This window comes from Panthera pardus, unplaced genomic scaffold (assembly GCF_024362965.1).
Source record: "Panthera pardus isolate Hobbes unplaced genomic scaffold, ASM2436296v1 HiC_scaffold_8, whole genome shotgun sequence".
In the NCBI taxonomy this organism is placed as follows: Eukaryota; Metazoa; Chordata; class Mammalia; order Carnivora; family Felidae; genus Panthera; species Panthera pardus.
Genome location: NW_026527013.1, coordinates 61,887,317 through 62,029,331, shown reverse-complemented (window position 1 = coordinate 62,029,331; position 142,015 = coordinate 61,887,317). Strand labels below are relative to the sequence as shown.

Genomic DNA, 142,015 nt, shown 5'->3' with positions numbered 1-142,015 from the left:
ATGCATGTCTTACGCCCTCGAGGCCTTATCTGCCTCCCCTAATCCCTGATCCCTCCAGCAGCCACCTCTCCCAGCACCTCCCAGCACCTGTCTTGAGTGTCCATCTAGCAACCTGTCCTTCCCCCAGCAGAGAACACGAAGAGGGGGGGCCGTCCTCGCAGTCCGCGCAGGCATGGGGCCAGGCGCGGAGGACGGGCTAGCCGATCACCACGCGCAGCCTGGCAGGAGGGATGCCCCGTGAGGGCTGATGACAGGCTGGTCCTTGACATGACTGCTTTCCTGGAGAGTCCAGAGCGGGGCGGTCAAGAGCAGGAGAGAGGGCACCGAGCCATGCATGGGCACTTCCCACAGAAGGTGCCACCCCAGGCAGGTCTCGGAGGAGAAGCAGGGCCTCCCCAACAGTAGAGTAGGTGAGGCAGGGACCAGAAAGAGGGCCGTGTGCTCAGGAGACCCAGGGGTCTCCTGCCCAGAAGCTAGAAAGACAGCAGGTGGAACAGGAGACAAAGGCCCTAAATATTGTGCGACAGGCTCAGGTCCTGTTGTTAAGGCCCAGAGCCACCAGGGGAGGGTCTAAGCAGGGCCAGGAGTGCTGGTCAGAAGAGAGCTCCAGAAAGATCCAGGGCAGCAGGCCCAGAGACCAGAGACCAGCACTGAGACCCTCCTTCTCATGTCCCTTTAGGCTGGGCGCCCTGCCCCTCTGACCAGTGACTACTGGACCCAGGAGCCACGGAGCCGGGAGAGCAGGGGCAGGGGGAGTGGGGATCAGGGTTTCCTATAGACCCACTGTATGCAACTGGAGCCAAGCCATGCTCACCAGCATTGCCAGAGGACCCTCCCTGGGATCTCACCATCTGGGGTGAAGCCCACTGTGGCCCCATCACAGCCTGTGGGCATCCAACGTCAGGGAGGGTCACAAACTCCACATTCAGCGGTAATCGGGGTGTATCTGCGGGGGCAGAGTGGAAAGGCAGCCTGGGGGTACACACGGGAAGCATTCTGTGCCAAACACGTTACATCCACCAGGCAAGAAAGAACTTCAGCCTCGTGGAGTCCCAGCCACAGGGGGATGCCATGGCACCTCCCGGGAGACAGTCTCCACCTCCACAGGGCAGGAAACCGCTGCTCCAGGTTGAGAAAAGCAGAGCGGGTGGCCAGCGCCCCCAGGCAGACGGGACGTGAAGGGCCTGGGCTGCACGCATGGTCTTCGCCAGTCCCTTCTGGGCGCTGCCAGCCTATCGGCCTCTAGCCGCGGGAGCTGTGGGAACAGGTGTCAGCTGCTGCGTCCGGGACTCGGGGCACAGCCTCTGGGCAGGTCGGGGAAGCTCCGGGCCTCCCAGCAGGACTGTCTGCGCTGGCACCTAGGATTTCCACATCCTGGCCCACTGTGCTACCTTCCTGGGCCTCGGTCTCCCCACCTGTGAGGGGGCACTGTGAGCCCTGAAAAAAGGGGCGGGGGCCCCCACCCTGAGCTGCAGCGTGGGACCCCACAGGGGTAGGGGCATCGCCAGATGATGAAACCACACAGACTCTTCCGTCACCCAGGTCGGCCTCCACACCGCATGCCATTTACTCACCAGCAGCCGGAAAATTGGGCAATCCGAGCTCACAAAAACAATGCGGGGTCAAGGGCACAGTGAAACTCCCAACAGGCGGGACCGCGTCATCCAGAGGCCCCTCGCAGGGAAGTTGTTTTTAACCTGCGGGGGGAAGAAAACAAAAAGATGTTCCCGACCAACACCGGGGATGATGTAAATCCGTGCAAGCCCCCCGGCGATGCCCTGTCCCCCGAGTGTGAAGGCACCGTCCTGACACGGAGGCACACCCACTCCCCGCTAATCAAGGTGGGGATGTAGCCTTGCTCCTGTCACATCCACATAGCCCAGATCCTGGACACAGGCTCCCACTGGCACACCCGAGGCCAGTGCCCCAGGGGCCCCGGGAAAGGACAGGGCTTTCCTGGGCGATGGAGGGCACCCAACCCGCGTGCACAACCCGTGGGCCATCGGGGTACCAAGTGCAGGTACGTGCGCGGTGCCCAAACATTCCTTCCAGTGACCTGCTCCTGAACGTGCGACCCAAGTGTCAGGGCCTGGAGCAGCCTCACAGCACCCCGGGCCTGGGTGGAGACACACATTCCCAGCCCCTGGGACATTGACTTGGGGGACCCCGAGCTCCAGCTTGAGCCTCGGGCTTAGGAACCCCCTCCGCTCTCGCTGCAAGCGGCCTGCGAGAACCCGAGGGTGCCGCTGGGGTGGGGGGTGACGAACAGGGGTGCAGCAGGCAGGTGGGTGGGCTGCGCAGCACGGCGCAGGAGCTGACAGACCCCCAGCTTGTCCCGGGGCCGCCCGCCCCCTCCCCCCCGCAGGCGGACTCCCAGGGGGCACTAGTGCCCTTCACAGCGTGAACCTGGGGCCCTGAGCGGCTGTCCGCAGGGAGTGTTCGGGGAGCACTGGCGGTGATGTCCTGCATCTCTGGATCAGAAGTGTCCGCGACTCTGCGAGGAGAGAACGCTGCACAGACCGGCCCGGGGCCTCCTGGGGGGGGGGGGGGGGGCCGGGGAGGGGGGGAGGGGGGGGCGGGGGAGGGGGGGGGAGGGGGGGCGGGGGGAGGGGGGGGGGAGGGGGCGGGGTCCCCGCTCTGAGCCCTGGCCTGGGGCTGCGCTCTGCACCCAGTCACCTGACGGGTCCACACCATGTCGGACCCCCCCCAACCCGGAGGACCCGTCTACGGGCGGGGGACCTCTCCCACCCGCGGGGCAGCAACAACGTGGGCACCGGTGCGGCCAGGCCTGGGGGGACACGGCTCCGCCAGCGGGGCGACCTGCTCACAGGAAGAGGGCCGCGTGCAGAGGGGAGGATCGTGGGCAGAGGGGAGGATCACGAGCAGGGCGTGAAGCCGCTGCTGTGTTACAGTCTAGTGCATCACGTGGGGGCGTCCCCCCATCACACAGCGGATGTCAGGGCGTCTCCGCCACACCACGGCGCGGACGTCACGGGGGCGTCTCCCCTACGTCACAGGGCGGACCCCATGGGGGCGTCTACCCCACGTCACGGCGCGGACGTCAGGGAAGTGTCTTCCCTGCGTCCCAGCACGGACGTGGTGTTCTCCCGCATGGGGGTACTGTCACCCTGGTCACGCTGTGCACGCCACGAGTGGCATCCCGTGCTGGTCCCCACTTAGTGTTAATGGCGTCTCTGGGCGATTCTAACAGGTGCTCACTTCTACCTCCTTGTGCTAACTTGCGTCCCCAGATGACGTGCGATGTGGAGCAATTTTCATGGGCTTGGTTGCTATCTGTTTGTCTTCTTTGGGGATGTGACCACGGCCTTTGGCCATTTATTAATCAGGTTGTTTGTTTTCTTGTTTTTGAGTTTTAAGAGTTCTTGTAACATTTTAGGTAACAGTCCTTTATCAGATTCATCGTTTGTAAATATTTTCTCCTGGTCTTTGGCTTTTCTTCTCATTCTCTTTGCATTTTCTTTCATAGGTCAGAAGTTTTCAATTTTATTGAAGTCCAGCTTCTACATTTTTTCTTTCATGGATCACGCATTTGGTAGTGAAAAGCTCGTCACCATACCCAAGGTGATCTGGGTGTTCCCCGTGTCATCTTCTAAGGGTTGATAGCTTTTCATTTTAAACTTAAGTCTAGGGGCGCCTGGGTGGCTCAGTCGGTTACACGTCCGACTCCAGCCCGGGTCATGATCTCGCGGTCTGTGAGTTCAAGCCCCGCGTGGGGCTCTGTGCTGACAGCTCAGAGCCTGGAACCTGCTTCTGATTCCGTGTCTCCCTCTCTTTCTGCCCCTCCCCTACTCATGCTCTGTCTCTCTCTGTCTCAGAAATAAATAAACATTAAAAAAAAAAATTAAAAAAAAAAACTTAAGTCTAAGATCCATTTGACTTAATTTTTGAGAAAGGTGTAAGGTCTGTGTCTAGGTTCATATTTTTGCATGTGGACATCCAGTTTTTCCAGTGCCATTTATTAAAAGAATCTGTCTCTGTGTTGTATTATCTTTGCTCCTTCATCTAAGACCAATGGACTGTGTTTACTGTGGTTCTATTTCTGGGCTCTCTAAACTGTTCCATTGTTCTGTTTGTCAATTAATTCAGCAGCACCCCTCTCTCTGCTCTAGATGCATATGTTACAATTACTGTAGCATTGCCATAGAGTCTTGAAGTTAGGCAGTGCCAGTCCTCTCTCTGTTCTTCAATATTGTGTCGGCTATTCTGGGTCTTTTGCCTCTTTTTTTAAACTTTAGAATCAGTTTATCAGTATCTACAACATAACTTACAACAACTTTGATTGGGATTGCATCAAATCTGTAGATTGAGTTGGGAGGAACTGACATCTTGAAAATATTGAGTGTTTCTATCCATGAACATGGGATGCCTATTCTCCATTTAGTCATTTGATACCATCCATCAGAGTTTTGTAGTTTTTTCATACAGATCTTGTACATGTTTTGTAATATTTATACATAGGTGTTTCATTTTGGGGGTGCTAAAGTAAATGGTGGCTTTTTAATTTCACATTCCACTTAATCATTGCTGGTCTATTCAAAAAGGATTGACTGTATCCTGCAACCTTGCTTTGATCACTTAATAGTTCCAGGAGTTTTTTCATTGAACCTTTTTGTCATCTGCAAAGAAGATTTTATTTATTCCTTCCCAATTAGTATACATTTTATTGCCTTGCCTTGCCTTATTGCTTCAGCTAGTAGTCCCAGTGTGATGTTAAAAAGCATTGATGAGAGGGGACATCCTTGCCTTGTTTTGATCTCAGTGGGAAAGCTTTGAGATTCTCACCATTGACTGTGTTTTAACTTAGGTGTGTTTTTTTTTTTAATTTGAGAGAGAGCAAGTGGGGAAGACGGATGGGAGGGAGGGAGAGAGGGAGAGAGAGGGAGAATCTTAAGTAGGCTCCATGCTCAGCTCAGAGCACAATGCAGGGCTTAATCCAACAACCCTGGAATCATGACCTGATCCAAAATCAAGAGTCAGACACTCAACCAACAGAACCACCCAGGTGCCCCTTAGTTTAGGTTTTTATAGGTATTCTTTATCAAGTTGAGGAATTTCTCCTTTTTTTGTATTTTACTGAGTTTGTATCATAAATGGGTATTGGATTTTGTCAAATTCTTTTTCTGCCTCTACTGATACAATGATATTTTTTTCGCCTGATGCAATGGGTTACCTTAGATGATTTTCAAACCTTTTTATTTTGTTTTATTTTATTTATTTAGAGAGAGGGCATGCACGCAAGAAGGGGAGGGACAGAGAGAGAGATGGAGATGGAGACAGAGAATCACAAGCAGGCTCCATGCTGTCAGCACAAAGCCCGACATGGAGCTCAAACTCACGAACCCGTGAGATCATGACCTGGGCCAAAATTAAGAGTCAGACACTTAACCGACTGAGCCACCCAAGTGCCCCAGATGATTTCAAATCTTGAACCAGCCTGCACATCTGGAGTAAATCCCACTTAGTCATGACATATAATTCTTTTTATACATTGTTTTATTTGCTAGTATTTTTAAAGGAATTTTTCATCTGTGTTCAAGAAAGATCTTGTAATGTCTTCATCTGTCTTTGGTATTATGGTAATGCTGGCCTCAAAGAATGGGTCAAGAATTATTTTCTCTGCTTATATTTTCTGGTAGAGATGGTGAATTGGTATAATTTCTTTTTTAAATGTTCAGTGGGATTCACCAGTGAACCTGGTACTTTCCATTTTAGAAGGCATTCTGACAGTTTTGTTTTTTTTTTACACATTTGAATAGTTTCAAAGCAGTGTTTGGGATATGATATTTTGCACTTACTTGATTACTAATGAAGTTTACAGGGTTGTTTTTTTTTTTCTTTTCTGTGTTGTTTTACAAAAAGTATTAGTCATTAGCCTCTAATTTATACCCTGGGGTCAAATGCAACTATAAGCATAGTGATTGCATAGAATCTGTCCAAGGAATATATGTGTTGGATATGGGATAGTAAAGTCCATGGGACACAGGACTAGATAGGAATGGGGCTTAGGAAGAAAGTTCATTGTACTCTGGGTCCTAGAGACAGGAGACACGGCATGCCACTCAGGGCCACCGGGAGGCACCAGCGTGATCAGGAGGAGGGGAGAGCCAAGCCCACGGTCCTTATCGGGGTTTCCACGGGAAAGGCAGGGCAGAGGAGGAAGAGTGGCTTAGGCGTGGCTACCTTGAATAATTCCAGAGGGCTGTAGGGTGTCCCCAGTTACCTGGCACCTGGCCCTGGAGTGACGAAGCCAGAGAGAATCGTCCCCTGGGCCGCGCGTCCAGATGGAGGAGGAGGTGTGGCTCTGGGACGCCTAGTTCCCGTATGGAAGGCAAGCTCCCAGCTGGATCCTTTTCCATCTCCAAGGATCGGCTAGCCCCAGGCAGGCGGGGAGCCTCTCCCCAGCCAGAAAGACACCAGAACATCATAACATACAGAAAATACAAATATATATCCAGCGCAGAAGCCACAGTCACTCAGGGTGCTGGAGTTCTGAAAGCCCCAAGCCAGGTGGAAAGGAAAGGCCGGCGGGTACCGTGGACGCAGCTGCTGTCGTTGCCGAGTTTACCGCCTGCCGGGCGCTGCTGGGGGGCAGGGGGTTCCCTGCACACGGTCAGCAAGCCCAGCGCGCCGTGCTCACTGACCCAGGCTGTCTGCATGTCTTGTCCAAAGCCCACAGCTTCAAAGTGACAAGAGCCAGGCTCTGAGCCGGACTGTCCGACACCAAGAGCATTATTTGCACCTGTGATGAAGGTCTCGGTGTGGCGGGCCAGTGGGCACGTGTGCGTCTACAGCTTGGATTTGAGTCACACCTGAATTCAGCCTCAGCACAGCGAGAGGTGTCCAATTCCGGGCACCACACAAGGAATGTGCTGGGCCCTTGGTGGGGACCTCCACGGACTGGCCCGGACCCCCACGCTTCTCCTCAGAGGGCTGCCCGGTGCGGCAACAAAGGGCACTGGTGACAGGTGACACCCGTGTGCCAGACTAACATGACCCTAGACATACTCTGTGGATTTCAAAATTGTTTTTGGTCACAAACACAAACAGAAGAGCCTTACGCTGCACTCAGAGCACTGCCCAAGTGCCAGGGGGTCAGGGCACCCTGGGGTTAGAGGTCAAGGCACCCTTGGGAGCCAGGAGGACAGGGGCCACTTGGCCTGACACGGTGAGGAGACATCAGGACACTGGGATGTCAAGGCAGCCCCACTTGGTTCACTCCAGGACTTTGAACAAACTCTTCCCCTTGGTGGCCCTCACTTTCCCCATCGGGAAAAGGATGGACTGTACAGGGGGAGGTTTTTAAAAATTATTACTAATTATATGTCATGGTTACATAAAAATGAAATGGATTTCAGTGATGTTAAAATTCACCCATCATCCATTTCCATGAATCCACAAGACCGTGAATCTTTCTCAGTTTCTGCAAGGCTGACCTGGTGTGTAGATGAACTATGGCAGAGGCTGTTCAGGTGGGCCCCTAGCCTCTTGTCTGCACCCCTCCCCTCAGTCCCACTCCCAGAAATGCCTGGGGGGGTGGAGGGGGTAGGGGGGGGTGGGGTGGGCTGGGGTAGGGTAGAGGAGGTAGGAGGTGGAGTGGAGGGGGGAGGAGGGAGGGGGGTAAGAGGTGAGGTGGGCTGGGGTGGAGGGGGTGGAATGAGGATGGAAGGGGGTGGGGGTGGGGTAGGGGAGTGGGATGGAAGGAGTAGGGGGAGGGGTTGGGGGGTGGGGTGGGTGGAGGAGGTAGGGGGGATGGGGTGGGGTGGGGGGAGTTCCCAGCAGGGGGTACCAGATGGGGTGGGGGTGGTGGAGGTGGTGGAGGGGCAGGAGGGAGCTCTCAGCAGGGGGAATGGGGTGGGGTGGGATGGGGTGGAAGGGTTAGGGGGGGCACTCCTGGCAGGGGGCTAGCACAGGCCCCAGGAGCTGCCCTGATGCCAGTCCCGGAGCCGCCAGGGCCCATCTGACAGCCGGTGCCCCTTTGTCCCGCAGGGTTCTGACAACCACCCAGCGCTCCGCTCCCTAGCTCGGGACGCAGGGACACGGACCTTGCCGTGGGTGCCAGGGCGGAGTGACGGTGTCCCCTCTCTAGCTCACTGTGACAGGCAGGTAGACCACCCGGCGCCAGGCGCGCTCGCGGGGCTCAGGTTCCGGCGTCCACGGCCCCGCGGCCCTGACCTCTTCGGGCCAGAAGCGCACACAGGTGCGTGGAACGGACCAGGTGGACACCCTCAGGGCTCGGCCCGCCCGCGCTCCTCCCTGCGCCTGCGCCGCCACGGGCCCAGGTGGAGGCGGCGCGCAGGTGGGGTCCCGCCCGCGGGTACTTCTGGGACCGGGCTCGTGGGCTCGCGGCTGCAGCGGCTGTGTCCTCGCCGAGGCGGGATGGAGTCTGGGGCGCAGGTAGGCCGTTATGGGGGGCGCTGGCGGCGGGGCGGGTCAGAGTCACCGCGCATCCCCTGATGTGGGGCGCCCTGCGCTCAGACCCGAGGCGCCTTCACCTGACACATCAGACAGGTGCCGGGTCCTGCACCTCCGCCCCTCCCCCAGCCCGTCAGGGAGGCCGGGTCAGTCGGTGTCCGCCCCGCGGGGAGCCTGTGCGACGCCCGTTCCGCGTGCGCACGGAAAAGCGGGGTGCCGGGCTGGGAGGGGTCCCCGGGGGAAGTTAGAGCCTGCCCTCCAGAGCCCTGTGCTGTGTCTGGGAGGGGACCCCTCGGACACTCCCCAGGCCGGTCTGGGCGGCTGCTCCGAGTCTCCCCGAGTCTCTGCTCACCTGGTTCCCTCTCCAGACAAGCGGGGACCTTTCTCCTGTCCTTGCCCATCTTCATTTGCAGCTAGGTAATGTCTTCCCGTGGTGTCGGGGTAAGGGACTAAACAGGTATGGGTGTCCCCTCAGCCTTCCCCAGCCCCCACCACAGGCTAAGGATGTTTTTATGTTTTACTAGAATGTTACATTTGTAGTTTTCCTCAGTTTGGGGGGGGGGGGAGGGTGGGGAGGAGCCTGTACCCAAAGCATAGGGACCTTTTCTTATCAGTGCATGAGAAAAACGTGTGTGCGTGCGTGTGTGTGTGTGTGTGTGTGTGTGTGTGTGTGTGTGTCCGTGTGTCTGTCCGTCCATCCATCCATCCATCCATCCATCCACCCACCCACCCACCTGCTCAGGGTCTTTGCATGTTTGTTAGGTTTTGGTTTTTTCCTGAGTCTGAGGAGCATTAACCTCTCATTTACCTTTCACGGGAGGTGTGGGCTGTGTGTTTTCACTGAGTACATTGCCGGTTTGTCTTTGCAGAAGTTTCAAATGTATTTATTTTAACGTATTTTCCTTTATGGCTTCTGTGTTGTGAGCTATCATTTGAAAGCCTTACTTCTGACAAGATTTACAGAGAAATCACCCATATTTCTCTCCAGTGCTTTTATAGTTCTGTTTGTTTGTTTGTTAACATTGGCCATGGAGAAAAGAGGCAGGACCGAAATAAAACAAAAGTGTTCACGTGGGGGTCTCAGAATTGTAGTTTGGGAACAGCCCAAATCATGTCCCCCTGGGGACAGAACTCAGGGTTTTTTTAAGACAATGGGGAATGTTGGTCTATGTCAGTTTTGATTGGTGTTGGCCGCAGAAAAGTCAGATTGGCTGAACAGAATTGTTTCTAAGTCTCTCACCAAGCAAAGTCCATTATGGTAGTAGGTTGCAGGGTCTTGGGGTGAGTCCTTGGAGTTTATGGAGGTTGGCACAGTTCAAAGTTCATGGTTGCACCATGAGAATTGAGTGTGAGCCGCCCCCGCCCCATGGCCTCCTGGCTCCCTCTAAACACCCTTGACATAAGCGACCCCATTTCATTGCCCCTCTCACAAAATTTACCCCTTCTATCCATTTGGAATTTATCCTGGTGGAGGATCTAACAATCCAATTTGTTTCAGATTTTTCAAAATTATTCTGTTTTATTTCTAGTAACCTGTGAATTTTTAAAGAGTATAATACTCAGTCCCTTGTCATTTATTTTCATGTGGGGTACAAGGTAGAGGCGTGGCTTTGCTATTTTTTTGTTTTCCTAAGTGACCAACCCAGCAGAACAACGACATGCAGTGGAAAAAACTCCCTTCCCTGCTCATTTGAAGCCCAGCTCTCCGGGCAGTATTCCCACATGTGTGTCTAGATCATTTGCGTTGCCCGTGTATCGCTACAGACACACGCTTCTTTCTGTAAGCTGTCAGCATCACAGCATTGTCTAATCAAAAATGTATCAAATTGTTCTTATGGAGAAGCCTATCGACATTTGGTCGTTTATTGGCTCAGTTTGCTTTCCTGAACAGGCTAGTTCGAAGTAACTTCTGCTAATGAGAAAATGTGTCCCCATTCCCCTGTAGTGTCTTTTTAGCAGAAGCCCCGGTCTGTGCTCACACCCCACGTGTGCCCTGAGCCTTGGTCCCTGTAAAAAGTAGCATGGCCTAGCATTTCCCTTTACAAGCACCAATTGCCTTCATGGGACTTGGATCGTTTCTTTCTCTTTGATCTACCAGGGGCTACAAAAATACATAAATAAAATGTGGGCTTGCCTCAATGACTTGTTTATTTCCGTTTCTCCATACGTCTCTGTGGATTTTGCTCTGTGTTGATGCTACGGTATGTGTTGCAAAGGTAATTCCAGAAGGAAAACATTTTGGCTTTTGTTTCCTATCACACTGTGGGGCTGTCTTGGGTCTTTTTCCACGCATTCGGCCTTTTCCAGCGATGACATCAGAGGCACTGCCTGTGTTTACTTGGTTCCTCCCTGCCTGGCCTTTCTTGTCATCCTGCTTTGGATCTTTCAGAAGCCTTCTGTCTCCCACACAGCTTCACATACGCACCGCAGCTGGACGTGTTTTCGAACCCAACGCCAGCCTGCTGGCAGGCGAGCGTATTCTGTTTGCCTTTTGCTGCCAGGGCAAGGGTGCCTGGACTTCGACTACCAAAGAAGATGTGCACGTGGAACATAGGTGGCGAGGAAATGAAAAGGCGTTTGCCCCCGCTGGTTGTTAAAGCCCGCGCCGCTGGGAGACAGCGCCGTTCACCTATTAGAAAGCCGCAGAAGGTGTCAGGAGTGGACAGCCCCAGGTCCTGGGAGGTTGCGGAGCCCCTAGAATTCTCCCATGCACCCACGCCACCCGACGACGGGGCAGTTGCATTGAGAGACCGCTGACTCATTCTCTGGAGCAAATCCAGTTCGGGCTGTTTGAGTTCACGTTAATCAATTTCTAAAGCTTTTGCTAAAGGAAACAAGGTGCCAGGAGCAGCCCAGGAGCTACACAGTTGAAGCTCTGCAACCGGCCCCCTCCCAGGAGGGCACTCCAGCCTGGCTTTCTGACTCAGGGGCTGGTGGGGGGGGGGGGTGCCTCCTGCGGGCATACATGGAGCCAGACCTGTTTTCTGTTTCCAGCTGGGCTTGTGCCTCCCCGAGCCACCCAGTGATGATGCGCTCACCTCCTAGGAATGCTCTGATTGCTCCCTGAGGTCAGATTTTGAATGCCCGGCACCTTCCACTGAGCACGTTTCTGCAAGACCCAACCCCTCCCCCCACACTGCTTGCAGACTGTCTCCTGCCCTGGCCTGGCTCTCAGCCCCTGTGGGAAATTCAGACACCTAACTCTGTTCTCACAGCATCTATGCCGTGTGTCTCATTCAGAGAGTCGGGGACGTGGAATATCATCGGTGATTTCACACACCCTTGTGTATCAGGATTCCATTTATGACACAAGAACTTCTTTGCGTTCGGGACACATATTCCGTGGTTTTATTCTTTGTTACAAATCGCTAACAGGGCAGGACCAGAGAGAGGTTGAAATTGGGACTTTCTAGTTTTCCTTGTTTCTCTGTTTGACTTCAACCAGGACGGCCAGACTGCAACCCCACGGGAGACCCCAGGGCCCTGGCCCACAGAAACAGACCGCCAACATCTCCCTTGAGCCGCTCAGTGCCGGTGTGATTTGTTAGACAGCAAACCGAAGGCTGCTGTGCGGTCTCCCTCCCCCGCAGCATCCTGAAAGAGACAGCGGGAGCATCTGCGCTTTCTTCCAGGACAAGTTTAGCCCTTGACCAGTTCCACATCGTTAAAATGCTTTTCAGCTCTGCCTCCCCCCAGTCCCTAACCAATCACTCCCCTTCATGCACACATCACAGCGGGAATTCAAGGACCACAAAGTGGCAGTGTGGTACGCCGGCCGCTGGCGCTGTTCGCGCCCTGTGTGGAAGCCGGTGGACATGCCGCTGCCACGCCTATGGTGCCAGCAGGCTTTCCAGAACATCGGGCGTCATTTCGTCTTGGAGATTTTATACACTTGCTCTTTTGAAAGAGTTCTGCTTCCTCCTGTACCCTGTGCGACAGCCACTTTCTTAATGGTTTGGGGCAGCACTGTCAGCAATGGACTCTATCACTGGAAACTGCTCTTCCCACCACCGAAAACACACGTGGGACGTCCTGCCAAGGGGGATCCAGCTTGGAGATGAATAGTGACTGACGCTGCAGCGAACAAGGCAGTGCTGTCACTTCTTCAGGGTTTTGTATTCCTTCCCTTTGGCTACGTGCCTGGGGGTGCAATTGCTGGGTCGTCGGTAGTTCTGGTAACCTTCTGAGGAAACTCCACACTGCTTTCTATAGTGGCTGCACCAGTTTGCATTCCCACCAGCAGTGCACGAGGGCTCCCCTTTCTCTGCATCCTCACCAACACCTGTTGTTTATGTTGTTAATTTTAGCTTCATTGACAGGTGTGAGGTGATGTCTCATCATGGCTTTGACTTGAGTCTCCCTGATGATGAGTGACACTGAGCATCTTTTCATGCATCTGTTGGCCATCTGGATGTCTTCTTTGGAGAAGTGTCTGTTCGTGTCTGTTGCCCATTTTTAATTGGATGATTTGTTTTTTTTTTTTCTCTCAAGTTGTGTCTCTCAAGTATGCCTCACATACTTTGGAGATTATTCCTTTATTGGATTTGTAGTCCACTGATACTCTTCCCCACTCCATACGTGGGATTGGACTTCACTTTGAACATGACCTAGCATGGTAGTAGATTGGCTAGATGCAGTACGGTGCTAATTAACAGCACGAATTGATATGTATTGAAAAGACACATGAGAACTGCTTACAAAAAACAAAACTGCTCAATCTGTCACATAGTTTTGATGTGACAGCTTTGCTTTTTTTTTTATGTTTATTCATTTTGAGAAAGAGACAGAGTGGGGGAGGGACAGAGAGAGAGGGAGACAGAGGATCCAAAGTGGGCTCTGTGCTGACAGCAGAGAGCCCAGTGTGGGGCCTGAACTCCTGAATCATGAGATCATGACCTGAGCTGAAGTCAGATGCTCAACCAACTGAGCCCCACAGGTGCCCGAAGTGACAGCTTTTCAAGGAGCACTGTGCAGACCATGGCTTTATAATGATGATAAAACTATTTGCTGAGTACAGTGTGTTAGCATCTAGAAAAAGCCGTGAGCACAGGAGTGTGAGGGGTTCCACCAAGGCTTTGTTCTGGAGGAAGAACCAGCCCTGACAAAGCCACTGCTGCAGGCCGGGGTCTCAGGACCCAGGATGGGGACGCTCTGTGTCCCCCTACCCTGCACACCTGCCTGATGCATGCACCTCCGCCCAGACTCCTGCTCCTTTATGTTGAGTGTAAATGTTAAGATGAATTCACTGATGACGTTTTTGCAGTTTTCTCCTGAAAACAAGTGTCTTTACGTGAAAACCGTCTGTTTTCCGGTTCTATCATTAAAACCATTCTGACTGGGGTTTGGTTTTGACCAAACAGCAGACCAGGCGGAGCCGGAGGAGTGCGGCCCGCCCTGCGCTGGGGTCTGTCTCTGGGCGGCGCACTACCCAACCAGGGGCACAGGCCCAGGAGGAGGGTGTGCCCTCAGAGGCTCGCTGCCGTGACCTTGTAGAGAAACGACCTCCGTGCTCGTTTCCACAGGTGTCTGGGCTGAAGTCCACCGCAGAAGATGAGGGTCCTTCTTCAGTGATGAGTCAGCTGTCCCCGAGGAAACGTCCCGAAGCATAGCACCCCCCCGGGATGCCACGCCCAGCCCTGCACAGGAGGCCACCGGGCCGTGTCCCCTACCGCCCGGAAGGGAGCCCCGTGGCTGAGTCCCCGCTGCCCGAAAGCCTTTCCTGGAGCACCATGGCCACCCTCCGGAACCTGCAGCTCTCTACCGTCTGGCCGGCACCCACCTCCGACCCCTGGGATCCCGAGGAAGATCCTCTTACACCCGCCTCGGTCACTCGGAGGCAGCAACAGGCAGAGTCCCGGGGAGCACGGAGCCGGTCTCCACACTTGAGGTTGCCTGGGGTCCCCAACACCTCGGGGAAGAGAAGGAGGGACCCAAAGGAGCTGGCGGCTGTGGTAGGATTGTCCTGACCCCAACCCTGTCCCTGTGCCCCTGACCCTGTCTCTGTGCCCCTTTGTCCCTTACTGTGTCCCCACCCTGACCCCAACCCTGTCCCCGACTGTGTCCCTGACCTGACCATGTCCCTGTGTCCCCACCCTGACCCCAACCCTGTCCCCAACTGTGTCCCCGACCTGACCCTAACCATGCCCCTGTGTCTCCGACCTGACCCCAACCCTGTCCCTGTGTCCCTGACGCTGTCTCTGTGCCCCTGACTTTGTCCCTTACCGTGTCCCCACCCTGACCCCAACCCTGTACCTGTGTCCCCGACCTGACCCTGTCCCCGACTGTGTCCCCACCCTGACCCCAACCCTGTCCCTGACTGTGTCCCCGACCTGACCCCAACCCTGTTCCTTACTGTGTCCCCGACCTGACCCCAACCATGCCCCTGTGTCCCTGACCTGACCCCAACCCTGTCCCTGTGTCCCTGACCCTGTCTCTGTGCCCTTTGTCACTTACTATGTCCTCAACCTGACCCCAACCCTGTCCCTGTGTCCCTGACCTGACCATGTCCCTGACCTGACCCCAACCCTGTCCCTGTGTCCCTGACATCCCTGTGTCCCCAACCCCTGTCCCTGACTGTGCCCTTAGCTGGACACTGGCCCTGTCCCGGCTTAGCCCCACCCCATCCCCACCTGGGGGCTCAGGGCCCATGGAGGTGGCTGTGACCTGAGAGAGGGTAGCTACCCTTCCCTCACTGCTAGACCTTTCTGATGTCCTGGGCCTGCCCCACCTGCTCTGAGGGGTCATGTGACCCCATGGGGAGCATCTGTACCCCCCAGTTCCCATCTGCTCCCCCAAACTCTTGAACACGCTGCCATAAATCCTGCTGGCCTTCTTAAGGTGGAGTGGGTGAGCTCCAGGAAGCTGTGGGCTCTTTCCTCATGGCTCAGTGCAGACCCGGGGCCTCCCCCCATGTTCCCCTGGCCCCCGGGGCCCCTTTCCTACTGTGAGCTCTGCTCCCTGGCCCACAGCAGCGTCACCCTCTCCTCTGACGCCCTTGTGGTTCTAGAAGGTTCTGAGAAGGGCACTGTGGGGCTTCGGCTGGCTCCAGCTGGCCTGTCCTGCTGACCAGAGGTGGGATGTGTCTGGTGGACAGTGGGCCTGTTGGTTCCCTGGGGGAAATCCCCACTCTGCCGCCCTCAAGGCCCTTGTCCCCCCCACATCTGCTGGAACTCAGGGGAAGTTGGGTGTGGGGTGGCCTGGGCAGTGGCTTTCTCCTCTTACCCCTCATCTGCCCTCGAGATGGGTGCCGGGATCCACCTTCTGAGGTCACCGTGGGATGCCTGGCCTCTCCCGCTGTCTCCTCTCTTTGGCCTTTCAAACCCCTGTGCTTGGCTCCGCTCATGTCTCTGGGGCGTTACTGGGGGAGGGGGAGCTTCCCTGGTGCCCCCGCCTGCCTTCTGTGGCCGCCTGGTTGCAGTTGGGAGCCCGGCCTCACAGGGCTGTGCGGAGCTCTACGCGTGTGTCCCTGCGGGCCAGTGGTCCTGCATGCTGCCAGGAGGGGCGTGAGCCTGGCCAGAATATTCTGGAGCTGACAAAGGGAAGGGGCCTGAGGGTCTCCCTGCGGGGCAGATATTGCGATGGTCACAGGTCCCCACCTGCCCCCAGAGATGGGGCAGCCCTCTCAGTGCAGACACAGAGCTCCCAGCTGCGCTGACTGCTCTGGCTGGTGGCCCCGCCCTCCGGTTCCACCATCTGCCCCCCTCCCTCAGCATGCCAGGGCACCAGCCTCTCCTGTTCCTTATTTACCCCCAGAGGGTTGTCACTATTGTTTACATTTTGAAGCAATTGGGAGGGCCTGCCATGGGGGCTGAGAACTTCCAGACTTGTCCTCTGTGGCCCAGCCCCAGCACACCCCCCATGTGGTCTGGCTCAGCTCCCCCGCCCCGGCTCTGCTTTCTAACAGCCTGAGCCCCCCTTGTTTAGAAGCAGGGCTCATCCTGTCCCCACCTCCCCCACTCCCCGACCCCCAGGTCAGGGGGCCTCCCTGCCGCAAGCCTGGACAGTCACCTGTCTGCCCCAGGCCGATGGTCCCACACAAGCCCAGCCGGCCCCCCAGCTACCCCTCTGCACCCTTGTCAGACCTGGCTCCCTGGTCCTTACCCACCCCTCCTGTCCCCACACCAGGATGCGGCCCTCTGGGCGGTTGGGGCACGTGGGAGCAGACGGACCGGGTGACCAGGGAACCCAGGGGGGCAGGGGTCTGCAGCCTGCATGGGCACCTGCTGGCCATATGAGGCTCGTCTCAAGCGACAGCCAGGGCTCCTGCAACGTAGGCCTTCTCAGGGACACCTCTCCCCCCACAGACAGAGCGCGTGAGGCAGTGGGAAGTCAGGCTGCTTCGGGACATCGAGGAGGCCACTCAGCACGAGCTCACCATCGAGGACGACTGCATTTTGGGGCCGGGCCAGGAAGCACTGTGTTCTGGGGGCTCCCGCGGCCAGCCCTCCATCCACCGACTGCAAACCCTGATCCTCGGGGCTCCCCCGGGCCTCACCTTGACCACTTCCCTCTCCACTGTGATGCTTGGGTTGGGTGGGGGGCAAGTTTAAGGCTCCCGTAACTCCGATCCCATGCAAGGCCCTCAGAAGCACCAACGGAGAGCAGGGGATGGAGGGAGCAGGTGCCCCTGCCCCCCGGGGGTTCCCCAGGGCCACCCAGGGACCAGGGAGCGTGGTGAGCTGCCCCCCCCCCCCAACACAGAGCTGGGGCCACACTCCCAGCAGGCTCAGGGTGCATTCCGGGGAAGTCAGACACCGCGACTCACCGGGAGGTGGTTCCAGTTCAGGCACTGGTTTTGTGGGGGTGGTGAGAATTTAACCCCCTACGGTAGTGCGTTCCTGGGGCTGGGGTCCCACCAAACAGATGGGGGGGTGCGGGCCCTCTGTCGAGAGGAGGGAGCGGGGTGCTTGGGGCCCTTCAATTAACACACAAAACCACATGGACCTCCCAGTCCAGACCATCTCGGGCACAGCTTTGCGGGATACTTCATGGTTATAAAAACAGAGCTCGATTTTATTCTTATAAATGTGTTCATCCCCATTTATTTTTGAGACACAGGGAGAGGGAGACACAGAATCTGAAGCAGCTCCAGGCTCCCAGCTGTCAGCCCAGAGCCCGATGCAGGGCTCGAACCAACGAACCGTGAGATCATGACCTGAGTGGAAGTTGGACACTTAACCGACTGAGCACCCCCCCGCACCCCTAAATTCTTTAAATCATCTGAATACAGTAGGGGTATCTCATTTGTGGGGTTTTTAAAAAGCAGGGATTTGAAATAGTGGCTAAGAACAGTGTGTAGCTAGGCTGGACGAGGATGGCGGCTCTGGCGTTTATTCTGAGTCGGGAACAATCCGGCATTTAACATGATGCTTTGAAATGTGGACACCTTCTAAACATGCACAGTATTCGGGGGCTTTCTGTGCCAGTCACAAATGTGTAGAGATGTGGAATACGGTGTTTTAAATCAACAAAAGGAAAAAGCATACAAAAAAACAATATTTAAAAGCATGATGGGAGAAACAAGTTCAAATATAGCAATAATCCTATTTTCTAAAGGGAGCTTAAATTTCCCAGTTAACAAAGAGGTTCTGACCTTGTGATCTTTTTAACCCTGGCACGTGACACTGTAGAGCGTGGTTACCCCGAGGGAGAAGGGGGCCTGCTCGTGGGGGCGCGTGAGGGGCTCTGGGGCCGGAAGAACCACTGCCGGCTGTGCGCGGTGGCCATGAGGTGCCTCGCATCGTGAATACAGAGGGCAGGTGTCTCCCTGTAGGTCCTGGAGGCCATGCCAGGCCCGGGGCCCCAGGAGGACAGGGGACATGGCCTGAGAGGAAACACCTGGGCACAGACGTGGAGGTGCCCCTGTCCCAGCCACATGTGGAACTTTCACGGATGGGAACACACACCATGCGGGAAGCAGGTGTGAAGGCAGAGACGCACCAGACATGGGAGCAGCGTCGGGGGACAGTGGTGACATAAGAGGATGCCACACAGAGAAATACCCAGCAGATAACGTGTAGGAATTAAGAACAGGGTGAGAGTAGGGGTGCCCGGGGGGGCTCAGTCAGCTAAGCATATGACTTGATTTCAGCTCAGGTCATTTTCTCTTGGTTTGTGAGATCGAGCCCCTGTTGGGCTCTGTGCTGACAGCAAGGAGTCTGCTTGGGATCCTCCCTCCCTCTCTCCCTCTCTCCCTCTCTCCCTCTCTCCCTCTCTCCCTCTCTCCCTCTCTCCCTCTCCCTCTCCCTCTCCCTCTCCCTCTCCCTCTCCCTCTCTCTGCCCCTCCCCTGCTCACGCTCTCTCTCTCTCTCTCTGCCCCTCCCCTGCTCTCAAAAAATAAAGAATAGGATAACAGAAGTGAGCAATCCCACAGGAGCCCTGGAAGATAAAATCGAGGGCATCTCCCACAAAGAGAGTAAACTTGGAGAAAACAATGGCTGAACTGGCATCCAGTGTCCAAATCCTAGGAGGTCAGACATGAGGACAGAGAAACGGACAGGCCCTGCACATCAGGCTACTCATCCAGGACAGTTCCCAGCCACAAACACCTCTCACCAAGTTCCAAGGATGATCAGGAAGCCTGCCGGGTCCTGCTGCCTGGGGACCCACCGTGTTCTCAGTACTCAGGGAACCGACTGCCAACCTGGAATCCCAGTTCCCCCTACAAACACCCCAAGCGTGCCCCACCCCCCCACACCTGATCCCAACGCGGCAGGTGCATGAAAAGTCCAACTTGCGGTTCTGGTTTCAGGAACTCTGGATCCGCTTCTGTGCTGGTGTCGGGGCCCCACCCTGTGGCTGCTGTGGGGCCAACGCTGTTTGTTGACATCCCCATGCCCACCGGCTGCCGCTGGGTTCACAGGCAGAGAGCCCCCCACAACCTGAGAAGGCGGCCTTGTCCGAATCTGCCAGTTCCCACGGTGCTTACTCCTCGCCGTCCTGCAGGCCGGGCACCGGAGATCCGGGCATCAGTGCGGTCGGTTCTGGGGGGTCTCGTTCTGCACGGGCACCCGTCCCATCACGGGGACCAACCCTCGGCCTCCTTGAACCCCGACTGCCTCCCTGCAGGCCCAGCCTGGAATTTGGGGAGGGGGACAATTCCATCCCTACCAGACCTCCCTTGGAACACGGGTCCTCGCAGTTGTGATTACCATGAGGGTGCAGAGATGACGTCATTCTGGATTAAGGTCACACCCTGCACCCAATGCAGACGCGCAGGGAGAAGCCAGCGGCAGGCACGTTGGGCCACCGCGAGCCCAGGACGCCGGGGGCCCCCCAAAGCTGGAAGAGGCGCAGGCCGGACTGCCCCCCACACGCAGAAGGAACGCGGCCTCCAGAGGCGGGAGGGTACATCTCTGTTGTTGAAGCCCCCCAGCTTGGGCTCCTGGGTCATAGGAACCCCCAGAGATGCATACAGCCGTCTACGCAGTCACCCTGTGCACTCATTCATTCATTTCATGGCAGGGACGGCAGAGCAGGGGGAGGGCAGGTTCTAAACACAGAGACGAGGCCCCTGGGGAGGCTGACCGCGAACCAAGACGTGGAGGCATGTGCCGCAGAGGGACCCCTGGCCCTGGCTGAGCACCTGGGGTGCCGGGGATGGCGGGGAGCCCGTGTGGAGGCAGGGGCTGGGACAGCATGGAGCGGGAGGGGGCGGCCTTCGGAGCGCCTGGAGGGCCCCGTTCACCTGCGTGAGCTGGGGGCCCCTGCAGGGTTCTGGCACAGCTAGGACGTGACCGGTTGGCATCCGAAGCCCCGTGAGAGTAGCTGGGGGGGATGCAGTGGCCGGAGTGCCTAGGGGCCCCCGCAGGACGGGGCAGGGGCGGCAGACGGGCACACAGGCCAGGCAGAGCCAGAGAAGGTGGTGGATGTGGGACGAGGAGACGGGGCCAGCAGGGCCCCCGATGGCCGGGGCTCTGAGACAAAGCCTGGGGGCCTCCCTGTGCGTCCCTAGCATTGGAAATGGGGGTCACACAGGCAGGGGAGCAGCGGGCAGGGCAGGTTTGGGGCCATCAGGGGTGTGCTCCCTGTGACTTCTGCCAAGCTGCTGAGGCCGGGTGGGGGGGGGGGGGGGGGGCGGGGGAGGGGGTCAGTGGGTGCTGGAAACAGCCTGGGGCTCAGGGCAGGGAGGAGGCTGAGCCAGCAACTGCCCCGCCCCACCTCTGCCCTCGGGGGGCGGGTCTCGGGCTCCATGGGATGAGCCTGGGCCACAGGCTCCTGCTCTCCAGGGTCCGGCCTGTCCCTTGCCTCCCACCAGATATGTGCGGTCCCTGCACCACTGGCCTCTCTTGCCCCCTAACCTGGGGGTAGGAGGGGGCTTCCCCGAACGGTGGCATTAGCTGTGTCCTGGCAGAGGGTGGCTGGTGTCACTGCTGGCAAACCCTCCTTGACACTCTGGTCTGCTGCCTCAGGGCCTTTTTTCCGCTATGCCCCGACCTTGGCCCGACTCGGCCGGCACAGCCCACTTTTAGTGAGCGGCATGGCTCAGCCTGTTGATGTGGCCCCCCCACTCCCTGCTGTCCCCTCTTGATCTGCTTCCATGGGAATCCGCAACCAGGGGACACTTACCGGTCTGAGGAACCAACCCCAGGTAGTGAGTCATCTCCCCGGAGACTCTTGCTGGGAGCAGAAACTCCACGGCCAGTGGAGGGGTAACTGAGGCCCAGGCGGGGACCCCCCCACACTTTATAGGAGACCACCGTCCCCCTCAATGGGGAGTGAGGCAGGAGCCGCTCCAGATCCCGCCCACGACCACGTGGCTTTCAATGAAAACCGCCACAACGTTTAGTCAAGCAATTTTTTCCTTTATTTTTGTTAAATAAGATTCCAGAAAGTATAGTGCAAACACTCAGTAGAAAAGTCGCAATTAAGAAATGTACATTCACGTTAACTTTTCAGTCTGTTCACCTCTTTGTTAATAAAAATAACCAATCACTCAGTTCTCTGTCTCGGTTGAACCATCTTGGAAAAGACCGGAAGGTACAGTGAGGGGCTGACGTAAAAATAGACCCGTATTGATTATACAAATCTATCGAGAGAAGCTATCCGGTGACCGTGAGCCGGCGTCACTCCGACCCCGTCACCTGGTTTTGTGTCTGAAGAACTGTTCTCGAGTGAGCTCGTGGGCGGAGAGCCCGTCCCCATGCCCACCCACTCTGCCTTCCGCATTGGGACACAGCCACAGCTGGCGGGACGCGGAGGGTGCGGGGCTCACACCACCTTTCTTGGCAAGTGAGGAAACCCCCCAGGGTGGGCTTTGGGTTGACCATTGGCGAGAACGGAAGCTACTCTAAGGTGGTGGCGGTCACGTGTTACCTTCCTTGTGCAAGGGGGTGTGCAATCGTGCGGCCGGGGCGGGGCAGGGAGGAGGGGCGTCCGGGCTGGGACATGCTGCATCATTGGTGCAGGCGCTGCTGCCCGGACTTGGGCCCCAGGGTGCGCTGTGTCGCGGGGACGCTCTGCGGCCAGCCGGCAGATGGCCCGAGACGGGCCCGTCCCTCTGCGCGTGATGCGTGTTTTCAAGTTCAAAGTGGGTTCACACACGTGGGGGTTTCACGGCATGCAATTCTGAGTGCACGTGGCTTGCGAGCCCATAATTTGTACAGGGTGAAGGCAAGACCGCGCGACCCCGCAGGACGGATGCTCCGGAGGTGTGGCACCCCAGGGTGTGCAAGGGACGCAGTGGACTTCCTCAGGCTCCCCATGGCGGGGGTGCGGCGGTCCCCTGAGACATGTGCTTCTGTCCAGGGCCCGGGGTCGGGTGGGGCCGCTGGTGGGAGGTGAGAATCGAGTTCTGGCTGCTGGTGGGCCCATGGTCTGCGCCGTGGGGGGCGAGAGTGCACAGACGGGGCACTCAGAGGGGCCGTTCCCACAGACCGTCCCGCACGTCGCACACGACTAGTGAGCCCGAGCGGTCGGCCAGGTCTGGGGGGGCTGGCCTAGGACGGCTTCTCTGTTTACACATCAGTCCCCGGCAGGTGATGCACACTGTTTGCCTCTGAGCTGCCTAGGGCAGAAGGGGTCGGGGCCGGGGAAGCTGGGGACCCGGCACCTCCACGACACCTGTCTTGCCTTCCACGCCCACCCGGGGAAGCCTGCCCTTGGCTGTCCTCCGACCTGCAGGAGGGACCCCGCCCGCCCACAGCGGGCCAGGAGCGTGAGGCACTGGGTGGCTGTGCCATCAGGAGGGACATGGCAGACACGGCCTTCCAGGGCTCACACGCCTTCTGACCAGGACTTGGGGGCCACTTGGCTGCGTGTACGTGGGGAGGCGTGTGTGTGGTCTGGGGGTTTCTGGGGGCCCCTGTCTGCCTGACACCAGACAGGCCTCGCAGGAAGACTTGGGCAGCTGTCCCCCCCGCTGCTCCGCGGTTTGCTCAGGCTACGACAGGTGGGCAGCACACAGATTTAGGACAGAAAGGGATGGAGACAGGGTTCCTCAGGCTTGGAGCAACCTGGTGGGGGCGGCAGTCGAAAGCACAAAATGCTGTGCCGGGGAGAGCAGGACGCCAGGTGAGGCCAACCCGCGCCCGAGGCACAGCCGCGGGCGGCTGGCCACACACCACTCAGAGCCGGCCCGGGTGTGGACCAGCAGGGAGCTCCATCCAAACCAGCAGCGTCAGCTGAGGGCGGGGGGAGGGTGACAAAAACCAAGGGCTCAGGACAGACAGGCCCTGCCATTCTGCACTGTGTGATGCCGCTCAAGTCAATAACCTCTCCGAGCCCCGGGGTGCCTCACAACACCGCGGGGCGCGCAGCTCAGGGAACGGGCCCTGAGGGCCGCCAAAGAGGCGCTGTTTCCTTCGTCTATGGCCACGTGGAGACGTCCAGACGTGTTTTCACCCCGGCCCTTCCCGCGGTTATCCGAGCGGAACCTACAGAACCCAGTGACGCGTGGGGAGGAATGCACAGATTGCACAAAGGAATCGAGGTTGTGTCCGGAGCGACCTCACCCACAGGGCATGGCCGCCCCTGTGGTCAGCGCGCTGACCGCTGACAACGTCACCCAAGAGGGCCCTGTGCGTGGACGTCTGTCTGCACGGCCGCGGGCAGCCGACGACCTGGCCTCCAGCCGTGAAGCCAAGAGGCAGGTGCCCTGCTCCCCGCCAGCTCCTCGTCCAGGGTTCCTGCCCCCCATCTACGGGCCCCTCCGCAGCCTCCGTGCACAGGGAGCCCAGACGGGCTGAGGACAGAAACCACCATACCCAACAACAGAACACGGGCAGTTTGCTGCCTCGATGGCCCTGGGCTTCCTCACCGACACGGCAGACGGAAGGTTCTAAGAACATCAGGAAGAGACTCTGCTCCTGTCTATGGCCGGACACAGAGGTGCCGTGTGGGGGCCACGGCCGCTCTGCCCCTGCCCCTCCTCGCCTCCCAGGGCTGGGATTTCTAAGGGAAATCAAGGCAGGGCACGCAGGGACAGTCCCACCAAACGCCTGGGGGCAGGCTGGCTGCCCCCCAACTCAGTCTGTTCTCTGTGACCCTATCTTAGCCTCAGGAACACACCATCGGTTTGTATTTTGCTCATGCCAGACCGCGTATGCACACACACACGCACACACGCACACACGCACTTGCACACACATGAACATTTCACACCCATGCAAGAACACACACGTACACACATTTCACACCCGTGCATGGGCGTGTGTGCACACACACACACTCACCCATATACATGCACACATGCGCACACACACACACGCACATACGCACTGATGTGAGCAAATCATGGCTCCAGCACAGCAGTTACGGTTTATCTGTGTGAACAGATCTGATGGGAAACAGACGGATTACATCTGCAGGGAAATTAAGAAATTCGAATGTAGGAGTCATTACCACAAAGCCCTTTAGAGAGCTGTGGTCCCCAGACGCCCCTGCAATCACGTTTACTCCCACGAGGGGGACAAGCAGGTGACATATGTCCCCGGGCACTACAGGACCGGCCTGCAGGTGCGCACAGACAGCAGCCGGCTTCTGGAGCTGGCGTCCCTGGGAGCACCCCGAGGGCACGGGGTCTGGGGTTGGCACCCTGCCTCGTGCTGCTGGCCACACCAGGCTGTCCCTCCCACCACGGGCACTCTGCATTGCTACATCCGCTGCTGCGGGGCCCCCACGGTCTCTGGGCACAGGGCCTGCCTCTGGCTGCTTGCCACCTGCCACAGTATCGGGGACCCGGCCCCACTCCCCAGGGGCCCGCACTCCCGGGACCAGCTGCCAGTGCCGACCCCACACCTCCGGAGTCCAGCCTGGCCAAACGCACAGGCAGAAGTATATTCCTTAGGCTGAGCCAAATGGAGCCTTCCTGAACGTCTGCCCCTTGACCCCATCCCCACCCCGCCCTCCATGACAGGGGTCCTCAGGCCACCCCCAGCTGACCTGGGACCTGATTTCAACCCACTCCAGCCTATGACTCGTGAAGACAAACACTACCGCCAGATGCCACAAGAAGACAGGCCACACCCCACGTTTCCCACGTCCCGTCAGAGGGTGTTGGGGCTCAATCGTCCCATGTGAACTTTCAAAGCAAACGCAGCCGGGCAGACAGGAGGTCCAGGCGCCAGGACGTGGCCATGCCCTCTGCTTCCAGCCGGCCACAGCTGCCCCTTAATTTCACCAAACATTTTAAAATCAACAGCTTCTAAGAAGGTGGACTTTTTGTTTTTGTTTTGTTTTGTTATGTTTTTTTAATCGAAGCCACTACAAAATCGGGGTCAAATCAGTTTCCGGGGGTGACTTTCCATACAGCCAACAGGCCTGCACACTTCAGAATTCCATGTGTCAGCTGTGACCCAGCTGGTCAGGGGGCCACTCAGTGCCCGGCAGGGGGGGAGCACCTGCCAGGTAAGCCGTGCATGGGTGCAGTGGGCGGGGCCTGCCTCCCAGGGAGGGACCAAAAGGACCCGACTCAGGGAGTCACAGGTACACAGCGCACAAGGGCACATGCACACACATGCCAGGATAGAGACGGGTCCACCAGACCGAGACAGAGAAGGGCAAGGCCAACCGGACCCTTCCTCCTTGAGTGGGACAAAGCAGGGGTTCGGTATGTCTAGGCTGCTGATGGGGCCCAGCATGAAGTTACGGGGGACCTGGGGTGTGTGCCTCTGAAGGCTGGCCGGGTCCTGTCTGAGCGCGGAGCCCGAGTGTCAACCAGGCTGAGTGGGGAGGATGGGCGTCCCGGCTCTGAAACACGCGGAGATAGCGTAAGGGGAGTCACAGATGTGCACAGACCCCAGCCTGCCCTCCCTGTGTCCCTCTGCACCCTGTGCCCGGGGCACCGACAGCAAAGCCCATGGAGGAGCCTGAGCTGGGTCTGGAGGAGGGGCTGGGGGGGCCCTGGAGGTGTCGGCCCCCCATAGCATGGCTCGACTTGGGCACACGTGTGCACATGGCTTGTGTCTGAGTTACCGGTCTGCTCTGCACCGGGCTTGGTTCCACATGTTAAAGTTGTTATTGCTTCTAGTGACAGAAGGTGTCTGGAAGCTCTGGTGGCTTTGGAGGCTGATAAAAGTACAGGCTCGGGGGACCTGGCCTGTGGGGGGTGCCGCCCTGCAGGACACAGATCCTGTGGAGTGGACCACCCGGCCCCATGGTCCGTGGAAGCATCTGGAAGTTTGGGGTTGCTCTCTAGTCTACTGAGGTTGGGCATAAGCAGCACACAGCGGGGGCGCCAAGGGACACCCCAAAGTGCCCCCCAAGCAGGGCTTGGCTTCCCCAAGCAGAGACGCGGAGCCTTGGGGACATCGCACATCTGGGTAAAGGGTGTCATTCGCATGCTGACGGGCTGTTCTCATTTTTGGTGGGAGCGAAGGGGTGTCGTGTGAAACACTGTGCTGTTTACAGAGCATCTCAAATAATTCAGAGAGGACCCCACGCGAAAGGCTAACGTTTGTCCGTGAACGCTGTACAAGAGTAAAAACAAGTAAGGCAATATCCTACAGTCCCATCCCAAGTACAGAGGAAGATGGCACACAGCGACCGCTGAGGCGGCACACGGATCCTGCACCCCAGGGAGCCGCGGGGCTGAGCCGCTGGTGACCGACGGTCGCTCGCTTGTGGAGGCGGGAGCCTCGCTGCCGGAGTTGGTCACGGAAGTCAGCTGATCCTGGTTCCGTGGACCCCAGGTTGGGCCCAGCGAGGCCAGAGGGCCACTGAGAGTCCCATGGGCGTCCACCCGCCTCTGGAACCTGCTGTGTGTGTCTGGGGAGCCACCAACCCATCTCCGCCAGCTGAGGGCCGGGGCCCTGAATCTTTAACAACAACTTCATGCTTGGGCCGTCCTGACCGCCCGGCCTCCACGTCCACTTCGAGGGGACACGCGGGTCCCACCGGGGCCACCCAGGGAACTCAGGACCCTGCCTCAGTTGAAGGCCCGTACCCTCAATTCCTGTAAAGTCCCCTCTGTCTTGTGACAGAGCACGTTCACGAGGTCAGGCCACAGTGCCGTCCACCGCTCCCCGGCCCCCAACCTGCCCTGGGTGGAAGACGGGCCAGGTCCCCAGCCCTGCAGCTGGGTGCAGACAGGCACACGGGCCACATGCTCACAGGACTCTTGAGGTGACTCAGGTTCCCCTGAAGGAATCATGCCATGTCTCTAAATGTGGGTGGCCGGGGGGGGGGGGGGGGGGGGGTGCGCGGGCCGGGCCACTGAGACCTTGTCGATGTAGCGATGGCTGTTGCTGGCCCAGCAAACAGCTTGTTCTCAGGAGGGAGGCTGTCCACCCACCCACTTCTGTCCTGAACCTGCGCGGACTGCCCCGCAGAGCCCCCGCCCGGCAACACGGCTGGGCAGGGTCACCCCCCACGGAGCATGCCACGCCTCGCAGGCCTCCAGCGGGAGCAGCCTGGGGACATCCCCGGGAGCAGGACCCCCAGGCCCCTTCACTGGCTTCAGTCCCCCAGAGCCCCCCGCACTGCATGCTGGAGCTGCAGGTCAGGACTGGTCCCCAGATGGACTTGTCTGCCCAGACCCCCTCCGGTGCCAAAACGGTCTTCCTCCTGCAGTCAGAGCTGAGGCCCCCGAATGTCTCATCCGGGTATTTCTGGTCTGTCCTTTCCCCCGGCTGCCGCCCTGTGCCCCCAGCAGCACATCCCGGCATCCTCGGTCTGTCCCTGCGCACATAGGTGACTCCCAGACCTCTGCACAGTTCCCTGCAGGGGGCCGGACACCCGCACGTGCAGCCCGAAACTCACTCCGAGACTCCCCGGCCGCTGGTTCTTCTGCCCAGGCTCTCTCTGGGTCGTGAGGTTCACTTGTTTCAAAATCCATGCAGGCTCATGTTGTAAGTACTGGAGACCAAGATGACCAGCACGGTGACCAGAACAGCCAGGGTCTGTAGGAACCGGTGCCGTCAGGGGTCAAGGGACAGCACAGCGCAGAACAGGGAGGACGCTGGTCTTGATGTGGAGACGTGGCTCGGGGGCCCGTGAGTTCCAGAAGACCCGCCTCTGGCTCTCAGCAAAGACCGTTCTGGAAGGAGGTGTCCCCACCACCTGCACAGCCACACAGGGGGCTTGTCTGTTCTCCCCAAAACCACCCATCAGGGGCCCAGCCATCTGGGTCACGTTCTTGCCCTCACGGCCCTGCCGAGCGAGGCCTGGCTTCTGTCCACGCAGGCCCCACCACACAGGGTTCATGGTGCATCTGCTTAGGGGCACACTCGCGCTCACGCCCGCCGGCCACAGCTCCACAGCTCTGGCTAAATGGAAGCCTGCAGCCCCGCAGGATGTCCTGAAGGGCCCAGAGCCTGACGCTGACCCGGCCGCTCCCAGGCAGCTGCTCCTTCTCTGCCACCGAGGAAAGGACCGCGCGAGCACAGTCCCGTGAAAGCCTCAAGTCCACGCGGGCAGGGCTGCCCCTGGCCCGTCACTGCCCGGCTGCTTCGGGTCATGCCTGGACGGCTCCCCTTCCGCAGCCCAGCCGCTGGCACCCGGCCCTGCTGTCGGCCGGGCTGGTCCCTGCTGGAGCCCCCGAGGCCCAGACGCCCCGCACATTTGTGCCCTGAGCCCCCGGCAGCCAGCGTGGGCTCCGCTAAGCCTCCTTCCCAGCTGCTCCGGGGGGCAGGTGCTGGCCATGGGGGCAGGGGGGGAGCCCTGAGCCCTGCAGAGCCCCCATCCCAGCTCTGACCGGGAGGCCGGCCATGGAGGACACCGGGGGCGGGCCCGTGCCCAGTCTGCCCTGGAGGCCGGCTCGCCCATAGCCACACACTTTCCGCTCCCTGGCTTGGGAGCCGTTTCCGTCCGTCCTGCCTTCCAGGAAGTACGTCAGCATCTCACCCTTGCCCTTGACGCTGACCTTCCCGCGGCACACGAAGCGGTAGGTCCCCCGGCGCAGCAGCCGGTGAACCTCCTCAGTCACCTGCAGTGGAGGAAAGCAAGCGGGCACCCCTCTGGGTCGGCGGGCGAGGATCCTGGGGGCAGGGCCGCCCAGAGGCTCCCTCCTCCACCCGCCACAGCCTATCTCCAGCATCATAGAGAGCCGGGGACCCAAGGGGCCGCGGGGATCCCCAAAGGGACAGCCCGGGGTCTCGGCCGCCTGCACACCAGCCAGCCACGGGCACGCAGGAGAAAGCAGTGCTCTCCAGGGGGAGGCCCGGGCACCAGCCGGATGCCTGGGCGGGACCAGCTCCAGCGGCTGACAGTGAGGGGCGGGACACACAAACCTGCATCGCTAACATCTGGGGCCCTCACTCGCTTCTTTGAGGAAAGAACCAAATGTCTGATTGGGCCCCAGCAGAGGAAGGATCCCATAAGAAGCATTTACTGGCGGGCGTGCTCAACACGGGAGGGGGCCCAAGTGAGGGGCCGCTGGCGGGAGAAGTGTCTCCGGGAACAGAGGTGGTCAGGGCATGTCGGAGCCCTGGGACCCTGAGAGGCGGGCACCTGGGTCAGAATGTGGCCATGCAGGACTTGCAGAGACCCACATGCAGCATGGGGGCGGGGGCTACGGAAGGGCGGTCCCTGCGGTATGACAGTGGGGTGAGGGAGGCAGGCACTTCGTGGAGAACGGCCACAGTCTGTGGCGGGGGCTTGCTGGAATCTGATTTTGGAAACTTAGTGGACCTGGGACAGTGGCCTGGCTTCACCAAGGTCCCCTCATACGTGTGACCTGTCCTGGGGAGGCCGCAGGGTCCTGGATGGCAGGTGGGGTCACTCAGTGCCTTCGAGCTGTTCACGAACCACACACAGTGATGCGGGAAAGTGTGCGAACTTCACGACAATAAAAGAAATTCGAAGGAAGGACTGCAGATGTGCAGACGCACCTCAGGGGATCCTGTCCTGTGCTGGGCACAGCTCTCCTGACAGTTTAAACCCAGGAACCCAAGGGCCTGCCAGGCACCTGAGAGGGACGTAGCGCCTGCTGGATGCTGGCGGGGGGGGGGGGGGGGGGCAGTGGGAGGAACGACTGAACACGCAGATGCCGGGGAGTTGGCAGCCTCTACACAGCTCTCGAGGACCCTGCCAGGCATCAGGGCAGAGGGGGAGGCCAGTGCTGGACCCGGGGCCACTGACAGAGCGCCCTGCATTCACTGTCCCGGTCCCATGGGCCCCCAGAGGCCAGCAGCAGCCACACAGAGGGACAGGCCTCCTCCCCCCAAGGCCCCAGGGCCTGTGGTGTGAGCCCCCGCAAACCTGACCGAGGTCCCGAGAGCCACCCACAGCCCTGCACACCTGGGAAGAGCTGTCACTGCCCCCAAGCCTTGGGGTGGCCGGTCCAGGGGGTCAGGGCCAGGCATCTCACAGCACCCGCCCTTCAAAACCACAGGAAGCCCTTCCCTCTAAGGCAGCCGGGCACGTGGGCAGGGTCCTGCATGCTGGAGGGGCTCGCTGTCTTTGACTGGGACCCCAGCCCTCACCACGCCCCCAACTCTGCACACAGCCATGCGGGAGCCAACCCCCGCGGCCACAGAGCAAACCAGACAGCAACAATCACGCGCCCCACAGGCCACGGACACACCGTGCTAGGCGGCGTTCTGTCCCTGCCAGGCCCTGGGGCTCAGGGCCGCCCACTCCCGCCAAGCCGGCCCCCGCCTCTTGTGCCTCGTCTTCCAGCCTCGGCACTCGTGGTGAACTGACCTGGATTCTGCCCTGGACGCCGGTGCTGTCCATCCGACTGGCCACGTTGACCGTGTTCCCCCAAATGTCGTACTGCGGCCTCCGAGCCCCAATCACCCCGGCCACCACAGGGCCCACGTTGATGCCTGGAAAACAGCGTCAGCACCGTCAGTGCCGGGAAGGCTTCCGAGGGCAGGAGTTTTCCCCTCTTGGGGTCGTGGGGTCCTGGGGATCCTGGCACAGTGTCCGGTCCGAAGGGGCCGTTTGGAAGCCTGGGCATACGGCCCCGTCCTCATCCTGAATCCCATTCCCTGGAACGGAGACCCCGCACTGCTCAGACGCCTGGCCTTTCGGGACGGCAGTGCACCCCCCACACTGCCGCCCCCTTCCGTTTCCCTGGCTGCGACCCCGCAGGTCTTGTAGGGTATGGGGCCCGGAAACGTTCACGCTATTTCGGGGTGCTCTGAAGTGGGGAACGGAGGCCCCCTTCTCTTCATGTGGCTCAGGGTGTGAGTGCCCATCACCCCTGCAGCCATCCCAGAACTGGGGCCTCCTGGCCCTGCAGAGGCCACGTCACGTCGCCCCACACCGCACCCCGCAGACTTTTCTGGGTCAGCCACAGGCACTACGTCCCAGCCCAGCAGCGGGGTGCCGGTGTAGTGTGCAGGACGCGGGGCCCAGACAGGGGCCCGAGGGCCACTTCCCCCACGGCTGGTGGGCCAGGCTCCCTGCTAGGTCCCCATGGGGGAGCGGGAACAGAATTTCTGTCTCCTGCCACGTCACTACACGCGGTGGAGTCCCGGCCAGAGGAGAAAGCAGGACGCAGGGACTCGGGCCGGGCGGGCGCCAGGTTCCGCAGACCCCTGCCGTCACCCTCACACTCAGCCTCTTAGGATTTTTACTGGACACTGGACGTCTGAATTCTAGAACCACCACAAACAACCATTTTTGGAGCATTCCCCCACCCCCACCCCCCGCCGCCCCCCGCCCACCACGAGTGGACTTAGGCGTTTTGTGAGCTCAACAGCAACCCTTTGGGTCTCAGGTCTGGTTCCCAGGACCCTTTCAGAGGCAGCTGTCCCTGTGCCCCCAGGCCGCCCCTGGGAGGTCTGCCCTCCCTCCTGGACAGGAGGGGCCAGGCCACCAGCCCTGGGTGGGGCAGGAGCAGCATGCTGGCGTCCGAGGCCACATACCCACACGGAGCACAAAGTCGTTGTAAGACTGGTAGTTGATTTCATCCAGGACGTCGAACATCTCGATGGCGAAGTCGGCCAGTGTGCTCAGGTGGGAGGAGATGCCCTTCTTGGCCTGCACGGAGCAGACGGGGGGCGGTTACCACGCTTGGGGGGTGCGACCACATGTGGGGGCTGGGACGCTCCGCGGGCACCCCGCCAGGGGCAGGACCTGACCCCACAGGCACAGCAGCGCCCCGCCCACTGTAGGCTGGGTAGTGGCCTGGTGTCAGCCCCACGGGGTCGTGGGTGCACTGCCGGCACAGAGCCTGCTTAGGATTCTTTCTCTCCTCCTCTCTGGACCCCTCCCCAACTCAAGTGCGTGCTCTCTCTCTCAAACTTAAAAAAATATTCATTTGAGACAGCCCCTCTTGTGTAAAACAAAGACAACCATCAGGTTTTTCTCTTCTTGTGACAGTTCAAGGTTTCTCATTTTTCTCTGTTTACGGGTATTTTACTAGTCCTCGAATAAAGGGAACAGACGCTTTAAAAAACTTAACTGACTTAACTCTTGTCCGAATGGGTTAAGGTCTATCAGTAAATAGAGCAGATGGCCTAGAGAGTCCCATAGACTGTGCCCCTGCCCCCACCCCACAGTTTGCCTACTGTTCACATCCTGCGTCAGGACCTTTGTCGCCACTGATGCGCCCACGGTGATTCACTATCGTCAACTAAAGTCCACAGTTTATATTATGTGTGTACATTCTATGCGTTTTCCCAAATGCAGAGTTTCGTGCACCCACAAGAGTAGTTTTACTGTCCCGCCAGCTCCCATGCCCGCCTGTTCATCCCTCTCCCCCAACCCCGCTGGCAACCCCTAATCCTTCCAGGTCCCCATGGTTGTGCCTCTTCCAGAATCTCCTGTAAGTGGAATCACACAGTACGTAGCCTTTCCAGATCTGCTTCTTGCCCTAGTAAGATGCATTCAAGGCTCCTTCATGTCCTTTTGTGGCGTGAGAGCTCATTTCTTTCTAGAGCTGATGGACCGTAGTCTGTTATCCATTCACCTACCAAAGGGCATCCTGGTTGCTCCCTGGTTTTGGCAATCATGAGTAGAGCTGCTGTAAACATCCGTGTCAGATGTTTCATGGCCCTAAGTCATCTGTCCCTTTGGGTAAATGCCAAGCAGTATTGCTGGAACGTACGGTAAGAGTGTATTTAGTTCTGTAAGAAACCACCAGACTGTCTGTCCCCCACAGCGGCCACCCCACTCTGTGCTCCCACCAGCGGTAAGCGTCCCTGCCACTCGGCGTCCTCACCAGCACTGGGCGTCGTCAGGGTTCTGGCCCTTCTAATCAGTGTGCGGTGGTGTCCCATTGTCTTAATTTGCATTTCCTTGCAGACGCCTGATACAGAATATCTCTTCCAATGCCTACTCATCATATGCAAGTGACATGTCTGGATTTTGTGCCCACTTTTTAACTGGGTTGTTTTCTTATTGTTGAGTTAGGGTTTGATGCAAGCCCTTTATCAGAGAGATGGTTTGCAAAGATTTTCCTTCAGTCTGTAGATTGGCATTTCATGATAGTATTTCCCGCACATATTTAAAATTTTCAGTTAGGTCCAACGTAATGATGATTTTTCCATGGGTCATCTAAACACTGATCACAGAGGTGCCTGGGCGGCTCAGTCGGTGAAGCACCCAACTCTTGATTTTGGCTCAGGTCACGATCTCACGGTTCATGGGATCGAGCCCCCACATCAGGCTCTGCGCTGGCAGTGTGGTGCCTGCTTGGGATTTCTTTCTCCGTCTCTCTCTGCCCCTCCTCTGCTCACGCTCACTCTCTCTCAAAATAAATAAACATTAAAAAATAGCTTGGGGGCACCTGGGTGGTTCAGTCGGTTAAGGGTCCGACTTCGGCTCAGGTCATGATCTCACAGTTTGTGAGTTCAAATCCCACGTCAGGCTCTGTGCTGACAGCTTGGAGCCTGCAACCTGCTTTGGATTCTCTGTCTCCTTCTCTCTCTGCTCCTCCCCTACTTGTGTTCTGTCTCTCTCTGTCTCTCAGAAATAAATGTAAAAAAAATAGCTTTAAAAAATAAAATAAATAAACACTTAACACCAACCCAAGGTCACCTTGATTTTCTCATGTGATTTCTAGATGTTTAACACTTCTGCCCTTCACATTGAGGTCTATGATCCATTCTGACGTAATTTAACCCATTTTGTGTTAACATCTCTCTAAATACAGGTGTGTACTTGTTCTGGCACTGTTTGCTGAAGATTACCTTTGCTCCATTCACTCTTCTGTCAAAGAACTGTTGACTCTGTCAATGGGGGTCTGTGTCTGGGCTCTCTATTCCATTTCGTTGATCTAGTTGTCCGTTCTCCCCAACACCACATGGTCTTGCTCATGGCAGCTTTCTTTCTAGCAACCCTAAAGTCCGTAGTTCAGTTCTCCAACTCTGTTCCACCTCTGCTGTCCTGTGTTAACGGCTCTGCGTGTTTTGCCTCGTGTAAACTTAGGGCCAACTGGCCAATATCACACAGTGACATGCTGGACTTTGGAGCGGGATTGCAGGAAATCTATAAGGTCAGCAATAACTGGCCTCTTGACCTTGAGTCTTCCTATGCAGGAACGTTCCTTCCACACCTGTTTGATCTCAATTTCTTGCATCAAAGTTATACACTTGCCCTCATAGAGATCTTGTTGTAATTATTTTTTAAATGTGCACCTAGTATTTAACTTGGGGGGGTATGCAAATATAAGTGGCACTCTTTAATTTCAAATTCCACTTGGGCATTGCTGGTATGTAGGGAAGTGACTTTATTAATCTTGTTTCTTGTGGTTGCTTATTATAGACATTTGGGGGATTCTTTTTTAATGTTCCACATAGATAATCATGTCATCTGTGAAGAGACAGTTTCTCCTCCCCAGTCTGTATACTTTTACTTCCTTTTCTTGTCTTATTGCGCTAGCTAAGTCTTCCAGTATGAACGTTGACTAGGAGTGGTGACAGAGCATTCTCGCCACACTCCTGATGTGAGCATGATGCTTTGTTTGTCATCATTAAGTATGATACTAAACTACACCTTTTGGTAGATGTTCTCTACCCAGTTCACGAGGTTTCTATTTGTAGAGTTTCCTTACGTTTGTTGTTTTTTAAATCAGGAATGAGTTTGGATGTTGTCAAAATGGCTGTTCTGCCTCAATTAATTGATGTGATCATGTGATTTCTCTTCTTTATCCTGTGGATACAGTAAATTTCATTAACTCATTTTGAAATGTTGAACCAGCTTTGGTATTCTGAATAAATCCAACTTGTTTGTGGCGTATTATTCTCTTCATACAATGTTGGAGTCAATGAACATTTGTCGAAGACTTCCACATCCATACTTGCGAGAAATACTGGCCTGTGATTTTCCTTCCTTGTAATCGATCTGGTTTTCGCATTATTGTAATACTGGATCCATAGAATGAGTTAGAAAGAAATGAATTAGAAACTTCTATTTTCTGGAAGAGAGTTTATAGAATTTGTGTAATCTCTTCCTTAAATGTTCAATGAACCCATCTGGGCCCAGTGCTGTTCTGGAAGGTTACCAATTATTGGTTCAATTGTTTTAGTAGATACGGTCTGCTAATATTTTTTATTTCCCCTTGTTCAAGTTTTGGTAGATTGTGCCTTTCAGAGAATTGGTCCACTTGGTCCAGATTATCACATTTGTGGGCACAGAGTTGTTCATAACATACCTTTTCATCCTTTTACTTTCCATTGATTCAGTACAAGTGAATATTTCTAATATTAGTAACTTGTGTTTTCTTTTTTTCTCAGTTAGCATGGCTAGAGGTTATAAACTTTTTTGATTTTTCAAACAGCCAGCTTTTAGTTCCATTGATTTTCTTTGGTGCTTACCTGTTTTCAAGTTCATTGATTGTGCTCTGATGTTTCCCCCGATGCTCACCACAGATTTATACTGTTCTCCTTTCTGTAGTTTGCCAAGGCGGAAGCTTACACAGTTGATTCGGGATCATTCTTCTTTTCTAATATATGACTTCAGGGACGTAAGTTTCCTTCGGAGGGCCTGCTGCATCTCACAGGTTTTGTTCAATTGTATTTCCATTTTTAGTTAGTTCAACACGTTTTTAAGACTTCTCTTGAGAGTTCTTCTTTGACTCATGTCATTTCGACAAGTATTGCTTAATACGCAAATAAATAGTTTGGAATTTTCCAACTATGTCCCTATCGATAGATTTCTAGTTTAATTCCATTTGGGTGTGAGAACACACTTTACATGATTTCAATTGTTTTACACTCATTAAGGTGTGTTTTATGTGCTCTATCTTGGTCAGTGTTCCGCTTGAGCATGGGAAGAATGTGTATTCTGCTGTTGTTGGATGGAGTTGTCTATGGGTGCCAATTACATCCAGGTGCTTGATGATGCTGTTCAGTTCAACCATCTTTGCAGATGCCCCCTTGGCCCTGCCAGTGACCAAGAAGGGTGCTGCAGTCTCCAACTGTAACAGTGGGTTCATCGATTCTTCCCTGTGATTCTATCTGTTTTTGCCTTACATATTTTGACACACTGTTGTTAGATGTATACATGTTAAAGATTGTTATGGTTTCCTAGAGAATTGACTCCTTTATCATTTTGCAGTCTCCCTCTTTATTTCTGTCTCATAATTTTCCTTGATCTGAAGTTTGCTTTGTCTGAAATTAGATCACTACTTGAATTTTGTCTTATTAGTGCTAAAAGGGTATCTCTTTCTACATCCTTTATTTTTAAGGTATCTGTGTCTTTAAAGTGTGTTTCTTGGGGCACCTGAGTGGCTCAGATGGTTGAGCATCTGACTTTGGCTCAGGTCATGATCTCAAGGTTTGTGAGTTCAAGACCTGCATGGGGCTCTCTGCTGTCAATGCGGCCACTTCGGATCCTCTGTCCCCTTCTCTCTCTGTCCCTCCCCCACTCGTGCTCTCTAAAATAAATAAACATTTAAAAACAAATAAATAAAGCATATAGCTGGGTCTTATGCTCTTGGCCACTCTGTCAGTCTCCTTTAACTGGCATATTTCCACTCACATTTAAAATGATTACTGACATAATAATCAATGGATTATTATGAATTAGTATCTCCCATATTTATAACTGTTTTGCATTCATTGCATTTTTTTTGACAACTTCCTCTCTTTTCCTGCCTATTTTTTTAGAGGCAACCTGAAGACATTATTCACAGTTCTGCACTGGGAAAGGGGAACACTCCACAGTGCCCAGCTGGCAGGACTGGGGTGCAGCTGGTGGGGAGGGAGCAGGGCTGGTGGGGAGGGAGAAGGGCTGGTGGGGAGGGGGCCAGTGGGGCGGAGCAGGGCTGGAGGAACCCCTGTGACTGGCCTTGGTGCCGATGTTCTATGGGAGAGTGTGTCTGGAGACAGCTGGCCACTGGATGGACAGCCCACGGGCTGCTGCTCTGACCCACTTATCAGGCAGACTGGGGCTCAGTGCAGAGCCTGCCCAGAGTTCCGGAGCAGTCTGGGGCAGAACTGGGACCCAGTCCCCGAGCGGCACTCACCTTGGTCCCAGTGGTAGGCGCCAGCCCCACAGCGGCCATGTAGGTGCTCCCGATGGTCTTGATCTTCTCCAAGTCCTTGTAAAAGTCTTTGTCCATGAGCTTTGTTTAAAACGCAAAACTGTTCAACGTTACATAACATCTTAGAGAAGCCACTTTGAGAGCAAGCCCAGGGCAGGGGGAGCGAGTGCTGAGAAGCAGTGTGTCTTGTCTGTAGCAGGCACCAGACAAGGTCTGGGGAGATCTGAGGGGCTCTGGCAAGGGCGTGGGAAAGAGGAGCCCAGGAGGGACCTCACAGAGCGCAGGTGTCATGCAGCAGTGACCTCAAGGTCACCTGGAGGAGACGCCCCAGGGCAGGGAGCGGGGCAGGTGCAGACCCCAGGGTCGTCAGCCCGAACACCCCATTTACTAGGTAGGGGACAGGCGTCAGCACCTGCCACGGGAGCTCAGTGCCCACAGGTGGCGAAGGGCCCTCCTCCAGGGTCAGGGTCTGCCTGGACCCCCCGGGGGGACAGAACGTATGAGCCTCCTCCCGGTTCCGTGTGCAGGGAGCACGCCACGTGGCGGGCACAGTGCAGACGCGGCCTCACAGTGGCTGGCGGCCCTCACCTCGTCGAAGTCTGCGATGATCTCGTTCAGGAGACGCAGACACTCCACCCCCATGTTGTTGCCGTCCAGCTCGATGTAGAAGTCGTCGAAGTTGGGGATGGAAGCAAACATGACGCCCACCTGTGAGTAGGACTGGTAGTACAGGTCCTGGGGGCAAAGTTCAGATCAGCCATGGCGCCCAGCCATGGCACCAGGGGTAGCACGCGGGGCCAGGGGGGTGGGTGGTGGGGGACAGGAAAACAGCCCTGGAACCCTGGATGCTCTCTAGCCAAAGCCGGTCAAGCTGGCCCCGCCTTCAGCCTTCGAGGTCTAAGGCACTGGCCAAGCCTATTGTTGAGTTGACAGTTGTGAGCCCTGCTCTGCCAGGTGGTGGGTTCCTGAAGCCCACCCTCCCTCCACGCAGGGTGGAGGCTGCTATGCTCCCTCCCAGGACCAATCCCAGGGGCTTCCCAGGGCCCAGCCCCACCTGTGGCCCGGGCGTGGGCAGAGGGGACCCACCCAGCCTCGGTGCTTTGCGATTTTAAGCAGAGACGTGATGGGAGGGTCACTCCAGGTGGGACCCCAGCCGGAGCAGGCGGGGTGGGGGGGGGCAGGAAGCAGGCTCACCATGTTGCGGGGGTTGGACATGAGGAAGTGCTGAGCCACGTGGGCCGGCAGGAGGTTGAAGAGAATCCTCTTGTTGTCCAACTTCACCCTCTCCATGTCGTCTCTCTCCTCCTCTGCCTGGGGACAGACCCTGTGTCACCCACTGAGCACTTCCTTCCCCCACACCCCGCATAGGCTCCCCCAGACCCCTCCCAGCCGGGCGCAGCTACTCTCCTCAGGACCATCAGTCCAGCCACACCCCCGCCCTTGACCTAGGAGGGGGACCCTCAGCCCCTCAACCCTGCGTGACGTCTGATGTCCTGTCCTACCTTCCGCCAGAACCCTGCCAGGTCAGTTCAACCAGACCCCTCAGCCCCAACATTTCCCCTTTGGGATTTTCTGTCCGATGACCCCCTGCCTCTTCCTTGGTGATAAGCCCCCGCCTGTCTGTTCTGTCCCTGTCCCGATGGCCCTGAATGATACCTGTCTTGCCACTGCGCACAAATGCCATGGATCCCTTTCCTACAATGCCTGGGTCTCTCTAACCACCCAAAGTAAACTCCAAGGGCACCGATCGATGGTCTACACAGGCTCCTCTCCACCCCCACTGGGCAGAGCGGTTACATCAATGTCACTGGGGTCCAGAGGAACCATGAATTTCTGGGTTAAGTCCCCAGTGCTGATCAGCTGGAACTTTCAAAGGGGAAATGGGGAGATTCAAACTTTCAGTGGGGCCTTCACCCCATTTCCAGAGTACACACCCAGCCACCTTCTGGGGTCCAGACCATGAGACATGTGGGGGACCTGGGGTGCAGCACCTGGGCGGGGGACCTGGGGCAGGGGACAGATCCAGCACGTGCAGACTCCCTGGAGCAGGGATGAAGCCCAGCGGGGCCCCACCAGGGTCTGCTGCTGGGCGGGGGGACCTCTTAGCGCCAGTGCCACGCACAGACTAATGAAGCCCGTGGCAGCAACCCCGCCCAGCAGCCTGTGGCAGCCACACCGGCCTTCAGGGACCAGAGCCACCAGGTGGCCGCTGGCTACTCATCCTGGATCCAGCCCGACCTGGGAGAGGAGTGGCTCGGGGAACATTTCTAGGGTGCGTCAGCCCCATGGACACCGGACTCTGGGGATAGTGACAGTGGCACAGTGAGGCCCCGCTGGCAGCCTGCGGCCTGGCCTTCAAAGCTGGGTGTCCTGGGCACCACTCCCCAGTCCCCACTGCATGATCAGGTGACACGCTCCGGCTTCCTCATCGTAAAATGGATGTAAAATACTCAATTTTAGGGGCCGCGCTCCTTGTCGACGGTTAGGGGAATGTGTGCTATCTACTCAACCTGGACTGTCCGTTCCAGGAAACTCAGTAAAACGTTTACCAATTAAAGTGAGAAGTGGGGGCTCCCAGAGGCAGAGCTGCGGCAGCGGGACAGGGGGACGCCCGGAGCGCGGGGGACGCCTGGAGCACAGGGGACAGCGCGGCGGGCCAAGAGCCCCGGGCCTCCTCTGGGGGGGTGCGCTGGGGAAACAACCCGGGCCGTCTGTTATCCAGGAGCCTGGAGACGGGACAGGTTCCACTTCCCCCTCACAGCGGGCAGTCAGGCAGCAGGGGGCACAGCAGAGGGAGCCCAGAAGCAAGCTAGGAGACGAGCCAGCCTCTGCAGGGGGGAGGCCACGGCCATCAGAGCAAGGTGAGCGTCAGAAGCAAGCCAGGAACGTCCGCTAGGACACACGCAACTCATTACCCGTGACACGTGTGCACTGACAGCCACAAAAGAAAGCTTTTTGCAGGAGGAGATAAAAAGGAAGTAAACAGTAGTTTTACAATAGCAGTTTTACTCTGGCCCTAAAAATTTTGCTGTCCCTGAAACACTGTTTGTGTTAATGATACCTTTAGAAAAACAATGTAACTAAATACGCTTTAACTTTGTAAAATAAAGAATCTTGGCTTATCACCTTGTGAGCAAAAGCTTTGGACTTACGTTCAGTTTATTTCAACGGACTTAACAATTCATGGAGATTTACAGCCCATCAGAGCAGCTCTCTTTAAAAAAAAATCATTGTCTGAGGGGCGCCTGGGTGGCTCAGTCGGTTAAGCATCCAACTTTAGCTCAGGTCATGATCTCACGGATCGTGGGGTCAAGCCCCGTGTCTGGCTCTGTGCTGACAGCTCAGAGCCTGGAACCTGCTTCAAATTCTGTGTCTCCCTCTCTCTCTGCCCCTGCCCCACTCGTGTTCTCTCTTACAAAAAATAAACATTAAAAAACATTTTTTAATAAAAACTAAATCATTGTCTGTTTTTCAATCCATCCCCAGGTGCGAAGGTTTACATTAAATGCGATGGGGAAATTTCCATCTTCTTACAAACTAAGCGGAGGAAGTTGTGTTGTTATGTTTACAACAAATTAGATGAAAACCCACTGAAATCCTCTTCCGGCCAGGAAACTGTAAGTATTGGTAGGAAGGAGCGGGTGTGGGTGACACATGCCATTCCTGTCAACACACGGGAGATACATCCACACCCACCGTCAAGCTGTTCCCTCCGCGCGAGCACTTGTTTCCAAAGGCATTTCCCTTCTCACACGTCAAAATCTGACCTTGGACCCTAAGGGACAGAATGCAGGAGCTGGCATCTCGGAAATTACTCCCCAGGGTGCACCTACCAACAGGCACATGGCACCGAGAAGGGCCGACAGGCTGGGAGCACCGTCTCTCCATAAACAGAACAAACCAGAACAACATAACCTGGCAAGTCCCAGATCGGCTGACGCTGGTGACCGGTGGGCTGTGTGCGCCGTGACGGTTACCGTGACCCCCACAAAGTGCTGCAAAGACTTTTTGTCCAACCAATCAGCCCCGCAGACCCTCCCAGCGCCTGCAATCAAGGCAGTGCTCACTCAAAATGAACAGCCAGTCACACTCTTCCTGGGAAGCGATGTCCCTGCCCCCTCCTGGAAGTGATATCTGGCTGGAGGCAGGTGCTCATGGCCAGCTCATTCTTCAAACAGTGGGAAAGTGCTTGTTTTCATTTCCAGAACCCTGTGAACAGAGCTGTTGATGCTGCACAAGCATCCTCAGGAGACAAGAACCAACAGGGCACGTGCAGACGCCAAAAGAGATCTGTGACCAGGATGTGGCTCACGGGATCATGGAGGCTGAGCAGGTCCCACCTCTGTTCTCCACCAGCCGGGTGCCTGGGAGAGCTGGCGGTGGGGGTTCCATCCAAGCCCCAAGTCCCGACAACCAGGGGAACCAAGGGCAGAAGGCTAATGTCCCAGCACAACAGTCTGGTAAAAGGGGCTGGAATCTTCCTCTTTTTGTTCTTTTTTTTCTTAATTTTTTTTAATGTTTATTTATTTTTGAGAGAGACAGAACATGAGCAGAGGAGGGGCAGAGAGGGAGACACAGACTCCGAAGCAGCTCCAGGCTCAGAGCTGTCAGCACAGAGCCTGACGCGGGGCTCAAACAGAGCACGCACAGAGCATGAGTGAGGTGTGGGACAATTTCCGAAGGCCTGATGCATGCGGAGTCAGGGCCCCTGACAGAGAGAGAGTGACAGAAAAACATCAGAAAAATAATGAATGAAATTTTCCAAAATTTAATGGAAACTTATAAACCCACAGATCCAAGATGCTCCACAAACCTCAAGCCAAAAAGCATGAAAAATGATATCAGCGTGCATCACAATCAAGCCACTTAAAACCAGGGATAAAGGGCAGATCTTAAAAGACACCAGATATAAAGACATGTTACACACATAAAGATGACAGCAAATTGCCGGAAACGACCCCAGACAAGAGCCAGAGAACACCTTTAAAAACTTTTTTTAATGTTTATTTTTGTGAGAGAGAGAGAGAGAGAGAGAGAGCGAGTGCATGAGCCAGGGAGGGGCATAGAGAGAGAGACACACACACATGGAATCCAAAGCTGGGTTCAGGCTCTGAGCTGTCAGCACACAGCCCGACGCGGGGCTCGGACTCACGAACCACAAGATCATGACCTGAGCCGAAGTTAGACACTTAACCGACTGAGTAGAGAATGCCTTTAAAGTGTGAAAGGGAAAAAGCATCATCAACCTACAGTCCTATCCCTGGCACACGTATCTTTCAATCACAAAGGCAAAAGAAAGACCTTGTCAGACACACAAGATTTGAAAGAATGAATTGTCATCAGACCTGCAAGAAATGTTAAAAGTGGTCCCTCAGGAAACTAGGCAGATACCAGATAGAAACTTGGACCTTCACAGAAGAATGAAAAGCACCAGAAATCATAACTATGTGGGTACTAAAAATACTATCACTTCTAGGGGCGCCTGGATGGCTCAGTCGGTTGAGCGTCCAACTTTGGCTCGGGTCATGATCTCACAGTTCACGAGTTCGAGCCCCGCGTCGGGCTCTGTGCTGACAGCTCAGAGCCTGGAGCCTGCTTTGGATTCTGTCTCCCTCTCTCTCTGCCCCTCCCCTGCTCATGCTCTGTCTCTCTCTCTCTCTCTCTCTCAAAAATAAACATTTAAATAAAAAATAAAAAAATACTATTTCTTCTCATAAGACAGCTTTAAATATAATGAAACGTTTATGATGGAAAAATATACGTTGGAGTTCATAATACATGTACACATAAAATCTATGATGTCAACAGCAAAAACCTAGCATGGGAGGAAGAAACATACGCTTCTGCAAGGTGGAATATCCTCAGCTGAAGACAGACGATGGTCAGTACCCACTGAAACGATACAACAGGGGAGGAGCTAAGATGTCAGAGCAGGGAGAGGACACTGGGCTTGCCTCATCCCTCAAACACAGCCAGACAGATCTCAAATCACTCTGAACACCCAATAAATCGCTCTGAGGACGGTCAGAACAAACGGCACAACTGGAGGGCGAGGAGAGGCCATGTCTGGAAGGTAGGAGGTGCAGAGACGTGGTTAGGGGAGAAAAGGATCATGGGTGTTGCAGAGGAGAGGGAGAAAGAGGTCACAGAGACAGGCGAAAGAGAGAGAAAGCCACAGGGAATCACGCAAGGAAAATACTTCCCCAAAGCCATGGATGGGGAAAACAAGACGGGCTGACTATCTATCGTGGGTTTTTACAACCAGTGGGGCTCAAAGACTGGGGCTTTAGGGGTCCACGGCGTGGCGGGTGCGGAGCCCTGAGTGTGCTCGTGGAGAAGCAGGGCAGAAGCCCGGCAGCAGACAGTGTGATCTGAGGATGCCCTGGGACACGCTGGGACAGATGGTTCCCCCTTCTTAGGGCACACCTGGGAGAGGTGGCATTGCCTCTCTGGGGACAAAAGAGCCAGCGGGCACCACTGAGCTGCCCTGTTCATCAGCACAGGGGCAGAGACACCTGCTGAGGGCAGCTCCACTGGACATCGGCTTTCTGTTGTGCTTTACTCCAAACTCCAAGCTCTTGCGCCTTGCTGTGATGGCCCTTCTGGGACAAACACGCATCAGTCCCAGTGCGGTGAGACCCTACCCCAGAGGACTGGAGCAGGTCTGCACCACACGAGGTTTGGAGTTTTAAAATTCAGCTGGCCTTCCGGGGATAGAGCCCAAGATGCACTGCGCTGTCGGGTGGGCAAATGGCCCAGACACAGACACGTGATAGGAGATTGTCCGCTCTTCTGGGAGGGCTTCCTGGACAGCAGCAGGTGCAAACTCCCCTCTTCAAGGATGAGCAAGGGGGCTGGCACCGTTTCTCTCCCCCACCCCTCAGCATAAACTGACTTCAGGAAACGGCACAGAGCCAACAGCGGCAGCCTAAATTGCTTACGCCAAGTCCTGCCCCCCCCTGCACCCCGCAGGTGCTGCTTTTTTCTAGGGCAAGTGCGCCGAGAACCGGAGCAGCGGGCCCCTCCCCGCAAAGACCAGCACAAACCCCCACATGCACCAAGTTTACTGACCACAGAGGGCTGCAAAGCTTCAGCTCTAATAGACACAGGACCTAGCCTCTTTTAACAAGCAGATCAGAACACACCTAGTTCAAACTCATCACATTGTGGTCAAGGTCCAAGCACTGCCCACGGCAGGCAAGGACTAACTCTGCAGAGGGCTGAGCTCAGGGAGACAGCGGCCAAAACACAGCAACAGAGAGCACACGGCCCAGACCACAGACACTTTCCCACGTGCCAGGCCCTGGACAGTATGTAACCCCTTCTTAATAAAGCCACTGCTCTCGGGAGCAGGAAATATGACAGGATTTCCGCAGCCACAGAAGAAGGCACAGACCTAGACGAGCTGCCAAGATGGAGGAATTCATCCTAAAGAACAAGGAAAGGTCACGGCCAGGGGTCTAGGCACAGATGTAAGTCATATGCCTGAGCCAGAATTTAAATTAATAATCGTGAGAATCCTAGCTGGGCTTAAGAGGAGGATAGAAGACACCAGGGACATCCCTACTGCAGAGATAAAAGTTCAAAACCAATCAGGCCAAAATGAAAAACGCAATCAGCAAAACTGACTGGCTGTAACGACAATGAAGGCGGAAGAAGCAGAGACACAAATAAGTGATACAGGAGATAAAATTATGGGAAGAAGAAGAGGGAGAGAAAAATATTAGATCATGAATGCAGACTTGAGGAGCTCAGCAACTCCTTAAAGCTTAATAACATTCATAAGATAGGAGTCCCAGAAGAAGCGAGGGGGAAACAGGGGCAAAAGGTTTATTTGAGCAAATTATAGCTGAAAACTTCCCCAATCTGGGTAAGGAAACAGACATCCAAATCCAGGAGGCACAGAGACTTCCCATCAAAATCAATAAAAGCAGGCCAACACCAAGACATATCGTAGGTACATTTGCAAAGTATAGTGATAAAGAAAAAATCCTAAGAGCAGCGAGACAAAACAAGTCCCTAACTTACAAGGGAAGACCCATAAGGCCAGCTGTAAATCTCTCCACAGAAACTTGTGAGGCCAGAAGGGAGTGTCACAATATATTCAGTGTGCTGAATGGCAAAACTATGCAGCCAAGAATACTCTATCCAGCAAGCCTGTCATTCAGAATAGAAGGAGAAATCAAGAGTTTCCCAGATAAACAAAAACTAAAGGAGTTGACGACCACTAAATCAGCCCTGCAAGAAATATTAAAGGGGGTCCTTTGAGTGGGAGAGACCAAAATCAACAGACTAGAAAGGAACCAGAAAAATCTCCAGAAATGACGATAAAACAAGTAATAAAATGGCACTAAAGTCATATCTGTCAATAATTACTCTGAATGTAAATGGACTAAATGCTCCAATCAAAAGACACAGGGTATCAGAATGGATAAACAAAAACCCCAAAAAACAAGACCCATCCATATGCTGCTTACAAGAGACTCATTTTAGACACAAAGACACCTCCAGATTGAACGTGAGGGCATGGAGAACCATCTATCATGAAGTCAAAGAAAGCCAAGCAGTCATATTTATATCAGGCAAACTAGATTTTAAACCAAAGACTGTAACAACGATGAAAAAGGGCACTATTTCATAATAATAGGGTCTATCCAAGAAGATCTAATGATTGTAAACATTTATGCCCCCAACTTGGCGGAAAACAGATGTGTAAATCAACTAATAACAAACACAAAAGAACTAACTGATAATAATACAATAATACTGGGAGACTTTAACACCCTACTTACAACAATGGACAGATCATCTAAGCAGAAAATCCACAAAGAAACAATGGCTTTGAATGACACACTGGACCGGATGGACTTAACAGATATATTCAACATGCCATCCTAAAGCAGCAGAATACCATTCTTCTCAAGTGCACACGCACATTCTCAGAATAGATCACATTCTAGGTCGCAGATCAGGCCTCAACAAGTACAAGAAGACTGAGATCATTCTATGCATATTTTCTGACCACACCACAAAACTTGAAGTCAACCACAAGAAAAAAATTGGAAAGACCACAAATACATAGATGTTAAAGAACATGCTAACTAAAGGAAGCATGGCTAAACCAGGAAATTAAATAAGAAATAAAACAATTACATGGAAACAAGTGAAAATGAAAACACTATGGTCCAGAGCCTTTGGGATGTAGCAAAGGCTGTCCTAAGAGGGAAGTATATTGCCAATACAGCTCTAAACTCAAGAGGCAAGAGAAGTCTCAAGTATACAACCTAACCTTACACCTAAAGGAGCTAGAAAAGGAGCAGCGAATAAAGCCTAAAGCCAGCAGAAAAAGGGAAATAATACATATTAGAGCAGAAATAAATGATATGGAAACAAACAAACCAAAACCAGTAGAATAGATCAATGAAACCAGGAGCTGGTTCTTTGAAAGAATTAATAAAACACATAAACTCCAAGCCAGACTTCTCAAAAAGAAAAGAGAGAAAGAGAGAGGACCCAAATAAATAAAATCACAAAAGAGAGATAAGAGGTCACAACCAACACCACAGAAATACAAACAATTATAAAAGAATATTATGAGCAATTATATGCCAACAATTTGGGCAATCCAGAAGAAATGAATGCATTCCTAGAAACATATAAACTACCAAAACTGAAACAGGAAGAAACAGAAAATCTGAAAAGATTGATAACCTGCAAAGAAGTTGAGTCATTAGTCAAAATTCTCCCAACAAACATAAGTCCAGGGCCAGATGGCTTCCCAGGGGAATTCTACCAGACATTATAGAGTTAATACCTATTCTCAAACTGTTCCAAAAAAAATAGAAATGGAAGGAAAACTTCCAAACTCATTCTACGAAGCCAGTGTTAACTTGACTCTAAAACCAGACAAAGATTGGACTAAAAAGGAGAATTACGGGCCAATATCCCTGATGAATGTGGATGCAAAAATTCTCAACAAGATACTAGCCAACTGAACCCAACAATACATGAAAAGAATCATTCACCACGATCAAGTGGATTTATTCCTGGGTTACAAGTGTGGTTCAGTATTTGCAAACCAATCAGCATGATATGCCACATTAATAAAATAAAAGGATAAGAAACTATGATCTCTCGATAGATGCAGCAAAAGTATTTCACAAAATATAGCATCCATTCTTGATAAAAAAAAAACCATCAACAGTGGTGCACCTGGGTGGCTCAGTCGGGTTAAGTGTCCAAATCTTGGTTTTGCCTCAGGTCACGATCCCACGACCCATGAGTTCAAGCCCCACGTCAACCTCAGTGAGGAGTCTGCTTGGGAGTCTCTCCCTCCCTTTCTCCCTGCCCCTCCTCTGCTCACTTTCTCCCCACCCCACCCTCTCAAAGTAAATAAATAAACTGGAGGGAAAAAAAACTCAACAAAAGTAGGGATAGAGGGAGCATACTTCAAACATCATGAAGACAATTTACAAAAAAACTCATAGCTAAATATCATCCTCAATGGGGAAAAACAAAGCTTTTCCTCTATGGTCAGGAACAAAGACAGGGATGTCCATTCTGACCATTGTTATTTAACATAGTGCTGGAAGTCCTAGCCTCAGCAATCAGACAACAAAAAAGAAACAAAAGGCATCCAAATCAGCAAAAAAGAAGTCAAACTTTCACTATAAGCAGATGATACAATGTGCTATGGAGAAAACCCTAAAGACCGCACCAAAAAATTGCTAGAACTAATACATAAATTCGTTAGAGTCACGGGATATAAAATCAATGTACATATACGTTACAATTCTATATACCAATAATGAAGCAGCAGGAGATATCAAGGAATCAATCCCATTTACAACTGCACCAAAAACCATAATATACCTAGGAATGAACCTAACCAAAGAGGTAAAAGATCTGTATTCTGAAAACTATAGAACACTTATGAAAGAAATTGAAAAAAATGCAAAGAAATTGAAAGACATTCCACGCTCACAGATTGGAAGACCAAATATTGTTACAATGTCCACACTACCCAAAGCAATCCACATATTGCCTGCAATCCCTATTGAAATACCACCAGCATTTTTTGCAGAGCTAAAATAATTCTAAAATGTATATGGGACCAGAAAGGCCCCTGATAGCCAAAGAAATGCTGAAAAAGAAAAGCAAAGCTGGAGGCATCACAATTGCAGACTTAGGTTACATTACAAAGCCTGTAGTGATCAGAACAGTATGGTCCTGGCACAAAAAGAGACAGACACATGGATAAACGGAACAGAACAGAAAACCCAGAAATGGACCTGCAACTATGTGGTCAACTAATCTTCAACAAAGCAAGAAAGAATATCCAATGGAAAAAAGACAAATGGTGTTGGGAACACTGGACAGCATCATGCAAAAGAATGAAACTGGATGACTCTGTTATACCATACCCAAAAAGAAATTCAAAATGGATTCAAGACCTAAATGTGAGATAGGAAACCATCAAAATCCTGGAGGGGAACAAAGGCAGTAACCTCTTTGACACTAGCTGGAACACCTTACTAGAACACGGCTCTGGAGGCAAGGACATAAAAACCAAAAATGAACTATTGGGACTTCATCAAGAGTCTCACAATGAAGGAAACAACCAACAAAACTAAAAGCAACCTACTTAATAGAAGAAGATATTTGCAAATTACATATCCAATAAAGTGTTAGTATCCAAAATCTATGAAGAACTAATCCAACTCCAAAACCAAATGATCCAGTTAAGAAATGGGCAGAAGGCGTGAATAGACATTTCTCCAGAGAAGACATCCAGATGGCCAACAGACACGAGATGTTCAAAATCACTCATCACCAGGGAAATACAAATCAAAACCATGGTGCAATACCACCTCTCACCTGTCATAATAGCTCCAATTAATAACACAGGAAACAATAGATATTGGTGAGGATGCAGAGAAAGGGGAACCCTCTTGCACTGCTGGTGCGAATGCTGACTGGTGCCCCCACTTTAGACAACAGTATGGAAGTTCCTCAAAAGTTTAAAAATAGAACTACTACCATACAATCCAGCAACTGTACTACTAGATATTCACCCAAAGGACACAAAAATAAAGATGTGAACGGGGCACCAGAGTGGCTCAGTTGGTTAACTGTCCAACTCTTGGTTTCAGCTCAAGTCATGATCTCATCATTTGTGGAACTGAGCCCCACATTGGGCTCTGTGCCAACAGTGCGAAGACTGCTCAGAATTCTGTCTCTCTCTCTCTCTCTCTCTCTCTGCTCCTCCCCTGATTGGTCTCTACCTCTCTTTCTCAAAAATAAATAAGGAAACATTAAAAAATACAGATTTGAAGGGATACATGCATCGCAATGTTTACAGCAGCATTATCAACAATAGCCAGATTATGGAAGGAGCGCAAATGTCCACTGACTGATAGATAAAGAAGATGTGGTATATATATGGAATGGAATATTACTCAGCCATCAAAAAGAATGAAGTTTTGGGGTGCCTTAGTGGCTCAGTCTATTAAGTGTCTGCCTTCACCTCAGGTCATGTGAGTTCAAGCCCTGCATCGGACTCTGTGCTGACAGCTCAGAGCCTAGAGCCTGCTTAGGATTCTGTGTCTCCCTTTCTCTCTGCCCCTTTCTCCCCCTCTCATGTTCTCTCCCTCTCAAAAATAAACAAACATTAAAAAAAAATTTTTTTAAAGAATGAACTTATGCCATTTGCAATGACGTGGATGGAGCGAGAGTGTGTTTTGCTAAGAGAAACGAGTCAGTCAGAGAAAGACAAATACCGTATGATTTCACTCATGTGGAATTTAAGAAACAAAACAGATGAACATAGGGGGTAAAAAAGAGAGAGAGGCAAGCCAAAAACCAGACTCTTAACAATAGAGAACACACTGAGGGTTGCTGAAGGGGAGGTGGGTGGGGGATGGGTTAAATGGGTGATGGGCATTAAGGAGGGCACTTATGATGATGAGCACTGAGTGCTATATATAAGTGATGAAACACTAAACTCTACTCCTAAAACTAATATTACACTGTATGTTAATTGGAATTTAAGTGAAAACTTAAAAACAAAAATAAATAAGGAGTGCCTGGGTGGCTGTTGGTTAAGCGTCCGACTTTGGCTCATGTCATGATCTTGTGGTTTGTGGGTTCAAGCCCCATGTCAGGCTCTGTGTTGACAGCTCAGAGCCTGGAGCCTGCTTCAGATTCTGTGTCTCCCTCTCTCTCTGCCCCTCCCCCCAACACATTCTGCCTCTCTCTCTCTCTCTCTCTCAACAATAAACATTAAAAAAAAATTTTAATAAAATAAAAACAACAATAAATAATACAACAAAGAATTACAGCTAAAAAAATAGAGGGAGGAAGAAAGAGAAATAAATTATAATAATTACTATCATGAATAAGAGAATCAATAATTATTAATGGAATAATAAAGATTATTTTATATTTTAGTTGAATAATAAAAATATTTAACTAACTTAAAACAGGCAGAAAAAGAGGAAAAAGAAAACAAAGAACAGATGACCAGATCAGACAAATAGGAGACAGCAAAAGATTAAAATCTAACTGCATCAGTAATCACATAATTGTAAATGGTCTGAACAGCTCAATTAAAAAGGCAGAGATTTATAAATTGGATAAGTCGACAAGGTCCAACTGTATGTTGCTTGTAAGAAATCCACTTTAAGTAAAAAACAAATAGATTGAAAGTAAGATGATAGAAAAAAATACATAACGGGAGCTGGATTACCTATATAATATTGCATAAAGTAGACTTCAGAGCATAAAGTAGACTTCATAAAGTCTACTTGCATAAAGTAGACTTCCCATTACCTGGGAAAAGAGGTTGTTTCCATAGTGATAAGGGGCACAAGGGTTTCAGCTTACCAAGAGGACATAATCCTAAACACTGATGCACCTAGTAAGAGATCGTCAAAATACAGGAAGTAAAAATTGACAGAACTGCACAAAATTCTGCCCATAGGTATAGTTGGAGACTTCAATATCATTCTCTCAAAACTTGGTAGAATGGGAAGAAAGTCCATAAGGGCACAGGAGACCTAAGAACACTCCTGGCCAACTTGACCTCGCTGACATTTATAAAATACACCATCCAACAGACACAGGATGCAGCAGGAACGATACAGCAATTCTCAAGAAATTTAAAAGGATTCAGAGAGTATGAGCCATACTCTCTGACTATGGCATAACTAAGCAGAAGTCCATAACAGAAAGGTCTTTGAGATTATTCAACAAAAATATAATCTTCATAACGTTTGGTCCCAAGAAGAACCCAACAAAACAAAGAAAGAAAAGAAAAGAGAAAGTTCTTTGAACCAAATGAAAATGAAGCCACATACAATATCAATATTTATGGGAACTAAAGCAGCACTTGGAGGAAATTTTAGAACAAAATCCCTGAATCAGAGAAGATACAAATCATATTGAGAAACTAGCAAATACAAGTAATCTAAACCCAAAGTCATCAGATAAAAATAAAGATCAGAGTGGAATTTAAGTGAAATAGGAAACAGAGAAAAATCAATAAAACCAGAAGCTATTTCCTGAGATCAATAAAATGTATGAACTTCTAGTCACACTGATCAAAAAAAGTGTCTACACAGTCCTACATCAGGAGGAGAAATGGGATGTCACTACAAATCCTACAAATATTAAAGGGAAATAAGGGAGGGGTGCCTGGGTGGCTCAGTCGGTTGAGCGCCCGACTTCGGCTCACGTCATGATCTCATGGTTTGTGGGTTCAAGTCCCGCGTCGGGCTCTGTACTGAGTGTGGAACCTGCGTGGGATTCTGTGTCTCCCATCTCTCTGTCCCTCCCCTGCTCATGCTCTGTCCCTCTCTGTGCCCCAAAAACTAAAATAAAATAAAACATTAACGGAGCAAAAAAGGAAGAGTATGAACAAGTTCGTGTCAGCAGACTGGACAGCGTTCAGGGAATGACATATGTGTCCGAAGCTACCTCAGAAAGAAATGGAAAGCCTGATGGCCCTCCATCTTTCGGGAAATTGAGTTGAGTTAAAATGTTCCCACTCTAAATACACACACACACACACACACACTCACACACCCACGCCCAGAGGGCTTCACTTCCTCAAACATTGGAGGAAGAAAGGACACCAATTCTACAAACTCTTCCAGAAACTTGACAAGGAAGGAAACCCCCGCCTTGTGAGGACTGCTTTACTCTGACATCAAAGCCCTCTTGGCCTAGAGAACTACAGAACAACGTCACTCATGAACACTGATACTCTTACCAAATTTTAGCAAAGTGAATCCCAACAATACATGTAACCGTAACTACGTCACACCCAAGCCCACGCCTGGGCCACCTTCCGTCTGAGAGTGGACAAAATGGTGCCAGTACCAGTGGGAATCCCACTCCAGGGTTAAGCATTCACTGGCAGAGAATATTGCTCTACCATAGTCATCATGATTATCTACTGAGCGCAAAGGAAGGAACCACACTGGAAACAAAGCATCGTGACAGCCCCAGGTTAGGTGGGTTTATGTGACCAGCCTGGTGTCAGTAGATAATTAACCCCCAGGCTCCGGCCCGGCCGTTTCACAATAGTTTGTGATGTGACTGTGATGTGTACATGACAGACGTACCTACCCAGGGGGTAATCGGGCAAAGTCTGGAAACTTCCTTGTTTTGCTGGGTTTACGGGAAACTTAGGTGACATTTCTTGTCACACATCTTTGGAAAAATGTGTCAGTGTGTTCCCTGTAGTCAACCCTTCCTCATGACACAGGGAGGGTCTCTCTTGCACTGAACTCAAAGGAAAGCTCACTCAGAAGTGGGGGCCAGCTGTGGCACAGGGGTACTGTCGGTGGGGAACCCCAGGGCAGGGTCAACCATGAGGCTGACCGACACTTAAAGGGACACTACAGTCAAGGAAAGCACGTGGGAAGCCAGAGGGGAGAAAATGCGGCCTCAACCTTGCTTTGTGAGCGCCTGGCCACAGAGCAGGCGCCCAGCAAGTGCACGGGCTGGGAGCCCAGGTCTGTGCCCCTCCAGGCCGGGCCGGCTCTCCGGCTCCACAGGAGTCTGTCTTTCTCACGCTCTGAGCAGCTATTCACAACTCAAAGATCTGAGATCATGGGGGCCAGCTGATGGCAGGGAGGACACATCTAGGGACCGGCTGGCCTGTTCGCCCTGGACAGCCAGCTCGGTGGCCCTTGGCACAGCCCACTGAAGACGCTGTTCTCCGCTAGCTGGCAAGGCTCTGGCAAACAGCAGCAGTCAGATCTCCTTCTGGGAGCCCTGTACACAGGTGTCCTCTCGGCATCTGCTCTGACTCAGGACCTCCCACAGGACACTGCCAACAGGCCCCCGAGCCACCTGCTCCAGCGGAATTGGCCCGTGTGGAGCGCCAGCAGGAGTGGGGAGGCCTGGGTCCCTCCTGGCATGTTCACTGAGGGCTGGCTGTGTCCCTTGGCTGAAGGCTGTGAGTCTTGTCTGGTGGCCTGCCCTGGGGTGGATGCCCTCCAGGGTGGTGTCCCAGGAACTGGGCCATGCTGGGGCTGCCCCAAACCCATCCATCTGTCAGACGATCCAAGGTCTGCAACCCCCCTGACTTCACACGAGTGGGGCCGTGGTCAGGCCCTCATGCAGGACGGCGGTGGCACAGCCCAAGTCCCTCAAGGGGCAGAACCAGCATTGGGCATGTTCCCCTATCTGCAGCAGGACTCTGGGCCTACCCTGTCCACGCAGCCCAACCCCGGTGTCTCATCCCCATGGGGATGGGAACGAGGGGCTCAGGATCTCAGTGGCCTCCACCTGCCCAGAGTCCAGGTGTGGAGAGAGGGCAGTGCTGGGCGGCGGGACCCTCAGAATCAGGGGCATCCCCAAAGCAGGAGCAAACCCGGCACACCTGATGGAGAATGACCCAGATGGGCAAATCCATGGGGACAGGAAGGAGAGTAGTGGCCACTCAGGGTTGGGGGTGGTGACCACTGATGGGCACGGGGTTCTTTTGGGGGACATGAAATGTTCTAACATTGAGGTGATGGCTACACAGCTCTGAATACACTGAAGGCCACCGAGCTGTGTGCTTTACACAAACTGTTGAGTGTGGATTCTGTCTCAGGAAGGTTGTCACATAAAAAAAGAATAAATAAGCCATGTTCTCTGCCTGGCACATCTATGCGCGTACGTATATACACGCACGCGGATATGTGCACAGAACACACGGATACGCGCACACACACGCATCTTTCCTCTTCTGTTTACCCAAAGCCACAGAATCATCCTCCCTGAAGTTGAACAGACAACCAGCCCGGATGTCCTGGCGGGAATCTGCGCAGCCAGAATCCGTCTTCCCAGGTGAATTAAACCAGAGAAAAGCCAGCAGGCCGGCCCCTTGCCTCTGTCCTTTGCCTGCAGGTGGAGTGTCCCGACAGATCACAACGCGGTGTCTGAAGGGCGCTCAGCCGCACCGAGCACCTACTGTGCACCAGGCTGGCCGCCAAGCTCAAGCAGGGAGGAAGCTACAATTGCTGTATTCCGCACTGGCAGGGAAAATTCTAGTCACCTGGATGGGGCCCCAGAGTGCCCTGACAGCCAGCGAACATCACTTCTGGGTGTGTCTCCACTGGTCTCCAGAGAGACTCACGTTTGAACCATTGGCCTGAGGGACCCAGACGGCCTTCGTCACCCCAATCCCCTGGGTGTCACCTCTCTAGGGTCGGACACCGGCCATCCCTGTGCCCTGGCCCTGGGCTGGGCTCCTGGTACAAGGAGGCTCCCATGACCTTGGACACCGCAGAGCCCTGGCCATCCTAGCTCAGCCACGTCCAGCCTGGGCCTGCACACAGGTGGCCTTCACACCCGTGCCCGTCCCACCTCCTGGGCAGGGCTACCGCGAAGACCAAATGCAAGCCAGGGCCCCGGCCAGTAAAGAGCTGCTTCCCCAAACATCAAGTGAGATGACACATGGCAGCTAACATGCGGTGGTCTCTGTTCCGTGCACGCCCCCTGCCCATCTGTTGATGGGGAAGCAACTGGCCCGGGGCCCAGAAGTTTGCAGGCTGTACAGATGGAGTGTGAACCTGGACGGGCTGGCCCAGAAAGCCAGATGGCCTCCCCTTCCAAAGGCTGGGGACACAGCAGGTGACAAGGGGGTCAGGGCACACCAGCCATACATCCTGGGCTGGGCCCAGAAGTGCACCTGTGAGTGGGTCACACGGCAGGTGCACAGGGCATACCACCTGCCTGGGACTCAGGGCCCACGGACCCCTCTCCTCGGCCCCCTTCAAGCCTCTTTCCCAGGAGACGTGTTAACAGTGTAGACTCCTGCCCCCCTCCCGTAGACCCACTAAATCGTGGGGGGACCGTGCAAGAGTCAGCATTTTCTGGAGTCTCCCATGACCTGAAGAGACTTGTCACATGCAGCGCAGCAAAGGCTGAGCCACTCTGCACCACAGCCCCACTCGCTGGAATGCCTTTGGGGATGGGGAACTCACTGCCCGAAACACCGCCGGACTCTCGGTCGTCAGACAGGGCTCATCAGACTGTGCCCAGCTTGCCGGCGCTGCCTCCCCCACCCGCACACCGAGCTGGCACCCGGCAGGAGCCCCTGAGTGCCCTCCCAGGGTTCCCTGTGCCACACCCCACCCTCCCAGAAGCAGAGAGAGCTCGGCCTGCCTGTGCCGCCCAGAGGTAGTCCAGCCGCAGCTTGACGTCCACCTGACGGGCGTGCAGGGCCAGGGTGCAGGAAAACAGCAGGATGGCCATGATCGGCTCGAAACTGCGCCCCGACGCCACGCCGCCCCTGTGGAAGACCAGGAAGGAAACTCCATTGGTGCGCAGAACCTGAGAGCTGTCCGCACGTGTCCCCAGACACGACTCTCAGCCGTGCAGAGCACTGGCCCTGGCTAGAGCCGCTCCCTCCGGGAAAGCCAAGGCCTTGCTGGAATTGGGGCCCAGACAGACACGTGGAGAAGCCACCAAGGCGATCTGCTTCCTGGTCCGCAAACCAGAACGGGCAATGCCCGCCCGGCTGTGCTCCAGAGGGAGCCGCGCACCTACCCGGGGGCCCTGGTGTAGCCGCTGAGCTCCAGGACCAGGATGTAGGACGTCGTGAGCACAAAGAGCAGGATCATTTTGGGCAGGGAGGACACCCGCAGGAAGACGGCCAGCGGGAGGGTACCCACAAGGCCGCAGAGCAGGGCGTGGGGCGCCGACTCACAGGGCGCGGCAGGCAGCACGGCGTTGCGGCCGCTGGGTGTCAGGACCACCAGGGACCCGTTGGGGGTGGAGCTCCAGGACCAGGGCAGGCAGCCCACCTGGAGGGGAGGGAGGGACAAGTATGGCGGGAGGCACTTGCTCAGGACCAGCCCTCCCTCCTCCCCAGCCCGCCAGCCCCATCGAGGCGCTCCTGCCCAGGCTCCCCCCACCCCGATACTCCGACCCACGCCCCCAGGAGCCACCAGCAGGCTCTGCAGCAGCCCCTCCTGCGCGGCCTTCAAGGCTCCTCAGTGCAAGGTGGACAGGGCCAGGGGGCAGGAGACCCCCGCCCTCCTCCTCCCCAGGCGGCCAGCCCCATCGCAGTGCTCCTGTCCCTGCCTCCCCCTCTCCCATTACTCCTGCCCCACCCCCCCATCCCCTGCACACTGTGAAGAGGACAGCAGCCCCCTCGGCCCCCGTCCACACCTCATGCCTCCAGGAGACCAGCGGGCCCTGCTGCCTGTTGAGATGCTCACCACACATCCTTGGGCCACAGAGTAGATTAAGACCACGACGAAGATACACAAGACGGTGCGGATCTGAATCGTCAGGCACCCTGGAAAACACTGAACGGTAACACAGGTTACTGTGAAAGAGCCGAAACACAGAAACAGTCTCAGTGAAGAGCGCAGGGCCCCAGGGGCTGCCGGACTTCACCCGCCAGGCAGATGCCTAGGCTGTGCTCCAGGCTTCACCTCCCAGGTGAAAAGCTGCCCCAACTAAAAGAAACAAAACCCAGTATATTTGCATTAAAAAGAGCACCCCCTGGGGGGCCTGGGGAGCTGGCAGGTTAAGCTTCCCACTTGGGCTCAGGTCATGATCTCACAGTTTGTGGGTTCAAGTCCCTCACTGGGTTCTGTGCCTACAGCTCAGAGCCTGGAGTCTGTTTCAGATTCGGTGTCTTCCTCGGTCTCTGCCCCTCCCCCGATCGTGCTCTCTCTCCATCTCAAAAATAAATATTAGAAACAATTTTTTTAAGAGCACCCCTGCCAGCCTTATCCCACACTGTGACTTGGGCACCGAAATGAACTGAATCCATTAGTCACACTTTTATTACGTTTAACTCCATCTCAGAAATAGCAAGAATTCACACGCAAGAATTCATTCTCGCGTCGTCTTTTCTCTGCTTCATGTAAGTTTTATCATTTCCTTCACACGGGCTTCATGTCAGTTTTGTTAAGTTATTGGGAAGTTAATTTTACGTCTATTTTAATACGTTTTGCAATATCCAACAGATGACCTCAGGGGTAAAAGTATGAACCTCTTTTTATACTCAGGCTCACGAAATTCGAAACAAAAACTAAAATCAAGCCTGCAGGGACCCTGCACAAGCTGCTGACGAGACCCCCAAGCAGTTGGGGTGCCTGGTCCTCCCGGGGAGGTCAGGACCCTGGTTGTCTCGGTCTGGGGGCAGGCTGACAGCGCCGCTTTGCCTGTTTTGTGGACCAGGGCACCGGATGGCTGTGGGGCTTGCACCGTGGCAGCTACAGATCTGGGTCCCGGTCAGGATCCCTGAGCCCCAGCTGCATCGTGCAGACATGCTGGGCCCCCAACCTCAGAGAGCAGAGGTGCAGCCCTGGAGCCCACCACCCCCCTCCTGGTCTGATCCCATCACCCCACAAGACTGAGGACGTGGCCACGGGATTGTCACCCCCAGCCGGACAAGGCACCCGCAGCTCGCACATTCACCCAGCAAGCACGGGAGGGCTCCTCCCAGCGGTAGATGTCAGGAGCCCCTGGGGGCACAGCGGTGAGTGAGGCCTGGCCCCTGGAGACCCGGGAGAGGCAGAAATGGCACAGAAGTCCCTCGGGGAGGCGGTGAGGGGAGAGCCGCTGGCTGAGGCTTAGCAAGTCCTGTCCGGGGTGCACGGAGGCCGCGTCCCAGTTGTGCAGTGCACAGCAAGGGCAGCTGTGCAGGGCTCAGCTGCAGAGTTACATGCAGCTACCCAGTTGAGCACGCCACACCCACTTGTGTGGCAAATGGCCAAACAGGGGCGGGCTCCCACGGCCATTTCCTATCTAGGACACACAAGCCACCCACGTGGACGCTCTGGGTCCGGTCCCTGCCTTTGAGCTCTATTGACCCGATACCATGCTCGGCGAGCTGTGACCGCTCACACAGTGGTTTATTTATGGACGGAATTCACGGAGTCACGGATCCACTCGTTCGGCACTTCTAGCTTTGTTTCCTGCCAGCTATGCGCCATGCCACATGCCATTCCGTGGAAATGAGAGCGCCAGCAAGCCACCACAGCTGGGTCTCAGTCACTTGCCCTCCTGGGCACCACGTGACCTCCCGTGACACAGTCCACACCGTGGGCGGCCACGGTACGCTTCCCCAGCAGAGTGGGTGCTCAGCCGCTCCAAGCACTGACCCCGCCCCAACGTTGCCACTGCAGAGATCGCATCTTTCCACAAAACCCACACCAACGGGCCACAGGACTTGGCACGCTGCCTCGCCGGGCCAGGAAGCCACACCGGGGGCTGTGATGTGGGCCGACACTGCGGCTTTGTGTGACCTAGTCACTCTTTGTCACCCTTCTCCTGGGCCCTGCTTCAGGGTCACTGACCCCAGCTGCCTGAGAATGGGGACGCAGGTCCCCACCAGCTCACGCTCACAGGACCCCGCTGCGTCCTCCTCGCCCCACCTGACAGGCACCTCCCCCCGCCACTGCTCACCCTGGGGACTTCGAGACCCACCAGAGGCAAGAGCATGGCTAACGATGACTCACAGGCCCCCTCCGCTCGCGAGCTCACTGTGGGTTGGACCCCTGGCGCTGCTGGCCGCCCGGACGTGTGAACCGCAGCTCGGGTTCTGCACGGGGTTCACAGCAAAGCCCAGCCGTTCTCTGGAGACACCCGCGTCCTGCTCCCAGGCCTTGCGGGGACTCGCCACTTGGCCACGGGCCAGCAAGGGGTCGCGAGACCTGAGCCGGGTGCTGGCTGACCCTCCAGGCCCTGAAGCTGGGCGTGCACAGCAATGCTCCATCATCCATGGGAGAGGCACGGCCACGACTGGGCCCAGCAGGCCGTGGGATGCACGTAAATCACACAGAGAAGCGGCCCAGAGGCCGCAGTCCACGCTCCAGCTACCCCTTAGCCTCACGGATAGTGTACATCGGCCGACGGAGGAACAGCAGACACCGCTGCTCGCGGACATCAGGCGGCGCCCGGCTGGGCACCTGGCTTGGAGGGAGTGACGGCCACGTGTGCGATCATTCGCTGATTCGTGGGCCCCAGCCGATGTCTGGCTGGATGGTCCGGGAAGAGGCATGGCTGGAACACTGTGACAGGAAGTCACTGGTGGGGCAGACACGTGCGGGAAGACCCATGTCAGTGGGCGGGCAACACCAGTGTCCCATGTGAACACCGGTCAGCGCAGGACGTGGCAGACAAGGAGTGTGCTAACCAAGCAGGTGAGACCACCCATTCTGTGGACACTGGTCGGCCTCCCTCCCCAGTCACCCCTGCTATTGCCCTATGGGCTCACAGACACAGTGGCCACCGTGGCAGGGATGGAGGTGACGCCCAGGAACGCGGACTTCCGCTCACGAGGGCCAACCTGACTACGGCCACTGCAGAGATCAACGGGGAGCCCCCACACGGCGCCCTTCTGACAGGAGACACAGGGGAGGGTTCTGGGGATGGGTGTCGAGGCTGGCAGCCCCCTCACTGACCAAGTGACACTGCCGACCTCACCTGGGGCCCCGCCCGCGGCAGCAGGATTTGCTGTCCTCCCTCCGTTGTCCCAGGGGAGTTGCTCTGCATGTGGATTTGCCTTCCCTGCCCACATGCTTCCATGGAAATTCCCCCCCCCACGGACATGCACGACGTCTCACCCTCCCATCTCTCCCCAGAAACGAGCGTGGCAATGGCTACGTGCTGGGGTATCCTGCCAGCCTGACCGTGACCCTGCGATCCCAAAGCAGAGGCTTCACAGACAGTGAAAAGCGTCGGCTGTGGTGCCGATGGTGTGGTAGCTCTCTCAGAGCCATGTGCCACGGGGCTGTGGACAACACCGTGCGAAACCACGCAGGGAGCAATCCTGCTGATTGTCCCAAGACCCTTAAAAACATTTGTCAAAATAGCAAAGTTCTCTTACTGTTGGTTACATAAACAGAGAGAAAAGACGTTCAGACTAATACGTATCTGGTACGTTTGTGACGGGCACCAGTGGTCCCCACGCTTTCTCTCTCGAGCCCCAGGCCAGTGAGGAGGCAGCATCCCTCGGCCACATGGCGTCCTGTGGTGGCGGGTGGCAGCCGCGACTGGCTTTACCAGGGGCGGACCCGTTACTCAGTAAAGACAACTGGGGCCTGGGTCACCCACACCAGGTCTGTATGGCCAGCAGGTGGCAGAAGGGAAGCAGGAGGGCTGGGAGGACGCCACATGCCTGGGCTGGCGTGGGGACGGGGACGGCCACAGGCAAGACTGGGGACGGGCTACTGGGAACTGTGGTGACAGTCCCACAACCATCCAAGCTGGACCTGCTGACAGTTGGACTGAAGGAACCCCCAACAAAGCCCACGGGCACCTTCCCTTTCGTGGCCTCATGGTGCCTGGAGTGTAGAGCCAGCTGGCCGCCCCTGCCCCCGCCCCTCGGAGGCTGTGGTCACCTGTCAATGGGCTGAGAGGACAGACATGAGAGCCTGGAAGCAGGGAGCAGCGGGGACCGGGCAGTGGGGGTGGGTACCGGGTGGGGCAGGGGTCCCCCAAGCAGCGAGATGGGGAAGGTGTGCCTGCCCGCCAGCTGCTTTACTTCCATCTTCTCTGCTCTCTGGCTGCAGGTACCGGGCTCCACTAGGGGCAGAGACCCGGCCAGGGAGAAGGCTGAATCCCTTCCGCCCGGCAGGGGCACCCGGACGCCCCCGTGTGCACATGCCACTTCCCAGGGGCTCTGCCTGCCAGAGGTCAGGGAGCTGGGAGGGAGGCTGCTGGGTTTTGAGGGGACGCCAGGCCTCCTCCCAACCCTGCGCTGCTGGGTGAGCACAGAGCCGGCTGTCCACGACACGCCTCGAGGAAGGCCGGCCCACGGGCAGGAGGGCCCAGAGCCCGGGTCTTGGTGGCAGAACGGAGTCCCCAGAGAAAACCAGCCTGGGCCCTCCCTCCTCTCTCGGGCGTTTGAGTATGTGAGGCAGCAAATTCCCTTTGTCACCCGAGACCTGTACGTAGCTAGCGATTTTGTCACTTGTAAAGTATCGTTCCTTACGGCCCCCGCACAAAGGCCTGCACTCCACACGAATACCTGATCCCAGAGATGTTTGCTCAAACACAAAGGGCTAAATTGCTCTTCTGAAAACTGGCCTTCTGATCCTGTCTCTATGCCCCCCTACCCATCTCTGGGCCATGACCTGGCGGGAATGCTCAGAACTAGCACAGGGCCGCCCACAGCCTGGCAGACTCTGAATCCACACGCGTCTGGCTGGAGACCTGAGGCCGCCTCTGCCAGGAACAAGTGTCCACCCGCACTGGCTCCCAGCTCCCTGGAGGGCACAGCAGGCCATAGAAGCCAATCACGTGACTAAGCTGTCTTCCTTGGAGTGCGAGTGTCACTCCATCTATGAAGATGAAAAAGCCAGAAACATGGTTTAGGTAAGTATAATTTTCCCAGTTAAAAACAAGAAGTTACCTATGCATAGCAACGCAGCTAAGTGAATAAAACCGAATTTAGTTTTTCACAAAGTTGCTGTTTCCCACAATCACGCAAAGCTAACACTGGGTCTGCCGCCGTAGCTGCGGGGTGACAGGGAAATGGGGGGCGTGGAGATGAGGCCTGGAGGCCACCGTGGGGCTGGGACCCAGCGCCCCCCTGGGAGCACGGCTGCTCGGGGCGCCAACCCAGCCCCGCCCCAAAAGTCACAACAGCAAAGCCAACAGAGAACCCCAACTACCACGTGAGCGCACAACAGACCGCCAGCCTCCTGCTCTGGACTCTCTACTCGGGAGAAGGCGCTCACGGGTGTCCCTCACTCCATCACTACAGACCGCCTGCCCCGTGTCCCCAAGGTGCTCCCAGAACTCCCGGCAGCGCCCAGCCCACAACGGGGCTTCGTGAGCTCCCGCTACTCCAGAGGGGGTGAGGGTCTCCACCGCCCTACCTGCGCTCCTGAGAGGGCAGGCGGAGGCCACACACAGGACACGACACACACACACACACACCTGGACCCGGGTGACGTGCAGGTACAGGACGCAGGCCACCAGGAAGCAGATACAGAAGGCCAGCAGCAGCAGGAGGACCAGGTTCCTAGAGCAGAGGATGCAGGGTCACCGTGGCTGGAGCAGGTGCCGTGTGCTCACTGGGAGCCTCCCCTAGCCCCCACCCCGCCAGCTCCCTTCCCGCCTCCACCCCAGCTTCCATCAGCCCTGGACCTGCCGAGAGGTCCTCTCTCACGAAGGGCTGGCCGCCAGGCACTGCCCTCTGACTGGAGTTCATCTGGGAGCGGCTCTTCTAGAAAAGGCTTGATCCCCAGGCAGGGCCATCGGGAGGTCACCTCGCTCACGGTGTCTGGAGACGGGGCGGCTCCCGTGTGCTTTCTGGAAACTCTAAGGGGACTACTGCCCTTGGGAGGGCTCATTAAGAAAGTGCTCCGTCTGAGGGGCGCCTGGGTGGCTCAGTCGGTTAAGCATCCGACTTCGGATCAGGTCATGATCTCGCAGTTTGTGGGCTCAAGCCCCGTGTCGGGCTCTGTGCTGACAGCTCAGAGCCTGGAGCCTGCTTCAGATTCTGTGTCTTGCCCCTCTCCCACTTGTGCTCTCTCTTTCTATCAAAAATAAATAAATGTATAAAAACAATTTTTTTAAACAGAAGAAAAAAAAGAAAGTGCTCCCTCTGGGAGACAGGTGTATTGTCCCCACCAAGAAACAGCCCTACCAGACTCACTGTGACTCAGCAGCCCGGATGCCGCTCTGCTGCTACCTCTTTCTTCCTCCCTAGAGCCCACTATCTCATTCTAACGTGTCTGAAATGACCCACACCTGGAAACCCAGCTGCATTTCCTCCCTCAAAACCTGTCCTGAAGTCGAGGGTGCACGTGTGTGCATGGAGACGCTGAAAATACACGGCGTCCCAGGACTGGCTCAGTTAAACGTTAGAAACAGAGCGAGCGTCCCGCACATGTGCGTCGGGGCCTCGCACAGCCAGCCACTGGGCAAATGGACAGCTGGCTGTGGCCGGGACCGCGGGGGAGTAACCAGCGGACAAGGAGGGAGCCCCCATGCCCTTGTCCTCTGGCCCCTGGGCCCCCGACACTCACTGTGGGATGATGAGCAGGTAGACGAGGCCGAACAAGGCGGCCAGGACGAGGGCCAGAACGACGGCGCTGGTAAAATACTCGTCCTGGAGCTGGTGGTACTAGGAGACACAGAGACCCGCCATCGGTGGCTGCGGCTTCCAGGAGACATGCGGGGTCCTCCTGAGGGTGCCCCCCTGGGAACCGCGGCCACGTCCGTAAGAGCGAGTGTGGGTGGCCACGGCCGAGGGGCCTCCGGGATCCCCCGCGCTCCTGAGGTCCCGGTCACCTACCTTGCGCTCCCGCTCAGCCTGCTTGTACTTGAGAGTGAAGAAGTCCAGGTCCGCCATCTCCAGCTCCGTCTGGCGCGCTTCCAGGAGGCGGCCGATGTACCTGTTGACGCGCGTGCCCGGGGTGGTGTAGACAGCGTTTGCGGAGAACGACGAGCGGTTTCGCAGTTTCTCCGACGCGGTTCTCAGCGCCCTCCGCTGCGGCCGTCGGGGAGAGAAAGAAACGTCAACAAATCCTCCTCGTGTTGAAGAGAAAGCTCTCTCGCCCTCTCAGGCCCGTGTGCTCGCCCGCTGCAGAGTCTGGGGGCCCGGGGCTGGGGGCCTGAAATGCAATCATGGCTCCACTGCCTGCTGGCACCTGAGATGCCAGGGGACTTAGCTCAGCTTCGGCGCTGGGGCTCCGTGTCCGCAAATGGGGTCACACGATGTGTATGTGGCAGCCGTGTGGATTGGGGGGGGGGGGGGGATGAGAGGCAGTGCCCAGCACAGGGCAATAGAACAGAAATTGGTTCTTTAAAAATATCAGTAAAACTGAAAAGTCTGTAGAAGGCATGACAAAGGAAAAGAGGGAAAGACACTAACAGATTCAGGAAAAAAAATGCGATTCAACTACAGGCCTTGAAGACGCCAAAAGGGCAAGAAGGAAATACTTTGAACAGTGGTACACAATTAAGTTGACAACTTAGATCAGTGAACTACTCCAAACACACATATAGTACCACAACTCACCTGACATGAAACACTGTCAGACTGGCCCTGTAATTACTAAAGAAATTCAATTCATAGCTTCAAAATTCCTGAAAAATTAATCTCCAGGCCCAGATGGTTTCACTGGAGAATTCTCCTAACTATTTAAATGAGAACTAACACTAACTCTATACAATCTCTTCCAGAAAACAGAAGAGGCAACGCCTTCCAACTCACTTCACAAGGTCAGTATTGTCCTGATAACACAACCAGACCAAGACAGTACGAAAAAGGAACACCACAGGCCATCTCTCTCAATACTGATGCAAAAATTCTTAACAAAATAGTAGCTAATAGAATTCAGCACAATATGAACAGAAGTACACACTGTGACCACATCTAGAGACACAAGGCTGTTTACATATTTGTACACGAATGCAACATATCACATTAACACCTGATTAACCACCATATAAAAAACCCCATGGTTGTATGAATTGACGCACAAAAGGCATTTTGACAAAATTCGATACCCATTCTTGATAAACATCATCAGAACACTAGGGAGGGAGGGGAACTTCCCCAACCTGATGAGGAAGATCTACAGAATACTGACAGCCAGCATCATACTCGCTGGTGAAAGACGGAGTTTCACCACAGTACTAGAAACCCCATCCACTGCAATAGGGCAAGAAAAGAAAATAAAGACAAACTTATTAGAAAGAAAGAGACGAAACTATCCTTATGATAAGTGACATGATGGTCTACATACAAAGTTCCAAGGGGAGGAAAACAAATGAATTCCACAAGATCACTAGATACAAGATGAACATAAAGAAAGTATTTCTTTAATACCAGTAATCAGCACGTGCAGACGAAATTAAAATTCAGGACCATTCATAATCACGAAGAAAAATGAAGTAGGTACAAATCTAACAAAACACGAACACAACATGTATGCTTAAAACTATATAATGCTGATGATGAAGGAGATTAAAGATCTCAATAAATGGAGAAATGCGTGCTTGGGGATTAGAAGACACAACACAGTGAAGATATCAATTCTCCTCAGATTGATGTACACAGGCTTAACATAATTTTATCAAAATCCTAACAGGAACTTTTTTATGGATAGACAAGCTTTTTCTAAATATTAAACAGAAAGCAAAGAGACTAGAATAGCTCATTTGTCTTAAAAATAATATAGTGAAAGACACCACTTGGCCCAACATTAAGACTGTGTAACTACATTACTTGGGATGGTATGGTGTTGGTGGAGGGCCAGACACAAAGGTCTGTGGAAAAGACCAGACAGCCCAGAAGCAGCCTCCTATAAGTATGGTCAAGGGTTTTTGACTAAAATCCAAAAGCAATTCAATGGAAGAAAAACTGTCTTTTCAACAAATGGTGCTGGACCAAATGGACGTCCATAAGCAAAAAAGTAAATCTTGACCTAAACCTCATACCCTATAAAAAAAAAAAAAAAAAACTAACTCAAAATGGATCACAGGATTAACTATAAAACATACACAGTAAAACCTTGGATTGTAACTTGTTCTGTGAGGGTTCTGTAAGACGAGCAAACATTTCTAAGAATTTTAACTTGATAAGCAAGTGATGTCTTGCAACATGAGTCGAACATGACACTGGATGACATGTGATCACAACTGAGCCAATGGTCCTTCTCTCTCTCTCTCTGCAGGATTGTGGGCGATCATCTCCCAGGCTTGGATGCTCAGTCTCAGGCTGTGGTGTTTGGCAGAAATCAGTGATTTTTCAGCAGGTTGGAAGGTGCCCACAACTGGCACTGGTGTCTTTTCTGTCACTTCAAAGCACCTGTGGACAGTCCTTTGCTTTTCCGTACAAGAGTGAGCTTAGGAACGCTTTGCTTCATTCTAGCTCAGGCTGCCTGCGGACAGAGACCCTTTCCTCTGCTGCCTTATTACCAGTTACAGTAAATACAGTCTATGACGAGAGTTTATTAATACTGCACTGTAGTCAACATCCATGTGAACGTATACAAGGGCCCCCATGCAGAAAAAGATCCCATGGTACCAATAGACAGCAGTGATTCCATTAGTGATCGTGAAAGTCGTCCTACACAGTAACCCTCCTCTCTCGTCTCCCTCACACCAGCCACCAGGTTTTCAGAAGTAAGTGCAGGTTAACTTATTTTTCTTTATATTCTATATTTTCTTTATTATTTTGTATCATGTTACAGAATTGTAATCATTTTTGTATGAATATTTTTTGGGTTGTGGAATGAATCATCTGAGTTTCCGTTATTTCTTCCAGGGAAATTTACTTTGATGTACAAGTGCTTTGGATTACAAGCATGTTTCTGGAAAGAATTAAGCTCACAAACCAAGGTTTTACTGGTAAGTATAAACTCTTAAAAGAAACGTTAAAATCTTCGGGGTTTGGGCTACAGAGACGGCTCTGAGGACACCAAAAACACAGCTCATAAAAGAAAAAATATCGGTAACCTGGACATCTTCAAAGTTTACAATGTCTGTCCTGTGAAAGATGCTGTACACAGGTGGAAAAACAAGACAACAGCACCAAAAAATCAATCCAATCAGAAAGCAGACATTTCACCAAAACAGAAGAGAAAACACGGATAAAAAATAAGCCCCTCGAAGAGCACCTGGGTGGCTCAGTCGGTTAAGCATCCGACTTTGGCTCAGGTCGTGATCTCCTGGTTCGTGGGTTCGAGCCCCGTGTCAGGCTTTGTGCTGACAGCTCAGAGCCTGGAGCCTGCTTTGGATTCTGTGTCTCCCTGTCTCTCTCTGTCCCTCCCGTGCTTTCTCTCTCCCTCTCTCTCTCTCTCAAATAAATAGAACATTTAAAAAAATTTTTTTAAAGAAAATAAGTCCCTGGAAAGATGGTCGGCACCATTAGCCACCAGGGAAATGCAAAATAAAATCGTGACATGTCACTACACACTTACTAGATCAGCCAAAATTAAAAAACAACAATAGCGGCAGCATCGAGCGCAGGCGATGACACAGAGAAGCGGGATCCCGTACGAGGCTGGTGGGAACGTGAGGTGGGGCAGTCAATCCGGAAAATGGGTGGGCAGTTTCTCAAAAAAAGAAAACAAAACAAGACCCATCCTGTGTACCCTGATGCACAGCTGGGCATCCCTCCCAGAAAAGGAGCATTCGCGTCCACACAGGACTCTCGACGTGAGAGCTCACTACAGTTTTATTTGTCGTGGCCAAAGCCAGAAACAACCAGAATGTCCTTCAACAAGAGTGGTCAAGCCAACGGCGGTCCATCCACACCGTGGAATGCCAGCCGGCCACGGAAAGGGGGGAGCTGCTGACACAGGGTCAGCCTGGAGACACCCCAGGGCTTTGTGCTGAGTGAAGAAACAGCCAAGTTCACAGGGCGCAAACCAAGGGATTCCACGTGTACGACGTTCCCAAGTGATGGTCACTGGGATGGAGAGGACTCAGCAGAGCCGGGGTTGGGGGTGGCGGCGTGACCGCAGCAGAAGGGGGACCATGGCGGTGATGGAAATGTTCCATATCCTGAGTGCGGCCACCAGGACGGGACGGGGCAGAGCCACACACACCACCCACCCAAGTCCATTCCCCACGCAGGAGCTGGGTGAGACACGACCACGAGGGAGGCCGCTGAGGGCCCCAGAGCCTGTGTGTGTGCGCGGGCGGCTTGATGCCACAGCTGACACGTGGGGGGTCAGTGCAGTGCATCATCTTGACTTCCGGAGAGCTGTGGAAACGTAAAGTAAGTAAGGACAAAAACCCGTCACCCGCAAGCCGCTGACGTTTGTGCCAATGCGAGGCTGCGAGTGTGTTCTTTCCGGTTCCACGGCCCCTGCCTCCCTGGGCCCGGGAACAAGCCCAGGAAAACCCACCGGCGAGCAGGGCCAGAGGGCCCGCGATCCTGAACTGGCCCCCATGAACGTGCTGTCCCCCGGACCTGACGCATCTGTGCAACCACCACTCCCACTACCTGAGAGCCCTCAGCTCCTATGAGGGTCCGGCACGCAGGGAATGGCAGGCGGAGCATGGCCCCCCGACCTCGGCTGTTTCGAGAGGATTAGCTGTGCCCACCTGCCCATGTCTGCAGAGGCAAAGGGGGCAGGACTGAGTTCTGGGGGCCAGGGTCGTCCTCACTCGGGACCCTGGGCAGGCTCGTGAGGTCCTTCAGGACACCTGCGTGCAGAGCGCCACCACGCCCTGACCCCCAGGCCCTGACCCCTGACCCACAGCTCCTTGAATGGGGCAGGACCTGAGCCGGTGCCACTCCCCTCTTTGCATGCTTTTCTCTGCTACCCACAACAAGCACGTATTTCCCTGGAAAACAGATCAACATCAAGGCTAAGACAAAACTTGTTTCTCGTTTCAACGTGGAGTTTGGCTGTCTGAGCCTCTCCCTTAACCCGCCAAAGGGAAGGACAGTGGCTCAAGTGCAGAGACCTGAAAACCAAGGGCCGTGCATCCCCAGGTGGGCCGCTTAACCTCTCTGTGCTCCAGCTTCCCGGTCTGTGAAATGACGACAGCAGATGGTTGTGAGGATCTGGAACGTTCACCCCCGTGAAGAGCTGGAAGCGTGTCCCCGCCGATGGAGTCCTCGAGCTGGCTCTCACCATCCTCGGCAGGTCCCCCACTGCCACCAGCAGGCGGGTCAGGAGCCCCAGTCCACGTGGAAGCCCACATGTGTGAGGTAGTGTTCCCGGGGGCTGGGGTCCCTCTGCCCCTCCATTCCCACTGGACCCCCGCTGCTCTGGGATACGGCTGCTGGGGGCGTGGGCAGTGAGGCAGGGCGGGAAGGACGGCCGCCTGGCTGGGGCCAGGTAGGAGTGCACCCCTGGGGCCCGGCATGGACACCCAGCGTGGATGCCCCGCATGGACACCCCGCGTGGACGCCCAGCTCCCCTCAGGTGAGCAGCGCAGACAACAGAAACGTCTCCCACCCGCGAAGCACAAGCTGGGTCTCGGTTTCCTCTCAGGCTGACACCCCAGACATTGTGGGCCGAGAACTGGCCCTGCCTAGCGTCAGCCCCTCCCAGCCCATACCCTACTCTCCCTCCCCGCATGCTCTCCCCACAGGCCCCGAACTTAAGACACCACTTCAGAGACAACCTTCTAGAAGTGACTGGTCATCTTGGGAACTGGAGGGATTCTCCCTCTGGGGCCTGGGTGCCCACGGCCTCCACAAAGCAGCGGCTGAGCTGCCTGGACACCAGAGGCCACCATCAGAGCCATGCAGGCCGGGGGCCACATGAGAGCCACACAGGCCAGAAGCCACATCAGAGCCACGTGGGCCAGGGGCCACGTCAGAGCCACACAGGCCAGAGGCCACATCAGAGCCACGTGGGCCAGGGGCCACGTCAGAGCCACGTGGGCCAGGGGCCACGTCAGAGTTACACAGGCCAGGAGCCACATCAGAGCCCTGCAGGCCAGTGACCCCGGCTGGGAAGAGGCCCCACCATGGACTTGGGGTCCTGACTAAGGGACGTCCTGCAGAAGTGCTCAGACTCGCACTTCTCCATCCATCCTTTTCCTCTCTTCATGCTTACCAGGAATTTACCCCTTTCTTTGTAACTGTGAAGCGTGTTGCTATAAAGCTGCTGCCTCCTCTCTCACTAGGGACATCGTAGGGTCCACGCAATGCGCCTTGCTTGCCCGGGACCCCAGGGAGTATGTTTGCTGATTGCCACGCTGATGCCTGTGGGCCCAGCCGGACACGCCAGGGACGGGGGCGCTGAGGCCACAGAACTCTGGGGCCGGGCGGTCAGGGGTGCTCGGTCCGATGAGAGTCCCGGTGACAAACCCCATGCCCACGCTCCAAACTGTCCTTGCCGAGGCTTGAGAAATGAAGGCCACGCTCAGCCGGCTTTCCTGATGCCCTGTGGCTGACCCCAGATGGCAGGCCCAGCCTGAGACCTGACCATGGTCCATGGGCACCTGCCTGAGCCGGGGTGCTCAGGGGTGAGCGGCTCATGGCGATGGTGCCCTGGTCTGACCCGTCCAGGGCTGACGGGCAACCCCACCTATGACCACTGAAAGCCACAAAAGAGGTGCACGCGTGGCTGTGGTGGCAGAGACGGAGGCCATCGCTGTCCCAGGCAGAGAGCAGAGGGCAGGCATGGGCCGAGTGCACAGCTTGGGCACCCAGACCGCATGGCACAGACAGTGAGGGGCAGCTTCTCGGCATCCTGGAGACACGGGAGGGTCCCGTGCAACCTCTCACCGTGTGAGTCGGGGACAAAACCACGGACGGGTCACTTCAGGAGATACTGAAATTCAACATCTGCCATTTGCATCGTGGCACCGGCACAGGAGTCAGGCCTGGACACGGATGAGCGGAAGACAGGGCCGGTGAGGGACTTCATCCCAACGGGGAGGCAGGCTCCGGGGCCAGTGGGGCCAGTGGGGTCAGGAGGGCCGGTGGAGACAGCAGCCGCCAATGGAAGGGCCGGCCCTGCAGGTCACTGGGTGGTCGCTCGCAGTCCTCGCTAGGGGCCCCTGCTGGTGGGCCAGCCCTGCCTCTGCACCTCTCCACCCCGTCTTTAGGAACCACGTGCCTTGTCACGGCCCCGCATCAACCCCCCGAGGGCCTCCCGTGGGGCAGACACTACTGTCCCCCCATTGGGGCCTGCTGTCACTAACCGTGAGGCAAGGGGACGAAGGGGAGCCGCGGGCCCCAGCCGGCTACCTGCCTGTCCCTCCATGCCCCCAGCAGGGGAGCCACCTGGGCCAGAGGCCAGAAGCACTGGCTGGAGGGAGGCACCAGACATGGGGCCGAAGCTCGGGGTCCAGGACACGCTGGTGGTCGAATCTGATGCACCGGCCGGCAGCTCACCAGGGGCACAGGGAGACCCTCTCGGGTTGGGGAGCTGTGTGCAGACGGGGAGCCTTGAAACTGCACAGTGGTTGTGGAACTCGGCCTCGGACCCTGGGGTGAAGGGCGAGGTAACAAGGATGGCGGCTGGAGCACATGCCTGCACAGAGTGAGGCAGCAGATGTTCCCCAAGGTGGGAGGCTAGAGGGCCAGGACCTTCTGTCCCCAGCAAACACAGATGAAGGACCAGAGTCTGAAGGCAGCACCCATGAGGCGTCCTGCACTCCGGAGATTCCAGGTGTCGGGGGCTGGGCCGGGATTTGGGGGCCTGGGGACAGGGGGAAACCAGGCCTGGCTTGCTGCTCCCAGAGGGAGGAGAGGATGCAGGGTGAGCAATCCAGCGGCAACTCCAAGTGACAGTGAGGGAAGGGGCCATGAACACACACACACACACACACACACACACACACACAAACTCACACACGTGCACACATATATGCACATGCATATTCGCACACGCATGCACACATATGCACACACGTGTGCTCACATGTGCACTTGTATGCACACATGTGCTCACATGTATGCACACATGTGCTCGCGTGTGTGCACACATGCGCACATATGCACACATGCAAACTACACTGCACACAAACTCACATGTACACGTGCCCACTCACACGCACATGCACACACAGAACACACACACATACACATGCACATGTGCAAATTCACAGACACGTACACACCTATGCACACACGCAAACACACGTGCACGTGCACATAAACTCACTCATATGCATGTGCACACAGGCCAACTCACACATACACACATATGGAAATGCACACACACGTGCACACACATGCACACACCTATACATGCACACACACAAACTCACACTATGCATGCATGTGCACACAAACACACATGCACACACCTAGGTACACACATGCAAACACACGTGCACGCACAGTCACTCGTATACATGTGCACACAGGCAAACACACGTATGAAAACACACACATGTGCATACACACGGACACACCTATGCATGCACAGAAACTCATGCACGTGCATACATATATGCACACTCACACACGCACTTCCAAATGCACAAGAAGCTATGAGAAAAGGAAATCGCGGGAGGATGTCAGGACTCAGAAGCCCAAGCCAGGAAGGTACCTGACACACCTCTGCTGCCGGAGACTCGGAGTTTCTAGAGCCCATCATCTTCACGGGGCAATCGTAGCAAAGAGGGGCCCGAGCGGGGTGGGCCATGAAGTCATAGTTCTAACGGAAGCCTGTGCCTCCACAGGCCCCACGGCAAACACTGACGTGCAGAGACCTCACACAGGGGACGGTGAGGAACGTGACCTTCGACCCGGCTCTGCACAGAGGGGTCCCCCCAGGAACACGTGCACACACCTGCCAGGCACGTGAAGCCCATCCAGGTACCTGGCAGAGGGAAGGCCACTCTTGATGGAATTCACCACCAGCAAAGCTGTCCAGGGGTTTCCAGCAACATTCTCACAAATACGAACTCACCAGCAAAACCACAAAAAATCCTTGGAGGCAACAAACCCCTAGGAGTCCCAGCCAGCAGCTTCTCCCCCAAAAGCAGGGATGGAATCCCTTCTAACGCACAAAACCCACACGGCAGGGAAACCGGGAGTGAGGGGCGCAGTGCGCTCTCGGGAGATGGAAATCAGTCACCGACGGAGCAATGGTGGCTGGGCACCAGGACACGAGGACACAGGAGGGCGAGGCTCAGAGCCGCTTGGGAAGGGGTGGCAGACCAGGCTCCTCCGGGGCTCTGGGACACGGCCCCTGGCCCCCGCCCCCTGAAACACAAGGCCCGTGTGGCTGAGTGGATGTGGGGACCCCCGCAGAGCAGCACCCCACAACCCAGCAGGAGACCAGAAAACCCAAAGATGGCTCTGACCGAGCCGAGAGGAAAGGTGGAAAATCCTGGCAGCCAGGCCACACAGCAGGGACACCCAAGGGGAGGCCACCTTCCATCCACTAGAGGACTCCACCACGGAGAAGCGTGCAGGCAAAGCGGGAGGCCTGGGACAGGAGGGGCAGCCAGAGGCGCTCCCTGTGGAGGGTTGGCCTGTCTGACGGTCCCCCGGCTCGCAGGCCACGGCCAGACCTCCCAACAGAACATCTGACATGCGCGAGTATCTGGAGGGCGGGTTCAGCCAGAGGCTGGGGGTCTGAGCACGAATTTCCCTATACACACATGGAAAACCAAACTGCAAGAGTAAATAAGTAAATAAAAATACAAGATACCAGAAAGATTTTTGCAGGAAAGCAAAAGCAGCCCAGCCCTGAACGGCATTTACAAGGTTGAGAAGCAGAAAAGGCCAGGGCTGACCCGGCCGAAGTGCACCTGCTCAGGGACCAGCGCTGGCGGTTGTCCTCACACGTCATGACAGCCCCCCTGCCTATCGTCATCCTCACGTGTCATGGCGCCCCCACCTTGTCATCATCCTCACATGTCATGGCGTCCCCTGCCTTGTCATCATCCTCCCACGTCTGGGCGCCCCCTGCCTTGTCACCGTCCTCCCGCGTCACGGCACCCCCTACCTCATCGTCCTCACACGTCATGGTGTCCCTGCCCTGTCATCGTCCTCACATGTCATGGCGGCCCCTACCTTGTCATCGTCCTCACACGTCAGGACATTAGAGAACGGGATTTCTGCTTTGAACATCTTCCGACAGTGCATCAGCTGCACGAGCAGGTAGCACACGGTCTTGAACTTCATCCTCTTGGCTGGTTTTATGTCAGAGAGGATCAGCCCTGGAAATATCTGTGTCGACACGTGGCACAAAGAAACCCAGTGAGGACACCATGCTGCCCCTCCAGCCTGGAGCATGAACAAGACGGGAACACTCCAGGAGGTCACAGGGACCAAACAAGTGAACAGAACTGGCACCAGGTCCCACAGCACAGAGCCGCACCCATGGCCTCGGAAAACCAGAGTGAAGCCGGCATCCGGGGGCAGAACAGCAGAAAGCTGTGGGGCCGGGCCAGGGGGAGACCCCAGAAGCCTGGTTAAGGACCACACATGCCGACCCCTGTGGTCCCTGCCCCTCAGAGACCACCCTCCACTCCCATCCCCCTGGGGCCCAGTGCTAACCCCTCACCCGGCCCTCCTCCAGGCCCTGCTGGCAGCTGCCACTCTCTCCCCTTCTTCGCGAGCCCAGCCTGTCCTGGCCCAGGGCCACCCTCACCCATGGTCCCTAGGTCACAGGGACTGCTGCATCTCAGGGACCGCAGAGCCCTGATCCGTGGGCGCACCATGACAGCGAAGCTTGAAGCTGTCCCCCACATATGACACGCTTATGTCCTGAAGGAGAGCTGGGGCCACCTGTGCCCTGCACCCTCACCTGTGTCCTGAGCCCCTCAGTTGTGCCCTGAACCTCTCACCTGAGCCCTAAAAGGAAAAGGTCACCTCTAATCATATCCAAATCAGCTTCCTTGGACACAGTGACCTCAAGCGCCCCCCCACACGATCCTCCTGTGGGCACAGCACCCCTCAGCGTTCCCCCCACCCCTCACCTGTTTTCCAGGAGAGGTGGTAAAGGACCAGGGAGGTGAGGAGGGAGGCTGCAGGAGGCCCAGCCCCTGAGAGGACCCTGCACTCTGACGGAGAGTCTAGGAGCTCACAGCCCCTGCCCCACACACACCCCATGCCCCCCCACGCACCCCTCCCCTCAAACCCCTCCCCCCACCCCGAAGGCCTGGCCCAGGGGGTGGACACGCCATCCTGTCTGTGTCCACGCAGGAGGGTCCTGGCGCCTACCTTCCGCCGATGTGACGGCACGATGAAGAAGGTCTCGATGTTGTGAGCTTTCAGAAAACTGTTCCTCTCATGTCCGTGACCTGGCTCCACCTCGTAGTCCCCGTTCAGGCACGCCAGGGTCGTCTTCGTGATGTGGACCTTCCTGCAAAACACAGCAGAGGCGTCCCTGAGCACAGGCACGTGCAGGAGAAGTGGTCAGGCTCGCCGAGTCACACATGTCACACGCAGGTCACCGGGGAAGGGAGGGGGTGGGAGCCTAGCCACAGGGACGACAAGAACCTTCAGCAGGACGGAAAACAGCAGTGGGGTGAGGGGAGAAGCAGAGTGTCCCCAAGACCTCAAGCCCTGCCCAGTCTCGCTGTCCCCACACCAGATGGAGCGTTCACATTCATCCCGGCACATTTTCTGGCGAGAAAGAGAATCCGTAGTCGATGCCTCCCCACACCCGCCCCGGAGCAGAACCGTGAGCCTGAAAACCCACAGCAGCCCCAGAACCCCTCAGCCCCAGTGCCTCCCAGAGACCTGAGCACTGGGGTCTGCGGAGAAAAGCAAATTCCCCAGTGTGCAAAGTGGTCCTCAAACCACCATGTCTCCTTGATTTCCTGCAGGGACCAGGGCGTTCAAGCAGGATGAGTGAGAGTCCTCACCGCTGGGAGGGACTCTGTCACCCGCCAGCCTGGCCCAGAACTGCACAGGGACAGCGGAGCAGCAAGGGTCTCTGGAGAGGCAGGGGAGCATCCTGCATTCAGGGTCCTCCGTCCACAGCAGAGATGGGAGCTGCACACAGTCACTGAGCTGAGGGTCCCCCGGGTCACAGAAATCTCAGCAACTGCTCTCAGTGCAGAGCGCTCCAGGCTCTGGAAAGAGGGGGTCTCAGGTGCAAGCACGTGGTGGGAGTGGAGGCCCCCGTGGGTCCCAGCTGGGATGTGGCCTGAGGACAAACGGGAGGCCTGACCAGGCCGGGGCCGCAAGGCCAGTGAGACAAGGCCCCACCTTCACCAGCGAGCACTGCCTGCCACTGGCCCCAGGCGCTCACTCGCCCCATGTCTGTGGTGAGAGAGCGTCAGCCCCGGAAGCTCCCTCCCAGGATGCGAGCAGGGCTGGGATGCCAGCGCCCACTGTCTCAGTCCTGCGGGATCGGAGGCCCAGCTATGCGTGTGACTCTCCCAGACGGCAGGAGCAAGGGGACATGAGGTCCGGGCCTGGAGGCCCCCCTGATCCTGGAGCCAGGGAAGACACAGGTGACTGTGCTTCCCCTTGGGCCCGCGGGGCTCGGGGAGTTTACTCAGGACCCAGTGCTGTCTGCTCCAGGGCAGCCTGGAGCGAGCACCTCACGCGTCAACTCGGGGAATTGGCCGCAGTACCAGGCAGCAGGTATAAAGGGTCGGTTTTAGACCAGGAGATGCATGTGAAGAGTGGGTGTGTTTGGCCTCCTCCGATTCCACCTCTGCCTGGCCCTGGCCCCTTCAGGGCAACTGCTCAGGGCGTCCAGTTTGGGAAGGGGCCCAGGAACCCAGCCTCAGGGGTTTCAGCGTGAAATGAAAGCCACGCAGTGACAAGACCCACCTACCTGTCCATCCACCCACCCGTCCGTCCACCCACCCATCCGAGTCTAGTCACACTCTCTGAACACCCCGTGGTGGACGGGGTGTTTGCTGAATGGGTAGATGGGGGGGGGGGGGGGCGGGGAGGGATAGGTCGATTGGAGGCTGTGACGGTCCACGGGAGAGGTGCTCAGGGACGGCCAGGCTCACAGACGACAATCATCTCTGAGCACCCTTGGAAAGCCCTCAGCATCAGGCGGGTGCTATGTGTCCCCCACAGTCTGTCCAGGAGGGAAGAAGAAAGATGTGTCCCCAGGAACCAGGTCTCTGGGGCAGGCAGAGGGCAGGTAGTGAGGGACGGGGGAGGGGCAGAGCCCTGGAGGCACACACGGCCCGGAGCTCGGGAACAGACACTGCACGGCCAGCATGGGTGCGAGGGTGGCTGACGCTCACTCCAGCGTGGGGGCCACGTGAGCCCTGGCGGCACATAGCTGTGCCTGGAGGCCCTTCTCCCGTGGCCGCCGCTGAGCGGGGGGAGGGAGAACCCCATTCTTGCCTTGGCCGTGGGCCTCATTGGGCAGGGGAGGCCACCACAGTGGAGCAGCCACAGGGCAGGGACCACACGAAGCACACCGCGGTGCCAGGAGGAAGGCCGTGCAAGCACGGAAAGGCTCTGAGGCCACGGCACCTCCCTTCCTCAGTGAGTGCAGGGAACGGAACCGCCAGCAGGTGGCCAGGCATCGGGCCTGCTCTCTGGCCAGGACCGACTTCCCGTGGAGGCTGTGGGGTCCCGGAGGCCCAGCACAGACCAGCACCCGCGCCCCTGCCCTCGCCGCCCCCCCACAGCACACCGCCTTGCCCCGACTCACCCAGGTAGGCCAGCCGCCTCCATGACGTTGGCCAGGGTCACGTCATTGGACCACACATCGTACTGCCACTTGCGCAGGCCCAGGACCCCGCAGAGGACCCTGCCTGTGTGCAGCCCCACGCGCATGTTCAGGTCCACCTCGGTGGCCTCGGCCACAGACCTGCAACAGACGAGTCACGGGCGTGACACACACGCACAGGGGAGCCCAGCCAGGTGAGAGCACGGGGTCTTCTGACCTTAGCCTGACCCCCGGGTGGGGCCCCAGGTGGCCAGGGCCCCTCAGCCCCCCAGCCACCGGGCACCCCACACTGTGTCCACGTCGCCTCCTGCCCCCTCCCCACCCAGGGTAGCCCCTGAAGGCAAGCAAGCCTGGGACCTCAGATCAGAGCCCCCGATCCGCTCTGTGACCCGCTGACCCAGAGGCCAGGGTGACGACCAGCCAGGAGCATCTGACAGTCTCCATGGCCCAAGCGCCCTGGGGGACAGCTGGGGTTTGACCCCCAGCTCCAGACCTGGCCTGTGGGGAGGCTGTCGCTCCAAAGTCATGGCCTGACCCCCAAGCAAACTATACGGGATGGAAAGTGGGCCTCGACACACATGTGGACGTGGAATCAGTCGGCAGGTCCCGGGGTGCAGGTCACCCCTAGCTGAAGAACATGGGACAGCGTGCATCCCCACGGTGCCCAGGGGAGATGGCCTATGGTCGGCAGCCACAGTGGGGCGACCCTGCAGGACGCTCTGTGGGAGAAGGGGTTCCCTGCAGCCGTGGGGGGATCCAGGGGGGTGTCCCACCCCATTTCCCAGCCCCTGGACGTGCCGCCACAGTCAGACACAGGAGGCATATGACACACTTTGTCTAGGCAAAGGGGACGTGTGGCTGTGCCGACGCCCTCCGATGCTGTTTTCCTCGTTCCGACTTCCCCAACGGGCAGAAGTTGTGTTATTAAGGAAAACTCTAAACCACACCGCTGAGGAGGCAAGAGCGGGCTGTCTGGTGGGCTCCCAGGGACAGAAGTGGGCTGCACAGGAGGAAGAGGGCACTGTCCGCAGTGACCCCCAGGCAGGTGTGCCCGACAGGCTTCCTGGGTCAGCGGCCAAGCCCAACCAAGAAGGGCCAGGAGGCCAAGCCGAGGTGCAGGACACGAGGGTCCCATGGCTACAATGCCTATCACAAGGGGGAAGGGAGACCGGCCGCCACCCTAAGGCCAGCTCCACCAGACAACCCGCCCTCTGCCCCCTCCCAGCGGAAGGTACCCTGTGGCCCAGCCACATGCAGACCCCCATGAGCTCAACGAAAACTCCGCCTCCTGCTTCGACACTGGAGCCGATTCGTGTGCACTGCCTTGTCCCGAACATGAGCTGGCCCAGCCGAGATGCAGCCTCCAGGAAGCCCTCCCAGATCTTTACCCCCAGTCCCTGAGGGCTCATCACTGGCGCCAGTACAACAGGGTCCATCAGGGACTGCTCCCGGCCACACCCTGACCTCCCGGCAGGCTGACCCAAATCACCAGAGACATGGGGGTGCCTGGGCTCTTAAAACATCTGAAATAAAAACCCTAAAGGAAGACAAGGGGCTTCAACAATGAAACAAAGGTGTTCTGTCCAGAACATACGGACAGGACACTGACTGCATCCTGGGGAGGACGAGGTCCGGAGGCTTTGGCTCTCAGAACCTCACACAGGCAAGGCGGCCACTCCTCATGGGGAGGGGATGGGAGCAGAGCCTACACTGGGAGACACCAGGATTTCTAGGGAAATCCCACCGGCCCAGCAACTATGACCACACCAACCACTGCCCTCTCTGAGCCTCAGTTTCCCTGTGTGCAATCCAGGGAGGGGCTGAACGAGTGCCAACAGGCTCTGACAGCAGCCAAGCTACCCTGGTGCCTCCAGGCTCAAGGCCACGGCCACGGCCTGCTAACTCCTACTCTGGCAGGTGCAGGTATGGGTGGAGACATGGGAGAGGGTCCACGAGGACCCAGGATGCTCCACGCCACTGCTGGGGGTCCCAACATGGGGCCTTCAGATGCCCATTCCTCTTGCCAAAGCCACCCCACCTGAGGACGGTGCCCCCTGGGCCCAGCTTGCTGTGGCCCCGACTTCCACGTGCAGACTGCCCGCCACTCCCGCCAGGTTCCCGCCAGCTGGGCCACCCTGCCCCCAAGGGGCCTCACGCAATCCTGGACCCACCTCCCATCGGGGGCCCACCGCTGCCCACCGTGTCCACCAAGCGTTCGTCCCCCAGAACCAGAGGTGTTCACGGACGCATTCAGAAGTCCGTGTGCCACAGACCATTCAAAGGGTTACTGAGAAGTCTGACTGTGGCTGTGTCTTCAATACCTATTTAGTTTTACACACATGAAATGTATTTTTCTCTTAATTATAACTTTTTTCAGTCATTTGCCAACCTCTACCTAGAGGCACTGAGACAAAAAAAAAAGGTTAAAATTTGGGGTAGTTTTTTTTTTTTTTTAATTTGCAAAAAGAAAAGAACGTAGGGAAAGACGAGTAAGAAAATTTGCAAATGGTGTTTCTGTGCATTTTCAGCATTTGTGCCCTCTGCACCAGGGAAGGGACAAAGGGCATGGAGACCCTGGCAGCCACATGTAGCGTGCAGCATGCTGCCAGCCTCCAACCAAAGTCTGCAGCCCAGACACCCCTCCGGCGGGCTCTGTCTCTCCCCTCTTCCAGAAGGTTCTGCTTCAAACACCTGAGTTCTATGTCAGCAAACGTTCAGGCACCTGGACAGGCGCTTCTCAACAGATCGTGCATCAGGAACTGTCTCCCTGAGACATGCTGGCCAGGAACAGAGACAGCTAGGGGCCTCCAGGACCATCAGAGGCACCTTCCCTCCGGGGCCAGCCCAGCTCCGACCTAGTTACATGGGCGTCCACGCCCCGAGGACCATGCAGCCCCACCAGCTCCAGCATGGGTCCCAGAAGGCAGAGCACAGGCCGCTCGCTTCCCCTGACCCAATACCGCAAACCAAACACGCAGCCTTCCGCAAAGCCACATCTGCGTTACGTCTTATAGCAACATGGCCCCTGGCCTGCTTCTGGTCTGGCGCACGATGTGCTGAGGCCTATGACAGACGGGGCTACCCTGCGTGAGTGCACAATCGCCCACTGCTGGAGGCGCACAGAATCCAGACGCTCTGGAACCGGAGGGGACCATGCAGAGGAGTCTCCGCACCCCGCTCGCTGAGCCGGCCCCCTTTTCTGGGCGGGGGGGTGAGTCAATGTCCCAGTGGCTGGGGAGCCAGCAGAGTGCAAGGGCCGGCCTGCGGGGAGAGCCCCCGGCCCCGGGAGCTGTGCCCACCCCCCAGGGTGAGGGCCGGGGCCCCCACCTCCACATCGGGACTCGTGGTGTGGCCTTAACACGCAGCGGATAAATATTCCCATCCGTTATTCCCACAGGAGCAAACTTCCCACCAAGTGCAACACATGATCCTTCCCACCTGCTGGACAGGATCCTCGGCCCCTCCAGGCTCAGGGGGGTCAGCACCCAGCCGGGCACAGGCTGCACGCGTCTGCTCTTGAGGAGATCTCTTCTGTCACTGTTAACTCATTCGGCTCTGCTCCGTCCAGCGGCAGCAAACGCCCGGCCCCTCACGAGCCCATCCTGAGCTCATGTCAGGGGACTTTCGTGTTTGCGCAGTGCGTGACCCTAGCGAATGTGCTGCCGGATGACAGTGGGTCTACACCCCGGGGCGGAACTAGCAGCATCTCCCCCCCGATCCTGAGCACCCAGAACCACACACAGGGTCCGCATGAGACACTTCAGCAATCTCACAACTGGCCCAAACCATCCTTCATCTGGGTCTCCCCCGTCCACTGAGAGGCCCCCCCCCGGCCTGGAGCAGACCTCTCCATGGCCTGACCGGGTACGTCTGCAGGCACCATTTTCCTGCTGGTCACCCACAGCCCAGTGCAGCCGCCCAGGGCCACCAGGGACCTCACAGGGATGGCGCTCCTCTGGAGAGCGCAGGTGGAAGACGGTGGCCTCAGGACAGGAGATGTGGCTGAGAACACAGACCTTGCTCCCCGGGCTCCATGGGTGGCACGCACAACCTGGCCAGAGGCCCAGATGCCCACTCCGGCCACCACCCTGGTCCTCATTTCTCCTCCAAGAATTCTTGTGTTTCCAAAGCTCCAGTCAAAACTTTCGCTCTGCGATCAGTGTGTCTGGGCAGACCCGCCTTTGGATAAACAAATTCTGTCCTGCATGTGTTCTGTGTGTCACCCAGGGACAGTGTGGCCAGCGAGGAAGGCTGCCAGAGGACCAGGAGTGGCATCCTTGGGAAGCAGTCCCGGCCTGAAGCCCAGCCATGCAGCGGACACACGCTGGCCTGCTCTGTGGTACCTAGAAGGGCTCATCTGTGCAGGAGACCACCTCTAAGCTGTGACCCTGGTGGCCTTCATTTCTGTGCAGAGCCAGGGCCTGGGCCCAGCAGGGACTCCCAGTTTGTCAAGACAGAGACCTGGAATGCTCTGGGCATAAGGAGCTGGGGCAGGGGGCAGAGGGCAGCCTTCAAAAGCCAAGCAAGATGCCCCCAGCCCTGTGGGGGACCACGTCAGAGGGCAAGACTGGGAGTCAAGGTGTCAGGGCCTGGCAGGACCCCAGGGACCAGGAGTCCATGAGAGAAGGCAGGAGGCACAGCCACGGGGACCCTATTTCCCAGAACAAACAGACCAGGGACAGGTCCACATCTCCACACGGCACAGCGCGAGGCCAAACCCAAGGGCAGATGACACACCCACAGGACTTCCAAGTGCGGGCACCACTCCAGGTGAGGCCCAGAGCCCATGAGAGCACAGCCCGTGTCTTAAGTGCAGGGGCCTGGGTGGCCGTGCTTGGGGGCCCCACCTGGTGAGGAGGCTCAGGGTCTGAAGGGCACCAGGCTGCCACGAGGACCCGGAGGGGGAAGGGTGGGTACCAGCATCATCTGCCTTATTCAGGGCACCATCTGCCTGGCCCAACTCTGAGAGCCGTCTGCTGCCCCAGTCAGGCCCCTGTCTAGCTCACAGGCTCCTACGTGCACCACGCGACCCCCGCCTGCATTTGTGCCTGCGACCCTAACGCGGCCCCACTTTACCCCAGGGGATCACACAGGAGATGGAGGCGCTACAGGGCACATTCTGTACTCTGTGACGCAGCACACGATGTGATGTGACAGGTGATCGGCGTCACTCGTGTGATGCGCTGACAGGTGACAGGACGTGTGGCGTGTGGTGTGACAGAGGACATACGGTGTGAACAACATGGGGTACCCATGATGGGGCGCGCTCTGCTCTGACGGGACAGGTGACCCGATACGACGCCCTCTCGGAGAACAGACGTCATCGAGCCTCCGAGTCCCATGCACAGCGAATCTCTGCTTCCTCCCCGACCCGCCTGCCCTGCCCTCGGCCTCCTTGAGAGCATGTGCTCTTGTGTTTGGACGCACAAGGACTCACCAGGGCCCGTCCACCCCGACCCTAGCGCTGGGCCCACGGCGGCCACCAAGGCACCGGGACCACGCCGCCCTGCCCCCTCCAGGGCCCCCTCACTCACTCTCGACAAGAAGCAGGCGCCAGGCTGGGCGCTGGCGAGGGCCAGTCTGCAGGTGCTGGGTCTGCAAGGTCCACCCCCCTCCAGGGCCCCCTTGCTTGCATTTCTCTGTCCCTCAGTCATTTATGTCCCACAGACGACAACTCAGCTGCCACTTCCAGGCTCCGACTGTGACGCACACACCAGTCGCTAGGCCACACCACGTCTCGCACTGCCGAGATGCCAGAAGGCGGGCCCTCCACCTTCCAGCCCCACACCCCCCTGACCCACACGCACTCTGCATCCGCTCAGAACGAGACGAGGCTGGACAAGAAGGGGGCATGGCAGGGCACAGTGCTCCCGGGATGCACACCTGCTCTGGCCAGGCCTCCCCTCGCAGAGAGCACGTGGATAGCCACGCCCATGAAGGCAAGAACACGCAGTTCCTTCGAGTGGAACTTGGCTGGATGTGAGCCACGGCTCCCCAGCGCGGTCCCCCACCGGGGTGTGTGGTCTGGCTGAACAATGAGAGTGACCTCTTCGTGCACAATTACTGCACACCTGACGATACCCAGGGTGGTCACGGACAAAGAAACGCTGTCCCGGCAAATTGCAGAGGAGGGGGCCACGGAGGCACAGCTCGGGAGGGAGCCCTCCCGCCACGCCTCCCCGTGCAGCATGGCTCTCCACGGCCCTGGGACCTGGCCCCCGGGACCCACCGACCAGCTCGGCATAGGCCACGGGCACTCACGTGATGGTGTCGATCATGTCCAGGCCCATCTCCACGCAGCAGTGGGCGTGGTCGGTCTTGGGCTGGGTGAGGCCGGACACACAGTAGTAACAGTCCCCTAGGATCTTGATGCGGCGACAGTGATTCTCCTTGGGGGCAAGAGGGCAAACCACACGTTAGTGATGCAGCCGGGGCTAGGGACCCACACCTTCGCCAGCACGGGTGCCGGTGACCACGGAGTGCGCCCCAAGACCCCACACCCCCAACCCAGGGGATCCCCTCCCCAGGCCAGGGCAGCCTCAGGAGGGTGGGCAGCCCCCACGGCTGTGACCGGGGTCACCCTGGGGCACCCACGCTCCCCCAGGCCTATTCCCCTACAGGCATCCGCCTGTCCGTCCCTCAGCTCACCTGGAAAACCCCGCAGACAATTCAAGATGGGGAAGCCCCAAGTCCGGAGCCAGCTCTTTCCCGGGGGGCAGGGGGTGTCTCCCAGGTAGGCCAGCACGACGCCCCTCTGACCACCACCCCGGACGGCCACACATCCACACCGTCTGTGGCCATGACCCCACCACACACACACACACACACACACACACACACCAGCCCCGGGAAGGGCAGGTGCACCACCTCAGGGTCCCTGCGTTTGGGGTCCACTGGCCGTGGGATCGGCTATCACCAAAGAATCATCTTCCAGGGCCGGAGCCCCAAGCAAACCACCAGGGTCTGCAACTGACCTCGCTGCCCACAGGGACACCCAGAAGGCAGCCAACACCACGGAACGTCCACGCTTACACGCAATGGGAAGAAGAGTGCCAGCCCCCGCCTCACCCGCACGCTGCCCGGGGACTCAGTAGCACCAGTCATCTGGGCTGTGATTATGGCTGGGAAGGTAGTTTTACTATCAAACACTTTGGGAAAGCCCTCCTGGACACCCTTATGTAGCAGAGGGCTGCACAAAACACTTTCCCGCAAGTGGGTCATGTCCACAGACATTCACCACATGACGCAACCCAGAAATTCTTCAAACTGCATTAATGCTTCCAAACGTAATAGCAAATCCAGTGCGTGGGGTTTTTTTAGTTTTTTTTTTTTTAATGTTTATTTACTTATTTTGAGAGAAAGAGAGAGAGAGAGACAGACCATGAGTGTGGGGGGGTGGGCAGAGAGAGAGAGGGAGAGAGAGAATCCAAAACAGGCTCTGCACTGTCCGCGGGACTCACACTCAAGAACCAAGAGATCATGACCTAAGCCGAAATGAAGAGTCGCACACTTAATGGACTGAGCCACCCAGGCGCCCCACAAATCCGCCTTGTGTTAACGTAAGTAGCAAACATTATGAAAATTTACAACATTTTCCGGAACAAAAATGAGCAGTGAGAAGTATAGCGTTGTTTTCGCTTTGCATCTGTCACGTGTGCCAGGGCGTGTGGGCATCTGAGGGCCCTGCCTCGCCAGCGCGGCATGGGGGGAGCACCTCACAGACCCCCCACGTCCTGTGACAGCCTAGAGCTCCGCCCCCACCCTGAGAACCATCCTACAGCTTCTATTTCATCCTGCTCTGGGACGTCTCCCTGAAGTGCTCACTCCCACGGGACCACCTCCCCAACCTCCACATTAACGTGAGAATCCCCGGCTCCCGCTGCCCACACGCCCACGCAGACGCACACTCGTGCACGACACTCTGTCCTGAGAGGCGGCCCGGCCACTGCCCCACATCAGAGGACAGGCGCCAACCCAGCCCTGGGCCTCCCTCGGCACGCAGATGCCCCAGACTCCAGCCGTGGGCCGCGAGCTGACCACTGGGAGGTCAGCCCCCGAGGGACCACGGGCAGCCGCTTAACGTTAGGACACAGGCCTCCCCGTCTGCAGAAGGGGGTTCTCCCTGTGTCCCAGGGGATGGCCCAGGGGACCAGGATGGTGTCTGGGAGCCTAGAGCCGGACAGCCGGGTGCCGATGTCCACCCTGCGGAGCCAAGGGCCGGGCCCCCGGGAGTCAGCCCACCATGCTCATGCAAGCCTCCAGGCCAGCAGGCAGCACTGGGCTCTCTCCTGGCACTTCCAGAGTGTCCACCCCCCTGTCCCCATTGTCACTGTCCTGTGGGAGGGCACCCACTGTGCCCAACAGTCAAACCCGGCCAGGACACTCCATGCAGGCCAGGGAGAGGGAGTCCTTCTCCCAACCTCCCCTGTCCCCACATCCAGGCTGCTGTCCCCAGGCCCAGAGATGACACCAGGGGCACCTGCCAGGCCTCGCCCCCTCCTCCTGTGGAAGGCTCCCACCGTCAGGACGTCCTCTCAGCTCCAAGATGCCCACAGAGGGCACGGCCCTACCGCACATGGCACTATTCTTGCAGACGATGTCGGGAGAGTCACCAATCCCCGGTTCTGGGCACCTCAAGGATGACGTGTGCCCATCAGCACCTCCGTGGGGTTTCCCTGTGTCCTTGGCTCAGCTGCAAGGTGCTCCCAGCCGCCTCCTGCCCTTCTCCGAGTGTCCTGACAGTCCCGTCTCTGGGCAAGCAGGTGTGTGAGCCGAGTGCAGGGGGACAGGTGCCCACAGGGAACCTCGAGTGTGACCATTACAGCCCCACATGGCTGGTCTCCAAGTGGGGGCCTGCAGCAAAGCCACTGAGCAGGTGGCGTCCAGGGGCTGCAGCCTTGTAACTACAGCCTGTCAGCAGATGTGTCCTTCCTTGGAGACTGTCCTCCAACTCGAAGCCTCGGTGCCCGCCCGCCGGCCCACCACGGGGCCAGGGCAGGGACACAGCCGGGAACAGACTGGGGGAGTGAGAAACTGACACTTGGTCTTGTTATTCCAATCTCAAACGTCCTGGCTTTTGTCAGCCAGCTTGAGAGACAGAAAGGTATCTTTTGCTGACTTTGGTGTGTTTTGATTTAAAATCTTCCTGGTGGTTATTGGAAGCTGGCACCTGGAGCCAGAGCCCAAGCCCTAAAGAAGGAGGCAGAACACCAGGAGAAATGGAGGGGGGAAGCTGGAGGGCCCCGAGACCCTCAACCCGCAGCTTCCAGGCCAAGGAGGGACAGGAATGGCCAGTGACACCAGAGGGGTTGCAGGGGGATCCAGGTAGGAAGGTCTCATGCTTAGCTTGCCAGGAGTGGTCTGCAAGGTCGAGGACAGGCTCTGACCCACCAGCCCTGCCTAGCAGGCAGCTGTGGGGGCCTTGGGGGGCAGGGACCCAAAATCTAAGGGGTGGCTGTTGCTGAGAAGCAGCAGAAATAACCACTTGCTTCAACCTCCATGCACCCTAAACCATCCCTACGGTTCCCTTTGGCCCTTCTGTGCCAGCCGCTGGGTCAAAGGAGGGTCCTGCTCTCCCAGAGCCTGCGCCCACCGGGAGGAACCACACGGGAGTGGTAGTGTTGAGGCCATCAATGCACAGACACATGTCCTGCAGCAGGGCGGCCGCGTCAGCCCAGCGCCCTCCTCTGCAGCCCCAGATGGGCCCGAGGAGGCACCGTGCCCACTGAGGGCAGCGCCCAGCAGCAGACGGTCACTTGTGCGCACTCGCTCCCAGGAGCCGGTGCCGAGAGGAGCGTCCGAGGGCACGCAGCGGGACACCTGACCTCGCAGGTGGGTGGCCCTCCCTGCACATCTCATCCTGGGGTCTGCACTGAGAGACCAAGCCACACAAATGCTGTACATACTTAAAGAAAGAAACCTGAAAGCAGCGATGCCTGAAAACCAAAACCAGAATGAAATAAAGTTCAGTGTGAGCACGTCGGGAGCGTGACCGCACACACAGCTGTTCTGAGAGGCGGGAGGCTGTGTCTAATGGGACGTCATCCAAAAACAAAACAAACGGAGACATCTCAGACCGCATGCAGCGGTCCTGTGGGTGCTCCCCGGGGCAATGATGCTCTGAACCGACTACAAAGATGCACGGAAGAGCGAACGGTGTTGATGGTCCGTGGGATTTCCAGCTTTGGGGAAACAGACACAGGTCAAAATGAAAGGAGCAAAGTCATCCAGCGAATGAGTTGGAAACATCAGTACGAACTCAGAATTTGTTCTTACTCTTCTGGAAAGTGAGAAGCTAACGATCTCCTGTGAGATCCCAGAGTAGGACCTGGAAAACCACTTCCTGCCGGAAGGAAGCAGGGCTCCCGGAACCACAGATGGCTTGCTGTGCCTCGGGCTGGGCTGGGGGGTGGATCCTGTCCAGAGTGACAATGGCAGGGCAGTACCTGCTGACGGGATGCGTGCATCAGAAGTAAGAACACACAGACTGGGTCAGGCACACCCAGTTTCTACAAGACTGTGGCTTCCCAGTAACAGAACGGAAAAGCAGGAGAGAAGAACCCCCCGCCCGACCTTGGCAGGCTCTAGGGCACTGATTCCTCGAAAATTGATCGGTGCCGAGACTCAACTATTTACTGTTTTTGAGGATAACCAATTAGCTGACGTGTGAATGTTCTTGTTTTTTAAAGAATCATGAGTGAATCGGCGCAGGAAAAAGGACAGAATTAAAAAACCATGCGGCCCAAATCCCACTGAATTGCCAGCCAGGACAGCTGTCGTGGCACCCCTGGTGTGACGTCATGGGGAGCAAGTGGCAGGTGGGTCATACGGGCACCACGGGAATACCTGGGGCAGGAACTACCCGACATCGGCCGGGGAGGCCCGCAGGCTCCGGGGAGGTGACAGATGGGGGGAGCACCTGGCATCCATGTCATGCCACCCCGAACAGTTTGTTAGCGCTGACATCCGAGGGCCACAGGCACATTCCCCGTTTTCTAGTTCCTGTGTCCTGCGACGGACATGTAGAGGCCTTGCCGAGGAACTCCTGCTTGTTCTACTCTGCCAACCCCAAGGGTCAGGAGCCCACACCCCCACATCCACCACATGCCCTCACACTCTGGCCATGACCCCACCGTGTCACCCAGGCCAGGCACCAGACAGCGGGGGACATCCCAGAGCCCAGGGTCCACATCTCCCAGACTGTCTGGCCCTGCCGTGCCCCTCCTCTCAGGGACTGTGGGGCTGCTGTGACAAATGGCATCAGGCCCTGTGCCATGAGTTAGCCCAGACACATGTCCCCCTCACCCATATCCTGCCTGGCCCTCCAAGGGCAATACGCATGAGTTGACAAGTAGGTGACACGGCCCAGCAGGAGTCAGAGCCACTGCACCTGCAGTCTCCTGAGCGGGTGACCAAGGTGTCCTGGTGGCCAAGTCGGGCTCACGGGAAGGACTGCCAGCCAAGGCTGTGAGCACGAGGTGAGGGACGTCCAGGACCAGACAGAGGGTACAGACGTCAGCTGCCATCCAGAGGGGGTTGTGGGTGCCAGAGTGGGGCCTGCTGTATCGTCTCTGCCTTTGTGCGCATGTGAAATTTCCGTAAAACAAATTCTACAGGCCCTTGAGGGCAGGGCTGGGTCTGACTTGTACAGGCTGCACCCCATCACCTAGAGGGGTTCGGTACACAGCAGGCCAGCGGCACACAAGGTAGGTCGGCTCCGCACACAGTAGGCACTCCACAGTGAGCACTATCTCCTCGGTGCCACTGGGGGAATGTTCCTTCACACCACAGGCGGGGCTGCCGTCCAGGCCATCCTGCCTCCCCTCTGCACCTCCCCCCGCGTGCCCAAGAGCTACGCGCTCAGCCCCCAGGTTGCCGGGCTCTGCACATCTTCCCAGGAGGAGCCACCACAGGTGCTGAGTGGACGTCCCCTCCCAGAAGGAACCAGTGTGAAGCCGCAGCCGTGGGCCACATCTCTGTACACAGAAGCAAACACAACGGAAACCACCGGGCGAGTGATTCTGGGGAGAAGGACCCCAAGGCCCCTGCTGACACCCGCCAGCCAGGCGGTGACTGTCACAGCCCAGGGAGAGCCTGGAACCTTCTCCCAAAAAGGACACATGCGGGCGCGTGGGAGCGGGTTTCTACAGACAGCCAGAAACAACAGTCTCTTCAGAATTCCAAACACCTAGTGGTTTTCCAGAAAGCAATATTTCCTGCTAATTAAGGAATAATTAAAGAAACCCAGGCTTGTTATTAACAATGCAGGAAGCTCAAAAAAAGTAAAACGTGTGACTCCGCAAAAACCACAGTCATTCTGGACCTCCCCTCCGCCCAGCGCTCCCTACAGCGTGTTCCCCCCTCCCCCAGTGCTCCCCCACGGCATGTACCTGCATGTGCACACACGTTCTGGAAGGGGGTTCTGCTCCACGCTCGTCCAAACGCAGAGCCTCGCCCTTGGGTCGGTCTCTCGAGTGGAGCACGGACGATACACGCGCTGCCTCCTTCCTCAGGATGGCGGCTGAGTCCTGGCCACACGCGCTAGGCTCCCGCCTCCCTCCTGGGCTGGAGGGTCCAGACGGACCCCTCGACACCACCCCGCCCACGTGCAAGCCCGGCTGCTGAGAGCACAGCGAGCAGACGAACACGCCCCAGGCCCATGGCGGGCAGCTCGGAGCGGCGCCCGGGACGAGGGAGTCCGAGCGGCAGGGAATCGTGGGCCGTCGGTCTCCTCACGTTTCACGGGCCACAAAACCCAGGCTCTGGCCCCTGGATGGAGCCCAAGGGAAGCCTGAGGAGGACGGACGGGGGCAGGAAGGACAGACCTGAGCACACACCCCAGCGAGCTCTGGCTCTCGACGGCTTCGTCCGGAACCCGCAGAGTGACACAGGGCAGAACGGTAATGCGCCAACACGCACATGACAGTCTCTGAGCAAGTGTGGGTGGAGCCAGACAGACAAACGGTGCTGAGAGCCTCTCTGGTGTGCTGCCGCCTGTGGCCGGGGTCGCACCCTCGGCGCTGTCCTGTCTTCCCTCACAATCTCCAACACGAGGCCCCGGGCACCCCTGCCCCAGCCCCGAACATCCCCACCCCAGCCCCGCACATCCCTGTCCACTCTGCACGCCCTGCCCACTCCAAACACCCCCATCCTGGCCCCATGTACCCTCGCCCCAGCTCTGAACACCCCTGTCCGCTCCACGCGCCCCCATCCCAGCCCCACAGACCCCCGCCCCGGCCTCAGGCACCCCCATCCCGCTCCCAGGTGTCCAGTCCTGTGGGTCGCTCCCACAGCATGCACGTCGGGGACGATGCAGACTGGCCCAGCCCAGGGCCGGGGTCCCCGGTGAGGGCCCACCTGCAGACACAGCGCACCTGCAGGAAGGCCCAAGTCCGGAAAGGAAAGGCCTCTCAGGCCATCCAACCTCGCTAACCGCCCACTGGCTCATGTGCAAATCAGCCGCCTTGCCCCGGTGTACCGCCTACATTGTCCTAAATCCCAGCGTGTCCCCTGTCACGGGCCAGGCACAGGCACCTCGGGGCTGAGAACTTACAACAGTATAACAAGGTCTGGCTGGAAACAGCCCCCAGACAGGGCCTCAGGGCCATGACCCAGACTAAGGACCGTTGTCCTTGCCTGTGCGGGGAGCAGGCCGGAACTCGGGCCTCCGCAGCGGGCACAGTGAGACCCCAGGCCACCCTGGAGCTCAGGAAGGAGGGACATCGGCTTCAGCCAGCTGTTCGCTTTCTGTGGCTGTCAGCTATGGACGAGGGGTAAAGGCCAGCCACCACGGAGACCAAGGCAAATATGTGCTCACTGTGAGTCTAACTGCCCAGCAGGGACCTTCATGAGGACAGACGTGCTGGGTGGCAGCGTGTGAGTTTCCCAGCACACCGGCAGGGGTCACTGCCTCCTGCACACCAGGCTCTGACACACGTGCCACATGATCTCAAGAGGGGCTCAGGCAGTTGGTGTGAAAATACATTAAACAAATACTTGGCACCATCGATGCCCAAAACAACAGACTGACAATTCTCAGCTGCCAGGCATGACTTTGATGGGGCGGAGGGTCCACACTGAACTTCCAGAGAGGGAAACATAACCCCTGAGACCCACACCGTGCCAGACGGACAGACGGGTGGTCCCACCTCACAAGAGACAAGGCCGGTGACCATACAAGTTCAGCATCAGAAACCATCCAGAATGACGGAAAAGGAAAAAGAGCCCCAAATTAAAAAGGATCATCAGTGGGCCGTGGGACGTCAAGATCCAGATGCAGGTGAACCGGGGTCCCCGAAGGAAGGGGGAGAAGCATAAAGAGTGTCTGACAGCTTTCTCCCCGAAACGACAAAACTGTAAACCTACCGATGCAGGAGGCTCGATAAACCACAAGCCCAACAGCCATGAAGAAAACCACACGGAGTCACGTCAAGATTGAACTGCTTCCAACCAGCGGCCAAGAGAATGTCTTACGAGCAGAGAAAAAAGACGTCTTTCACGTGTTCGGACAGAGGAGCCAGGTGCAGTGGGCAGGTTCCCGCTGAAAACACACAACCAAGCAAGCACCTGCTGGCCCACCATTCTGCAGATGGTGAAAAGAAATTCTCAAAAGTCAAGGCCAGATGAAGACTTATCTCAGAAATAAGAGACAGAGAGGACGGGTTGCCGGCCCACCATGTGGGAAGCACGGGAGGAAGTCCTGTGGTGGGAGGAAAGCATGGCCACGTGGGCATACCCACATGGCCCAGAGCCACAGAAACAGAACCATGTAAGGAGATACACACCCCTGCTTGTGACCCATTTCTGCAAAAGAGAACGGTCTGTGGGAACAAACAGGGTAACGATGCAGGGCTGAGCTACAGCAATCAGCCACAGACCCCAACGCAGACCCAGCGACATGGTAAACCGTTATGACCCAAGAGCCCACAAAGACACTCAGGCAGGGTCACACAAGACACTCAGCAAACCCACAAAATGGCAGAAAAGGGGAAACCAACAAAAACAGATGGAATGAGGGGCGCCTGGGTGGCGCAGTCGGTTAAGCGTCCGACTTCGGCCAGGTCACGATCTCGCGGTCCGTGAGTTCGAGCCCCGCGTCAGGCTCTGGGCTGATGGCTCGGAGCCTGGAGCCTGTTTCCGATTCTGTGTCTCCCTCTCTCTCTGCCCCTCCCCCGTTCATGCTCTGTCTCTCTCTGTCCCAAAAATAAATAAAAAACGTTGAAAAAAAAATTTAAAAAAAAAAAAAAAACAGATGGAATGAATCAACACTGGGACAGACTCAACCCACCACACTGACAACACAGCCAGCGACCGCCGACCATCAGATTCGATGTAACTTAAGGTGCAAACAGGCTGGGAAAAAAAAAAGGGAGGGAAAAAGCCATGCCTCCTGACGATAATCAAAGGAAAGCTGGAACAGTTACATTAACATAGGACAAGCTCAGATTTCCAGGTAAACAGGTCATGTCTTTATTTTTTTTTTAACGTTTGTGTATTTCTGAGAGAAAAACAGAGCATGAGCAGAGAAGGGGCAGAGACAGAGGGAGACACAGAGTCCGAAGCAGGCTCCAGGCTCCAAGCTGTCAGCACAGAACCCGATGTGGGGCTCAAAATCACGAACTCGATCAAGATCATGACCTGAGCAGAAGTTGCTTAACCAACTGAGCCACTCAGGCGCCCCTAAAGAGGTCATTTCTTAACGAAAAAAGAGTTTATTCCTCAAGAGGACCCAAGATCCCTAAATGTTTACAAATCGAATAGCAGAGCTCGAGAGCATAGGACGCAGAATGGGCAGGACTGAAGGGAAGCAGACGAATCCATAACTACATCGGGGAGCCCGATGCCCCCACTTGGTGACGGAGGAACACAAGATCATGCAGGAGCGGGTGCACCTCACTGCTCAGTCACCAGAGGAGACCACATCCTGAACCACACGTGTAAGACGACTCAAATTCCCTGAAAAGTACTGTTCTCTGACCACTGGAGAATTAATTTGGAAGTCAAGAATAGAAAGGCCTTTGGAAAATCCCGCAAAAAACATACCTCTAAGTAAGCCACGGGTCTAACAAAGATTAAAAGGAAAACCAGAAAAGTATTTTGAGCTGAGTGAAAACAAGAACACGACGTTTCAGTAACTCGGGGAAGCCGCCTCGGCAGCACACCCGGGCAGTTCGCAGCACCAAATGTTCACGCTGGAAGGGGAGAAAGATCCCGATCGGTGGTCTCAGCTTCCACCCCACGAGGCTACAAAAACAAGAGCAGAAGAGAACCAAGGGAAGCAGAAAAAACACAATAAGAAACATCAGAGAGGAAACCCATAACAGAAAAACAGAGAGATCATCGAAACCAAAAGCCAGTTCATCAAGAAAACCACTACCACTGATAAACCCACAGCCAGAATGATGAGGGGAAAAGGGAAGACACCAATCATGACAGTCAGAAAAGGAAGTGATGTGTCATTACCGATTCTACAAACATCAAAAGGACGAGGAAGTTCTGTGAGCACCTTTATTCCACTCATCTAAATAACTGACCTCGAGTGGACACATTCCTTGAAAGACTAAGACACAGAAAGCAACCTGTCCAGCCTTACTTTGTAAAAATCGCATTTTTAAATGAAAACTTGCCCAAGGACAACTCCACGCCCAAATGGGTTCACTAGCAAATTCTGTCACAACTTGAGAAAAAATAACAATAGCAATTCTACAGAAGCTCTTCCAAAAAGTCGAACAGGAGGGGACGTGACCAAACGCCCCCAGGACACCAGCGAGACGAGATCCCACATGAAGACAATGGAAGACAAGAAAGCCACCAAACAGTGTCCTTCAGAAACCTAATGGGAAGACATCTAAACAAGATTTTAGCACACATGTGCACACTCACACACGCACACCTTCACACACATACGTTAACGCATGTGTGTGCACATGTACGTGTGAGCTACATACACGTGCATGCACACAGGCCTGTACGCAACACACTCATGTGTACGTACACGCTCACATGCGCGTACACACCCCACCACGTGTCGCACAGCCCACCAGCCACGCAGCTCTGACGTGTACAGTACATGCTGTCTACAGGGTGTACCCTTCCCATGAAAGAAGTATTTAGCCAGCGTCCCAAACACAGGTGCATGTCCCGGTGAAAGAGCCACATAGCGAATAAAGAGGCCCGTCTCTCACACACCAGCAAGACGGACAACCTAGAAGAAATGGATAAACCCCTGGAAACACACAACCTACCAAGCCTGAATCATGAAGAAACAGAAAATCTGAACAGACTTCTTTCCAGGAAGGAGGCTGAACCTGAGACCAAAAACCCCGCAACACACAAAAGCCCAGGACCGACGGCATCACCGGTGAACTCTACCAAACGTTACAGAACACCAATCCTTCCCAAATTCTTCTCCAAAACAGAAGAGAAAAGAAAGCTTCCAAATTCACTCTACAGAAGCAGCATTACCCTAAAACCGAAAACAGAGTTTTCGAAACAAGAAAAGACAACGCTGGCCAGTATCCCCGGTGAACGGAACACAAAAGTCCCCCAAAAAGTATAGCAAACCTCTTCCCACAGTATGTTAAGAGAGAGGATCATTCAGTATGACCAAGTGGGATTTATTCCCAGGGAGGCAAGGTAGGCGGATTGATATTCGCAGATCAATCAGCATGACACATCACATGAACAAGAAAAAAGACAAAAGCCATAGGATCATCTCAGCAGAAAAAGCATCTGACAAAATTCACTGTCCCTTTCAGGATAAACTCAACACAGGGGGTACAGAGGGAAGGCCACGTGGGACCCGCCTACAGCACACCTCGTCCCCGTGGGGAAGCCAGGAGAGTTTTCCCTCCAGGATCAGGAACCAGACAAGGAGACCCAGTCCTGCCGTGTCCCCTCAACAGGCTGTGAAGTCCCAGACGGGACAGTCGGGCACAAAAAGGGAACCCAAGGCGTCCAACTCGGAAAAGAAGTAAAACTCTCTCTCTCTGCAAATGACTTAGTATCTACCCTAAAGACGCCACCAGGAACCTGCCAGAGCCAACAGATGACTTCAGTAGAGTTTCCGGAGGCAAATTTAACACACAAACCTGCTGTTGCACTAACAACAAACTCCTGGAGACATTGAGAAAACAATTGCACATACAACTGCATCAAAAACAATAAAATGCTGAGGAGTAAATTTAATGAACAAAAATAAGAAAGCAAGTCTTATGATCCGAGGAGACGTTTGGAATGTGTGACACCCCCAGAACAGGCCCAGGTCCCCCCCCATCAGGTGCGCCCTAGGTTGGGGTGCCCATGCAAAGGGACATTAATGTCACAGCCGGGGCGTAGGCCCTGCCTGGGCCAGGGTGACACTTACCGCGGCCAGTTCGTCAAACGGTGGGGGGCGGGGAGTGTGCTTACCGTGGCCAGTTCATCAAACTTGCCGAACAGCTCGTTGAGGAGCTTGACCAGCTCCTGTGCCGTGCACTGCGACGCCAGGCCCGTGAAGCCCACAATGTCCGCAAAGAGGATGCTGCAAGGAGAAGGCCCAGGCTGCCTCCTCCGTGGCCATGCGGGGCCCAGCCTCCCCGGCAGACTGCGACCCCTCCACGCACCCCAGAACCCACCTCCCTGCTTAGCCTCAGGGCGGGCTGGAGGGGAGGGTCCCACGTTCCCACTTGACGGGCAGCAGCACGGGGGCTGGGGAGGGCGGGGGACGCCCTCACAGCCATACGGGGCCTGAACGCCAGGCCACCAGCTCCTGCTCACCCCCCAGGGACACAGGGGGCCCAGTTCCACGGCCACCATGCCTGCGCCCAGCCCAGGGTGGCCCATGACGGACCGTGGCCAGTGGCTGGTGAGCAGAGGAACATGATGGTAAGAAGTGTGGCCCTCCTGCCAGCTGACATGGCGACAGGACATCGGCGTTGTTGGACCGCCTGGATCCCTGCGCCTCACGGAGGGGCCCCCTGGGTCTGCATCAGGGCGAGGACTCATCTTGCCGGGTCGGAGCCTCAGCGTGTGGGCGTCCGTTTACTGCAGAACTGGGTCCCGTCCATGCCCACCCGCCCGCACAGCCTCCTTCCTGGACACTTGACCATCATGAAGTGACCGGCAGCACAGACGGGCCGTCGCTGTGAGTTTTGCTGGACACAGTTCTCGTCCATTCCTTCGGCCCTTGAACGTGCCACCCTGGCCTCCCCGCCTCCAACGATCCTGGTGAGAAATCACTCGTCGATCTCCCCCCCCCCCCCCCCCCACCGCTTTGCCCCTCATCTCTGGCTCTTACGATTTGCCTACGACGTGTCCAGGGACGGCTCTCTCTGCATGTGTCCTACCTGAGCTTCGAGACATTGTGAGCCATATGTTTTTCAAATATTCTTTCTGCTTCTTTCTCTCTTTCCTCTCCTCTGGGACTCATTGCATGTGTGTTGCTGTGCTGTCCAGGGTCCCTCGGGTCTCTGAGCCTCTGTTCCTTCCCCTTCACCCTTTTGTCATTCTGTTCATCGGGCAAGATATTTTCAATTGTCTTTCGTCAAATTCACCAATTCTTTCTTCAGCCTGCTCAAATCTGCTCAACGTTGAGCCTCCCTAGTGAACTTCGTGTTTTATTTTTCAAATGTGGAATTTCTGATGTTTTTTCCATAATGTCTACCTTTGTATTGGTATTCTCCACTTGATGAGAAGTTATTCTCACACTCACTCTTATTCAGACAGTTTGTTATTTGCACATATTTAAGATGGGTGGTTAAAGTTTCGTCTGGGCTCCCTCAGGACGGCTTCTCTGGACGGCTTTTTGCATTCCCATGCGAGACACGGCTTCGTGTTTTCTTGCACGTCACATGTATTTTTATCGAAAAGTGGATAATACGGTGTGACCACTCCGAAAATCAGAACCCCTTCCCACCTCAGGACTGGGGTTGTTACTATTGCCGTTTATGTCGTTTGATGACTTTTATGAACAAATTCTGTAAAGTCTGTTTTCTTTCTCGTGTGGGGCCATTAAAGTCTGCGTGGTTAGCGTGGCGGTCGGCCAGCAACTGGACAGGTTTCCTCACGTGCCCGTAAACAGTGAGTCTCTTGGCGTTGGAGGGTGGGCACTCGGCCAACTCTGTCTTGTTCTGCTCTTCCTGCTCGCACCCGGCCTCAAGGTCAGCCAGTGATGACAGACCGGACACCTCATGGTCTTTCCTGAGTGCGCACATGGCCCTACTACCCTCATGTGTGGTCCTCTGGTTCCCAGAAGCATTCCCACAGCCTTTCAAAGCACCCGGCAGACCTCTCCTTCCCCAGTTTTTTAGCACCCCGCTCCTGCCTCTGCCATTCTCACTGCCTCGGACAGCCGGGAGGTTAAACAGTTGCCACTGATTGTGGTTAACAAATGTCCCAGGGCAAAAGCTGCTCACACTGAGCGCTGAGTCAGGTCACATAGAGATAAGCCTGTGAAAAAGGTTTTGCAGGGAATTCCCAAACGGTCACGTAATGACAGCCCTCTGAGGGTTTTCGAGGCCCCAACCCCATTCTGTCCCCTCTGGTGGCTGTCAGCAGTCAGGTGTCAGGATGTGGCTGCAGGTGCTGCCTCTCAAAGCCATCACGGTGCTGAAGACAGCAGAACAGACATGTTAGATTCCACATAGCTTTACTCTTCTTACCCAGATTGAGCTGTTTCTCTTCAATAAATATTCCTGGACTCTTGCAAGAGTTTGCTTGATTTCCAGTGTGCTGACAACGTGGGCTCTGACAGTTTCTATCAGCACTGTCATCGCTTCTACGGAGGAGAGGACGTTCAGATGTCCTTCCCCCCATCACTGATGGCATCAGTCGATTAGTTGTAAGTCGTGTGCTGACTGGGGACCTTAATCCTGGAGTGACGGGGAATCAGTGAGGGACTGTCACAAGGGTGGCGAGGAGGACAGAGCCAGGTTCACATCCAGGCTGTGGACTCTGATGCTGCCAGAGGGTGGCTAGGGGAGCTGGGGCGGAGCCGGGGCCGGGCCCTCAGCTTCCTCTCCTGTCTCAGGACTGTCACACCTTGCAGCCGTCAGGAATAAGGCACCCACCAGGGTAGAGATTTTTCAGCCTCAAAGGGAAATGGTGATTTTCCACATCTGGCTTTGCTCTCCCAGGTCAGAAAAGAAGGAGGGGAAGGTATGTGGGCTCCCTGCTCCCTGCTGGCCCCTACCTGCTGCCCCAGGGCATCCCTGACACCTGCCGCCTTCCTGCTGTGTGCACCTGCTCCACACCCCTCCCCCGGGCACCCCCCGCCCCACCCCGGGACTGCTCTGGTGGCCTGGTGACTGCAGAAGGCTGGGGCCACGTGCCCCCCATCGTTTCCCACCAAGGAGAGGCAGTGGGTGAACGGGAACGTCAGCAGCAGCCAACCCAGGCCCGGCCCCAGCCCCACCACTCACTGGCTTCACTTTTCTGAACCTCAAATTTCTTCCCCTACAAGTGGGGGTGACCGTGTCCCGGCTGCCTGGGCCAGAATGCTGGCCCCACACACTGGGCACTGCGTCCTCCGCAGAGAACACCACTGGTCCCTCCCGAGAGACCCCGCAGTGGGAGTCAGCGTGTGGTGCTGGCAGGCTGGCTGGCACACAGGGATGGCTCGGGGGCCCAGTGGGGACGGGAGGGCAGCCGCAGGCCTTGGCTCATTCCAGGTGGGCTAGCACCTGCCTGAGGGGTCCCAGTCCACAGCACTCAAAACAAACACAAGGGGCTTTATCCTTCTGTGTCTGCAGGGGCCCAGGGGCAGGGAGACCCGACACCAACACCCAGAAGACCCAGAAGAACACTGAGAAGGGAGAGAACGTCGGTGTTGCAACCACCACCGCCTGCCTGAGTGGCGCTTAGGTGAAGCGCAACGCTCAGCCAGTCCAAGTACCTAAAAGGAATCACGCGATTTAACAGGATAAAATTCTTTTTAATCGTGTCTTTTAAAACAAGGAAGCAAACCACGGGGGGGCAAGCTAGTTCGCCTGACGGCTCAGTGTCCTCACCTGTAAAATGGGAACACTCTCTACCTCCTGGGGCTGCCACAAGAGAAGCAGAGGTCTAGGCCACCCCAGACCCTGGCACCAAGGAGAATGATGCTCAGCTATTAGCCCGACGTGGGCCAACTCCCACCCCAACGCCACTGCCCAAAGGGGGCTCAGGACAGAGTGCCGACCCTCTCCAGCCACGCAGGACGTGGAGGGTGTGCAAGAGGGCCAGAGCAGCTATGACACCAGTCACCCAAGGAGTCACCACACCCGGCAGGTCTGCTCACCTGGGCCTCCCCTCAAACAGGGGCCTCCCCTCCACTCCCTCCCCTCCTCCACCTTCTCCTCCTCCCCCTCTTCCTACACCTCATCTTCCCCCTCGCTCCCCCTCCCCCTGTACCTCATCCTTCCCCTCCACTTCATCCTTCCCCTCCCCCTCCCCCTCATCCTTCCCCTCCCCCTCCTCCCCTCTCCCCCTATACTTCATCCTCCCCCCTCCCTCCTCCCCCTTCCCCCTCCTCCTACACCTCCCCCTCCCTTCTCCCCCCTCCCCCTCCCCCTCCTTCCCCTCCCCCTACACCTCCCTCCCTCCTCCCCCTCCCCTTCTTCCCTCATCCTTCCCCTCCCCTTCCCCCCTCCCCCTGTACCTCATCCTTCCCCTCCCCCTCCTCCCCCTCCCCCTCCACCTCATCCTTCCCCTCCCCCTCCTCTCCCTCCCCCTCCACCTCATCCTTCCCCTCCCCCTCCTCCCCCTCCCCCTACACCTCATCCTTCCCCTCCCCCTCCTCCCCCTATACCTCATCCTTCCCCTCTCCTCCTCCCCCTACACCTCCCCCTCCACTTCATCCTTCCCCTCTCCCTCCTCCCCCTTCCCCCTCCTCCTACACCTCCCCCTCCCTTCTCCCCCCTCCCCCTCCTCCTCCTTCCCCTCCCCTTTCTTCTATACCTCCCCCTCCCCCCTCCTGCTCCCTCCCTTCCTCCCCCTCCCCCTCTTCCCCCTCCCCTCTCCTCCTCCCCCTCCCCCTCTTCCCCTCCCCTCCTCTCCTCCTACCCCTCCCCCTCCTCCCTCTTCCCCCCTCCTCCCTCTTTCCCCCTCCCCCTTCCTCCCCCTCCCTTCTCCCCCCTCCTCCCCCTCCTCCTACACCTCCCCTCCCCCCTCCTCCCTCTTCCCCCTCCCCTCTCCTCACCCCCTCCTCCTTCTCCTCCCCCTCCTCTGTCTTCCCCCTCCTCCATCTTCCCCCCTCCCCCCTCCCCCTCCTCCCCCCCTCCCTCCTCCCCCCTCCTCCACTTTCACTCAGTGCCCCAAAGCCCACCATTGCCAGGACAGTGCCAGCCGTACCTCACGTTGTCATGCCGCTGGATGTAAATCTTGTGGAAAATCCTCTCAGGGGGCTTCAAGAAGTCCTCCTTCATCTCCATCGCAACATTCCGGGGCAGAAGGCTCATGAGCAGCCGCTCCTGGACAGGGGAGACGGGCCCGCGTGATACAGCAGGGGCCTCCTGCGAGACCCGTCACCCCACCAAGGTCGCTGCTGAGCCCTGTACAGGGGCTGCAGACCCTGCCTGGCCCCTGAGTCCCAGAGGGTCATGCCCAGGCCTGGACGGTCATCGCACAAGTAACTGCTCCCAGAGGGCTGGAAAAGCGCCAATATCGCCCCCAGAAAACACAGGCCCCCCCCGGCCCCCCCCACCTGTTCTTCGTGCCCACACGCCCATGTGCCCTGGCTTCACTGAGCAGGGGTCAAGGGGGCGGGGGACACCACTGCCTCCAAGTGGGACAGCCCGGCCTCACTCCCTACTCCACCGCCCAACACGGCCTGAGAGGGGCCTCGAGACAGGCTGCGAGGGCCCGTCTCCCAGGACAAAATGGTCCCCTCACCTCTCAGAGATAAGCAGCGTGGCCCATTGCCCTGGCCTTGCCTTCTGGTTTCTCCCTTCCTTGCAGGGCTCAGATGTTTCTTTCCCCACAGAGAATGGAGCAAACGTCTAAGCTTTTCCAGAGGAGCCCGCTGCTCCAGGGCCTCAGTTTCCTCATCCAGACTGCCTGTCTTCCCCTTCCTGCCTGACCTCACCCCACTGGCCCCCGACCAGCTGCCACACCCAAGGCCCATCCCTGTCCTCCTCACCGCCCTTCCCACCCTGCTTTGGAAAGCAGACAGATCAGAGTTTAAATCCCGCGCAGAGTTAGGTGGCACAGCCTGCTTCTGAGGGCAAACGCGGCCTGAGAAGGGGCGGGAGAAGCCTGCCTCCCATTCCATCCCTGCGGCCCGGCTCCCCCTAGCCCCAGCCCCTCAGCCGTGGCCTGTCCCATCAACAGGAACTCTGGCAAAGCCCTCAGGCACCTGCACCACCCCCAGCCCAGAGCAGGCAGCCGGGTCCCCCCACCAATCGGGCCCTGGATCCACTCCACTCTGCAGTGTGTGAGGCCACGTCCCTGACTGCAGCAGCCACAGTCCCGTGCAACCACCTCAGGAGGACCATTGAAGCAGCAGTGACAGCAGTCACAGAGCCCACCAGACCTCTGGGGCTGGGAGGGCTTCACCCCTCTCGCTCCAGACTCCACAGAGCAGGGCACATGTCCAGGAAAAAGTACTGCAGGCCCTTGCAAAGTCCCCCCAGGTAATGTGTCTCCGTGTAGACTTCCAGGGGGAAGGCCAGACCTGGCGCCAGGAGGTCCCGCGTGGAGCTAAGCCTGTGTCAACGAGGCCTGTCACGGTCCTGGCCCTGGAGCCTGTGCCCGAGCCCTGTGTCCTGAGCGAGGCCCAGCACCACCCCGAGGCCAACCCACACAGCTGCTGACTGGACAGACTCCGATGCAGAAGAGGGACATCACAACAGTGCCGCGGCCCGTGGCCACTCTCGACATTGGTCACCTGGGGAGACGGGCCTCGGAGGGGACACAGAAGTGTCCAGGCTGAGCCTGCGAGCACAGCCCCAGGGACAAAAAGGCCACCACCCGGGCTGTGGGAGCGGGTGTGTGACCAAGGCCTGGCTGGGTGGACGCTGACCCCTTCCTTAGCTGAGGGGCCGCTGGGGTGAGGCCATGTGAGAGGTGAGGGAGCTCGGGCAGGGGCTCACTTGGGCCACCACAGGGGCAGCAGCAGCAGCAACATGAGCACACCCGGAAGCTTCTGGAGATGCCCCGAGGCACAAGGCGGGGAAACACAAGGAGCCAGACACCACGGAAGGCCACCCACGGAAGGCACCAAGAACACAGGGCAGCTCGCATTCTCTCCGGGGAAGGCCCAGCGTCACAGGGCCCCACACCCCTGGGCCCCCTGGGTGGCCAAGCCACATCCAGGGACTCAGTGGGCACTACCCCCAAATGCCCTGCACGAGGGTCCCTGGAAAGGACGGCAGTGTGGCCCAGCATCCCTGCTCTGCCCCTGGGATGGTCGGTTCGGCCCTAGCCGAACCCCATCCCATCACAGGGACGGCGGCAGGTGCTCTGAGAAGGGCTGCAGCGCCGCGGGGCCCCACTCCCCATCACACTTGCCATACCTCCGGGTGTGCTCAGGTCCCTCACCTGCACCTACAACGGGACAGGAGGACCCGGAAAGGCAGAGACAGGAAAGACGTGGTACCAGGTGCTGGGTGTTGGGAGAGATGCCAGGGTAGAGCCGGCCACTGTCCCCAGAGCCCTTCTCTACCCCTAGCACAACTGTCTAGCCCCTTACTGATACCTAGGCCTGACGACCTGAAATACACACTACATCATCCAGCCTCCCACTGTGGCCAGTGAGATAGGGTCCAAATGGCCACGTGAGAGCTTCTGGAATGTTCCTTATAGACAGCCTGTCTGTTGCTGGGGATATAGGCATGATGGCTGGATCTCTACCTGCCATCTTGATTAATGAGGATGAGGTCCCCATATTAACAATGGCAGACCAGTTACCAGAGGAGACTGGGTGGTAAGGGCTGCGTGGGTCAGCTCTGCCACATTAGCCATAAGGGGCCTCCCTGCAATCTACATATGAGGGGACAGGAATGCTCTCGCTTGCATAAGCCATTGTCACAGGAAATGCATTTCCCACCAAAGGCTAGGCATCAGCCCAGCTCCCCCGCGAGATTAATGAGCCAACACACATAACCAAGAGGGAGAGCGCACAACCTTTCCCACAGGGAGCAGAACGCCATCTGGCAAGTTCAAGCACCCATCCCCAGTTAAAAACAGCAAAACCTGGGACAAAGTCGCTGCCTGACATCATACGGATCCTCCCTGAAATCCACATCCAGTCTCAAATGAAGCCCTAAAGCCCCAAGCAGCAACAACACGGCTTCAGAAGCAGACAACACTGATACATTCTAAGCAGCAAAATAAAATACGAGGCCAGAAATCAAAGGGACAAATTTATGAATACGGATCATACAAAGTATCCCAGCCTCCTACAAACTTTGGTACACTTATCTCGGCTATCAAAATGTGACTTAAAATACGCGTATGCTTTTTTAAAAACATTCGATATGTACGTAACAGTTGTGAGGACCCTGCTTCCAGGAGACACACAAGTACTTTCCAGACTCACCACTCCCACCCCCGCTACGTGCACTGAAGTCCCGGGCACCACACGTGAAAGGCATCAGAAGACTCTGAAAGGCATAGGGAAGGAGGCACAGATGTGGGGACCAAGCAGCAGCTCAGAGGTGAGGCCTCGGTCTCTCCATTTGCCACGTACCCCAGACTGAGCGCTGGAGCCGGGGTGGCCCAGAAATGCCCCCAGCAGGCATCACAGCATGCTCCCCAAAACCCAGCTCTCTCCGGCCAAAGGACCAGGATGGGGGCGGCCACACGAGAAGAAAACCATAGACAGCAATCACCCTACTCCAGGCAGACCGCCAAAACTTGCACACACCTCCACTCTCCGCCAGCTGTGAGGGGGGCACCAACCACACAAGGGTACCAGGAACCTGGCCCTTCTGGCTGGGAGCACGCACACCCTGCTGCTTGGAGTCGGGGCAGACCGAGAGCTCACAAGTCCCAACAGAGGCCCGTCGTGCAGCCCCTCCTGAAGTATCAAGGTGGCAGCCCCTCCCTGGCAAGCCACGTCGCGGAAACCCAGCCAAAACACAAGGGCCAAACAAAGACCCAGACTCTCACACATAATACCCCAGCATCCAGGTTCTGATCAAGAACCAGAACATTCTCAACAAATGAATGAAAACAACCCACAGACAACAGCACCAAGATTAACAGAATAGTTAGAATAACTAACAACATTTGAAAACAGCTATTGTAAGAATAATTTAACAAATAACCACAAACACACTTGAAAAAATGAAAAAACAAAAACAAAAACAAAAAACCTCCAGCAAAGAAATAGAAGATGCAGAAGAGAATCAAATGGAAATTTTAGGGGCATCTGGGTGGCTCAGCTGGTTAAGCATCTGACCTCGGCTCAGGTCATGATCTCACAGTTTGTGGGTTCAAGCCCCGCATCGGGCTCTGTGATGACAGCTCGGAGCCTGGAGCCAGCTTCGGATTCTGTGTCTCCCTCTCTCCCTCTGCCCCTCCCATGCTCACGCTCTGTCTGTCTCTGTCTCAAAAATAAATAAATGTTAAAAAAAAATTTTTAATGAGCAGAGAATCTGATTATACATTTCTCCAAAAAGACACATAGATGGCCAACAGGTGCATAAAAAGATGCCCATCATTAATCATCAGGGAAATACAAATTAAAACCATAGTGAGATATCACCTTATACTGAGGAAACACATCCCAATTCATTATAGAAAGTTAATATTATCTGACACCAAAACCGGACTAAGACTAAAAGAAAACTACAGACTAATGTCCCTAAAGAACATGGAAGTAAAAACCCTTAACACAATATTAGCATGTCAGCAATACATACCAACAACTGACCCAAATTTCATCAGGAGACACACCATAACCAGTCCAATATTGAAATATCAATCAATGTTATACACCATATCAACATACATAGAATAAAAGTCACATATCTACACTTGTGGCGAGCATAGCATAACCATACACATGTCAGATCATTATGTTCTATACCAGAAATTAACGTAACATTGTACATACGCTGTTGCACACTGTAGTTACGCTGCAATTATGATCTATACTCAAATTTAAAAAACGTTTTAATCCCATCACAATTTATTCAGAAAAAGAATTTGACGAAATTCAACATCAATTCCTGATGAAACAAACACTCAGAAAAATAGGAAGAGAGGGTAACTTCCTCATCTTGATAAAGAACCACCAGAAAAAGCCTATAGCAAATATCACACTTAATGGTGAAACCCTAAATGCTTTTACCAGGAGCAAGCCAAGGATGTCTGCTTTTCCCACTTTTATTCAACACATAGCACTAGAAAGTACAGTGCATGAAACAAGGTAAAAAGGAAATAAAAGGCATAAATATTGGAAAGAAGAAATAATACTACAAATATTTGCAGATAACCTGATGGTCCATATGAGAAATATGAAGGACTCTGCAAACCATACCAAAGTAAAACATCAAAAGAACAAAAATAATAACAAACAAAACAATACCCTCTCCCCAGAAAAACTTGGTAGAACAAGCAAAGAATGATGACAAGCAAAGTAGATAGTTGCAGGATACAATATCAACGTACAAAAAGCAGTTGTATTTCTACATACTAAGAATGACCACGTGGACATTGATATAAAAAATACAATCTCAGGGAGCCTGGGTGGCTCAGTCAGTTAAGCATTAGACTCGCGATTTCAGCTCAGGTCAGGATCTCACAGTTCATAGGATCAAGCCCCATATCAGGCTCCATGCTGACAGTACAGAGCTTGCTTGGGCTTCTCTCTCTTCCTCTCTCTCTCCCCCTCCCCTGCTTGTATGCACATGCTCTCTCTCAAAATAAATAAACATTAAAAAGAATTACAATCTTACTTGCAATCACTCAAAAAATGGAATTGATAGGGGTAAACATATCAGAACATGTACAGGACTTGCATGCTGAGAACCACAAAACACTGGTTAAAGAACTTAAAGAAGATCCAAATAAATGGGGAGACATACCATGTTCGTGGACTGGGAGACTCAATACAGTAAAGATGTCAATTCTCCACTTAACACAGATCCTATCAAAATCCCTGCAAAGATTTTAGTAGCTATAGGGCAGATTATTCTAAAACTTATATAGAAAAGCTAAGAAACAATAACAACTAAAATCCTTCTGAAAAAGAACAGCAAAGTGGAAGGAATCACTCTACTTGATTTCAAGATTTATTATACAGCCACATTAACCAAGACCATGTGGAAGGATAAACACATAGAGCAATGGGACACAACACAGGCCCAAGAAATAGACTCACACAAATACACACAACGGATTTTTGACAACCGCAGAAAAGCAGTTCAGTGGAGGAGGTGTACAGAACTACCATACAATCCAGCATTATTTACAACAGCCAAGACGTGGAAACAACTTCAGTGTCCATCGATGGATGAATGCGTAAAGAAAATATGGTACCCGCATACGATGGAGCATTATTCCACCATAAATAGAAGGAAATCCTGCCATTTGTGACAACATGGATGGACCTAAGGGGTATTATGCTAAGTGAAGTAAGTCAGAGAAAGAGAAACACTGTATAGTCTCACTTACATGTGGAATCTTTAAAAACTGAGCTCAGAGATGCAAAGAACAGACTAGGTGGTTGCCAGAGTGGGGGAGTGGGCAAAATGGGCACAGGGAGCAGGGTGGTCAAAAAGTACAAATTTCCAGTTATAAAATAAGTAAGTTCTGGGGATGTGATACACAGAACGATGACTGTAGTTAACCATATTGTACACTTGGAAGCTGATGAGAGTAGGTCTTAAATTCCCATCACAAGAAAAAAGAAACCTGTAACTATGGTAGGTGAAGGAGGCTAACTAAACTTACTGCGGTCATCATCTCATGACCTATACGTATATCATGTATGTTGTATGCTTTAAACTTATACGATGTTATGTTGATTATATCTCAATAAAACTGGGGAAAATGGCAATGGAAGACATATAGCATTTTCAACCGATGGACAATAGACACCCACAGGCAAAAAAAAAAAATGAACCTTGATCTAAAACTCACACATTATGCAAATATTAACTCAAAATAGATCATACAGTTCTATGTAAAAACATATATAAACTTTCAAACTTTTAGAAAAACTTAAGAGAAATCCTTGGGATATAGGGCCAGACAAAGAGTTCTAGGACTGGACACCAAAAGCACAATGCATAAAAGAGTCAGTTCACAAACCCAACTTCATCAGAATCAGAAGCATTTGCTCCACAAAAGACTTGTTAAGAGGGACTAAAAGACAAGCTACACACTGGGAGGAAATGTTTGCAAACCACGTACCTGCCAAAGAATATTATATATTCTATAATATATAAAGAACTCTCATGGCTTAAGAATAAAAGTTGGATGATAATGATTATGATGATAGATGACAGATGGATGACAGATGTGATAGATAAATATGACAGATTGATATGATAAATAATAGATGATAGATAAATATAAATTGATATGACAGATGACAGATGTGATAGATAGCTTGATATGATAGATGATAGAAAGATAGATACATAGATAGATAGATAGATAGATAAATAGACTGATTCCCTTAGACAGATAGATTATAGATAGATAGATAGATAGATTACATAGATAGATGATAGCTCCAGTTAGATAGTAATACGTAGATAGACGATAGATAGATCGATAGATCAATAGATCCAATAAGAAAATGGGCAGAGACATCAACAGACATTTCTCCAAAGAGGACACGGAGGTGGCAAATAACCACCTGAAGAGATGTTCAACATCACAGCCACGAGGGAAATGCAAATTACAGTCACCATGATACATCAGTACACACCTATCAGAAGTGTTACAACAGAAAACAGTGACACCAGCACCTGCCGGCGAGAGCGCAGAGAAACGGGATCCCTCATGCTTTGCTTGGAGTAAAAAGCGATCCGAGCGCTCTGGAAAGCGGCTTCACAATTTCTCAGAGAACATGCCACACAGCCCAGCAACGGTACTCCTGGACGTTCACACCACAGCAACAAAGATTTACGTTCACACAAGGAACTGTAGGAATTCCAACAACTCTTCCCATGACAGCCCCAAACTGGAAACCATCAATTTGTCCTCCAGCAGCTGAGAGGTCCATCCACACCATGGAACACCACTGACAATACAGGGGGTGAGCTGCTGATACAGCAACAACCCGGACCTCCAGTCCCGAAAGTCTACACGTGTATGATTCCACATACAGTCACTCCTGCGATGACACATTTACAGAAACGGACAACAGACTGGTGTTTGCCAGCATGAGACTGGATGTGGGGAGGAGAGGTGGGGGTCCACATGGCGCCAGAACGTTCTGTGTCTGGGCTGCACCGGCTCGTCCTCCTGCCGTGGGGAAACGTGGTGGCTACCCAGGATGCCTGTGTGGTTTCTCACAACTACACGTGAATCTATGATCAGCTCAAACTAAAAAGCTCAGTCAAGAGAAAACACAGAAGCCGGGCACAAAGAGAACCCTGGTCCATGGCCGGTGGGAACGGAAGATGGTAACGCCCCGCCGGGAAGCCTGGCCGGTCCTCCAAGCTCAACACTCAGCTCGTGAGCCCACGATTGCACCCCGGCCATCCAGCCCAGAGAAATGACTTCCGTCTCCCAACACTCCCGTGGGAGCGTTCTCAGCAGCACAGTCTGTAATGGGGACAACCAGGACGCCCACCAACTGCAGACAGACCGCAGGACGCAGACCCTCCCCACGGCAGGAGCCCACTCAGCCACGAGGAACCGAGCGGCTCCAACACGCGCTGCAATGCGGACGCGCCTCGACGACCCAACACTCGGGGAGGGCAGCCAGGTGCCACAGGCCACACACCGTACGACCCCATCTGCCAGAAGCATCCAGAACAGGCAGACCAGGGAGACGGGACACAGACCAGGGGGTGTCTAGGTCTGGGAGGGGGGCGGGGACTCACAGCCAAGGGGCACGAGTTTCTTTCTGGGTGATGAAAGTATTCTAAAATTAGATGGTCGCGATGGTTACTCTAAATACGGGAAAGCCGTTTTGTTGTTTCGAACTGGAAACTGAATTGATGGTACGTAGGCTATAGATCAGTAAGGCTTTTTTTTTTTTTTTTTTTTTAATTAAAAGTGAATTAGGGGCGCCTGGGTGGCTCAGTCGGTTAAGCATCCGACTTCAGCTCAGGTCACGATCTTGCGGTCTGCGAGTTGGAGCTCCGCGTCGGGCTCTGGGCTGATGGCTCAGAGCCTGGAGCCTGCTTCCGATTCTATGTCTCCCTCTCTCTCTGCCCCTCCCCTGTTCATGCTGTGTGTCTCTCTCTATCTCAAAAATAAATAAACGTTAAAAAAAAAAATTAAAAAAAAAAAAGTGAATTAATGACTATAGTTCTTCTGAAGGGCGCAGGGAACTAGCCGGACATCTTTAAGAGGTCATCCCAGATCACTTAAATGGGGCTGTTTCCTGTTGACACATTTCCTCACACGGTGGGAAATCAAAAACGCCCATTTTCCTTGGTATGATGACAAACCAAATACGCGCTCTATAAACAGCCATACGTTACTTTGGGATCACGACTTAACACAATTTGGGGAACAGCAGGGCCCTTGGAGCAGAGGCCTCTGTGCTCAGGGCCCAGGGCCAGGAGGCTGATCTCGGGGCGGGGTCTCAAGAGACAGGCTTCCCGGCTGGGCTGTGGGGGGTGGCAGGGGGGAAGCCACCTAGGAGCTACAGGGTGACCTTCAGAGGCCTATCACCCCGTCCCCACACTCTCCAGCTGTGACAGCCTCAGACCTCAGAGCTTCACCACCCAGTCGGGCAGCCCTCCCACCCCATCCCGACCCCCACCCCCAAGCCAATGGACACAGAGCTGCAGCTCACGTCCTGCCTGCCCTACCTCGTAAACACCTGTGACCCCTCTCTCTGCTGCCCGAATGCCCATCTACTGCTCCCGCTTCTCCAACTCTACCGGAAAACTCCTACACATCCTTCAAAGCCCCAGACAAATATTTCATGATGTGTTTCCCCTTCTCCATGCTGCCCGCCCCGTGGACCCCCCACTCCTCCACACGGCCCACCCCACAGGACTGGCTGGAGCTGTGTCCCATGCACAGTGCACCAGGCTCCCGCTGTCCCGGTGTCTCCAGAGCCTGGTGTGGGCCAGACATTCAGATGTGCGGGGCCATGGATGACCATCCCACACAGGAAATCCATAACTGCCTCAGCTCTAGAACTTACTCATGAACCCATAAGTTCAATTCACAACGTGGGATGCCCTAGGTCAGCTGACCTGTTGGTGGGAAATGCTCGTATGCCAGCTGGGTTGTAGCGACCCCATGTCCCCGTGACAAGGAAGAGCACAGACAGATGCGTCCAGCGTGTGCTTCCAGCCAAGCCGATACGCTAGGGGCTGCGTGGGGAGTAAAGGGGTCGTGCATGACAGGCAGCCAGAGACTGACCGACGTCCCCTGTCAGGCCCAGGACACACAGAGTAGAGGAACCTCCCACCTCTGCTGCTCAGCAGCCCAGGGCCTGTCCACACATGTGCAGGGCCTGGCTGGATGCGGCTGAGCACCGGGGCCTCCAGCTGGGCCTCTCTCTGAGGCTGCACCAGCAGAAATCAAGCATGTGCTGCAGAGGGAGGGGGGCCAGGCCCATGCTGACCCCCACGGACCCCCGAGTGGCCTCAGAGGACACTGGGGGAGGGGACACTTCTGTGGGGCAGGAAGCTCGGCCCCTCCCCAGTGATTCCCACAGACGCAGCAACTAAAACCCAGGCACCTTCTCCCTTGGGACCGTGGTCAGCATGGAGTGGCCCGCTCTGCGTGGTCCCCCATGCCCAGGGCAGGCAGCTGCAGACAGCACCATCCGGGGTTCGGAGGCAGAGCCCCCCAAGCTCACTCAGGTGTCCCCGAATCCACCAGGTTGGTCTGCTGGTCAGAGGAGCGTGTTTCCCCGCTGGCTGTGGGCCGGGTCTGCTCTCGGCACCGCGGCCGCTGGTTCCTGGACGCGGCCCCTCCATCTCAAGGCCCCCCAGGGCTCCCCCTGCCCAGAGCCCCTCGGAGGTCCCCTCACCCCAGCCAGAGGAAACACCCATCTTCCAAAGGACTTGGGTGAGGAGGTCAGACCCACCCGGAGAACCCCCTTTTATTATAAATGTATCCTAATCAGGCCAGTAACCAGGGCCACCTGAGCTGGCAGATGAGCAGCCCGGGATGGTCAGCGACCCACTCACGAGGCCCAGAACCTGGTCCTGGTGCCCACTGGGCCTCCCACCTCACAGGACACAGAACAGAAAGGGGAGAAGCCCAGGAGGGCTGCCCAGCCTGCTTCTCCCCACTGTCAAATCACGCACCTGACTTCCACACGGACGCAGCAGATGCCACGGTCTGAAGGGTGTCCCCTCAACACCCGCGTGTCAAAGTCCTAACCCCCACGTGACTGTATTTGGGGAAGGGGCTTTGAGGAGGCTTAATGAGGTCTAAGGGTGGGGTCCTAATCTCACAGGACAACTGTCCCGATAAGAAGAGACAGCCGCATTGCTCTGTGTGCACGTGCACCGAGAAAAGGCCACATGAGGGGCTTTGAGAACTCAGCGGGATGCGCCTGCCTCCCTGCAGGTGGAAAGAGGCATCCAGCCGAAAGGAGGGAGGCCCCCTGTTCCCATGGGACCACCCACAACGAGGTACCCACACACAAAGCAGGAAGGAAAGCTGAGCAGGTCTGCTTTCCAGAGCTGGCTGCCGGCAGGGGGAATGGGGGTGTCCTTTGCTGCCCCTGCAGCATTGCCCAAGTCAGAAGGTCTGGTGCCGCCGGCCTGAGCCAAGGGTGTTGGAGGACCTGGGGTGGAGTGCTGTGGCCCGAGCTCTGCTAGGGGGTCCCAGGGAGGAGTGCCATGGCCCGGGCTCTGCTGGGGGGCCCGACTGGATTCTGCTGGGGGGCCCAGGGAGGAGCACCGTGGCCTAGGCTCTGCTGCGGGGCAGCGGGGGTGGGGGTGCGGTCAGGGAGGAGCACCATGGCCTGGGCTCTGCTATGGGGGGTCCAGGGAGGAGCGCTGTGTGGGGTCAGGGAGGAGCGCTGTGGCCCAGGCTCTGCTTCCCCGGTATCTGGGCAGTCATGGGGACAACACACAGGGCAGTGTTGGTCCCTGGCCGGCCTCAACCCCACGCACTGCACACTGATGTGCCAAGGGGTCCAGACGAAACCCACTCCCCACTGGGCTCCAGGAGACAAAAGGCATCCAGGCAGCCACATCCGTGAACACGGTGCTGGGAACCAGGGCCGCCCCCGCGTGTGTGTATGCCCTGTGTGTTGAGACTCAGGAGGACTGTCCCGTGCTGACCCGGACAATCAGGGCTGGAATGGTGCCTTCTCCGCACGCCCGGTCAGCTCTCACATGGGGCTTGCAGCCTGACGTCTTACTTCTGATGCCACATCAACACATTTTAGTGGCCATGGGCTTCCCAAATCCTTGTTTTCCTTCTCGAATCAGTTTCCATAGCAGAGACCCTTCTGGGAACTTGTGCGTTTCGTCCAGGTTTTCAGATATCCTGGCGTCTACTCACCCTGAGTATGTCCCTCGCATCTATTTTTAACCTGGCTTCATCTGCAGCCACTTAACTGTCCCCGAGGCCCTTCTTCGTGTTCCTCGGCTTTCCTAGTTCAAAGACCCAACTTTGGACGTTTTTTTCTGAAGGCAGAAGACCCTTGTTAAAAGACCCAATGCATCCTTTCAGTCTTTGAACTTGGGGATCTGTGCACCCAAACCTTCTGCTGAGCCGTGGCTCGGGACACGTGGGGCTGGAAACAGGGAATGTGGCTGGTTTCGGTGGGGGGGGGCGGGGGGAGGTCCTGGGTCCTGGATGTCGGCCTCCACTGCCCTCAGTGAGCTCAGTGGATCACCGCCTCCTGGGACTCGGCCACGACCCTGCGCAGGAGCTGATCTGGTGGGAAGGGGGGGGGGTCTCCGCACCCCCAAGTCCTTCCCAAAGCAGTCCTCCTCGGAGACACGGACAACACACATAGCTGTTTCCAAGTACGGCAGAGAGCCTTCCAGAAGTTGAGTAAGCGTCCATGCAGCAGACGGCTGCCGCCCACCCTCTCCCACACCGTGTCTCCAGGGGCTGCCCCAGGAAGGGCTACAGAGCTGTTCCAACAGTCCCAGCTTCAAGACGCTGGGGCAGGAGCAGAACGCCAGGTTAACAACTCAGGGTTTCCAGCCACAGTGGTTGTACTTTCCTCTAGATTTACCTCCACACACAGAAGCTGTCAGTTCTAAGCCACAAGGGGAGGGGAGGGATGAGCACCCCCTTCCAGGGGGGTGGTTCCAGGCACCGGACACCCCGCCACCTGCACCGAAGAGGAACTGATCTACATGGTGTCGGATCTGCAAACAGCGGACAGGGCCCGCCAGCCCCTGACTCCGGAGCAAAGCAGTGCAGCCAACAGGTCCTGCCCAGAACAACACAGCCCGGCTGCTGGACAGACACGGGTTCTAAGGCAGGGTGTTTGCATTTCAGAGCAGGGCCCTCACTCTCCCCTCCCCTCCCCTCCCTTCCCCTCCTGCAAGCCCGCAGGCCAGGTGTTCACACAAGCCAGGCCCATCCTACAGGCACAGCCCCAGGAGGTGAAAGGCCTGCTCTGGGCCCTGCCCTCTCCTGTCAAGAAGCCTCCAGCCAGGGGACTCCTGGGTACACACTTGTGCCCCGCCCCCACCCCCAGTTCTCCCCTCTGCCTTCACCCCAAACGTGCGTCTAACCACGCCTCCTGCCTGCAGGCACTGTCAGAGTCCCGCACTTGGTCACACACCTTCCACGGCTCCCTCCCTCTTCTCCCGTGTCCTCCCAGCTGAGGCCACAACAAATAAGCGAGTCCCCTCGACCACCACGCGCACTGGGTTTCTCTGCCTCTGCTCGTCCCCATTCGCCCCACCCAGGACCCCATTCCTGCCCCCGCCAGCAACCTTGCCTCCCACAGAAGCCAGCAGGCAGGCTGCACCAGTGGCTGTTCCAGAGCCGGACGCCCCGGCGGCCCCGCCCAGAACTCTGGGACCCCCTTTCCAGAATCAGGGTGTGTCCCCAGCACCCCCTCCCACAACCAGGATGCATCTGCCAACATCCCGTCCTCCCACATCACCCAGGGCACCGTCTTACTGGCTCAGGGTCTGGAGAACACCCTAGAAGCTGCTATTAAGTTGGACTAATTAAGTTGCAACATGAAAACACAGACAAACCACGCCCAGGACACATGGTGGGGGCATCCCTCACCTGTAACCGTGGGACTTTGGGCCACCTCTCAGCTGTCCTGGGCCTGCCAGGTGGGGATCCCTAGGCAGTGGTGATGCCCCAAGTGCCTGAAGATACGTGAGAGCCGCTGAGAGGCACTCCCCCTCTGCTGTCCCACAGACAGGGCTTTGTGAGCTAAAACCAGCCGGGCCAGCCGGAAGAAGGCCATGACCCTGAGTACAGGTCACAAGGCCACCTAGGGAGCCACTGCTGGGTGACAGACCCGATCCACGGGCTCCATCAGGAAAGGCATGGCCAGTCACAGTCCGGCTCGCCCACTCTTGGGACAGCCAGGGATGCATGGAAACAACCTGTCCTCTCTCACCCTCCTGTTCCGAAAGCACCAGACGAAACCACCAAGGGAAATGACCGATGCATCTGAAAATAGGAACGACTGAATTTTTACACAAAGAAGTGTGAGGCAAGGGGAACACACCTGGGGACATGGGGCCCCTCCCGAAGGAACGTCAGCCTCTCCACAGTGAGCGGCTGGTCCACACACACAGGGACACACACCACAGAGAAATTCAAACGGCACATGCAGGAAAGTGGCATCCACATCAGTGAGCGGCCAGGAGGGGCCACGTCCTAACAGACAGTGGGGTGTGAAGGACCAGACTCAACACCGGGGACGCGCACCAGAATCTGGGGCCGAGGCCTCCCACCCAGGGACCTCCGGCCTGGGAATCTGCATTTCTGGCAGGTCGCCAGGGCCTGCCCAGAGAGCCACTGCTAAGTGCCGTTGGGTGTAACCTACAAAGATAAAATAGAGCACAACAGTATTTGCACAACAGCTCCAGACCCAGGGAGAAAAACGTGGTCGTATCTGCCCTCCCAACAATGTAACTGAGGGAACCAAGTCTCTGTGAACAAAGACGCTCATGGGGAATGATATTTTTAAAACAGTATTAGGGGCGCCTGGGGGCTCAGTCCGTTGAGCATCTGACTTGAGCTCAGGTCACGATCTCGCGATCCATGAGTTCAAGCCCCGCGTCGGGCTCTGCGCTGACAGCTTGGAGCCTGGAGCCTGCTTCGGATGCTGTGTCTCCCTCTCTCTCTGCCCCTCCCCTGCTCACGCTCTATCTCTGTCTGTCTCTCTCTCTCTCAAAAATAAACAAACATTAAAAATTTTAAAACAACAACAGCAACAAACAGTGTCTCACTGTGCTGGGAACGGACAGTCACACACGTGCACATGCACACGTAGCGCAGAAGCAGCGGCTGCCTGAAGGCAGTGGCAGAACCCTCCACGGGAAGATGAAGAAAATAAAATCATACAGACACCAGAACGACAATGACGTGGGGAAAGAACACTCACGAAGACCAGACCCGGAGAGTACAGAGCACTCGCTGGGCTGGCGGGACTGGGTGACATTCACCATCCTGCAGATTCCCTGCCGAATGAACGTCAGCCCTGAGCCTCCATTGGGCTCCCTCCTCCATGGGATGAGAACACGCGCCCTTGCTGGCACGGCCACTTCGGACCCTCGTGAGTGCCCACACAGCCGCCGCGTGGCATCAGGAATGCGTGTGACCGCTGACTCCCGGGGCTGGGGCCGTGGGCGTCGGGGGAGCATGCGCCTGGGAGTCTTCTGCACACGCAGCCCACACCGAGGCCACCGCTACCACAACACACATGGCCCCCCTGACCTCCGGGGGTGCACCGGCATGAGGAGACCCTCAGGTGGTCTCCGGGAAAGGCAGCAAATGGACGGGAAGAAATGAAAATAGACAAACACAGAGCAAGCAGAGGGAGATATAAGAGAACAGAGAGAAAACAGGAGGAAAAGCAAAGGTTAGAAACACACAGAACGACCCAAAACGGCACTTTTTCCAGGACATCAGGAGCCTGGAAGGGGCCACTCCGGGACCCCATGGGGGCGACAACACTGTGCTCAAGCGTCTTGGAAGTGGTCAAGAGACTGTCTGCGGGTGGGGGCAACGCCCGCCTGGAGAAATGCTCAGGGCACAGCCCCCGAGGATGCACAATCATACACACGTGTGCGTGCGTGCATGCGTGCATGTGTACACACACACTTAGACACTCACAGCCCTGCACGCACATGCACACTTCCACACACACATATGCACACACCCATGTGCATACACAAACACACGCACACACACATGCATGTGCATACACACATGCACACTTATACTCACATCTGCATGTGTACACGCATACACACATGTACAGTTATACACATACACAATTATACTCACATCCACATATACATGTGTACGCACACGTGCAGACACAAATATACACAAATATACACGTGTGCACACACTCATACACATCCATGTGTTTGCACACATACACACACGTACACACTTATACACTTGTGTGCACATTTATGTGCACACATATACACACATGCACACACCCACACGGATGCATGCACATGTACACGTCCCCACAATACACACATGCACATGCGTGTACAGAAACCTAGGCATGCACACACAGTCCACACGAATACAAACCCACACACGTGTGTACACACACAGACACATATACACACATACGCTTGCCCCATGCTCCACACATCCACATCCACGTGCACACGGACAAATGCATGTGTCCACGCAGGTGACACACACACATGTGCACATACGCACAGCTACTTATCTCCAACAGACAAGTCCATCCACAGACGCACACACACGTCTAGACATACGTACATCGTCTACTTCTAAACCACACCCTACCTTCACTGTAAACACTAGGTAGCGTTACGTATCTATAAGTAAACACACGTGTGCAGGTTTTAAATGCGCAGCCAGGACTCCACGCCTTCCATCTGCAAGACAGTGGGCTCTCGTGTACCAGGCAAGTCACCGGCCACTCCCATGACAATGAGGCTGAGCCCCCGACACTCTGGCGAGACGATCCAGGGTCTCCCTGGTGAGGGCCTCGCCTGAGGCTCCCAGACCACCCTGTGGGCCCCAGGACAGCAGCAGATCAGGAGACACCGCCGAGAGGGACCAGCCCGGAGACACGCGGCTGACAGTGGCTCCGGGTGGTGGGGACCATTCCAGCTCACCCCTTAGACTGGAGTGGGTGGCCTCACTGCCCCCCAGGCTGTGGCAGGAGCCGGGCAGGGTGCCCCCCAGGCTCACGGCCGAACCGCTAGCGCGGGGCCACGGGCACAGCGCTCTCAGGGCCCTGGAGGCTCTGCCTCTCCGTGGGTCATGCTGGCCGGCAGGTCGGGGCCCAGCATCCCTGCACCCACCGGCCAGGCCCTGCCTCATCTCCCTCCGCCCTGCTCCGGGAAGCTGACTGCAGCTGATTGCCACCCCAACACCCGCCCCCAGCAAACACAACACCCCCATCTGCACTTTTAGCATCTCAGCCCCCTCCAGGGCAACACACCCACACTCGGCTCCACAGCCCTCCCTGACTCCCCAGCCCTGTGGCGTCACCTGGGCACACCTTGTCTCGCTGATGGAAACCGAGGTTGGGGACCACATAGGGTGGCAGACCTGCACCTCCACGTCTAGGAGCCCCCACTGCAGCTGCCCTGTCTCCTCTGACTCGCCGAGGGCCACCTGGGCCTGAAGTCCCTAACCACTCCCACCCTACGGTCCCATGCTCCCTGCCCCACACCCCAGGCCCGCACTCCCCGCTCTGTGCCCCCTCACCCTGCCCCGTTCGTGTGCCCAGCTCTGTCCCCCCTGCCCAGTCCTCTCACCCCAATCTCCCCACTCCGTGCCTCCTCCCACACCCCATGCTCTCCACTCTGTGCTCCCTCACCCTGCCCTACGATCCCCACTCCATGCCCCACTCCTGGCCCCGTGCTCCCATCTCCATGCCTCCTCCCTGCCCTGGCTCCCTGCCCCAGGTCTCTCACCCTCTGGGTCCCCCACCCCATGTCCCCCGCCCCGTGTCCTGCTCCGGGTCCCCCGCCCATGCCCCCCGCCCCATGTCCCGCTCCAGGTCCCCTCTCCGTGTCCCCCACCCCCTGCCTGCTATGTCCCTGCAGACAAAAGCCCCACCGCACTGACCTGCTTCTCGTTCTCATCCTCCAGCCTCAGCCGATCTTCGATGCAGTTCCGGGCTTGCAGGAAGGCTTTCCGCTGGGAGCGCTCGGCCAGGATGCGCACAAACACCCCATACATGTTCACGCTGAGGAAGAGCAGGGCGTTGGCACCAAGCTGGAGGAGAGAACAGTACAAAGCACTAGGCGCGTGGGGCGCTAGCTCGACGGAGGCTCAAAGCCCCCAACAGCAGCCCGCAAGACGACCTCACCCTCTAGGGTGCTGCGGAGTCGGCCTGACCCACGGCGCAAAGTGGGCGTCACATGACTACGAGCCATCAAGGCGGGCACATCCCTCCTCCTGGGCTTGTCATGGGGCAGAACGGTATGCCAGGCGCGTCCCCCAAATTCACGTGGAAGCCCTGCCCCCCAGGACCTCAGAGCGGGCCTGCGTTTGGACGTGAGATGTTCCAGGAGGTAATTACGTGAAAACGAGGTCACCAGGGAGGGCCGGAAGCCCGTGTGACTGGTGTCCTCATAAGAAGAGGAGACCAGGACACGGACACACAGGGAGGGACGACCCCGTGAGGCCCGGGGAGGAGACGGCGTCCAAGCCACTGGGCGGAGCTGTGCTGGGCGTGACAGTCACCCCAGGTCACCATCCGAGGAAATATGAGCGCGAGGAGAGAGCAGCCCACTCCGTGACCAAACAGCGGAGGAGAGCAGATCAAAAACACTAGGAAGAAAGGACCACAGCACCATAAGCACAAAGCATCACCCGAGGTGACTGAGCATCCAGAGTCCTGTGATCAGCTCTCGCTGCCTTCCGGGGACGGGAATAAGGAAGGGGCTGGCGAGAAGGAACGGTCTGGGGTGCTGGCCAAGGCCCACAGTCGGAGGCTCACACCTGCTGGACCAGGAAGGAGGCCCTGAGGGACGTCCTGCTTTCAGCAGCCTTAACTCAAGGCCAGTATGGACCATCAGGGAGCCCACGATGGCCACACACAGGTCGTGGCAGACCCGGGGAGGATCGGACCGAACTTCACCACTCAGCCTCTTCTGCTGGTCTGTCCCACCTCTCTTGGGCACAGGGCACGGGGCCCCCCAGGCCATTCACAGAGACAGAGAGGACACCCACCCACCTCCCCAGGGGCTGCGGTGTGTCTGAGCATCACACAAAGCCGCTGTCCTCAGTCTCTGCAGAGAGGTTGGGTTTCTGTGTCTGATTCAACGTGGGCATTTCCCTCAGGTTCTGAGGGTCACTGCTACTCCTACACCAACCAGAAATGCCCCCCACCCAGCACTGTGACCCGCACACAACTGTACGGGATGAAAGAAACACAGAGGCAGTCTAGCAGCAGTCTCTGGTCAGACAGCCCCGCCAGGGACAAGCGGGAGGGCAGACCAAGAGCCGCGTGCATGGAGAGCCCGCAGCACTGGATGGGGCCGGAGCTGGGGCAGGGGGCTGGGGTGCAGAGCAGAGACCACACAGGCCACGCAGGGACAGACTGGGGCCCACGGAGAGCACATGGCACCTCCTGTGTCCAAGCCCAGGAGAGTGTGACATGTTCCTCAGGAGGGATACACAGGGCCGGGGTCACAGACAGCAGAGCTGTTCGAGGAGGTGACAGGAACAGGAGAAAGCCAGGAACACGAATCCCCAGGGCCTGGCACATGACCATCATTGCCCGAAAACCAGGGTGAGCTCACCAGCACACCTGGCGGCCCAGGTTCACGTATACCTGTTGGAGCTCCCGTCTCAACACACTCGGGAACGTACCCCCGGGGACAGCACCTCCCACACACCACACCCCTCCCTCAGGTCCAGGGAGCCGCCTAAGTCCTATGACCACGGTGCCCACGGTGACCTTGTTACCTCTGTGTGTCCCTATTCACCTCCATGTGACCTGCCCACCTCCATATGACCCGTTCACCTCCATGTGACCCACTCATCTCTGTAACACCTGCTCACCTCCCTGTCATCTGTCTCCCTGCAACCTGACCATTCTCCATGTGACTGGGTCATCCTCGTGTGACCCTGGTCATCTCTGTCCCCCTAAACCAATGCCCCTCTGTAGCTGGAGTACTCCTTGCCTAAAGCAGGTGCAGGGCTGGAAGGAAATGCTTCTGTGATGCTGAACCAGCCTCTCACCAGGCACGGAGGGGAGGGGGCTTATGTGGCCCTCCTGGGGGGCCTGTGCCATGTCCCAGTGACCAGGGCAGTGTCCTCTGCGCTCTCAGACCATCTGCTCTATTTGGGATCAGCTCCTGTGATCTGTTTGTGGAACCCCTTGTTGGAGGCGACAGAAGCCCGGCACATATGAAACCACCAAGGGCGGTTTTGCAGGATCAGTATTTAAACGCGTTCTGAGCGTGTTGCCCACAAGTAAGGTCCTGGGCACCCTTCCAAACTTCAAACAAGCACACATCACTGCACGAAGCACGCGTCTCTTCCTGGGCAACACATGGTCCGTCTGGCTTCTAGTGCCCCTCCCGGCCTGGGCTTCACGTCCTGGAGGCACGCCGGATGCTCTCCCGTCCTGGCTGCCCACAGCGTCCACGCCGGAGCCCCGAGCCACCGCTCTCCCCAGCAGGCACACAGGCAGAGGACCAGGCCCTCGTGAGGGGCCGGCACCCACAGACAGCCCGGCAGTAGGGCCAGGAAGCAAGCCACATTCACAGGTGGCAGACAGCTTTTCCAGAAAGTAAGGCATCAGCTGGGCCCAGAGCAGGACTCAGAAAATGTGCTGTCCCCCCAGTGAGGCTGGGGCAGGGGCGGAACACGGACTGAGGGGCAGACCGTCTGGTTAAGGGAGAGGTGGGCAGCAGAGTGGGGGCATGCAGGGCCACCTCTCTCCACACACCTTTGTCACACCTTCCCTCCAGTCAGGAAGCCCCCCCCCCAGGGAAACTGAGGCCCCACAGGCCGGTCACTGAGTGCCTGCCCGCCCTGTCCACACTGCTGAAAACCCCTCACATGGAGAAGGAGTCAGTGTCCGGCAGGCAGGGTGAGGTAGGGGCAGAGATCTTGGGGTAGGGGGAATCCACACCCACATGGCCAGAGGCCTCCATGCCCCCCCACCCCGCACCTGCCCACCTGCCTCTCTTGCGTCCCTCACTCACTCCCACCCCCGGGGATCAGGGTCCCGTGGCAGGTGACACAACAGGCCACGCTGGCCCCCTAATCAGCATCAGTGACAAGGTCACCTGCTGGCAGGTGTGGCCCAAACGGGCTGAGAAGGACCCAAGCTCGGGGAAGGGCATGTCGGGGTCCAGACCAAGCACCCCTAGAGCTGCAGGCTGGCCAGTGAGGGGGCTCCAATGCGGCTACCCCTCTTGGCCACCCCTCCCGGCCACTCTCTGGGTTTGAGGCCTCCCCGAAGGGCCAGCCTGCAGTGGTCAGAGCCCTCAGTCCCCACTCACCCCCTCCCTGCTCTGAGGGAAGCCAGCCCCCAAGCCCCCGGGTTCCAGCTGCTCACTCCTAGGGGCTCAGGGCCTCCAGACAGGCAGGCGCCTGCCTCATGGCGCCACAGGCATGTTACGGCTGCTGCCCCCACGGCTCCTTAACCCTGACCCGACCCAGGTCACTGGGTCACGCCCTGGGATGCTGCCCACGGGAGCGCTGGGCTCCTCCTTGTCCCTCGTGCCTGTGCGGTGCTCCTGCCTCCGTTCCTCTAGTGCTCCTCCAGCTGGGTCTGGGGGAGGGGGCTCAGTGAGTAAGGCCCCCAGCCCATACCTCCGGAGCCCCTGGTACCACAGGGGACTGGGCCCAGAGACCCCTCTTCGCCCAGACATGGGCTCCCCAGATATGCCGGCACCGAGCACGTGCCAGCCCCGGGCGGGAGAGGGCAGAGCTCTCCCTGCAGTCTTGCACCTCTAGCCTCGGCACACCCGCCCCATGCACCGGCCTCAGCACACCTGCCCCATGCACCCATCCATCTACCCATCCATCCACTCATCCATCCATCCACCCATCTAACCATACAAACAACCATCCGTCCATCATCCATCCATCCAACCATCCAACCATCCTCTCAAAACCATCCTCTCAAACACAACATGAGCTGGGCTTTGGACCTGTGCCCACTCCAGGCTGGGCTGGCAGGGTCTCCTTGCCTTAGACAGGCCAAGTGGCTCCAGGAACCCCGGGGACCTCATGAGCCAACAGGGGTGACAATCAAACACCTACATCGAAGCACTTCTGGGAGGTGAAAATGTGTGTGTGAGCTCAGCTCAGGGGCACACGTGGCCCACCCTGCTTCACACCAGCCCCGTCACACACATTTTCTCAGACGGGAGCTGAGGCCAATGGTCTGTCCAAGGTGACACGGGAATTACTGCAGAGTGACAGTGGTGCAGAGCCCTCGGTCCCGCCCGGTGCCGGTAATGCACGTGGGTCACGGAGAAGCAGTCTCCGGTCAGGGAGCCAGCATCATCGCGAACAAGCAAACCTCCCGGAGCCATCCACCATGGCAACACTCGCTGCAGAAAAGCAGGGCACAGCATCTCAGACGTATCGCAGGTCCTGATCCCACCTGACCGCAGAGCACAGGAACCACAGGACCACCCGGCTCGCTGCCTCAGCAAGAAGTCCTGTTCCCCGCCCCGTCAGCTCCGCAGATGCTGATGTTAACAAAGAGACACAGCCTTGGGTCATCAGCGGGGCACAAGGCTGCCGGCGGAGACTGTGGCGCGCCAGTGGCCAGAGCAGCAGGGAAAGCTGCCCAGGGCCCCTCCTGTGTTCCCGGGGAGGCGGCGGTGGGTCAAAGCAGACCCGCCCCATGGACCCCGGCAGACAGCCAGTTGAGACAGGCGCTTCAGGGAAAGGGACGGATCACCTGGAGACAGGTGCACACAGCCCCCAGGCGAGCAGCGAACCCCCACGCCACAGAGGCACCTGCGGACCCTCGAGGGGGCGCCTGCAGGGAGGGGTGGAGCTGTCCACTGCGGCAGGCAGGCCCCTTCCCCCCGGCCGTGACCAACTGGAGGAGACAGGCTCTGAGTGGAGCCGGAGGTGGATTAAAAATGGACAGAACTGGGTCTGGCACGTGGAGATGAGACCGGTTCCTGCAGTGACCACAGAGCCCCAGATCTAGCCAGGAGGTTAAGGGCCACCACCCGGAGGGCAAAGGTAGGAAGGCAGCTATCAAAAAGCATGAGACCACTTTGTGTCTATGTCCCCTCCCCGGGAGGCTCGGGAGGGGGCTCCCCAGGCATCTGCTCTGCCAGTCAGGGGCGCAGTGAAAACACAGGACACCACAACGGACGGCGTCTCCCACGACTGGGACCTCTCCCAGCATTTGCCTCACTGTCATTCTCTTGGTGCAGGTGCTGACCACACCCCTCGTGTCCCCACAGCCAGTTTGCAAAGCAGAACATCCACCGTCACTGGGGAGCACACAGAAGGGCTCGCCGAGCGCAGCCTCCCCCCCACAGCCCCGAGCTGGGATCACACGCCCTTGGCAGGGCCACCTTCTCTGGCCCTTGTCAAGTGAGCAGCTGCCACACATGAGGAATTCTGTGCGCTGGCCTGCGTTTCATCGCCTGGCGTCCCCACTAGGCCTCCCTGGCCACCGTCTCTGGCCTCTCTGAGCGCATCTCAGAGCCAGGCCTTGACCCGACAGCCTGGGCCCCTCCAGCCTGCTCCCAAATCTCCCCGTGCCACTAACACCACAGCTCGGGGACAGGTGCCTCCCCTGTGGGCCAGCCCTGTTACCTACAGGACATGGCCCCCTGCCCCCACCTAGGGTACACTCCCCATCTGCACACGTATTTGTTACATAAACCGTTAGCTGCATGCATGCACCAGAGTGATGCGGGCTGTGCTGACCAAAGGATCATCTTGAATTTCACGATCACTGAAAAATTTCGAGATAAATAACCTAACCCCAAGACGACCCTTTAAAAACCACAGGCCACTGCTGAGGGTGGGCCACACCTTGAAGGCCAAAGGTAAGAGGAACGTGGGAGGGCCAAACAGGGACCCCGAGCTGTGCGGGCCCCTGAGTGGGTGGGAAGCATCTGGAGACCACCTGGAGACAGCAGACCCCGAGGTGACTCCGGAGTGCAGAGGGCCAGGCAGGCACTGCTCCTAGAGTTTACAGAGCCCCGAGGCGAAGCCTGCCACTGCCCACAGTTACCAGGAAGGACACGGTGCACAGAGGCTGACACACGGCCAGGAGTGACTGTCACGTTCCAAACAGGCATGAACTCCAGCTCCCACTGAGCCATCCCCAGATCCTGGGGGGGGGGGGGGGGGGGGGGGGGGGGCTGGAATGGGCCTTGGGGGGTCCCGTGGCTTCAGTGCTGCTGGGCTTGTTGAGAGCAGATAGATGGCCTCAGGACAAGGGGACTCGGGATAAGGACCCAGTGACAAATCCTGGGGAGTCAGGAAGTGCACACACTGCAGGGCTGCAAGAGGGGTGTGAGCAGACTGTTGAGACAGACGGACTTGGATGTGAGATCCAGACAGCGGCAGAGACCCTGGCCTCTGGCCGGACACAAGGTCGGGAAAGAGTCAGTGCTGCAGGAGGGAGCCGGGAACACCGGGCTCTGAGGGGCGCTTGGACCATTAGAGTCAACCGGAGGCCTCTGGAGAGGCTCATGCAGGCGGCCAGCACCCACCTGCTAGAGGAAGCGCAAGGTGACCCCAGCCCTTAAAATAAAAATTGCAAGAAAACAGGGACCGCCCTTCTGAGATCTTCCCGTCCTCTTCGATTCCTTCCTCCCACCTTCGGGGAGAGACCCCAAACGTGAACAAGGAGTCCGCTGCGGTGTCATCTGTCAAGGTGACCAAGCAGTCCTCTGTCCTCATCTGCCAGGGGGCTGGGCCCCCTCCCACGTGTAGCCAGCAGCTGAGGGCAGCCGGTCCCCCAGCCCGGCTCCCCTTTCCTCCTGGGAAGCCCCCTCCCCATGTCTACACTGCAGCTCTGTCCCGGCAGGAGGGCTCTAACCAACCACAGTCAGGGTATCTCAGAGGCATCCTCACCAACAAAGCTGGTGCCCACACTGCACATCCAGATGCCCTGCGGGGCCATTCATCCAGCCAGAAGACCACCATCCCCGCCCTGCGCAGGGGAGCCCTCAAACAGGTTTCTGGAGACAGGATCTTTGGAGAGAAGGCACACTTGGGGAAGATTGGGTAGGGGCACCTGCCTGGGGAGCCCCAGGGCTCCCCCCTCCACGGCAACCACTGGGACCAGAAGTCCCCACGTCTTCCCACAGTCTTTCCCACGTCTTTCTCACATGTCCAGCCCATCTGATGACGCAAACCCACCAGTCTGGAGATTTTCCCGGGATTCAGGATTTTTAACTCTCCCCAGGAACTATCTGAGCTCGTGGCCGCAGGTGCGCCAGAAATGGTGGCCACGTGGATTAGCACCTACTGTGCAGAAATGAGGAGGGAGGTGGGCTCAAGTCACCGTGAGCCCCCCTGGGATGAAGGCCACGAGTGGAGGGGAGAGGAGGCATCACCGGCCACGCTGAGCGGAGACCCCACCCATCCTGGGGTCGCCTCCAAAGAGGCCTGGGCCGGGCCAGGGGCGCTCATAGTGGGCCCACGGAGACAGCTCCCACAGGAAAGAGACGGCCACAGCCATCCGGCAGGCCCTCTGGGACAACACCTGCACAGGTGAGCACTATCCAGCCCAGACAGAACTGCCCGCAGTGAGGCAGGCCACGCCTGGGCGGCCCAGTGAGCCGGAGGCTTCTCCCAAGAAAGGTGGCGCAGTCTGCATGCACGTGGCTGTACCCGGCCCAGGGTCATGCTCAGGCTTTAGGAGGCAGGCGGTGACACAGGAAAGAAGCTGCTGGATGTATCTCATCCCAGAGAGCCCGCATTCTCGGTGGGGGTGGGGGGTGGGGGCTTTGGAAGGGGGAGTAACACACACCAAAATAACCAAAAATAATTCTGTGCCTATTGAGACAGCACCTCAAAATTTAGCCAGTCACTGCACACCCCATACCCCGGGGTCACTGCCCCCATAGCCCGGGGTCACTGCACCCCCACCTCGTAGTCACTGTACCCCCATGCCCTGGGGTCACTACCCCCCCACCTCGTGGTCACTGCCCCCCCCATGCCCCGGGGTCACTGCTCCCCCCCCATCCAGAAGAATCAGGTCCAGGGTCCTGGGAACAGAGAAGGATCCAGGGAGGATGCAGACACGGGCCCACCCCTCGCCCCACGCATGGGGGAGCACAGGACGTGAGCCCCAGAAGCATGGCCTGGCCCTGCCTGGACTGCACTCACAGAGCACACAGAGGGGAGGGGACACAGGCATCCCGCCCCTGGTCACTCGTGCCCACGCTCGAACCTCTCACCTGACCCCCCACCCAGGCAAAGCCCAAGTGGGCTCACTTCATGGGCAGTCACCCCGTGAGGTCACCCGAGGTCATGGAGCCAAAGGGCCCTGGGCCCCGTGTCCTTCAGGACAGAACTCGGTACTACTAATTAATATAAGTATGCCCTGCGAGCGCCTCCAAGCGTGTGCCCATGTGTGTGCAGGTGGGTGTCTTTGTGTGTGTGAACATGGACAAGTGTGAGGACGTGCATGGCACATGCATGTCTGAGTGTATGTGCACTTGGTAAGTGTGTGTGTGCACGTGTGTACTGTGAGTTTGTGCACGTGTGGGTGTGTACTGAGGGTGGGTGCGTGTGTGTGGGTGTGTACGTGTGCATATGTGTGAGTGTGTGCACATGTACGAGTGTGTGCACGTGTGCCAGACCTGGGGCTGCACATGACCAGCACCACCAGGTGTGCAAGGTCCCTTCTGCCGGCCTGCTCAGCCCCTCGGTGCAAACCCAGGTGCCTGCAGCAGGGGTCGTCACCCAGGCCACAGGGCCACCCCCCTCCCCCAACCACAACCGACAGGAAGTGGTGGGACACGCCCCGAGGACACTCCGTCTGGACAGATGGCCTGCCGCCAGCATCCGGGGCGTCTCTTCCAACATTCGGCCAAGACCAGACGCGGATTCACAGAGCCGGAGAAAACGCGCAGGTCCCAGGCCACCAGCAGCTGGTGGGGACCAGAGGTGGCTCTCATCCCACTGAACACTGGGCCACAACCAGCAGACCGAAAGGTGCCTGAAGACGTATCCGCTCCTACAGAGCCATGGAGCCACCCGGAGGAAACCGAGGCACGGGGGTAAGTCCCCTGCCCGAGGTCCCACAGCCGGGAACTGCACCCCACCCTCGCACAAGCCCACCACCCCGTCTGGGTTGGGAAGTGGAACAAGGATGGTTCTGGGCTCTGAGTCAGCAGGAACACAGCACAGTTACCTGTCCCCCAGGGCGCTGAGCCCTGGCCCTCCAGACGTCGGGGGTGGGGGACAAGAGAAGGGTATCGCCGAGAGCCTCCGGGTTCCGGAAAGGGCAGCTGGGCAGCATTCACAGCAGGTGGAGACAGTGGCAAGCAGACACTTCCCCACAGAACCCCACTCTGGTCTGGGCCAGGCAGCAGCCCCCACGCCCACTCATGTGACCCCTGCTCCCCACTGCACCCCAGGGGCCCCCAAACAGAAACCTGATCAGACCCCTCAGCTAAAAAGGCTTGAAGGGCGTTGGTGCTGTGTTCTGAAGAAACCGAACTGCTGGCGTGCCCTGCAGCACCCACCTGAGTCCTTCCGTGCCCACCTCCCTGGCTGAGCCCAGCCCAGCAGCCGCAGTGCCATCCATCCAGGATCTTGGCTGGAGCACTGGCCTCAGGAAGTCTCCCTGAGCCCTCCTTCCACCCTGTCCCCTCCATACGCCTGCGAAGGTCACACAAACTCCCCAGCACTGACCGCAGTCCCGGTTGGTGACCGGGGTCCCTTGCAGACTGCAAATCCTGGAGAGAGGACCTGTTCCTGTGGGCCCCCTCCCCCTTCCCCTCCCCGGGGGCTGGCACCCAGGCATGGATCGCAGCGCTATCCAGAGAAGGTGAGCGTGCCCAGTCTGTCCCCGGCGCCTCCACCGGTCCACCAGTGGGGCCAGACTCCAGCACACACACAGTTCCAGGGTCCTGGCACATGCTGGGGCAGCAAAAAAAGCATATGGGACCACCCTGAGGGGAGCAGGCCAGAGCCCTGGCCTGAAGCTGGGTGGGTACCATAGGCGTCCAGGCCCCTGCTTCTGGTCAGCAGATTCTGCTGCCCCCAGTGTGGGCCATCCCAGGTGCTTCTTCAGGTTAGGGCCCGGCGGGGAGGACAACACAAGTGAGTCTCCGAGGGACACGCCGGATTGTGGGGAGGGGACCCAGGGGTCAGGCAGGCTGTGAATCAGGTGTTCCCCGGGGAATGCCCACAGGACGCAGACCTGGAGGCGTGGGGGAGACACCCCTTGCCACCGGGAGCTCACAGAGTGCTCAGGGCTGTAAGCCTGCAGGTGGTGGGAAGCCCAAAGTGCTAAGAGCAGAGCCCCGCCCAGCCACCAGAGGCCTATGGAAAAGGGGTGCCGCTGAGGACAAGAAGGCTGTCATGGGGGCACTCCTCACCAAGGCAGAGAACCCCACTACCCCCCCCCCACGCCTTCACACAGCAGCAAGAGGACCCACCTGTCTTCCCCTTGCAGCCCCCACCCAGCAGCAAGGGGTCAGCCAAGACAGGTGGCTGCACCAGCAGGGGAGCAAACAGGTGACAGGGCCCAGCCAAGCTGGGGGAGGAGGAGGGAAGTACCAGTGGGGAGAGGGGCCAGCCCGGGCCTAGCTGGGGTGGGGGGGCAGGGGTTGGAGGCCAAGTCAAGGGGGTCCAGCAGGGGCAGTGCCCAGCTGGAGGAGGGGCCCTACTTGGTAAGGGCCCAGCTGTGACCAAAGGGCGGCAGGGGCGGGGCCTGTGGAGGGAGGGGCCGGGGAGCCAGTGCTGGGGCCGAACAAGGTGGCTGTGTGGGGAGGGGGGAGAGCCAGGGAGGGGAAGGGGAGGGGCCTTGGGGTGTGGCAGCAGGGGGGCCGGGGCAGCTGAGGGACCAGCAGGGGAGGGAAATGAGGGCAAGGGGAAGGGGGAGGGAGCACTGGCGGGGGAGGAGCTCGGAAGGGGGCGGGGCACAGGAAGGGACAGACTCCCCCCAGCAGGAGGAAGAGCCGGCCTGTGGGTGGTGGGCACGAGGCGCATCAGCAGCCTGGTGGCCTGGGCGCCCCCTTGCCAGCAGCACTAGGGTTCCCCCAAGAGCTCAGAGGAATTGGAGGAGGGACACAGGGGGATTCCAGCCAACTCCCACTTCGCCAGGACGAGGGGATGGTGGTTTCTGTGGTCCTATCAGAGGTTCAGAAGAGGGGGAGGGGTGCACTGAATAGATTTCACTTATGAGGATAGGCGACCGAGCAAAACCATTGTGCACAACACAGTGGACCCTGTGTGGGCCCACTACAGCAATCTTACCCCACCCTGGCCCAGAAGTGGGTGTTTGGGGTCCGTGGGGGGTAGGAAGCTGGGGCTGGCAGGCACGCAGAGCCCTCCAGTGGGGGCACCCTGAGCCAGCCTCTCTCCTCCAGGCACACCCCTCTCCCTGCCACCACCCCAAGGCCTCCACCTTGGCGTGCACACACACAGTCCCCAAGCGGCCACTCTGTCCTCGAGTCCCTGAGTGCCACCACCGGGAGCAGGGGGCACATGTGTCCTCTCCCCCTTCCCTCCTCCTCACCCCTCCCAGCACCCCAGGATCCACTCACCACCCCACCCCCATACCCCCACCTGGGCCCCAGGTCTCCAGGCAGACCTCAGGTGTTCTGGAACAAAATGCCTTCAATTCTGACACATTGCTCAGTTAAATAAAAACAAATTGCTTAGTTTAGATGCAACCAGTGGGCAGGGAGCAGGGGCACAAAGAAGGAAGGGGCTCCTCCTGGGGGCTGGGCTGGGTGGGGATAAAACCATGTCCCTAAACTCTTTCTGCCCTGAGGGCAGCAGCAGGCGCCCCTCTAGGGAAGGCGGTCTAGCACCAGCCCCAATGTCAACTGTGCAGTCGTGGCCTCCTGGGTCCTCTTAGCCTGGGCCAGCCTGGGTTCCACAGGGTCCCCACAGCACATGAGCCACATCCCAGAGCTCCGCACAGCAGGGCAGAACAGGGCTGCTGCAGGAAACCCCAGAGCCTCCCTGAGGAGGGGCAGAGGCTCTGGGAGCCCCCACGTGAACCCCTCAGTGCCCAGAGCAGCACTCCCCAGCACACAGAACACCCCATGCATGTGCAGTAAAGCCAACAGCCTGGCACAGACTGCCTCAGTCACCCCACCCCTGCACAGCCTCCTTTGGGCCTCCACCTCCAGCCCCCAGGGCTTCCGCTTGCCCCGAACAAGACCCCGAGGAATACAGGACCATCCACACGCGACCACCCTGCAGGGTAGCAGGGACACTGGAGAGCATCGGCAAGAAGCAGGGGACGCGCCTGACACATGGGGTCCCACCTTCCCCGCCCCGCCTCCAGGCCAGGCTGCCCAGCTGCCCCAGGACAGGTTGGTCCACACCTGGGGGACACCCAGGCCCTCACCAAAGTTTCTCTGCACCCTCCCCATCTGTTTGTCCACATCGCCACCACCACTAGTGTTTGTAGACTTGAACAGGAACATTCTGAAGGAGCCCAAACACAGTGGAAGCAGAAGACTCTGAATACGAGCTGTTCCAACAGATTTCCAACGGCGCCCCAGCCCTGCAGGTGGGGAAACTGAGGCCCTGGGATGGATGGGGGCGTGCGTTGCCCCGCTGCGGGAACCCCTGAGGATCCGGGCTCCCTGGATAGGCTCCCCTCCCCCACAGATGCAGGGGCCCCTCTCATCCTGGGGGCAGAGCTCCCTGTGCCCAAGGCACCTTTGCAGACTCTTTCCTCTCCCTGAATTCTCTAAAAGGAACAAGCGGAAGCTACGTAAAAAAAATTGTTTCAGAAAAAGACAATAGTACAGCTTTTCACTGAATCGACTGAACCTCGGGTACCCCAGAACCCTAGTGGCCCTGGCCCTGGGCCTGTCCAGGTCAGCTCGGGACCGGCACCACCGGGGGCTGACCTGGCCGCTGGGCCTCCCCTCTTGTGCTGGCAGGGAGGTTGTCGCGCTGGGGGGCCTGGCTGTGGGGGCCAGACAGCCAAGGGGGGGGGGGGGCTGCGGGGGAGGGGTTCAGGAGCACCTCCTGAGGCCGTCAAGCAAGGGCCACATGCTGCCCACGAGAGGCCAGAGGGAGGTGTGCTGGAGAGCCCTGTGGGAAGGAACCCCCTCCCCTCCCTGCGTGCAGGCAGCCCTCTGGCCCTCTTCCCTTTTCTCTGCCTTACCTCTGTCTCTGGCTTTCACCCCTACTTTCTTCCTCTCTCCTCCCCACCTCCACAAGCCCCTTCCTGGGCCCCCCCCCCCACCGCAGCCTCTCTGCCAGCTCCCTTCCCCCCTTCCCTCCTCCTCACCACCCCACCCCCCGCCACGTGCTGGCCTCTCTGGGCCTGAATGCAGGTCCAGCATTGCACTCACAGCCCCTCTGACCATGTGGGCCCCTGCATCCCCGTCGGGGACACCTCCCTCGGTCCCTGGGTGGTCCCTGCATCCCCATCCCTCGGTCCCTGGGTGGTGGATCCTGGTCCTGGGCACCCCCCCCCCCAGACTCCCCTGTCTGATTCCCTCACCTCCTCCTTCTTCCCAAGCTTGCTCTGTCCAGCTCCCCTCATCCCATCGCCCCCACCTCCTCCATCTGCCACATTCTGTCCCTGGATGGGCTCGCCCACCTCATCGGATTCCCCCACCCTCCTGCCAAAACGCCGCCAGAGACAGAAACAAAACCCTCCTTCGGGGCCCTCCAAGCCCCTGTGGGCTGGGCTGGGCTGCACTTCCCCCACCCCCCCACCCCTCCCCACCCCTGCCAGGCTCTGAAAGCCCCACACAGCAAAGACATCTGCCTCCAGGGTCCTGGGGCCCAGGGAGGAGCCCGGGGGGAAGCGGCAGCCTCCTTGTTCCCGCTAGTGTCTCACCAGTCCGCCCAGAAGGCAGTGACAAAGTTCAGGCGCTGCCAACCTGGGTCAGGCCAAGGCAGCGCGGGGGCGGCAAGGACCAAAGCCCCATTCGACCTTGGCAGACGTATCTTTCTAGACCAGAGACGGGTCCGTAATGGGTGCCAGAGTGACTGGAGAGGACCCAAATCCTCGTCCCCTCCCCACGTCCCTGGGGTGCTGCAGGCCGGGAGGGGGACTCTGCACGCGGTCCAGGCGCGCTGGAGAGGCGCCCAGAGCTGTGCGCACAGCCAGCAGGAGCCCTGCCCGCCCCGGAGCCGATCGCGCGCCCACTTTCGGTCCCTCCTGCGGGATGTGTGCCGCCAAAGAGCGGCAAACCGGGATCTGGCCCTGCTTGGCCGCTCCCCAGCTGCCTGACCTTGGGCCAATCCTTGCCCTCTCGACGCTCGCGTCTCCACGCCCCACACCCAGGGGCGCTTTGTGGACGGTAACTCGGAAAAGAGGCGGGCCCTCGCAGCCCCCCACTGCGTCCTCAGCTCGCTGAGTGACCTTGAACGCCCCCCCCCCCCCCACACACACACACACACACTCGGGGTGTCAGTTTCCCCACCTTCCCAGTCAGTTGATGCGCACCGGGCTTCCAGTGTCCCCAATCCCTCCCGGGCAGGTGTGCCCCAGACCGGACCAAGGGCGCGCGGCGGCACTTACCGTCCTCCAGAGACGCGGGCGCTTGGCGGGTACCAAGGTGGCCGTGACCACCAAGTGCGAGGCGGCCACCACGAGCCCGAAGCCGATGGCCAGCAGGCTGCGCACGGGCAGCAGGGCATAGGACACGAAGGTGACCAGCAGGAGCTGCCACACGCCCTGGTCGGCGGTCGCCGGCCCCGAAGCGGCGCCGGCGAGGGTCCCCGCGGGGCGGCCGAGCGCGAAGGGGCAGCACAGCAGCGCGAAGGTGAGGCTGAAGAGCAGCGCCAGCTGGCCGACCTGCTGCAGCTGGGGCACCTGCAGCGAGCGCACGTTGGTGACCACGAGCAACGCCAGGAAGAGCACGCAGTGCGCGGGGTGCGAGCCCCGGGCCAGGCCGGCCGCGGGCCCCGGCGCGCCCAGCAGCTCGGCCAGCGCCAGCGCGCCCGCCAGCCCGCTGAGCACCGCCAGCGCCTTCAGCGTAGCCGCCTGCTCCAGCCGCAGCGTGTAGCCGCGGAACAGCGCCTCCAGCTCGGGGCACGCGAACTCCTCGTCGCACGCCCGCAGCCCGCGCCGGCCGCCCGGCCGGGCCGCCCGCTCCGCGCCCCCGGGCTCGCCCGCGCCGCCTCCGCCTCCGCCGCCGCCTCCGCCTCGGCCGCGCGGCGCCCCCGCCATCTCAGCGCCATGCGGCGGCGGCCGGGGCGCCGGGGCGGGCGGGCGCGGGCGGGAGGCGCGGGGCGCGGCGGGCCGACTCGGGGCGCCGGCTGCCCCGCGCGCGCGCGCGCCCCGAGCGCGTCCCCGGCCGCCGCCGCGCCTGCGCACTGCGCCGCCCGCCCCGGGCCGCGGCGCTCCGGCGGCCGCGCTGCGACAGCCAGGCCGAGCGCTGAGCCGGGGGGCCGCGTGACCGGGGCGCCCCGCTGCGCGCCGAGCCTCAGTTTACCCCGCTGGGCCGTGTCTTGGGGCGTGGAGAATGCTAGCGTCGCGCGCTGAGCCCCGGGGGTGGGGGGTAGAAGGGGGGAGTTGGGGGGAGCCGGGGTTGGGGGCGTCTCCCCGCCCACTGTGTGAGTCCCGGGAGAAGTAGGCCCCTCCGCTCTAGAGGCGCCCTGGGGGCGCCCCGGGGCCTGCGACGCCCCCTCGCGGGACCCTCGCGCGGCGCGCTGGACGCGCGTCCCGTCCGGGCCGGGGGCTGCGAGCCCTGGTAGCCGCGGCCGTGGCCTCCTGGCTGCCCCGCGAGCCAGGCCAGAGTCCCGGCAGGCGATGAAGCTGTAGGTGCAGGGGTGGGGTGGGAAACGGCGCCCCGTAGGGGGGACGCTGCAAACAGACGTGATGGCGGCACGCATTCTCCCAGCAGGAGAAACGCGACCGTGGGTCCCACCCAACGACTCCCGTGCCACGGCTTCTGCTCACTCGGTCCAAGGGAAGGGGCTTGGTGCTCACACTCGCCCCAGGGCGGGTGCCTCCGTCCGCCCTCACACCCCAGGATGGGGTAAGCAGCTGGCTTCAGGAGGCTTGCGGAGAAGTAAAGGCTGTCGGCAAAACCCCTGACCCCTGCGTTATGCCCTGCTTGCTTCTCATCCACCCCTCCCTATGCGAGGACCAGGAACTGGGGGCCCCAGAAATCACAGAGCCCAGGAGGCTAGCCCTCTGCAGGGGTCCTTCCCAGGTGACTTCCAGACCCCAGGATGCGGTTGGTGTGGCCCAGGCACGGGTCTGTGTTAGAGGCACTACAGGGATTTCAGTCGGTCCTGGGGTGAGAGCCACTGGCCTGGCAGTGTGTTTTTGTATGGGCTCAAGATCTAGAACATGGGGCCATACGAAGTTGCCATTTTTGTTAATTGCACAAAGCAGTCACACGTCAGCTCTGATCATTGTAGAGATGGCACCTCAGGGTCTGCCCGGTCAGGAGCTCACACCATTGCATTCTCGACAGCTGGCATCAGCAGGTAGTCACATACTCGGTGGCCACCCCACCCCTCCTCCTGGACAGGCCTCCCCACGCAGGGCGCCTCCTCTGTGAAGCCCTCCTGACTCCCCCACCCCTGTACTGCTTCCCTGTGTGGGTCCCCAATCCCCCTAGGACCCTGTGCTCTATCTGATCACCTGGTCACTTGTCCTTGTCCCCTCTTGGACCTGGCAGCCCCCGGGGCAAGGGGAATCTGGAAGTCACCTGCCTACCCCTGTTCCTGGCTGGCCTGGCAAAGTGCCCATCTTCCTCATCTTGTCCCCACCTGTCCCCAGCAGTAGCACAGTCTGCGTGATCTTTCAGGCATCACCTATCAAGAGTACACTCTCTTGTTAAATGTATGGTGTAGTTTTATGTCCTAATGATCAGGAAAGGAAAGCTGAATAATGTCCAAAAGTTGGGCAAGCCACCCGAGAATGAAGGCATGAAGTGTCCTGGGGCCAAGTTCACAAGCCAACAGAGCCCCCTCCCTCACCAACACACCCACAAGATGATGTTGGCACCCACCTCTTTCCAAGAGCCCGCTCTCTGTTGGGGGCGGCAGAAAGAGGTTCCAAACAGGGACAGCACCCTTTGCTCACTGCCACAGGTGCGTGTCCTACTAAAGCACCCAGGGCCACCGGTCACTTTCCTGTCCGTCATCCAGTTTGCTCCGTGGCTGTCTGGAAAGGAGGAATCACGTCCTCATTTTGTCGCTGAAGAAGCAGAGGCCTAGAGAGGCTTGCACATTGCTGCCCGAGTCACAGAGACTGGAGGTGCCAGGGCCCCCAGGGAGCCTCCTACTGCATGCGGGGGGGCTGCTGGTCCCGTTTGCTGGGTTGAAAGACAAGGACTTAAGTGGGCAGTTTGCAGCCAGGGATGACGGGCAAGCTGTCTGAGACACAGTGCGGTGCCCACGCCCCGTGCCCTCGTGGGTGTCATCGGTTTAATCATGCGCTGAAGTCCTAACCCTGCGGTACCTGAGAATGTGACCTTCTTTGGGGCGAAGGTCATTACAGGTGTCCTTCAGACAAGGCCACACTGGAGTTGAGCAAGTCCTCCTCCAGTATGACTGGTGTCCGTATACAAAGGGGACATTTGGAGACAGACACATAGGGAGAAAGCCTGAAGGCAAATCACGCCGCCAGAAGCCAAGAAGCCACCAGAAGGCAGGAGCCTCCCCCCCGCCCCCCACCGCCCCTGCCACCAGCGCCTTCCCAGAGAACTCGGTCCTGAGACGCTGTGATCCCAGGCTCCCTCCCAGCCCCCACAGCCGTGAGAATAGATGTCTGGTGTCCAAGCCCGGAGGCGGCCCTGGTCCAGCAGCACGCCCAGCACGTGCCGTACCCTGGGTAATGCTGCCTGTTACGCAGGGTAAATATTGACCCATGGCAAAGTGGCCGTGCAGATGCAGTCGGGAAATTATGCTCCTCCCGTAAGCACCAGGGCCGCTCGGGAGGTGAGCAGAGTAACCCATGTGTGTGTGCTAACTCTGGCCCTCCTGCTCAGGTGGCTGACAGCCATCTCCCACCCAGCCAGCTCATCATTCAAGGCAGGACGCCAGCCTCCCATGCGTCCCTCTGACTTTCCATCGCTTACAAATCTGTCTCTTTGCATCTGAGCCTTGTGCTTCAGAGGAACCCCCTGAACTGGCCCGGATCGTGGGTGGGCATGGTGTGGCATGGGCCCAGCCTGGAGCCTGGCCCAGCGTCATGGCCTTCCCAGGGGCCGTGTGGTGTCCTGGCTAAGGGTGCAGACCTGTGCCATGCCGCCCAGCTGTGTGACTTTGGGCAGGTTACTGACCCTCTCTGTGCCTCATCTCCACACAACGAGGATGTAAGAGTGCCTTGCTCACAGGCGGTCGTGGGCTGAGAGCCCCGAAGCTGCCCCTTGTAAGCACGGAGTAGAGACAGCTGCTGGGCCTAACAAGTCGGTGTTCTGTGCCCGCAGGAACGGGCGGGTGTCACGCTAAGTCTTGGAGCCGAATGTCAGGTAAGCCAGCTTCTGTCGGGGAGTGTCCCCCAGCTCCTGGGACTTCTGCCGGAGCTCTGGTTTCCAGACGAGGTCTCTTCCGGGCTCCCACTCTGTACTTTGGGACAGAGTGTCCCCTGTGGGTCTGTGGGACACACTCGTGGAAATGCAGGCGAGTCAGGGAAGGGAAGAGGCGGCCGGTACTCAACAGGGAACCACACTCAGGAAAGCTGCATCCGTCGGATCCACTGGGGATACGAGAACCGCACAAGAGGCCCTGTTCGCTGTAAGAAGCCCTGACCTGGGGGCTCAGCCTCCCCATCCCCTGGCAGGCTGGTGGTGTGGGGACATGCGGAGCCCGTGAGCGTACCGTGCACGGTGAGTGGAAACCGTCAGAGGACCTGTTCGGGACGGACGGGACCCCAGCCCGAAAGTTAGTTCCCTCGCTGACAGCCGGATGGCTGACACTGGGCGGCAAGCGGCCGCAGCCTCAGACCCACGGCGCAGAGGCCCGCGGAGGCCCCAGCCTGACTCTGCAGCCTGGCCGAGGCCACAATGGGGAACGTGGCCCCGGGCGGCTGGGACCGAGGTTGAGGGGTTCCTCCGGCTAACGTCGGGGCTGCAGTTAGAAAGGCAGGTGGGTGATCACGGAGCCACATAGCACAAGTGGCAGGAGGGACTCACTAGCCTGCCGCTTCACACGTCACTGTCCCCATGCCTTGCCGGCCAGGAAGGCCAACTGGGCGGCCTCCCAGCCAGCTCCGCCACTTTCCTCCGTGGGGCCCTGTGTCACGGGTCCCGGGGACTTGGCACCCTCACCTCTGCGCCAGGGTCTCAGAGCGATGGGCACCAGATAACGGCAGCCCGCACGCCTGGTCCGCAGGGAGACCTGGCTGGCAGGGGGAGGTTTGTGTGATGGGCACATTGGCAATCACCTTGTCGCTAGGATTCGGCACAGAGCCGAATCCTGGCCCCTGGGAGAGGCCCCTGGGAGAGGCCTGGGCCAGCCCGGCAGTCCCCAGATAACACACGCTCAAAACCATGGCCAGCGCTCCCACAGAAAGCAGCCACAGGGCGTGTCCTCTGGCCAGCCCTCTGGGGTCGGGGGAGTGGGGTCAGGCTGGGCCATCTGTGACCACACCTGAATCCCCAGAATGGAGCGGGCCTCCCGGAGACGGCGGGCAGAAATGGGACCCCGAGCTCTGGAGGCCCAGAGCCACAGTCCCTGCACAACAAATCCAGACATGGGGCTGGTGGGACTGACCTCTTTTCCCAGGAGCCAGGGGTGGTGTGAGGTCCATGTCCTCCTGGATTCTGGCCGTGGACCAGGCAGAAGGTCTAATGGGCCCAGGCGTGAGGGCGTGCAAGGTGGAGGTCAGCAAGGGCAGAATGGGAGGTTCTGGATAACCCCAGCAGGGCAGACGCCAGCCACGGGCTACCCGGGAGGGTCTAGTGAGCCCCAGAGGGAGGTGGCAGTGGGTGGTCTCAGATGGAGAGATGCCTCCTTCCAGCCCCCCTGCGCCCACCCGGGAGCTCCAAGGCACAGCCTTCTTCCCGAATCTGACCACATCTCCCTCCAGAGGCCAAACCAAGTGTGTCCCCTTCCGGCTCCTCTGAACTGAGACTTCTTTGTACTAAATTGAGAAGCCGCTGGATTCCGGGCAGGCTCTTCCCGAGAGGGAGGGGACTCTCCACCAGGCCCTGGCCATGCGGGTGGGGTTGGGGGAGTCCGTCCCACCCTGAGCATCGTGCGAGAGCAGTTAGGACACACATGCCACTCTGAAGCTGCTCTGGCACCTGCCTGTTGATTTAGAGCCAGGTCCCCACTGCTCTCACAGGAAGGACACTGTGTGGTCCCACCTGGCATCTGGGGGAAATGTGGGGGGGGGGGGGGGGGTGCTGCACCAGGACCAAAGCCAGGCCAAGGGCTGTGAACTGGAAATTGTTTGAGGTCAGGAAGGACCTCCTGTCTGGGCTTGAGGCTGGTAGGGAAGGTGAGTGTAGGCTAACTGTCCTCCTCTCCAGGGCTCTGGCAGGGGCCAGAACCTTCCAGAACAGGCCCAGAAGGAGACCCCGCTGACAGGAATCATTGAGGGGGAGAGGTTGGGGGTTTTGGTCCCTCTCTCAGCACCCCTGCCATTAAGGACATAGGGCTCCAGCTTTCCTGGCTGTGGGTCCTGTGAGGACCCGCTGAGCCCAGAGACGGGCGCGTCCACCCTGGCAACTCCCTGGCCGTGCATGACAGAGACCTCTATGTTTCCATCAGGGGCTCTGGTCAGGCGCCCAGAAGCCAAGGCCACTGAGGGCAACCTCAAGAGACCCATGGTGCTGGGTTCTGAAAACACAGCGGTGACCCAGGCCCCAGCCTGCGCACCAGGAGTGCACAGCCCAGCAGAGAGAAAGAGGGGGACACAGCGACCCACTGGAGGGGACGAGGGGTGCCCCCCACGCTGGAGGCAGTGGGAGCCATGGGCAGCAAGCAGTGCCAGTGTGCCCCCCTCCCCGAACACAGCAGCCTCCCCCCCTCCGGCTGAATGAGGTCAGGACGGGACTCTCCATGAACCCCACTTCATGCGGTCCGCTTGCTCACTGGGAGCATTTGGGGTCCTAGTAGCTCAGGAAACAATGCTCTAGGATGCGCTCTCCTGGGGACCGTCCCCATTGCGGACAAAAGGCCAGTGGACAGGCGTGCGCCCTCGAACAGCGCGGACTGGGTGCCGGGAGTTCAGTGCATTGGGCTCAGTCGTCCTGGGGGGTCGGGGCGCTCACCCCGGACGGAGCCAGGAGAACCCAGGAAATAAGGCCTGCTCGCGAGAGCTGAATGCGGAGTCGGCTCTGACAGCTGCACCGAGAGGCAGGGAAGCTTCAGCCTGAGGATTTGCGCTAAAAATAGCATCGTTGGCTTGTGGGTAGAGAATTTGACCCAATTAGAGATTACCAGTTTCAGGAATTACTGGAAAAGAAATCTCATTAAATAGGTTAAATATAGGAGCCAGAGGCTGAGAAGGCCATCTGGGAGTCACAGGAAAACCAAAACCCGGGCAGGGTTGCCGGTGCGCGCCCGTCCCTGTCCCCGCGCAGGAGGGTGCTCAGCGGGGACACGTGAAGCAGAGCAGGCCGGGGGCGGGGCCAGGCGGGGTGTCCCGCCTCCTCTCGGCAGGTGGTGGGGTGGTGGGGAGGGCTGGCATTACCCTTGGGACCCCAGCCCAGCCCCCTGCTGGTTCTTCCCTGCCCCTCCGCAGTCTGCCTTCCAGACCCGGGACCCGCCCACCGGAACAGGGCCTCCTGGGCCTCCACTCAGCCCTCCGTCCGGCCTGCGGGCTCCTGCCAGGACCCGGGGCGCCCTCCCAGCTGCCCGCACCTTTTCCCTGAAAGTAGAGGAAGGGAGGGTCTTATCCGGTCCTCGCTCTGAAAAATCAGAGGCTTCCTTCTGCCCCCTGGGAGCGCTCCCCAGGCATGTTCCCAGCGCAGGCGCCCTGAGAAAAACCTAAGAAAATCATTGCTGTGTTCGAGGAACCCCTGCCCTGCACACCTGCCCAGCACCTCTACCCTACACCCCTGTCCAGCACCCCTGCCCTTCTTCCCTGCCATGCACCCCTGCCTTTCATCCCTGCCCTGTACTCCTGCCCTGTGCCCCTGCCCAGCACCCCTACCCTGCACCCCTGCCCAGCATCCCTGCCCTGCATCCCTGCCCTGCACACTTGCCCAGCACCCCTGTCCCTGTGCCCCAGCCCTCCTGGTGATACTTTGCTCCTGGACGTCCCTGCGTGGCCAAGGACCAAACCTCCGAACCTCCCCCACCCTGCAGAGTTCTGCCAGTTGAGGTGGCCAGAGCGCTAGAAGCTAGGGCAGTGGGGCTGGTTCCCTTGAGTCCTTGACATCCTGAGGCCCAGGTTGTGTTCCCTGTGGCAGCAGGGGTGATGCAACACATGGAAGTCCCCTGAGCCCAGGGTCATCCCCAGGTCAGTTCTGCCCGAGTGCCGGCAAAGACGACCCCGTGGCCCCAGCCTCCTACCCAGGGTTGACCACGGGAGGGGAAGGTGACCTTCTGCACACACGCTCAGCACCTCTACCAGAGCCCTCCTGGCCCCGCGCGGCCACAAGCCTGCTCCTGGGCCGGTCGCTGTGCCCAGAGCCCAAGGTCTCTGACCAGCGGGCCCAGCCCGGGACCCCATGTCTGCCCTAAGGAGAGGGGGTGTCAAAGGAGCCCCTCCACACCCCCTCCACCCCGTGGCTCCTCCGTGTCTGTCTTTGCGGTGGGTGTCATGGGGTCCCCGGAACACATGCCCACCCGGAACCTCAGAATGTGACCTGACTGGGCACAAGGTCTTTGCAGATAAAACTAGCAAGGCCCCCAAGGTGCATTCCAGGCAGGCCCCAAATTCAGGAGGAGGAGAGGACGCAGAGGCAAGCAGCCAGTGTCACAAGCCCGCAAGCCCAGGCCGCCAGAGGTGGAAGGGGTCCCCACAGGCTCCGAGAGAGCGGCCCCCCGACACCTGATT

General features: G+C 57.1%; 2 protein-coding genes across 3 annotated transcripts; one reads left to right on the top strand and one right to left on the bottom strand.

Annotated features, from left to right (window-relative positions):
* Positions 1-8,351: 8,351 nt before the first annotated feature.
* On the top strand, positions 8,352-17,472 carry CCDC201 (coiled-coil domain containing 201). Of its 2 annotated transcripts, XM_019450966.2 has the most exons (3): positions 8,352-8,415; positions 13,956-14,384; positions 16,737-17,472. In XM_019450966.2, the coding sequence occupies exons 2-3, from the start codon at positions 14,055-14,057 to the stop codon at positions 16,980-16,982; spliced, it is 576 nt and encodes a 191-aa protein (XP_019306511.2). In that variant the 5' UTR covers positions 8,352-8,415; positions 13,956-14,054; the 3' UTR covers positions 16,983-17,472. The 2 variants fall into 2 exon arrangements, with proteins under 2 accessions (XP_019306511.2, XP_053754036.1); XM_053898061.1 differs by lacking the exon at positions 8,352-8,415 and having other exon boundaries at positions 13,827-14,384.
* A 3,743-nt stretch (positions 17,473-21,215) lies between these two features.
* ADCY1 (adenylate cyclase 1) lies at positions 21,216-134,333 on the bottom strand. The gene is made up of 20 exons (XM_019450965.2): positions 133,625-134,333; positions 119,056-119,205; positions 101,065-101,183; positions 96,166-96,277; positions 84,019-84,146; positions 77,740-77,898; positions 75,327-75,468; positions 74,175-74,330; positions 64,017-64,211; positions 63,748-63,845; positions 62,654-62,738; positions 56,971-57,060; positions 56,297-56,553; positions 55,913-56,039; positions 38,444-38,560; positions 37,838-37,984; positions 37,232-37,330; positions 31,686-31,800; positions 30,514-30,638; positions 21,216-28,795 (listed from the first exon to the last, which is right to left on the bottom strand). The coding sequence occupies exons 1-20, from the start codon at positions 134,273-134,275 to the stop codon at positions 28,469-28,471; spliced, it is 3,399 nt and encodes a 1,132-aa protein (XP_019306510.2). The 5' UTR covers positions 134,276-134,333; the 3' UTR covers positions 21,216-28,468.
* Between the last annotated feature and the right edge of the window lie 7,682 nt (positions 134,334-142,015).

Coding starts and splice junctions, on each gene's coding strand:
- CCDC201 (XM_019450966.2), top strand. CDS start 14,055: ATGCCACGCCCAGCCCTGCACAGGAGGCCACCGGGCCGTGTCCCCTAC. Junction 14,385..16,736: donor CAAAGGAGCTGGCGGCTGTG/GTAGGATTGTCC, acceptor CTCCCCCCACAG/ACAGAGCGCGTGAGGCAGTG.
- ADCY1 (XM_019450965.2), bottom strand. CDS start 134,275: ATGGCGGGGGCGCCGCGCGGCCGAGGCGGAGGCGGCGGCGGAGGCGGA. Junction 57,061..62,653: donor TGCACGTCACCCGGGTCCAG/GTGTGTGTGTGT, acceptor GTTACCGTTCAG/TGTTTTCCAGGGTGCCTGAC. Junction 38,561..55,912: donor ACTACCTCTGGGCGGCACAG/GCAGGCCGAGCT, acceptor GTCTGTCCCCAG/GCAGAGGAGGAGAGAGACGA.